Source organism: Scyliorhinus canicula, chromosome 15, assembly GCF_902713615.1.
Source record: "Scyliorhinus canicula chromosome 15, sScyCan1.1, whole genome shotgun sequence".
Taxonomy (NCBI): domain Eukaryota; kingdom Metazoa; phylum Chordata; class Chondrichthyes; order Carcharhiniformes; family Scyliorhinidae; genus Scyliorhinus; species Scyliorhinus canicula.
This window is the reverse complement of record NC_052160.1, coordinates 145,071,955-145,216,133: the sequence shown is the minus strand read 5'-3', so window position 1 is coordinate 145,216,133 and position 144,179 is coordinate 145,071,955. Positions and strand designations below refer to the sequence as shown.

At 47.1% G+C, this 144,179-nt stretch overlaps 1 protein-coding gene across 1 annotated transcript; it reads right to left on the bottom strand.

Moving 5' to 3' along the window:
* Positions 1-28,897: 28,897 nt before the first annotated feature.
* rassf5 (Ras association domain family member 5) lies at positions 28,898-102,606 on the bottom strand. Its single transcript, XM_038819490.1, has 5 exons — positions 102,015-102,606; positions 44,572-44,679; positions 41,587-41,884; positions 39,580-39,695; positions 28,898-29,859 (listed from the first exon to the last, which is right to left on the bottom strand). Exons 1-5 carry the CDS (start codon positions 102,114-102,116, stop codon positions 29,710-29,712), a joined length of 774 nt encoding a protein of 257 aa, XP_038675418.1. The 5' UTR covers positions 102,117-102,606; the 3' UTR covers positions 28,898-29,709.
* Positions 102,607-144,179: the final 41,573 nt, after the last annotated feature.

Here is a 144,179-nt window from a genome sequence, read left to right as displayed (position 1 = left end):
CCAAACTACCCCGCCCCCACACTACCTCGCCCCCAAACTACCCCGCCCCCACACTACCTCGCCCACAAACTACGCCGCCCCCAAACTACCTCGCCCCCAAACTACCCCGCCCCCACACTACCTCGCCCCCACACTACCTCGCCCCCAAACTACCCCGCCCCCACACTACCTCGCCCACAAACTACGCCGCCCCCAAACTACCTCGCCCCCAAACTACCCCGCCCCCAAACTACCCCGCCCCCACACTACCTCGCCCCCAAACTACCCCGCCCCCACACTACCTCGCCCACAAACTACGCCGCCCCCAAACTACCTCGCCCCCAAACTACCCCGCCCCACACTACCCGGCCCCCACATTACCTCAACCCCACACTACCCCGCCCCCACACTACCCCGCCCCCAAACTACCTCTCCCCCAAACTACCTCGCCCCCACACTACCTCACCCTCACATTACCTCGCCCCCACACTACCTCGCCCCCACACTACCCCGCCCCCACACTACCTCGCCCCCACACTACCTCGCCCCCACACTACCTCGCCCCCAAACTACCTCGCCCCCCAAACTACCCCGCCCCCACACTACCTCGCCCCCACACTACCCCGCCCCCAAACTACCTCGCCCCCACACTACCCCGCCCCCCCCACTACCCCGCCCCCCCCCCCCACTACCCCGCCCCCACACTACCCCTCCCCCAAACTACCTCGCCCCCACACTACCCCGCCCCCAAACTACCCCGCCCCCACACTACCCCACCCCCAAACTACCCCGCCCCCAAACTACCCCGCCCCCACACTACCCCGCCCCCAAACTACCCCGCCCCCAAACTACCCCGCCCCCACACTACCCCGCCCCCACACTACCCCGCCCCCACACTACCTCGCCCCCCAAACTACCTCGCCCCCACACTACCCCGCCCCCACACTACCCCGCCCCCAAACTACCCCGCCCCCAAACTACCTCGCCCCCAAACTACCTCGCCCCCACACTACCCCGCCCCCAAACTACCTCGCCCCCAAACTACCTCGCCCCCACACTACCCCGCCCCCCAAACTACCCGCCCCCACACTACCCCGCCCCCAAACTACCCCGCCCCCAAACTACCCCGCCCCCAAACTACCCCGCCCCCACACTACCCCGCCCCACACTACCTCGCCCCCAAACTACCCCGCCCCCACACTACCTCGCCCCCAAACTACCCCGCCCCCAAACTAACTCGCCCCCAAACTACCTTGCCCCCACACTACCCCGCCCCCAAACTACCTCGCCCCCAAACTACCTCGCCCCCAAACTACCCCGCCCCCACACTACCTCGCCCCCACACTACCTCGCCCCCACACTACCCCGCCCCCAAACTACCTCGCCCCCACACTACCTCGCCCTCAAACTACCTCGGCCCCACACTACCCCGCCCCCACACTACCCCGCCCCACACTACCCCGCCCCCAAACTACCTCGCCCCCACACTACCCCGCCCCCACACTACCTCGCCCCCGAACTACCTCGCCCCCACACTACCTCGCCCCCACACTACCCCGCCCCCACACTACCCCGCCCCCACACTACCTCGCCCCCGAACTACCTCGCCCCCACATTACCTCGCCCTCAAACTACCTTGCCCCCAAACTACCTCGCCCCCACACTACCTCTCCCCCACACTACCTCGCCCCCACACTACCTCGCCCCCACACTACCTCGCCCCCACACTACCTCGCCCTCACACTACCTCGCCCCCACACTACCTCGCCCTCACACTACCTCGCCCCCACACTACCTCGCTCTCACACTACCCCGCCCCAAACTACCTCGCCCCCAAACTACCTCGCCCCCACACTACCTCGCCCCCACACTACCTCGCCCCCACACTACCCCGCCCCCAAACTACCCCGCCCCCACACTACCTCGCCCCCACACTACCTCGCCCCCAAACTACCTCGCCCCCAAACTACCTCGCCCCCACACTACCTCTCCCCCACACTACCCCGCCCCCGCACTACCCCGCCCCCACACTACCCCGCCCCACACTACCCCGCCCTCACACTACCTCTCCCCCACACTACCTCGCCCTCAAACTACCCCGCCCCCACACTACCTCGCCCCCATACTACCTCGCCCCCACACTACCTCGCTCTCACACTACCTCGCCCCCCACACTACCTCGCCCCCAAACTACCTCGCCCCCAAACTACCTCGCCCCCACACTACCTCGCTCTCACACTACCCCGCCCCCAAACTACCTCGCCCCAAACTACCTCGCCCCCACACTACCCCGCCCCCACACTACCTCGCCCCCACACTACCTCGCCCCCACACTACCTCGCCCCCACACTACCTCGCCCCCACACTACCTCGCCCCCAAACTACCTCGCCCCCACACTACCTCGCCCCCACACTACCTCTCCCCCACACTACCCCGCCCCCGCACTACCCCGCCCCCACACTACCCCGCCCCCACACTACCCCGCCCCCACACTACCTCTCCCCCACACTACCTCGCCCTCAAACTACCCCGCCCCCACACTACCTCGCCCCCCACACTACCTCGCCCCCCACACTACCTCGCTCTCACACTACCTCGCCCCCCACACTACCTCGCCCTCAAACTACCTCGCCCCCACACTACCTCGCCCCCACACTACCTCGCCCCTACACTACACTGCACCAAAGAAATGCTCCAACATTTGATAAAAATCTGCTCCCAAAATATTCCTATTGTTTGGCCAGCGAGATTTTTTTTGCTCTTTTAGATTTCCAACGTGTTCCTTTTATTTATTTTTATTTTGGCTCAAGTTTCTTCCAAATATTGTCATTATATTCAAGTAAAGGTTTTGTGTTGCACCAAGGGATAATAAATTAAATTACTATTTTAGGGTAAATATTGCAAATTCACACATCCAATGTTAGCCTCACCGAACCGTAGCAACATCCCAAGAATTTGGGTGAAGGTCAGTGTGCACAGCAGGATTTCCAACACATACATTTTACCGATGAAAAATCCCAGAGGTCTGTACTTGAATTCTCAGTTTGTATTCCTGGCACGCCCGGCCCTGCCCCAGGAGACATTTGTACAATAAACGTTGGTTAGGCCACAGCTAGAGTATTGTGTGCAGTTCTGGAATCCACATTATAGGAGGGATGTGATAGCCACTGGAAAGGGAGCAGAGGAGATTTACCAGGATGTTGCCTGGGCCGGAGAGTTTGAGCTATGAAGAGGGATTGGATAGACTGGGATTGTTTTCCTTGGAGCAGAGGGGACTGAGGGGGGACATGATTGAGATGTATAAAATTATGAGGGGCATAGATAGAGTAGACAGGAAGCAACCTTTCCCCTTGGGGGAGGGAGTCAATGACTGGGTGGCGTAGATTTAGGTGAGGGGCGGGAGGGTTAGAGGGGATGTGAGGAAAAACCTTTTCCCCCAGAGGGTGGTGGGAGTCTGTAACTCGCTGCGTGAAAGGGGGGTGGAGGCAGAGACCCTCACAACATTTCAGAAGCATTTAGATATGCACTTGTGATCCCAGAGCAGACACGGCCATGGGCCAAGTGTTGGGAAATGGGATTAGAATGGTTAGGGGGTTGTTTTTGTCCGGCACAGAAGCAGTGGGCAGAAGGGCCTTTTCTGTACTGTTGACCTCTATGACTCTGACTCTAATACCTCACTAAGACAAGTTGCAATGCAATCCAGATATTTTAAACACTGTTCAGTTCCTCGAAACATTTCCTAGTCACACATTTTTTGGCAGATATTTGAACAGAAAAAATCATTGCAAGTTAAAGAAGATTAATATGAAATGTAATGGATAAAATCCCAGAGCAGAAAAAAATATTTCACCCTCTGTCTCATTCGAGCTGGGGTGCAATTTCCATTATAAATTGGCACTAATCCCAATGTCTCCATTTTAATTGGTAGTCTTTATTGTTTACTTGTCGAGACCAGATAAATACATCGATGGTAGCGTCTGTAAAATATGCGTGTAGGGTAAGCGCTACATCATAACAAAATACTAAATTTTCATCAGGTGCGATTTGGTTAACAAAAATCATACTCCAGCTTTTGACACAAACGCATTCGAGACAAATATGTTTTTTTTACCTCTGGGCTTTCCATCAAAAACTGTAACTGGTATACCAGTTGCAATGATGAATTTTCCTAACAGGAGCATAATAATAATGTTTATTGTCACAAGTAGGCTTCCATTAACACAGCAATGAAGTTACTGTGAAAAGCCCCTAGTCGCCACATTCCGGCACCTGTTCGGGTCACAGAGGGAGAATTCAGAATGTCCTATTCACCTAACAGCACGTCTTTCGGGACTTGTGGGAGGAAACCGGAGCACCCGGAGGAAACCCACGCAGACACGGGGAGAACGTGCAGACTCCGCACAGACAGTGACCCAAGCCGGGAATCGAACCTGGGACCCTGGAGCTGTGTAGGGACAGTGCTACAGTGCTGCTCCCAAAATTAAAAGAATAAATATGAGTCTCCCATGTTCCTTTGGTCAGATTTGTTTTAGTAGCTATTCTGGAGTCTGCCAACCATCTCCAACAGTAACTGTTTTGAACACTGTCTGCTCAGGTTAAACTTTCCTGAGGATGAAAGGTGAAATGCTTTGACAGTGGATTCTTTCACCTGAAGAGTCAACATCAGTGGGCAGCCGGTAGCACAGTGGTTAGCACTAAATGTATTTAAAAAAACTTATGCAAACTTAAAAAAATAATAATTTAACAAAAACTATTGTTTTTAATGTTCTGATGATTTTTCTTCAAGATTCCATAGAGCGCTGTCCTGAAGGTTAATCTTCCATTACTCCAGACTCCAGGCCAAATCTGGAAGGTTAGTAACCGTATCGGAGGCAAATAAATCCCGAAGCCCAATATGGTGTTGACGTGTCCACCCATTCCTGTGCAGGGATTTTACCCTGCGCCCACTCAACACTGCACCACCAGCAAGAGCTATGTTATAGGGCAGTAATCTTCTTGTAAGTAAACATGTTTACACTCATTCATTCCATAAATTGTGAGCAGACTCCATGGTACAGAATGATGAACAAGCTGGAAGCTGTAATTAGCGAGACAGACAGATGAATGTCTGCAAACATTGTTTGAAAACACAGGCTCACGATTGACAGGAGTTTGGAACTCTTTTGAAAAAGTTTAATGTTTAATGAATGATAAAATATTTATCATTCACACATGGACACAATAGAGCACTTACTGGGGAGTGCTCCTTAGGATATGCTGAGAAAATTATACATTCATAGTTTGTAAAATTAATTTGCGATGAAGAAATATCCCAAGAGGCTGGTAACCATCGATTACTGGATTATTTGTCTTGCTCCCGTTTGACCTGAGCATAAAAATCACAATACAAAAACCTACCAATACTGTCCCGAGTTTTTCTGTTGAGCTTCATTCGCAGATCATGAAATGACCGAATTTACAATTTTAATGCAAACTAATCTCACTGCAGCCATTTCGGCTCGGTAATTAATGTCATAAAGATCCAGTTAATTAGGTTATTTATGGTCCTGATATCACATTCAACCTTGGAGGACGAGAGAGGGGACAAGATATAGAACCTCACATCAGCAGGAGATGAATTGTTCTGAGACGTGTTTTGTACAAACGTCTTATCTGTTTCTGTGTCAGTCTGGCCATTCATTCAGCCTTACTATCAGCTGCAATCATTTTCAGCACTCAGATATGCAAATTAGAGATTTTACATGGGTTACAGTATATCAGTTAAACGTGCAGCATTGTCTTGCAGGAAAACAAGCACGTTACACCTATTTGGGGGGGGGGGGGGAGGATTTTACACAGAGCACCACAGGGTGCGGCACCTCAACAACTTACATCAATTGTCCAGGGAGTAGGTGGCACCTCGGGATCCTACCCAGTGCGGCCCTCACTGCTCCTCACTCATATCATTTAAGGTTATAGTACATACTGAACACTGCCCCAATACGCTGCCTGCCCCAATACGCTGCCTGCCCCAATACGCTGCCTGCCCCAATACGCTGTCTGCCCCAATACGCTGTCTGCCCCAATACGCTGTCTGCCCCAATACGCTGTCTGCCCCCCAATACGCTGTCTGCCCCAATACGCTGCCTGCCCCAATACGCTGTCTGCCCCAATACGCTGTCTGCCCCAATACGCTGTCTGCCCCAATACGGTCTGCCCCCCAATACGCTGCCTGCCCCAATACGCTGTCTGCCCCAATACGCTGTCTGCCCCAATACGCTGCCTGCCCCCCAATACGCTGTCTGCCCCAATACGCTGTCTGCCCCAATACGCTGCCTGCCCCAATACGGTCTGCCCCCCAATACGCTGTCTGCCCCAATACGCTGCCTGCCCCCAATACGCTGTCTGCCCCAATACGCTGCCTGCCCCCAATACGCTGTCTGCCCCAATACGCTGTCTGCCCCCAATACGCTGTCTGCCCCCCAATACGCTGTCTGCCCCAATATGCTGTCTGCCCCCCAATACGCTGTCTGCCCCCCAATACGCTGTCTGCCCCAATACGCTGTCTGCCCCAATACGCTGTCTGCCCCAATACGCTGTCTGCCCCAATACGCTGTCTGCCCCCCAATACGCTGTCTGCCCCAATACGCTGTCTGCCCCAATACGCTGTCTGCCCCCCCAATACGCTGTCTGCCCCAATACGCTGTCTGCCTCCCCATGACGCTGTCTGCCCCCAATACGCTGTCTGCCCCCCCATGATGCTGTCTGCCCCCCAATACGCTGTCTGCCCCCCAATACGCTGTCTGCCCCAATACGCTGTCTGCCCCCCCATGATGCTGTCTGCCCCAATACGCTGTCTGCCCCCCAATACGCTGTCTGCCCCCCAATACGCTGTCTGTCCCCAATACGCTGTCTGCCCCCCAATACGCTGTCTGCCCCAATACGCTGTCTGCCCCAATACGCTGTCTGCCCCCCAATACGCTGTCTGCCCCAATACGCTGTCTGCCCCAATACGCTGTCTGCCCCAATACGCTGTCTGCCCCAATACGCTGTCTGCCCCAATACGCTGTCTGCCCCCCAATACGCTGTCTGCCCCAATACGCTGTCTGCCCCAATACGCTGTCTGCCCCCCCAATACGCTGTCTGCCCCAATACGCTGTCTGCCTCCCCATGACGCTGTCTGCCCCCAATACGCTGTCTGCCCCCCCATGATGCTGTCTGCCCCCCAATACGCTGTCTGCCCCCCAATACGCTGTCTGCCCCAATACGCTGTCTGCCCCCCCATGATGCTGTCTGCCCCAATACGCTGTCTGCCCCCCAATACGCTGTCTGTCCCCAATACGCTGTCTGCCCCCCAATACGCTGTCTGCCCCAATACGCTGTCTGCCCCCAATACGCTGTCTGCCCCAATACACTGTCTGCCCCCCAATACGCTGTCTGCTCCAATACGCTGTCTGCCCCAATACGCTGTCTGCCCCCCCAATACGCTGTCTGCCCCAATACGCTGTCTGCCTCCCCATGACGCTGTCTGCCCCCAATACGCTGTCTGCCCCCCCATGATGCTGTCTGCCCCCCAATACGCTGTCTGCCCCCCAATACGCTGTCTGCCCCAATACGCTGTCTGCCCCCCCATGATGCTGTCTGCCCCAATACGCTGTCTGCCCCCCAATACGCTGTCTGTCCCCAATACGCTGTCTGCCCCCCAATACGCTGTCTGCTCCAATACGCTGTCTGCCCCCCAGTACACTGTCTGCCCCCAAATACGCTGTCTGCCCCAATACGTTGTCTGCCCCCCAATACGCTGTCTGCCCCCCAATACGCTGTCTGCCCCCCAATACGCTGTCTGCCCCCCAATACGCTGTCTGCCCCAATACACTGTCTGCCCCCCAATACGCTGTCTGCCCCCCAATACGTTGTCTGCCCCCCAATACGCTGTCTGCCCCAATACGCTGTCTGCCCCAATACGTTGTCTGCCCCCCATGATGCTGTCTGCCCCCCATGATGCTGTCTGCCCCCCAATACGCTGTCTGCCCCATCACGCTATCTGCCCCCCATGATGCTGTCTGCCCCCCAATACACTGTCTGCCCCCCAATACGCTATCTGCCCCCCCATGACGCTGTCTGCCCCCCATGATGCTGTCTGCCCCCCATGATGCTGTCTGCCCCCCCATGATGCTGTCTGCCCCCCCATGATGCTGTCTGCCCCCCCATGATGCTGTCTGCCCCCCCATGATGCTGTCTGCCCCCCATGATGCTGTCTGCCCCCCCATGATGCTGTCTGCCCCCCCATTATGCTGTCTACCCCCCCATGATGCTGTCTGCCCCCCATGATGCTGTCTGCCCCCCCCATGATGCTGTCTGCCCCCCATCACGCTGTCTGCCCCCCATGATGCTGTCTGCCCCCCCATGATGCTGTCTGCCCCCCCATGATGCTGTCTGCCCCCCCATGATGCTGCCTGCCCCTGGGGAGGTAATCTAGTCCGGGCACCATTGTTTGAAGTGTTGCTTTCCAATGGCAATTCCAGAAACCTCCCCATCCCCATGGTAACCAAGCTCTCTCATCACTTTGGTGGAGTCAGAGGAAATGGGTGAGGTAGTAAATGAATACTTTGCATCAGTAATAACCAAAGAGAAGGAATTGTTGGATGCCGAGTCTGGAGAAGGGTGTGTAGGTAGCTTGGGTCACACTGAGATTCAAAAAGACGAGGTGTTGGTTGTCTTGAAAAATATCAAGGTAGATAAGTCCCCATGGCCTGATGGGATCTACCCCAGAATACTGAAGAAAAAAGAAAATTACAGCAAAGGAACAGGCCCTTCGGCCCTCCGAGGAGGGAGGCAAGAGAGGTAATTGATGAGTCCTTGACAGAAATCATTGGATCCTCACTGTCTTCAGGTGATGTGCCGGAGGACTGGAGAATAGCCAATGTTGTTCTTTTGTTTAAGAAGGGTAGCAAGGATAATCCAGGGAACTACAGGCCGGTGAGCCTTACGTCAGTGGGAGGGAAATTACTGGAGACAATTCTTCGAGACAGGATCTACTCCCATTTGGAAGCAAATGGACTTATTAGCGAGAGGCAGCACAGTGTCTCAATAACTTGATAGAGTTTTGCGAAGAGGTCACAAAGATGATTGATGCAGGTAGGGCAGTGGATGTTGTCTATATGGATTTCAGTAAGGCCTTTGACAAGGTCTCTCATGGTAGACTGGTACAAAAGGTGAAGTCACACGGGATCAGGGGTGAGCTGGCAAGATGGATACAGAACTGGTTAGGTCATAGATGGCAGAGAGTAGCAATGGAAGGGTGCTTTTCTGATTGGAGGCTGTGGAGGAGATGTAGAAGGTAAGTTCTTTAACACAGAGGGTAGTGGGTGCTGTAGCCATCTGAGATGGCCACCTGCAAAGGACCATGGGAATTATGACCAACCCAGGACTCAGACAGATACAGAGCTTCTGTGTATTTGAAACGCAGGTAGCCAGACCTGATCGAAACCCCCGCTCGTTTGCATTCTAATGGCCCATTTCCCCAGAACAATAGGACTTCAAGAAACCAATACAGACACAGACTGATCGGCGCCACTCACTTTACTCAAGAGAAACAAGGTCAATGACCGCTAAGGACCTGCCCAGCCACCAAGGCACCTGCCCCTTTATTGGCAAAAATTGAAGGCAGTGATCGAAGCCTGTCGCATTATTGGGTCCAAGATTAAGGACCGCCCCAAAGAGCATGAATCCCGGAGGATGTGTTTCGCCTCCTTTGAATCCGGCCTGTGCCAGCCCAACTGCAGCATAACAACCAGACAGCCAAGTTCAAGACCAACGATCGCTACCTGACGGATGAGCCCAGCAGAGACGGAGCCACTTCTTCCACCCAGCCATGTAAGTTCAAGATAAAGGCCTTATCCATCTGCACAGAGCCGGTCGCCCTGAAGTTAAGTATAGGTTATTGTCGCTGATAGGTGTAGTTTAACTTGTAGTATATTGTGCTTGCATGTCAAAGTAACCCTTGTGTGTAAATAAACCATCTTTGAACTTGAACTGACTAACTGGTTGTGTGGTCATTTGATCGATATACGGGAAAGCCTTGTGGTTCAGTAAGAGAAATAGAACCACCCACAGTATTGGCGACGTTGTTGGGACATAACATCATATCATAAAAAGAGCCTCAGTATCATATTGGCGACTCTAAAGAGCAACATTGTTAGAGACTCTGGTGTGATAGTATTCCATTAAATTGCCAACAGTGCCTGGAACTCGCTGCCGGAGGAGGTGGTGGAAGCAGGGACGATAGTGACGTTTAAGGGGCATCTTGACAACTACGTGAATAAGTTGGGAATAGAGGGATACGGACCCAGGAAGTGCAGAAGGTTTTAGTTTAGGCGGGCAGCATGGTTGGCACAGGCTTGTTGGGCCGAAGGGCCTGTTCCTGTGCTGTACTTTTCTTTATTCTTTGTTTTCCTTCTGTTATTTCTGACTGTATTTTAAACTAGTTGGCGTCATACCCGGCACAAAGGAAGATGGCTGTGGTGGTTGGAGGTCAATCATCTCAGCCCCAGGACATCACTGCAGGAGTTTCTCAGGGTAGTGTCCTGGGCCCAGCCACCTTCAGCTGCTTCATCAATGACCTCCCGACCATCATAAGGTCAGAAGTGGGGATTGCTGTGTATTCATCTTGTTCCTGATGGGAACAAGGTCACTTTAAGAGTTTGACTAAGTGACGTACTGATGGCATCATCGGCAGTTTGGGCGGTCTAACAGTCAGTCTCCACAAGCAGCCTGTGTGAAAACACCTTCCCAATGAAGCTCGTTTATTTTGTACCTTCAATGTCTGCAAGCTTCACTTTTAAAATACCACAGAGAAAACTGCCGACGAGGTAGTTGGAATGCAACACCTGAACAGCTGCAGAGATCTGGTGGAGTAAAAATAAAATCATCGACCAACACTGCAGCCATCCAAAAAGGTTGAAGATGATTAAAACCTTTGCTGCATCAAAGCTGGCAACAGAGGGCTGCCGAATAATCGCAAAATCCATCGAGGAAACCGAATTAAACAGATTTCAGAATGAACGGTATAAAAAACCAAACTGCCACGTGTTCTGCTCAGAACATTCTGGAACATTGCTCAAGTGCTCCCTCTACTGTGAGCAGCAGGTAAAGTAAGAAATTAATTAAGAGCAGGAGAAGTGAACAGGATGGCTCAGAGTTACCCGTTTGAAAAAAGACATGAGGCGGTGCTAAACCTTTGTGGAACATTTGTACTTTCACAAGCCCTTCCCATAGTGATGTACCATCGATTGCACGCGAGGCGAGTGATTTACCAATGTCAGGCTTTAATTAACTAGAACACAGCCTGGCGATCGTCTACAGTGGAAAGGAACGATCGTCAGGCTTCTGAGCATTTATACCTCGTTGATAGAGGCGTGGTTAACTCAGCCTCTCGGCCAATCGGTCGAGAGGCACATGACCGACCAGGGCCAATGGTAAGCCGACGTTCTGGCCGAATGGCAGACGAGTATGCAGATCATATCATCACACATAGTACATTAGTGGGAGTTTTTGGCGACATGGGACGGAATGATGACAGCGTCGACTGGAGCTCATACACTGAAAGATTCAAAAACTTTGTCCAGGTGAACAAATTTTGGCCAACATGGTAATTCCAACTTGTCCGAGCACAAAGTGAGGAAACGTTCAACCCCCTGGGAAGTCTGGTGCAGCCAGAGAAACCAGGCTCGAAAACGTATGATGAGATTATGGAGATATTGCTGGGCCAGTGCTTATGGAAACTTTGCCATTGTTGAGAGGTTCAGGTTCCATCAATGTAACCACCAATTAAGTTTGAACATTAAAATTGGTAAGGTCTTGGCTGAAATCCAAACACCGACAGGAAATTTCCACCGATGTGCTAAAGCCAGACACACAGCACCAGACTGCTGGTCAAAGATGCAAAATACAGGAATTGTGGTAGAAAGGGAAACATTGAACGTGTGTATTAAGGAAATAAACAAGAATTATAAATAACAAGAACCAAATACATTAAGTGTAAAGCTGAATCGAGGGAAGGGTACCCACGAGATACAACAAGGGTGCCAAAGGGGAGCAGAGACACAGTCAGATGGCAAACTGACGTTGAACGGACAGGTGCAAAAAACCATTACTGGGTCACTCATTTACTACAGTAAGAAGTCTTACAACACCAGGTTAAAGTCCAACAGGTTTGTTTCAAACACCAGCTTTCGGAGCACTGCTCCTTCTTCAGGTGAGAGTTCCTTCACCTGAGGAAGGAGCTGTGCTCCGAAAGCTCGTGTTTGAAATAAACCTGTTGGACTTTAACTTGGTGTTGTAAGACTTCTTACTGTGCTCACCCCAGTCCAACGCCGGCATCTCCACATCATGACTCATTTACTAGACAGACACTGGGTGAAACTGGAGCTGGACACTGGAGCAGCCGTTTCATTGGTCCCAGGAACGGTTTACCAAGAGAAACTATGACATATCGCCGTAAAACCCTCAGAGATAATTCTCAAAATCAATACCAGAGAAGTCGTGCCGTTGAGGGGACGGATCGATGTAAATGTGCAGTTAAATGGACAGATCGCAGACTTGTCCCTGTCCATCGTTAAAGGTAATTATCCAGCCCTAATGGAGACAACCTGGCTGCTGAGTATCAAACTAAACTGGGCTGAGGTCAATCTCATGTCGGAGGCTGAAACAGGTCAAACAAAAGCCGAAAGGATCAGAAAGTAGGAGCAGCTGAAACAGCTCCAGAAGCAGCTGTGGTCATGGCCCGGGCTGCAGGCAGTGCTGGGACCAATATGGCAAAGGCTCAGCATTTCTGTAACAAATGTGGTCCTGGATCGAGAAACAAAGGGTGACGAACGTACAGAAGATGTTTTGACAAAAATGAAGGCCAAAAATATACTGATAAATTCAGCAAGGATGTCTGGAATGGATTTACAAGCTCCCTTTGTAAATACCGAAGCACAGAGGAAAAAGAAATTGAGGCACATCTCGAATCGCCCAACCATAAGTAAACTCTCAAGTTCATTGGCCAGAAGATTCAGTTTGGCAAATAGAACATAGAACAGTACAGCACAGAACAGGCCCTTCGGCCCTCAATGTTGTGCCGAGCACTGATCACCCTACTCAAACCCACGTATCCACCCTATACCCGTAACCCAACAACCTCCCCCCCTTAACCTTACTTTGCCTGGATTGAACTCCATCTACTGATGACATCATCAGCAGTTTGGTCATGCTAGCAGTCTAGTCTAGCAACCAGTGTGGCAACACCTTCCCAATAAAGCTCGTTTGTTCTGTACCTTTGTGGTCTGCAAACACCTCTTTTAAAATACCACAGGGATGTTCGGTAATGACTGCACAATGCTCAGCATCATTTGCGAATCCACAGATACTGAAGCAGTCCATGTTGAAATGCAGCGAGACCTGGACAATATCCAAGCTGCTGACAATTCCCAAGTAACATTTTTGCCGTATTAGTGCCAGGCATCGACCATCTCCAACATGAGAGGATGTAACCATCGCCCCTTGACATTCAATGGTATTACCATCATTGAAACTCCCAACATCCTGGGGGTGATTATTGACTAGAAACTGAATTGGACTAGCCATATGAAAATACTGTGGCGACAAAAATAGGCCAAAGGCTGGGAATCCTGCGGCAAGTTGAGTAGATTAGGATTCTTTTCGTTGGAAAGACGGAGGTTGAGGGGGGACCTGATTGAGGTCTACAAAATTATGAGAGGTATGGACGGTAGCATACCTCTCCGAGGGCAGAATGTAAGCACTGTGGATAGCACAATTGCTTCACAGCTCCAGGGTCCCAGGTTCGATTCTGCCTTGGGTCACTGTGTGTGGAGTCTGCACATCCTCCCCGTGTCTGCGTGGGTTTCCTCCGGATGCTCCGGTTTCCTCCCACAGTCCAAAGATGTGCAGGTTAGGTGGATTGGCCATGATAAATTGCCCTTAGCGTCCAAAATTGCCCTTAGTGTTGGGTGGGGTTACTGGGTTATGGGGATAGGGTGGAGGTGTTGACCTTGGGTAGGGTGCTCTTTCCAAGAGCCGGTGCAGACTCAATGGGCTGAATGGCCTCCTTCTGCACTGTAAATACTATGGACAGGGTGGATAGCAACAAGCTTTTTCCAAGAGTGGGAGTGTCAATTACAAGGGGTCATGATTTCAAGGTGAGAGGGGGAAAGTTTAAGGGAGATGTGCGTGGAAAGTTTTTTACGCAGAGACTGGTGGGTGCCTGGAACGCTTTGCCAGCGGAGGTGGTAGAGGCGGGCACGATAGCATCATTTAAGATGCATCTAGACAGATATATGAACGGGCGGGGAACAGAGGGAAGTAGATCCTTGGAAAATAGGCGACAGGTTTAGATAAAGGATCTGGATCGGTGCAGGCTGGGAGGGCCGAAGGTCCTGTTCCTGTGCTGTAATTTTCTTTGTTCTTTGTAAGTAACTCACCAACCGACTCTCCAACACCAGCCACCATCTTCAAGGCACACTTCAGGAGTTTGATGGAATACTCCCCACTTGCCTGGATGAGATCTAGGGGCTGGTTTAGCACAGGGCTAAATCGCTGGCATTTAAAGCAGACCAAGGCAGACCAGCAGCACAGTTTAATTCCCGTACCAGCCTCCCTGAACAGGCACCGGAATGTGGCGACTAGGGGCTTTTCACAGTAACTTAATTGAAGCTTACTTGTGACAATAAGCGATTTTCATTCATGAGCGCAGCTCCAACAACACTTGAGAAGCTCAACACCATCCAGGACAAAGCAGCCCGTTTGATTGCTCTCCCTTCCACAAACATTCAAACCCTCCACCACAGGGGAACAGTGACATCTACAAGATGCACTGCAGGAATTCACCAAGGTTCCTCACACAGCACCTACAACAATCTAGGACAAAGACAGCATATAGCTGGGAATCATCTGGAAGTTCACCTCCATATCACTCACCATCTGGACTTGGAAATATATCGCCATTCCTTCACGTCACTGGGTCAAAATCCTTGAATACCTTAAACAACCATCTGGGTGTACGTACTCCTCATGGATTGCAGCGGTTCAAGACAGCTCGCCACCACCTTCTCAAGGACAACTAGGGATGGGCAATAGATTCTGGTCTAGCCAGCAACACCCACATCCCGTAAATGAGTTTTTAAAAACTATGATTTAGTCAACAACTATTTCAGCAACATGCAACCACCAACATGGTAGGCGGCCAACAAGAAGGACCCTTGGTCTTGTGTTACTGACAGCAGATACACTCTGGGTGTTTCAGTGTCCTTGGTTATGATGGGAGGGGTGACTGGTTCCATACTTCATGGGTCAAGACTGTTCCTATATTTTGTTGCCTCGGTTATTCACTAATTAATTTCTGAAAGACTGATACAATTCCCAAAGACAGATGGTTTACAATGCCTTCTTTATCTGCTGGTTCTTTTTAATGGTTTTCTTATTTTACCTTTGTCCTATCCTTCTCTTGACCCACCCTTTCCCTTGCCTTATTTCTCATTCGGTTTCTAATTTGTTACCAAAATAAAAGCCAAGGGATTAAAAAGGCAGTGCAGAATGGATATGAATTTGGCTGAGGGATAGCAAGTAGAGGTTTGTTGTGAAGGATACAGTAAGGCTGCCTCAGGCTCAGCATTAGGGGCGCTGCTCTTTTTAATATGTGGTCGTTACTTGAACTTGGGTTTACCTGAACTTCGGTTTCCAGGGCACAATTTCAATGTTTGCAGATGAAATGAAACTCGGAAATGTAGCAAAGAGTAAGATGTCAGGAGGACAAAGAGAGGCTGATAAAATGGGCAACCCACGGCAGACAAAATTTCAAACTGAAATATAAAATGATACATTTTATTGGGAAGAATGAGGGCCATATAAACTAAGTTGTATAAAGCAGGGCAGACGCAGAGAGATCTGGGGGCATATGAACACAAATCTTTGAAAATGGCAGGTTAAGTTGAGAAAGATGTTCAAAAGCATATCAGGTCCTTGACTTTATTACTAGAGGAATAGTGTACAAAAGCCAGAAAGTCTTGCTAAACCTTAATAAAATACTGATTAGATCTCAATTGGAGTATTGTGTTCAATCCTGGGCATTACACTTTATTTATTGATGTGCTTTATTGTCACATGCACCCAGGTACAGTGAAAAGTAGTGTTCTGCGTGCAGTCCAGACAGATAGAACGTACAACAAATACACAATGTAAATACATAGACACAGTCATCGGGTGAAGCATACGGAGTGTAGTACTACTCAGTAGGCAAGATGTAGGCAGGACCCCGGGGGCCCGCTCGCGCCGCCGATCCCGCCGCCACCAGAGGTGGTTCAAACCTCGGCGGCGGGAGAGGCCACCCAGCGGCAGGACATCGGCCCATCGCCGGCCGGAGAATCGCCGCGGGTGCCTCGCCGATCGGCGGGACGTCACGCCGATCGGCGGGGCGTGATTCCCGCCCCTGCCAATTCCCGGGTGGAGGAGAATCTCTGCCACGGTGGGGGCGGGATTTTCGGCGGCCCCAGGCGATTTCGCCCCAGGTCAATCCATAAGAGGGTCATTCAGGAATCTGGTAACAGCGGGAAAGAAGATGTTTTTTATAATGTTTGCGCGTGTTCTCAGAGCTTTGTATCTCCTGCCCGATGAAAGAGGTTGGAATAGAGAATAACCCGGGTGGGAGGGGTCTTTGATTATGCTGTCCGCTTTCCCAAGGCAGCGTTTGTAAAAGTTGCTAAAAGTCAACGTGGACATGCCGAATTTCCTTTATTTCCTGAGGAAGTGTAGAAGCAGTTGTGCTTCCTTGGTCGTAGCATAGATGTGGGCGGACCAGGACAGACTGTTGGTGATGTGCACACCTAGGTATTTGAAGCTATTAACCATCTCCACTTCGGCGCCATTGATGCAGACAGGGGCGTGTATGACTCTTTGCTTCCTGAAATCAAGAACCGGGGGCGGGATTCTCCGATCCCTCGCCGGGTCGGAGAATCGCCGGGGCCGGCGTGAATCCCGCCCCCGCCGTGTCCCAAAGTCTCCAGCACCAGAGATTCTGCAGGGGCGGGAATCGGCCGTGCCTGTCGGCGCCCCCCCACCCCCCCACCCCCTCCCCCTCCCCCTCCCATTCTCCGGCCCGCAATGGGCCGAAGTCCCGGCTGTGGGAATCAAACCACCTACCTTACCGGCGGGATCAGGCGGCGCGGGCGGGCTCCGGCTGAGGGGGCGATCTGGCCCCGGGGGGTGCCCCCACGGTGGCCTGGCTCGCGATCGGGGCCCACCGATTGGCGGGCCGGCCTGTGCCGTGGGGGAACTCTTTTCCTTCCGCCTTCGCCATAGTCTTCACGATGGCGGAGGCGGAAGTGACCCCCTCCCCTGCGCATGTGCGGACGTCCGCCGGCCGGCGAAGTCCCTTCGGCCACGGCTAGCTTGGCGCCAAAAGCCGTTCCCGCCGGCCGGCAGGACGCCAACCACTCCGACGCGGGCTTAGCCCCTCAACGTTAGGGCTTGGACCCTAAAGGTGCGGAGACTTCCACAACTTTGGGGCGGCCCGACGCCAGAGTGGTTCACGCCACTCCATCCTGCTGGGACCCCCCGCCCTGCCGGGTAGGGGAGAATCCCGCCCCAGCTCTTTAGTTTTGCTGACATTGAGGAACATTGTTGTTGTTGTTACACACCACCAGGTTCTCTATCTTCATCCTGTACTCTCACTCATCTTTGTTTAACTACGGTTGTGTCATCAGCAAATTTGTAGATGGAGTTGGAGCCAAAGTTTTGCGACACAGACGTGTTATAGGGAGTATAGTAGGGGCCTAAATATGCAGCCTTTGCAGGGCCACAATATTGAGGACTGAGGAAGTGTTATTTATCCTTACTGACTGTGAGGAGGTGTTATTTATCCTTAATGACTGTGAGGAGTTTTTATTTATCCTTACTGATTGTGGTCTATGGGTCAGGAAGTCAAGGATCCAGATGTAGAAGGAGGAGCCAAGTTCTAGGTTTTGGAGTTTGGATATGATCCTGGCTGGGATTATGGTGTTAAAGGTGGAGCTGTAGTCAATGAATAGGAGTCTTATGCAGGAGTCCTTTTTGTTGTGATGCTCCAGGGATGAGTGTAGGGCCCAGGAGATGCCGTCTACTGTGGACGGTTGCAGAGGTATGCAAAATGCAGTGGATCAAGGCATTCTGGGAGTATGGAATTGATGCGTCTCATGACCAACTTCTCGAAGCACTTCATAATGATAGATGTCAGGGCCACCGAATGGTAATCTTGAGGCACATTGCCTGGTTCTTCTTTGGCGCTGGTATGACGGTAGTCTTTCTGAAACAGATGGGAACCTCGGAACGGAGCAGGGAGAGGTTGAAAATGTCCGTGAACAGACCCACCAGTTGATCCGCGCAGGATGGGAGTGCACGACCAGGGACTCTGTCAGGACCCATTGCTTTCTGAGGGTTTACTTTCAAGACGGCTGATCTGTCTTCGGAAATTATGAGTGTGTCCGAGGTTGCTGGGGCGGTTGACAACGGTTTGATATTTTCCTGTTTGAAGCGAGCACAGAATGTATTTAGTTCATTAGGGAGGGGTGCGCTGCTGCTGGAGATTCTACTCGGCTTTGCTTTGTAGCCTGGTATGTTGTCTAAGCCTTGACACAATCGACAATAGTTTGTGTTGTTAGTCTGTGGCTCTAGCTTAATCTCGTATTGTCTCTTGGCATCCCTGATGACTTTGCGAAGTTGTACCTGGATTTTTTGTATAGGTCAGGGTCACCTGTCTTGAACACCTCAGACCTGCCCTTCAGTACAGAGTGAATCTCCCAATAAACCATGGTTTCCAGTTGGGGAACGTACGTACTATCTTCTTTGGTACTCAATCTTCTACATACTTGCTGACAAAGTCTCTGACGGTGGTTGAACATAGAACAGTACAGCACAGAACAGGCCTTTCGGCCCTCAATGTTGTGCCGAGCAATGATCACCCCACTCAAACCCCACTTTTAGGACACTACGGGCAATTTAGCATGGCCAATCCACCTAACCCGCACATCTTTGGACTGTGGGAGGAAACCGGAGCACCCGGAGGAAACCCACGCACACAGGGGGAGGACGTGCAGACTCCACACAGACAGTGACCCAGCCGGGAATCGAACCTGGGACCCTGGAGCTGTGAAGCATTTATGCTAACCACCATGCTACCCTGCTGCCCATAGGGCCTGGTGACATAGGGCCGCTGAGTTCTTGAATATGGACCAATCCTGACTTCAAACAGTCACATAGCAACATTCGGACCAACACTGCATGACCTCTGTGACCAGATTCTCCCGCTTAAGTTTCTGCTCGTATGCCGGGAGGAGGAGCACCATGTTATGGTCCGAATTTCCGAAGTGCGGTCGGGGGATGGATCGATAGGCTCCCTTGATGTTTGTGTAGCAGTGGTCAAAAATGTTGCCGCCCCTGGTGGGACAGATGTGTTGGTGGAATTTTGGCAGTACACTCCTGAGGTTGGCCTGGTTGAACTCCCCGGCCACTTTAGGGAGGATGTCAAGGCCTTGAAGACAATGCAAAGGAGTTTTACGAGTACAGCACCAATGATTTGAATTTTGATGTTCCAACAACTTGGGGTAAAATGTAGCATAATGTGAATGGTGTAAAAGTTCAATTAACATTTGCTGCAAGGTTCACCATGGCAGACGGTGGCACAGTGGTTAGCACTGCTGTCTCAGTGCCAGGGACCTGGGTTTGGGCAACTGTGTGGAGTTGGCAGGTAAGGTGAACTGGCCATGATCAATGGGTGGGGTTACAGGGACAGGGCAGGGGAGTGGGCCAATGAATGCTCTTTCGTAGGGCCAGTGCACTCGATGGGCTGATTGGCCTCCTACTGCACTGTGGGGATTCTATGACAGCAATTTCTCAGCCTATTATATTTGTTCTGTTACTATATTCAAAATTTAAAGGCAAGATTTAGAGCATTAAAATTACATAATAATAGATACCTATTTGAAATAAATAACAAAGTGCTGGAAATGCTGAGCAGGTTTGGTAGCATCTGTGAAGACAGAAACAGGGATAAGGGCTGGGTTTTACCAACACATTGGAGACGGGTGGGGAGGTGTAAGGCGAGGTAAAATGTCAGTGGAAGGCACCAGGTGGGAAGCTCAAAGTCTTCCTGCCGTGTTAGGATATCTTCACAGGCAGAACAGTTGTAGATCAGCTGCCTGCCAACCGGAGGGTGGGTTCATTAACCAGGCTATTAACAACAGTTTTACCATGCCATGGTAGATAGATAGATAGATAGATCGATGCTTCATGACCGTGGTGGCAATGGCCATTCACGTGATTACAATACCACTGCGGAATAGCTCACCCCTCCAATCCACGATGTGCCTCGCCCCAGAACATTGAAAACGCAAAGGCACCTCAACATGGAGGTGCCCTCTTCTTCACCATGCGCCCTCGACAATGGCCATATCTTTTGATGGCACTGTCCAGGTTGCAGAGTTCCTGGTTGTCTACTTGGAGCAGAGACGCAGGCCACAGTCCTTAATTGGATGGCAGTTCAAGTGGCGGCCAATTAAGTGGTCACTGCTGGTTAAATCCTTTTGTTGTCCCACTGTGCGGATCAGCCCCCACATTTAGTCACGGCAGCGGGCTGGTAACATTTTCAGTCATTATCACTGCTCCTGGAACACAGCCAGGCCTTCTCAGCATTCCCAATGTTTACTTCGCATTTCCAGCACTCACCCGATTTCACAACATTTGATCCTCATTTAGAACATAAGAACTACGAGCAGGAGTAGGCCATCTGGCCCCTCGAGCCTGCTCCGCCATTCAATGAGATCATGGCTGATCTTTTGTGGACTCAGCTCCACTTTCCGGCCCGAACACCATAACCCTTAATCCCTTTATTCTTCAAAAAACTATCTATCTTTACCTTAAAAACATTTAATGAAGGAGCCTCAACTGCTTCACTGGGCAAGGAATTCCATAGATTCACAACCCTTTGGGTGAAGAAGTTCCTCCTAAACTCTGTCCTAAATCTACTTCCCCTTATTTTGAGGCTATGCCCCCTAGTTCTGCTTTCACTCGCCAGTGGAAACAACCTGCCCGCATCTATCCTATCTATTCCCTTCATAATTTTAAATGTTTCGATAAGATCTCCCCCTCATCCTTCTAAATTCCAACGAGTACAGTCCCAGTCTACTCAACCTCTCCTCGTAATCCAACCCCTTCAGCTCTGGGATTAACCTTGTGAATCTCCTTTGCACACCCTCCAGTGCCAGTACATCCTTTCTCAAGGAGACCAAAACTGAACACAATACTCCAGGTGTGGCCTCACTAACACCTTATGCAACATAGCCTCCCTAGTCTTAAACTCCATCCCTTTAGCAACGAAGAACAAAATTCCATTTGCCTTCTTAATCACCTGTTGCACTTGTAAACCAACTCTGTGACTTATGCACTAGCACACCCAGGTCTCTCTGCACAGCAGCATGCTTTAATATTTTATTGTTTAAATAATAATCCAGTTTGCTGTTATTCCTACCAAAATGGATAACCTCACATTTGTCAACATTGTATTCCATTTGCCAGACCCGAGCCCATTCACTTAACCTATCCAAATCCCTCTGCAGACTTCCAGTATCCTCTGCACTTTTTGCTTTACCACTCATCTTAGTGTCATCTGCAAACTTGGACACATTGCCCTTGGTCCCCAACTCCAAATCATCTATATAGATTGTGAACAATTGTGGGCCCAACACGGATCCCTGAGGGACACCACTAGCTACTGATCGCCAACCAGAGAAGCACACATTAATCCCCACTCTTTGCTTTCAATTAATTAACCAATCCTCTATCGATGCTACTACTTTACCCTTAATGCCATGCATCTTTATCTTATGCAGCAGCCTTTTGTGTGGCACCTTGTCAAAAGCTTTCTGGAAATCCAGATATACCACATCCATTGGCTCCCCGTTATCCACTGCACTCGTAATGTCCTCAAAAAATTCCACTAAATTAGTTAGGCACGACCTGCCCTTTATGAACCCATGCTGTGTCTGCCCAATGGGACAATTTCTATCCAGATGCCTCGCTATTTCTTCCTTGATGATAGATTCCAGCATCTTCCCTACTAGCGAAGTTAAGCTCACTGGCCTATAATTTCCTGCTCTCTGCCTACCTCCTTTTTTAAACAGTGATGTCACGTTTGCTAATTTCCAATCCACTGGCACCACCCCAGAGTCTAGTGAATTTTGGTAAATCATCACTAGTGCATCTGCAATTTCCCTAGCCATCTCTTTTAGCACTCTGGGATGCATTCCATTAGGGCCAGGAGACCTGTCTACCTTTAGCCCCATTAGCTTGCCCATCACTACCTCCTTAGTGATAACAATCCTCTCAAGGTCATCACCTGTCATAACCTAATTTCTATCAGTCACTGGCATGTTATTTGTGTCTTCCACTGTGAAGACCGACCCAAAAAACCTGTTCAGTTCCTCAGCCATTTCCTCATCTTCCATTATTAAAACTCCCTTCTCATCCTCTAAAGGACCAATATTTACCTTAGCCACTCTTTTTTGCTTTATATATTTGTAAAAACTTTTGCTGTTTTTATATTCTGAGCAAGTTTACTCTCATACTCTATCTTACTCTTCTTTATAAGAATCCAGGTCTTTTCCCAAATATAAACTTTGTGCTATTTCTCGAGTAGAGATGGCAATTTCTTAAGTCTTGAGATGACAACACTCAGCTACTACAAATTGGGATTAGCACCGAGAAACTGGGTGACTGATTTCTCCTCCATGTTTCCATGAGAAAGCAGTTTGCCTTCCATTGACACTTAACCTAGCACCTTAGCCTATCCCAATTTTTAAGGAAGCTAACTTCTTACATATTCACACAATTTGGGATCTTTCCTAATTTTCTCCACACATTATTCTCTGATGGTTTTACAGACACCAGCAGCTGTTTTTCTGAGTGGCCATTCTTAATGAGTGACCATAGATCAATACAGGCTAATTGGTTAGGGATGGCATTGAAACTGGACCTAATCCCATCGGCATCTATCATTTTCACTTTCCACCAGCATTATGTGCAATCAAGGAAAAGGAACTTGGATTTTTTTGTCCACTTCTAGCTTAACGCTGCTGGGATCAAATATAGCATTTTCATGTTGGCAGAGATCAAGTAGATCTCGACCGTTCGCGTATCTTATCATTGTGAGGTGTAAATCCCTAAACCAACGAAGTGACCTCTTCCACATAGGAAAATTCTGGCCGACTAAAATAAAAACACCTTTGTGTAAACAAACATAGATATTTTGTTAATTTTTTGGAGGATTTATTGAAAGAAAAAAAATCATGAAACACAATACTTGTAAAACCTTCCACTCTTTACAATTCTTCTTTACAATATATTTTGTAATGAAAAAATTGGGCCTGATTCCATACTCAACTATTAGCATTTCACTAATAACAATGTCTGCAAATGAACAGAATACGTAGCACTTTATTGATCATTGCCAATTCAATATTTATATTGCCGTTTAGTGCCAGCAGCATGCTCAGAGCTTTGTTCCAGGGAAGAACATGAAAGTAAATCCAGCGCCATTCACCTCTTGTATAAATCAAATGATTAATATAGAAACAAAGCATTGCATCCCTGGGCATTTGTGCTACTGGGGACAACTTTTTTTCTGGAGATTATGTTTAATGTAGAAAAAGATCTTGTTGGGTTTAGGTGATAGCTGATGGAAGCAAACTCATAGTCTGCATAATATAAATAGTAACAACAACAAAAAGTGATGCGTTCGCACAGACACGACATTCGAGTGCAACACACTTGTTCCAAGTGCAAATCTTCAGCAATGGAGACCAGATTCATTCACAGAAAAGAGAATTTACTTGTCAAGCACGAATATAGAATCAGGCCCAAACTTTTTAAAACAATACTGTTTTGGTTCACCTCATCACATACAAAAATATTTCAAAACAAATCTTGCTCAATGCCATTAGATAAATCAAATCCCAATTTGATTCAAAGGACAGGTTTTGTGCCAATTTAACATTTTATTCTTTATTAAACCAATACCATCCTGTGTTTTGGGTTAGGGAACCAAATTATGCAACAATTAGATTAGAATAAAGAAAATATGATTTTTTTATTAAACAGTTTCATCAGAGGGGTAATTATATTTGTTGCAAAACTCTTTTGGACAGGTCCCTTCATTCATATGATATATGATCAAGACCCCAGTAAAAATACATACTGAAATTTAAAAAAAAGGGATGTCAATTTCTCTCGGTAATTAAAGGTTTGCTAAAGAAATTTGGGGTTTATAAGGATCTTAAACTAGAATATCAGACACTTCTATTCATTGATAAACCAGATATTTAATCATCAATGATTCATACAGGATAGGTGCAATATTCTGCAGGATTATACAATGAGGGATTTGTTCTGTTTTTGGAAGGCAAGTTCATAAAATAAAATAAATTAAAAAGCACAATATACACATCTGTATTTCCTCTGCCACTCAAGGCTATTGGTTCGCTGCTGTCATTTTTAATATGCATTAACTGTACTAATGTGGAACTGTCAAATAAAGCAGATACTGCCTGCAGTTATATTTCACTAAAATACTGAACATCAATGTCCTTCTTCTTGAGGATCTACTGCAGAAGTATTCCAATGTCAGAATTACTGCCTGTTAAAGGACATTTGTCCTTTTCATAAGCATGCTGGTAAACTGACTCAGCATCTATGCCAGTAGTCCATTAATAACCTCTCGACAACATCTAATTATTCCTTGAACACTGATTCAGAAAGAGAGAACTTGAATTCATGTGCTCGCTTTACATCTTCAAGATAACGCAAAGCACTTTACATGTAATGAATTATTTTTGAAGTACAGTAACGATTGTTTTGGAAGCATTTGCGATAGCTATTCTGAAGCTGAGAGCTGCAAGGTAAATGACCAGTTATCTATTTTGGTGGTGTCGGTTCAGAGATAAACATTGGCCAGCATAGTGGGAACCTCCCTGCTTACCTTCAAATAGTGCCCTGGGATCTTTTGCATTCATCAGATGACCAAATTATTTTGGAACATTAGGTCATTAGCTTTCAACTATTGGCCTATAGAATGGATCTTCTTACTCCTTTTATACACAAGAAATTCACCTTTAGCGTGTGATGTCCCTTTGATAGCCTTCAAGACTAACCTATAGGAAACTATTAATACAGATCACTTAAAGGTTTGAACATTCTGGCCGACACTGGATTTGCGAAAGACTCAGCTAAATTTTGTCAAAACATTGAGTCCAGCAAATCTATTAAAAGACAGATTTTACAAAGAGGAAATAAATTAGGCATTTAAACTGCAAAGCTAGTCGTGGAAGGAACTGCACAGGAAGATGTGAAACAGAAATTTTCAGAAACCCCCACTTGCAATGTGAACCTGTCAAAAAGATGTTTTGGGTGGTTTCAGAAAGCACAATCTGAGTGGAAAATCTTGAATGAGATAGTATTCCATTTTGGTGGCCTACATAATAAAACCATCGTTGAAAGGCACCAGGTCAATTTACCCTTCCCAAATGATACGGGAATGTTTGAAAAAAGATTGGGAAGAAAAGTTTATGACCAGGATAATAATCTATTTTTCTAACTAAAAACAAACGTGGAACTTTCTTAAAATTGCGAACTCATTCAAAATTTGATGCAAGCTTCTGCACTTCCAAATGGAATAGAAATGACTGAGTTTCAGAACAGAGCTGCCTAAATATCCACCCTAAAGTGTTATATTTCCTGTCACGCCTTCAAAAACTGAAACACTGGGGATAACTTAAAGCAAACAAAGTGATGCAATAGTCTTTTACTAAATTGACTCAACAAACGAATTGGGGAATTCAGTTGGGCCTCAGCTTGTGCTTCAACGCAATGATTTGAATCATAGAATTTACAGTGCAGAAGGAGGCCATTCGGCCCATTGCACCGACTCTTGGAAAGAGCACCCTCCCCAAGCCCACACTTCCACCCTATCCCCGTAACCCCATCTAGCTTGAGGGCAATTTATCATGGCCAATCCACCTAACCTTCACATCTTTGGACAGTGGGAGGAAACTGGAGCACCCGGAAGAAACACACGCACACACGGGGAGAACGTGCAGACTCCGCATAGACAGTGACCCAAGCTGGGAATGGAACCTGGGACCCTGGTGCTGTGAAGCCATAGTGCTAACCACTATGCTACCTTGCTGCTGAAGTCAGCAGTCTTCATGGCACTATATCTGTCCCTGATCTTTCACTCTGTCAAAGTAATATGACTAAGGTAAACAAGAACTATTTTCTGCTCTGCTAATTGTTTATTTGGGGGATGAAATTCTTGGGTCGGATTGAAAGGTTGGTGATAGCATTTTGGCAGCTCACTTTACATTCCACCCATTTTCTGTTCACTCCAATAAAAAGTAAAAATCAGATGGATACAAAACGGGCCACTCTCACCAGTTTTGTGCTGCTACCCAAGGTGAATTATACATTAATGAAGTGTCACAATGCATAACACTGAAATAACTCAATTTTTAGCTAATTTTCATATCATACCATGCCAAGTAGTACACAAAGGAAAATACTTTAAGTCACTTGGGAGTGATGAAGTTTAGTAAGAAGCACCTAGGCAAAATATCCAAAGACGCTGGGCGGGATTCTCTGTTTTGCCGGTATTACGCCCACAGGTTTCCTGGCAGTGTTGGGTGGTCACAATGGGAAATCCCATTGACAGGCAGCGGATCGGAGAATCCTGCTGCTGGCGAGGGCATGTCGCCCAGGAAAACCCGGCTGGCGGATCGGAGAATCCTGCTGCTGGCGAGGGCACGCCGCCCAGGAAAACCTGGCTGGCGGATCGGAGAATCCTGCTGCTGGCGAGGGCACGCCGCCCAGGAAAACCCGGCTGGCGGATCGGAGAATCCTGCTGCTGGCGAGGGCACGCCGCCCAGGAAAACCTGGCTGGCGGATCGGAGAATCCTGCTGCTGGCGAGGGCATGTCGCCCAGGAAAACCCGGCTGGCGGATCGGAGAATCCTGCTGCTGGCGAGGGCATGTCGCCCAGGAAAACCCGGCTGGCGGATCGGAGAATCCTGCTGCTGGTGAGGGCACGCCGCCCAGGAAAACCCGGCTGGCGGATCGGAGAATCCTGCTGCTGGCGAGGGCACGCCGCCCAGGAAAACCCGGCTGGCGGATCGGAGAATCCTGCTGCTGGCGAGGGCACGCCGCCCAGGAAAACCCGGCTGGCGGATCGGAGAATCCTGCTGCCCAAGTTTCAATTTTTTTATTCTGCAGCCAGTCACGCATGCAGCAGATGTGAGGAACTAAATGTCATGGCTATTGTCTAACCTCATCGATGCATTCGGAATCAAGTTATCCAATTGTAACAATGAGACATTTATCAAACTCACTGAAAATTCTCAAATATAACATTCTTATCCTTGTGTTTAAATCTCATGGGTTTACCTTATTCTGTGCTACAAGGCTCCAGTGAAAAAAACACGCAGACCTCCTGCTCTTATGCATCTCCTCACCATTGGGGTTTTACCTTTTCACTATCCAGGCCACATGCACTGGAATTATCTCACTAAACCGTTCCGCCATTTCTTCTTAAAGTTAAGCTGTAGGTCAATCTTGCCCTTTTTGGCTCATTTTGCTTTTTCTTTCTGTTAAGTGCCCTGGGAAGTTTTTCTACGTTAAAGGCACAAATAAATGCAAATTGTTACTGTGAAGCAGCAAAACTCCCAGATTAGAATGATATACCTCCACTCTGCCTGCCCCACAAAGTGCTTCAGTCTACTTCACCTTTTGGTACAAAAATTGCATTTTCTACGCCGGTTATCCTTTTGGCTTTTGAGGCAGATTGCGGAATTAGTGCCACACCAATAGCAAATGCTTCAACTCACTTCACACAAAACCTGTGAAGATGGATGGGACTCACCCAAGGGTCTGGGCTGACTTCAAATCCACGATCTAAAACTGACAGATGATGGGCGGAATCTAATGGAGGCAAGACAAGATCTTTGCTGCCTCTGGAGAGCCACCGAGAACCCTCCAACACCTCCTTTAGGGGAGGCCCACCTGCATCTTGTTACATTCAGGGACAGGCCAGTGCTTTCCCTGGGATCAGCAAGGAACGTGGGGTTGAAGTCCAGTCCTCCAAGAGCAGCTGGCTAATTGGAGGCCAGAAGCTATTGCACAGCAGTGACAGTGGTGGCTGCTGCCAGTATGACACCAATCCAAGGCCTGGATTCCAGACCAGAGGTGACTGGCTGCAGGGGGGTAAAGAGATGGGTGGGTAGGCATGCAGGTCTCTCCCCCCACCCCCAAAGCTGGGTCCCCTGATTTGAACGAGGGACACTCACTGGGAGCCTGCAAGGAACTCTGTACGAGTTTACATGTTATGGTCCCTGCATGATAAGCATTTGCTATTGGGCTAATACAATGGTGGTGGGATGAGGCCCTTAAGTGGGAATTAATTGCCCACTTAACAACCTCTATTGGTGACGAGACAGGAAGCCTGTCTAGGGGCCGGTACACCATGGACTTGGGGTAGTGGTAGGATCCCCACCCACTAATATCCCATCTGTTTAAATGCCTCCCACCAAACTTGCCAAGATGGGAGGGCACAAGATTCCATTTGATGTGCTAACTCACTGCATTAGCAAGAACTAAGTTCTATTTAAACTAAAATGAACTGCAATCAAAGAGGAGATAGTACAAAATTAATGGTAGCGGAAGCAAAAGGCACACTATCCCATGAAGGATATCATCAGGGCACAAGAATAAAATATGCAAAGCCATTTCCCGACAATTAGACACAGGATAAATTATAGAACTTACTCAAAAAGGACATTTCCTACAGTTTATACATGTGAGCGTGTGGGTGTTTTTTGAATTTAAATATAAATGGTAAATAATGTAAATTTTCTTTCAATGTTCTTTTTAAAGAGATATCACATAGGTGCTTCATTTATATCGATCATCACTTCAGATAATTGTATTATACAGCTCTCTTTAAAACTACCCAATTCCGAAAACTGTACATGTTCTCAGGCAATTAATTACATGACAACATTCTATGCAATTGCATTCAACTCCCAGACATGCAACAGTTAGAGAATTTCTTTTGAAAAAAAGGACGACAAGAATGAAAGATTTGTCTTACATGCACAAAGCAACTACCTGCTTTTAATAGACATCTCCTGTAGCCCCAAACAGTGATTTGGTGCATTGCAGAACAGCCAGCACAACCCTTGGAGGATTGATTGCTCTCCGCAGCTTCTAAACTGCATGTTTGTTTCTCTGACACCTGCAGTTTCCATAAATTTGCTATGTCGAATATTAAGAAGCAAAAAAACATACCGAACCTAGAGGTTTTTAATTCACAGTTTAACTGACTAGACTTTTTTAAAAAATGATTTAGAAATTTGTTGTAATTATGATTTTGTCTTCAGTACTCAAAAGGGCTAATTTAAAATATTCTGAAAAGCAGCTCTTTCTGGTCAATCCAGAGTGGTAGCTTCATAGAGGCAGTAACATTTCTAAATCCTGGCGCCACCTCTGCACTTACAGTTTTAAAAGCAACATTTATTGTTGCCTTGTTGTTGCACTTGGCCCTGGAGATAATCCTGCCCACATATCCTGGGCAACATTTAAAGATAGTTTTATGCTTATTTTTTTGATTTGTCTGCAATCCAGTTATCCCGGTTTCCCAACTTCCTTCAGGGCCTGCTCCAGCCTTTGACGAAGTTTGATGTATTTCTGCTGCACCTGTTGGATCCGTTCCTTTTCCTCTTTCTCCAATATAATGAGGAAATTTTGCAGTTCTGGCACACTAAAAGCATCCCACTGTAGGAATGAAAAAAATCCTGGAAAGTTAGTATTTTTTTCTGATATATTTGAATACAAAATACATCCTGAACATTTAGAACTGAAAAAATGAAAATGTACATCATTTATTGTCATGAGTAGGCTTCAAATGAAGTTACTGTGAAAAGCCCCTAGTCGCCGCATTCCGGCACCTGTTCGGGGAGGCTGGTACAGGAATTGAACCGTGCTGCTGGCCTGCCTTGGTCTGCTTTCAAAGCCAGCGATTTAGCCCTGTGCCAAACCAATCCCCAATTTGAACTTGGGCAACAGTGCAAAAGAGGCTGTAGTGAATTTGCCACGAATGTTCCACCAAATTTCCTTTCTTGACATCAATGGCAAGTTGGCCATTGTGTTAATGGTTGGTTAATTTGCTAATGCCTATTTTACATCATCAAAGCTAAAATGACTTCCGCTGTCTCATAATGTAACTAGCATCCAGGGATCGATTCTGTGCAGATATTGGAGTTGTAGAAATGTTAGCAATAAAAACAACTGAAAATGAATTACTTTTTTTTTAAAGAAAGGAAATTTTGTCTATTTTTTCCTTTTCCTGCTGAAGGAACTAACTTTTCATGGGGTATGGTTGCCAAGGTACTGCCATCCATCTTGTACTCCACCCAGTTCTTTTATTGCCCAGATCGTGAGTGCCAACCACAACTCTGCTCATTCCTGTTTTCACGAGGAAGTTCAAATTCCTATTTTATATTATTTTTAGCATACTAGTTACTGCATCCATGTCAAACTTCTCATTCACTCTATTAATTAAATTGAATCTAGACTGGATTGTGAAAAAGTTGTACGCTACAAATAACATTTTTTGCTACCCCAATGTAAAAGAAAGTCATGAGATGCGGGTGCCGCTGACTCAGTCAGTATGCACTCATCCAGGAAAGTGGAGAGTATTCCATCACACTCCTGACTTGTGCCTTGTAGATGGTGGACAGACTTTGGGGAGTCAGACTGAAGCAGTTCACGTCCAAATGCAGCAAGACCATTACAATATCTATACCTGTACTGACTAGTGGCAAGTAACATTCGCGCCACACAAGTGCCAGGCAATGACCATCTCCAACCAGAGAGAATCTAACCATAAGCTTTTGACATTCAATGACATTACCCGAGCTGAACTGGACTAACAATATAAATACTGTGGCTACAAGAGCAGGTCAGAATCTAGGCATCCCGCCACGAGTAATTCACCTTCAGATTTCCCAAAGTCCGTCCACTTGCGTCTACCCAGCAGATAGGCTCATCTAACCTAGCTGAAATGGGGTAGGTTGGGCGGGGAAACACGCGCACACACACACACCCCCTATTGAAAGCCAGGTAATAGCTTTAACACCTGGACACAAAGGGAGAAACAGCTGAACTTGCTACGTTCAGGCAGAGAGGACGCAATCTACCTGAATGGGAACAAGCGGTGGGATTCTCCACGAACCGGCGGGGCGGGCCACTCCGGGGTCGGGCGGAATCCTTTGCACCTTCAGGGGCCTTGGCTGGGCCGCAGTGTTTGGCGCCACGCCAGCCGGTGTGGAAGGGCTTGGTGTCACGCCAACAGGCGCTGATGGGCCTCCGCCGGCCGGCGCATGCGCGGGAGCGTGTGCTGGAGTCATCCTGATCGCGGGCCAGGCTACCGTGGGGACCCCCCCCGGAGCCAACAAATCCCCCCACGTCCACCCCCCCTCCCACCACGGGGCCAAATCCCCCACGATCCCCCCGCGTTTCCCCCCCCCGGGGCCAAATCCCCCCATGTTCCCCCCCCCACCCCCCGAGGACTCTCCGTGGAGCCAGGTCCTGCCAGTAAGGACCGGTTATGATTGACGCTGGCGGGACCGGCCGAAAATGGGCGGCCACTCGGTCAATCGCGGGCCGGAGAATTGCGGGGTAGGGGGGGCCGCTGGCAACGGCCCCCGACCAGTGTGGCACGATTCTCGCCCCACCAAAACCCCGGAGCCGGAGAATTTGGCAGCCGGCGGGGCAGGATTCACGCCGACCCCCAGCGATTCTGCGAACGGCGGGGGGGGGGGGGGGGGGGGGGGGGGGGTCGTCGGTGAAACCCTCCCAAAGCCTCACAGCGGGTGCGAATAGCCGGGTGTTCCCCAGCACTCGGAGTGCCGCGAATCGCCACACTAGATTGCGCCCCTCTGCCTGAACGTAGCAAGTTCAGCTGTTTCTCCCTAGTGAGTTGGGGCTTTGGGGGCTCACATCAGAGGAGGGTGGGGGGGGGGGTCGAGAGATCGCAATCTCTCCCTGTACGAAGGAGTTCTGGTGAGCGGAGTTCCTCAGTTAGGAACGACCATTTGGATAGATCAGGGGCCTCAGCAGGAAACAGGTGGCCCACTGGCCAAAACTCCCCATTGCAGTGAGAGATCGGGTCACCATCTCTCAATTCCTCAACGCAACCCGTGAATCCTCCCCAAGTCCCAATTCATCCATCGGCGCAGGGCACTCCCGGGCTCAATCCCCATCACATAAAAAGTGGAACCTCTAGGGTGTCATTTTACCTATGCCGGGGATTGGGCCTTGTGGTGCTCTGCGCGTTTACGGTGGGGCCCCGAGGACCCTTTTATGGGTGAGTTGGGGCTTTGGGGGCTCACATCAGAGGAGGGGGGGGTCGAGAGATCGCAATCTCTCCCTGTACGAAGGAGTTCTGGTGAGTGGAGTTCCTCAGTTAGGAAACAGGGCCTAGTGCGGCCTCGCAGGGAGTTCCCCGCTGAGGCCCCAAATCAAACCAGAGTCCTGGTCGATAGTATGGTGTTTCTCAGCGCCACGAGCGGAAAACACCCGGCTAAATGAGCCATCCGGTTCTGTCCCAATTCAGTTAGATTGAGCCTCTTATCCTTTTCATAGGTCACTGGAAAATTCATCGCTCTAAAAATGGATTTGTCTATGAGGTCATAACACTTGTTGCTCTGTAAATAAAAGCAAAATCCTGCAGATACTGGAAATCTGAAATAAATACAAAAATGCTGGATAAACTCAGCAAGTCTGGCAGCATCGGGGGAGAGAAACAGAGTTAACATTGGGAATCTAAATGACCCTTCTACAGAACTGAAAAGTAGAAATGTACAGAATTATATAGAGAAAAAGGGATTGAAGGAGGTGGGACAGGGGTATGTTAGGGCAACAGACATATTGACAAATTTGTCATGGACAGAAGACAAAGGGGAGAATTCACGGTGCCATTAAGGGATGAAGACGTGTGGCAAAATTGAGATCGCAGAATGTGCTAATGGGAGCAACTGAGCAGCCAGGGACAGGTCGCCATGTGGGGGAGGAGTGGGTTGTGTTGGGGCAGGCCAGGGAGCTGAAAAACAACTAAATCTACAAAAGGGCTGTGAGTGTGTGTGTTTTGGGGGGGGGGGGGGGTGGAAAGAGAGCTTACTTCCTAAAATAGTTGGACTCAATGTTGACTATTGTGGTGATCCACCACTCTGTAATTGTGTGTGTGCCTGTATTAGGGGATGTACAGCAGTACCTGTATTACAAGTTTGTCGGTAGCCCATGCCGCCTAGCTCCGCCCACAGGGAGCAGTATAAATATATACGAGATCTCCGGAGCTGCAATTTTACCAGCTGCAGTCGAAGGATAAACATCTCACGGTAATAAAGCCTCTCTTGTACCGATTCGAGTCTTTAAGTGCAATTGATAGCTCATCAATTTATTACCGTGAGATTTTCCGCATCATGGACATCAGAATAAAACCCGATCGCTTGCAGCTGGATCCGCAATCGCCAAACGCCAGAACAGACTTTAATCACTGGCTGGCTTGCTTCGAGGCCTATATCACCTCAGCGGACCCTGCACCGTCTGAGGCTCAGAAAATTCAACTCCTCTTCTCAAGGTTGAGCTCCAGCATGCTCCCGCTGATACAGGACGCGCCGAACTACGCACGCGCCATGGAACTTCTCAAAGAAAATTACGTCCAGTTGACGAACACTCTGTTTGCGAGGCATGTACTCGCCACTCGCGTCCAACTGCCAGGTGAGTCGATTGAGGACTTCTGGCAGGCCCTTATCCCTCTAGTACAGGACTGCGAGTGCCAGGCCGTCATGGCCACAGAACATTCCAATCTCCTCATGCGGGATGCATTTGTGACGGGGATTGCATCGGACCCCATCCGGCAACGACTGCTGGAAAGGACCGCGCTCAATCGAGCAGCGACAAAGACTTAGCGCTCTCCATGACGGTCGCCTCCCGTAACGTGCAGTCCTACACTGCCTGCCGCGTGGCCCACCCACCCTACCCCTCGTGGACCCCGCAACCGACCCCCCCGACTGGGGCTGCTTCCACACAATATGCCTGCGATGCTCGCCACACTGCGCACTCTGGGGGTCCCCACTGTTACTTCTGCGGCCAACAGAAGCACCCCCGCCAGCGCTGCCGCCCCGTGCCGCAACTTGTAAATCCTGTGACAAGAAAGGCCACTTTGCAGTGGTGTGTCAGGTCCGCACAGTTGCCGTTATCGCGCCCGACCATTTGCCCCTTTCCTCAGCCGATTGCACAATGGGCGCCGCCGTCCTCTGCTCCCGGAGCCACGTGCGACCAGTGGGCACCGCCATCTTCTGACCCCAGGTCCACATGCGGCCCGTGGACGCCGCCATCTTGCCCCGCCCCCACAACATGCGCTCCATGGGCGCCGCCATCTTCTCCCCCACAGGTACTTCGGACATTTTGTCCTCCCCTCAGGACTGGAGCACGGGATCCGGGTCGCTGCCGCTCCTCGTCGGACTCCTCGGACGATCGCCCGCTACTCGCCTCCATGACGCTCGACCAATCCCGTCCTCACAACCTGGCTACCGCTTCAAATGACGGTGCTGGTCAACGGCCATGCGACCTACTGCCGACTTGACTCCGGGAGCACCGATAGCTTCATCTGTCCGGACACGATAAGGCGCTGCTCCCTTGCGGTCCATCCCGCCAACCAGCGATCTCTCTGGCCTCCGGATCCCACTCTGTCCCGATCCGGGGTTTGTCTGGTCAACCTCACCGTACAAGGCGTGAAATTCAGCCGTTTCCGCCAGTAAGTTCTCCCCAACCTCTGTGCGACACTTTTACTGGGCCTGGATTTCCAATGTAACCTCCAGAGCCTCATCCTCAAATTCGGCGGACCCCTACCTCCACTTACCGTTTGCGGCCTCACGACCCTCAAGGTTGACCCTCCCTCCCTCTTTGCCAATCTGACTGCAGATTGCAAGCCCGTCGCCACCAGGAACAGACGGTACAGCACCCAGGACAAGACCTTCATCAGGTCCAAAGTCCAGCGGCTGCTTCGGGAGGGTATTATCAAGGCCAGCAACAGCCCTTGGAGAGCCCAAGTGGTGGTACAGCCAGACCATCAATCGGTACACGCAGCTCGACGCGTACCCCCTCCCTCGCATATCTGATATGGTCAATCAGATTGCACAGTACCGGGTCTTCTCAACGATTGACCTGAAATCCGCCTACCCCGCCAGCTCCCCATCCATAAATCGGACCGTCCCTACACTGCCTTCGAGGCGGACGGTCGCCTCTATCAATTTCTTAGGGTTCCCTTCGGCGTCACTAACGGGGTCTCGGTATTTCAAAGAGAAATGGAGCGAATGGTTGACCGGTACGGACTGCGGGCCACGTTTCCGTACTTAGACAATGTCATCATCTGCGGCCACGACCAGCAGGACCATGACGCCAAATTTTTCCACACCGCATCTCTCCTCAACTTCACTTATAACAAGGAGAAGAGCGTATTCAGCACAGACCACTTAGCCATCCTCGGCTACGTAGTCCAAAATGGACTACTGGGGCCCGATCCCGACCACATGCGCCCCCTCATGGAGCTCCCCCTCCCCCACTGCCCCAAGGCTCTCAAACGATGCTTAGGGTTCTTTTCTTACTACGCCCAGTGGGACCCATAATACGCGGACAAGGCCCGCCCACTGATCCAGCCAACGCAATTTCCCCTCACGGCCGAGGCACAACAGGCCTTCACCCGTATTCGCTCAGACATAGCCAAGTCCGGGATGCATGCAATAGACGAGACACTGCCCTTCCAAGTAGAGAGCGACGCTTCAGATGTCGGCCTTGCCGCCACTCTAAACCAGGCAGGCAGACCCGTGGCATTCTTTTCCCGCACCCTCCATGCCTCCGAAATCTGACATTCCTCTGTTGAAAAGGAGGCCCAGGCTATCGCCGAGGCGGTGCGGCACTGGAGGCATTACCTGGCCGGCAGGAGTTTCACCCTCCTCACTGACCAACTGTCGGTAGCCTTCATGTTTAACAATACGCAGCGGGGCAAGATCAAAAACGATAAAATCTTGCGGGGAGAATCGAGCTCTCCACCTATAATTACGAAATCTTGTATCGCCCCGGCAAGCTCAACGAGCCCCCAGACGCCCTCTCCCAAGGTACATGTGCCAGTGCACAAGTGAACCAGTCTTTGCCATCCGGGGGTCACTCGGTTGTATCACCTAGTCAAAGCCCGCAATCTGCCCTACTCCGTCGAGGAAGTACAGACAGTCACCAGAGACTGCCAGGTCTGTGCGGAGTGCAAGCAGCACTTCTACCGGCCAGACCGCGCACGCCTGGTGAAAGCGTCCCGCCCCTTTGAACGCCTCAACGTGGATTTCAAAGGGCCCCTCCCCTCCACCGACCGCAACACCTATATCCTTAGTGTGGTCGATGAATTCTCTATGTTCCCCTTCGCCAACCCATGCCCGGATATGACGTCTGCCATCGTCATCAAGGCCCTCGATTCCATATTCGCTCTGTTCGGTTTCCCCGACTACATCCACAGTGACAGGGGATCCTCATTCATGAGCGATGAGCTGCGTCAGTTCCTCCTCAGCAGGGGTATTGCCTCCAGCAGGACGACCAGCTACATCCCCCGGGGAAACGGGCAGGTAGAGAGGGAGAACGGGACGGTATGGAGGGCCGTCCAGCTGGCCCTACGGTCCAGGAACCTCCCAGCCGCTCGCTGGCAGCAGGTCCTCCCGGATTCACTCCACTCCATTCGGTCACAGCTGTGCACCGCTACTAACAAAACACCCCATGAACGTGTTTTTACCTTCTCTAGGAAGTCTACATCCGGGGTGTCGCTCCCGCCTTGGCTCACAGCTCCAGGGCCGGTCCTACTGCGTAGGCATGTCAGACTCCACAAGGCGGACCCTCTGGTGGACAGGGTTCGCCTGCTTCATGCCAACCCTCAGTATGCAGCACGGTAGCATGGTGGTTAGCATAAATGCTTCACAGCTCCAGGGTCCCAGGTTCGATTCCCGGCTGGGTCACTGTCTGTGCGGAGTCTGCACGTCCTCCCCGTGTGTGCGTGGGTTTCCTCCGGGTGCTCCGGTTTCCTCCCACAGTCCAAAGATGTGCGGGTTAGGTGGATTGGCCATGCTAAATTGCCCGTAGTGTCCTAAAAAGTAAGGTTAAAGGGGAGGTTGTTGGGTTACGGGTATAGGGTGGATACGTGGGTTTGAGTGGGGTGATCATTGCTCGGCACAACATCGAGGGCCGAAGGGCCTGTTCTGTGCTGTACTGTTCTATGCTCTATGCTCTATGCCTACGTGGAGTTCCCCGACGGCCGCCAGGACACAGTCTCTCTCAGGGACCTGGCTCCCTCGGGTGCCGATCCCACTCCCACACACCTCCCCACCCACGCGCCACCCTCCCCTCCCCCGGCCTCACCCACACGCCACCCTCCCCTCCCCCGGCCCCACTCACACGCCGCCCTCCACTCCCCCGGCGCTCCCAGCATCAGCCCCAACAGGTCCATCCCTCGTTCCCCTGCCCACACTTGAGGACATGGAAGATTTCGGCATGCTCCCAGAGTCGTCCAGCCGCTGGCCAGCACCAACACCGCCAGCACTGATGCCGACGACGCCGACACCGCCTGTACAGACGTCGCCACCACTGCTGCATCGCGCTCGCAACGAACCGTCAGACCACCGGTCAGACTCAACCTCTGACGGGCACCGGGCTGCAAGATTGACACTTAATTTTTTTTCCCCTCCCCTCTGTAAATAATTCACGGATAATGTATATATAGTTCCACGTCACCCCCGCCGGACTCATTCTTAACAGGGGGTGAATGTGGTAATCCACCACTGTGTTTGTGTGTGTGCCTGTATTAGGGGATGTACAGCAGTACCTGTATTACAGGTTTGTCGGTAGCCCATGCCGGCTAGCTCCGCCCACAGGGAGCAGTATAAATATGTATGAGATCTCCTGGGCTGCCATTTTACCAGCTGCAGTCGAAGGATAAACATCTCACGGTAATAAAGCCTCTCTTGTACCGATTCGAGTCTTTAAGTGCAATTGATAGCTCATCAACTATCTTATTGGAAGATGTGGTGTTGTTCTTCCAGTTTGTGTTGGGCTACGCTGGAGCATTGCAGCAGGCCTGTGGGCATGAGTGCAAGAAGCTGAGTTGTGATAGATGGAGTGGTCCCTATAGAATTTTGACAGGAGTTAGGGGAAAATGTATTTAGTGGTGGCATAATGCTGGAGTTGGCAGAAACTGCAGAAGAGGATCCTTTGAATGTGGAGGATGATGGGGTAAAAAGAACACAAGAGGGTCCTGGTCACCGTTCAGGGGGGGGGGGGGGGTGTTGAAGGAGGGTTGGGAAATGGGTTAGACATGGTTAAGTGCCCTGTTAATCACAGTGGAGGGGAATCCTCCAGTTGAGAAAAAGGCAGACATGTCAGGAGCGCTGTTTTTGAAGGTGGCATCATTGGAACAGATCCGTTGGAGATGGAAAAATTGGGGAGAATGGGATGGAGTCCGTACAGGGAGTAGGGTGTGAGGAGCTGTTATCGAGGTTGGTATGGGAATTGGTCAGTCTATCATCAGAAATGGAGACAGAGAGGTTATGGAAGGGAAGTGTCAGAGATGGACCACGTGAAGTGTTGTGGGAGACAGCCTGACTAAGACTGGAGCAAGGAATGTTCCAGATACCCCACAAAAATATTTGCATAACTGCAGCCCACGTGGGTACCCCTAGTGAAACCTATTTATGTGCAGGAAGTTGCTCTGTATCGATTTACATCGGGGCTGGTTTAGCACACTGGGCTAAATAGCTGGCTTTGAAAGCACACCAAGGCAGGCCAGCAGCACGGTTCAATTCCTGAACCAGCCACCCCGAACAGGCGCCGGAATGTGGCGACTAGGGGCTGTTCACAGTAACTTCGTTTGAAGCCTATTTGTGACAATAAGCAATTTTCATTTTAGGGGCTGGTTTAGCTCACTGGGCTAAATAGCTGGCTTTTAAAGCAGACCAAGCAGCCCAGCAGCACTGTTTGATTCCCGTACTAGCCTCCCCGAACAGGCGCCGGAATGTGGCGACTGGGGGCTTTTCACAGTAACTTCATTGAAGCCTACTCGTGACAATAAGCGATTTTCATTTTCATTTGGGTATCTGAGTAAGAAGCAGTTGTTGGCAATGATCATGTGGCTTTTCCAGGTAAATACAGCTCTCTTTCAATCTGTAATTTCCAAGTTTGTTTTGCCAATATAATCTTGCATAGGATGCTTCTATGCATTCAGATTTCTTCTGAAGAAATATAGCTTGTAATGCTAGAAAGACAATCCACTAAATTGCTTTGCAGTCCAACAGTTTTTAATAACATGAAACAACAAATAGCGTCTGTGATGTTTAAATAAGAAACTATACAACACAACTGGTGCTTTTAGTTATGGCTGCAAACATATCAATTTTAACATACCTCAACCTCTCCAGTTTCATTCTCCTTCATTGCAAAATTTGAGACAGTTGTGTCTGGGCCAGCCAAAAGGCGGATTAAAAGAGGATGCTCGTTTTCTTTAAGTTTCTGCAGGTGCACTAACAAAGGAGAAAAAAAGGGGTATGTACTGATTATAATTATCAAGTCTTTTGTGTGACACCAAAATAACAGCTACAGAAATCAACATAATTACTAACCTTTGAGCACTTGCTGTCTGCTTATATAGCAGTCTCGAGTATAAAAGTAGAGAAGTATTGCTGCAACTGTACAAGGCATTGGTGAGACCGCACCTGAAGTACTATGTACAGTTTTGGTACCCTTATTTGAGGAGGGATGTAGTTGCATTAGAGGCAGTTCAGAGGAGGTTTAATAGATTGATTCCAGAGATCAAGGCTTTGCCTTATGACGAGAGTTTGAGCAGTTTAAGTCTACACTCTCTCGGGTTTAGAAGAATGAGAGATATACAAGATGGTAAAAGCTATTGACAAACCAAGACACAGAGTGGATGTTTCCTCTTGCAGGACAATCTAAAACAGTTTTAGAATAAGGGTTGCAAATTTAAAACAGAGATGAGAAGAAATGGGATTTACTGCCCCAGACTGAGGTGGACTTTGAGCAAATTTGAAAGATAGACAGGTTTTTAATTAGTAATGGGTTGAAGGGTTATGGAGAACGGGCAGGAAAGTGGAGTTGAGGCAGAGAGGAGATCAGCCATGATCATATTGAATGGCAGAGTGGGCTCAAGGGGCTGAATTGCCCACTCCTGCTCCTACTTCTATGTCTAAGGGTCAGATGTAATGACTGGAGGGGCCAAATAGCCTAATCCTGCTCCTAATTAGTCTGTTCAGATGTATAAAACATCAAGGTGTAGTGTGTCTATTTCGAGTGCAAGGTGGAAACCACACACAAATTGTATTGCTTAAGTTAGGCTACACTGGGGTTCACATTTCTGCTAAAATTAATTTGCATAATTACAAACACAAAATCTTTCAGAAATTACTGCAATCGAGCAGTGTAATAGTTTCTTTTTCCCATGAAAATGTAGTTCTTGATGTATTTAAGAGCGATAACCAAATCCAGTGTTATTAATACAACTGAAAAGAGTTTTACAAGCAAAAAGAAACATCTTTATTGACAGTGAACAGGCCTCCCTCCATCCACGAGTAACAAATCACAAATTCATAAGAAATAAGAGTAGGTCATTTAGCCACTGCCTTCCCCGCTATTCACCAAGATTATGGCTGATCACATTGTGGTTTCCATTTCCTGTCTGTTCCCCATAACCCTCAACTCCCTTGGTGATCACATCTGTCTAACTCCGCAGTAAATATATTCAATGACCCAGCCTCCATCACTCTCTGGAGAAGAGAATTTCAAAGGCTAACCACCCCAGGAGCAGAAATTCTCTAAAGCGCCGTCTTAAATGGGCGGCTGCTAATTCTGAAACTGTACCCCCTGGTTCTAGATTCGCCGGTGAGGGGAGAAATCCTCTCAGCACCTACCACATCCAGTCTTCCAGAATCTAGTGTTTCAATAAGATCCCTGCTCATTTCTCTAAACTTCAAGGAGATAGGTCCAACAGGCCTTTTCCTTGATGACAAGCCAACCCCTCCATCCCAGGAATTAACCTAGTGAATCTTTGCTGAACTGTTTCCAATACATGCATATCCCTCTCAAGTAAGGACACTACAATGTACACAGTACTCCAGCTGCAGACTCACGCCTGTACAGCAATAGCAAGACTTACCTTCTTGTTTATTCCATCCACCTTGTAATAAAGGCTAATATTTCATTTGCCTTCCTTATTAATTACTGTACCTGCAGGATAACCTTTTGTGATTTAAATCTGCTTTTAAAAATCATTTGTAAACACTATACCAAACCATTGAATTGTTTGATTTCTATTGGCTTTCGTAGAAGTAGTTCCTTAGTAAATATTTGTATTTTACATATTTAAAATTAGGAAAGCATAACAAATTTTTAGATTACCATCATTGCCTTTTTTTGTCTGATAAAAGAGAGCAAACTTTTGAGGATTATCGATCACCATGAACTTTTTTAGCAGGCCTGTGATCACTTCATTGACAGTGGTTACACTACTGATGTGAAGCTGTTTAATTGCATCCAGTGGGAGGTAAAATGATGTTCTTTTGTTGGTGATTTCTGCTGGATTCACTTCCTTCAACACATCGTAGATTGATTGTGGTCGGATGCCTGCTGGGACAGTGACAGGGCGCCGCAGTTTGAGATGAACTTTGATGAATCCAGTGTATGTGCCATCCGGATTCTGAAAAATAGCATTAAAAGAGCGTATGAAGTAAATGTTTCACGATGCTTACAAACTTAGTTGCTATGATGCCGTGTGAACTTTTGTTGGCAGTTTATTAAAATCTTTAAGATTAAAGTTAAAGATTCAGGGCATGATCGAACGGTCACACTGCGCCCGAAAAGCAGTGCACCACATTGCAATGTGGCCGATAGAAGCCAGGAGACCCCGCTCCCGGTATATACCCGGCTTGCAACGCCTCGTGAGATCGTGACAGATCTCACGAGACATTGCGATATGAATCCCGTCCGTTGTGCCCGGGACCACTTTTGGGCAAATTTGCATATTAGAGCAAGACAGCTACTCTCACTCTAATGTGCGGTTTTCCGAGGCACCTGAGGCACTGGGATTTATCCCCTTGGCCTCGGAGTCCTCAGGCAAGGGCCGTTTAGTACTGGTCTCCACAAATTGGGACTAGACGGAATGGCACTAGTGGGGGTCTGACAGGGGATTGGAAGCCCCCAGCTGCATGCCCTTTGAGTGGGGTGGTACAGCATTCATAGGTAAAATCACAATATTTTTAGATTTTGTGGTTAATGCTGATCATGGGCGGGATTTACTGATCACCCCAAAGCGTGGTTTTTCACAGGGGAGACGACGCGCCAGTGGGATCTACTGGTCCCACAGTTGTCAATGGAAAGGTTAAACCAGTCAATCACATATGGCATAAAATACAAAAAAAGTGTATACAATGGGAATTAATTTATTGAACATATCTCGCTCCAATTGCCGCAGGATCCTAAAAACACAAATGTCCGACATCAATAGGAGCTGGAATGATCTACTCTGAAATCTACATTTTAGCAGATGGCATAAAAAGGACTCCTACACTGTCAACACAATATTAGAATATTCGGTGTGTTAGCCAAAATATTAAGGGTCATAAAAATGCTACATTCTTAAAAATCAAGTGCTGCAAGCAATAAAAAACATTTCAAAATGTAACTGTGGAACTCTTTTGAGGTTAGATGTCTTCAGCTCCTTTACAGTTGTGAAGGGAGTTTAATTTATAATGCAGTTTTGTATAGTGCAGCAAAAGCAAGATGTAGGCTTAGAACAATGACTAAGGAGAAATTGTTCTTTCTGTGGGCTATATAAATTGTGCTGCAAGTTAGTACTGTTTGCAACTTATTCTGATGTGGCCATCTCAATGGAAGCAGCTAATTTTTATTTGCTGTATATTAGCAAAATAATACTTATTATGCTGCGCAGATACAAAATAGAAGTAGAAATGAGAAACAATGTGGTATATTGGAGGATTAACATATTGTATCACACAGTGGTGAGATGTAATTCATTGTTACATAAATGCAAAATAAAAGACTAAAGCACAGCAACATACACCAGTGTGGCTAAACTTTCCACAGATAGTAGGGTGGACTTCATTTTGCAATAATTATCACTACAACTTATCTGGTTTACTAATGCCCTTTCGGGAAGAAATGTGCCTAATCGGACCTATATGAGACTCTAGATCCACAACACTGTGGTTGACTGTTGTTGTACCAAAGACTCCAGAAGGTGGTCAAGGATACCTTCTCGAGGACAATTAGAGATGGGCAACGAATGCTGGCCTTCTCAGCAATGTCGGTATCTCATGGACGAATACAAAAAGGGGACCAGTTGGTATGTATGATTTAATCCTGTTGTAGTTACATCGACTCAATAACACAGATTTACCAGATTGAAAGGCAGTTCAAAGTCATGTTGTTCAATAGATAGCATAGTGGTCAATTGATATTGAGGTATGTAATAGTTGCTGCTTTGTCCTAGCTGTCAGTGCTGCATTATTGTTATATTGACTCGCCTTAAGTGAGCATCACTCTGGGAAAAACAGATGAATTAGGATTGCAATTTTGCTTCATATCAGATTTTCATGGGAAATTAAAGAGTGAGGTTTGAAAGACATGGGGTGGGATTCTCCGTTACCCGACACCGAAATCGGGAACGATGATCGGGCGGAGAATGGCTCTACGCCAAATTCAGGGCAGGCGCCAGTTTGACGCTTTGTCACTATGCTCCGCCCCTCCAAATCCACATCATCGGGCCGTGTGCAATCGCAACCTCGCTGGAATGTCCTTAGCCAGCCCACCAGTGATGCTCCGCCTCCGATAGGCCAAGTTTCCGACAGCACGAGCCATATGTGATCTCAGCAGTTGGAGCGGCTGCGGAGAGAAAGAGTGTGAACAGTGTCCAAGGCTGCCAACTCAGCCGGGATCTGTGCCGCTGGCCAAGGGGCCTCTTCCAGGGCTGGGGGGGGGGGAAACACCAGAGTGTGGGGCTGTGGGGTCAGGGTGGACGGATACGTGGTCCAGCATGGCCAGTGCCATCTTGTCTGGCGAGATCGGTGCGTGTGTGTGTGTGTGTGGGGTACATGCAGCTGCAGCTCGCCAACCTGCACATGAGCAACACAGGACCCGGGGACTCGCCAACCGTTTTACGCATGTTCTGCGGATGTTTCACATGGCGCTGGTGCTAGCCCCTCACTGGTAGCAGAATCGGTGAGGGTTTTGTGCTGATTTCCCCGGCGTAAAACTCCATGGACCCTTGGTTGGTGTCGGCACAGCCTCAGGGACGGAGAATCCAGCCCATAATATAAAAGGATTATTTTAACTTTCTGTAATATTTCATGTCAATAATATCCTTACCAAACGCATCCCCAAGCAGTTTTTAGCCTTTCCATTGTATTCTTCAATTTTTCGTTTAATCTCTTTTTCTGTGAGAACCTTGGGTTTTTCTTCTTTTGGTGCCACATTCTAAAAGAAAACCATAATTAGAAAGGACTTTCTATTTCCCTAAATTATCAAGATGCATAATACTCACTGAAACCCTAAAGAAAATAGCAGAAAATTTAAAATGACTTAAAAGTACAAATTTAAAATCCATGTTTGTGCCAACATTAGTGCAGAGTTTACACTTACTCGAGTCAAATTCATCCTAATATTGTCATATGACAATTAAAACAAAGTGAAGTTACAATTCCTTCCACGTCCAATGCCACAGCAATGTTAAAGCTGCTCTGTACGGCACCTTTGGATCAATCCAGAAGCATAAGACTTATTTTGGAATACACTGAATATTCTCACATTTAACTGACTTTGAATTTGCCACAATTTTAGCAACAACAGAACCTATTTAAGAGTAGAACTTGGGTTCATCATCAGAAAAGTTGTGCATATGTACAAAACGTAAAACTGCATATGTTGGTCTTCCTGATTATCTTCATATAAGATTTTTTTTTAAACCAAGTTATATTTTTTGGTTGCAGTCTCCAGTGGTTCATTGAATGAGCAGCACATGTCAATTTCTAGACCAGAGCTCTTAAGAAGCAGTTATGATCCAATTTCTTCAAACAATGGTTTACAGAATAGAATCACAGAACTTACAGTGGAGAAGGAGGCCATTCGGCCCATCGAGTCATCACTGGACCTTGGAAAGAGTACCCTACTTAAGCACACACCTCCACCCTGACAAGGGCAGCACAGTGGTTAGCACAGTTGCTTTACACCTCCCGGGTCCCAGCTTCAACTTCCGGCTTGGGTCACTGCCTGTGAGGAGTCTGCATGTTCTCCCAGTGTCTGCATGGGTTTCCTCCAGGTGCTCCGGTTTCCTCCCACAGTCCAAAGATTGCAGGTTAGGTGGATTGGCTATGCTAAATTGCCCTTAGTGTCCAAAAAGGTCTTTGGACTGTGGGAGGAAGCCGGAGCACTCGGAGGAAACCCACGCAGTCACGGGTAGAACATGCAGACTCCGCTCAGACAATGTTGGTCTTCAAGGCCAAAAAATTTGGTTCATTGTGCTCCCCCCACTTTGTTCTATGTTTATGGGTGCCATTTCAGGCTTACAGTCACACCTATACCATGTGCACACAGTTTTGCTGTGGGCCATGATGGATACAGTTTTGGAGAGGACACAGGAAGTATGCAAATTGTGAGAGTCAGTATGCAACATGTAATTGTGGTGCCTTTTTGACCTGAAATGGTCCAGTTAATGCCCTCTTAACCTCACACAGCTGAGCATGCATTTGACAGCAAGATTGACTTCCCAACATACTTAAGGAATTATTAGTTTGGTTGCTATTGATTTCTACTGGCTGCTGCAGAGGTACAAATGTTAAAGGAAGTGGTCAGTAATACGATTTCAAGTTGAAGTCTACTAGGAATGGTGTGGCATGCTGTAATAGCCTTAGTTCTGGCTTCACAGATACAGGTAGGACATTTAGGACTGAGATGAGAAATTCTTCACTGTGAGGGTGGTGAATTTGTGGAATTCTCTATCACAGAAGTTTGTGGAGGATAAGTTACTGAATATATTTAAGAAGGAAATAGATTTCTAGCCATTAAAGGCATCAAGAGAGTGGGATTATGGCATTTAAGGTTCAGCCACTATCATATTAAATGGTGGAGCAGGAATGGCCAGCTCCTGCTCCCACTTCCTATGGTTCTAGGTTTCCAAGGTTCTGTTCAGTGAGGACGACAAGCTTCTCAAAGAGGGAAATTGGGGGTGGGACTTGGTTGTAGACAATAGCTGCATATCTGCCCAGGGTCATCACAGAGCAAATTAGATGCCTCCACTTCAGCAAGGAAGGCTCACCGAAATCTGCTGCCTCTTACAGTCACTCTCTTGACCAAGGTGTCCAGTGTAATGTCAAAACATCTTGCAGTCCATTGGCTCACTTTCTTCCACAATCAGTTCCAGCACCAACAGCAATGCACCTCCCTTTAAATTGTTGCATCTTTCTCAGTTTTGTGCCTCCTGCTCAGGCATGTAGCTACCCAACAACGTGGTTAGTGCTGGCTGCACGCAGTAATCATTTAAACGAGCAGGCAGCACAAAGTTTGTGTGTGTGGGTTAATCAGGTATCACAATCCTCATTCCAGTTTTATCCAATTTTGCAGCCTCAATTAAAAGATATATATATTTCCAATTGCGGGGTAATTTAGCGTGGCTAATCCACCTACCCTGCCCGTCTTTGGGTTGTGGGGGTGAGACCCCCGCAGACACGGAGAGAATGTGCAAACTCCATACGGACAGTGACCTGGGGTTGTGGTAGAACCCGGGACCTCGGCACCGTGCGGCAGCAGTGCTAGACTTTGCGTCAACGTGCCGCCCTTTGCTGCCTCAATTTAACCTACCTGTTAACCAGCATCTTTCAAATGCCGACTAGTCTGTGTGCATTTCCAGTGCTTTCTGCTTCTATCTTGGATTACAGTATTTGCATTTTCCTTTTGCCAATTTCTCTCCTGTGTTGACTTCTTCTGAAGCACAGAGCACCAAACACACTCCCTTAACTCATTCTTCATATGAGTGAAGTCTCAGTGAGCACCGAGACTATTTAATCATAGTGACATTGCGGCAGCCCTCAATCCTGTCCTCACTCAATGGCCATACAACTGCAGAAGAGGGAACTGGAACCCTTAGCTGACTTTCTCATCCCTTTTTTAAGCATTGCTAATGTTACGTTGGGGGAGTTGAGCTAACCCACCACAGATCAAACACTGAGCCTGGAGAAAGCAGAAAATTCTTGAAAAACTCAAGCAAGTCTGTGGAGAGAGAAACAGAATAAATGTTTGAGCCTGTATGTCTGTGTCAGAAACTGTTGAGGTTTTTCAGCATTTGCTGTTTTATTTCAGATTGCCAACATCCACAGTATTGTGCTTTTACCAAAGCTGGAAGGTTCTGGCCAATATAACTCAGCTATTTGCAGCTACTATATGCAGCCAATATAACTCAGCTGTAATGCTGCTTTTACTAACTCTTTTTTTTTAAAATAATTTTATTCGAATTTTTTACAGAACATATAAAAATATAACAAGTATAGCAAAAAGCAGTAATATGCAACTAACAGCCCCATAACACCCACAATTCCCCCCATACCATAACATCACATGTATCACACTCCCCCCCCCACCCCCCCCCCCCCCCCCCCCAACCAAGAGAACTTAACCATAAATTAAAATTAGATAAATCAAATTTAAATAAAATAAGCCAACATAATCAACGTTCCCCCCCCCCACCCCCCCGGGTTGCTGCTGCTACTGTCCCAGTACCCTATCGTTGAGCCAGAAAGTCGAGGAAAGGTTGCCACCGTTTAAAGAACCCTTGCACCGATCCTCTCAGGGCGAATTTAACCTTCTCAAGCTTAATGAAGCCCGCCATGTCATTGATCCAGGTCTCCACGCTTGGGGGCCTCGCGTCCTTCCACTGTAGCAAAATCCTTCACCGGGCTACTAGGGATGCAAAGGCCAGCACACCGGCCTCTTTCGCCTCCTGCACTCCCGGCTCTACCCCAACCCCAAAGATCACGAGTCCCCATCCTGGCTTGACCCTGGACCCCACCACCCTTGACACCGTCCTCGCCACCCCCTTCCAGAACTCCTCCAATGCCGGGCATGCCCAGAACATATGGGCATGGTTCGCTGGACTCCCCGAGCACCTGGCACACCTATCTTCACCCCCAAAGAACCTACTCATCCTCGTCCCAGTCATGTGGGCCCTATGCAGCACATTGAATTGGATGAGGCTAAGCCGCGCACACGAGGAGGAAGAATTTACCCTCTCCAGGGCATCAGCCCATGTCCCGTCTTCGATCTGTTCCCCCAGTTCCCCCTCCCACTTCGTTTTCAGCTCCTCTACTGACGCCTCTTCCACCTCCTGCATAAGCTTGTAGATATCGGATATCTTCCCCTCCCCGACCCAGACCCCCCGAGAGCACCCTGTCACTCACCCCCTTCGCGGGGAGCGCAGGGAATCCCTCCACCTGCCGTCTAGCAAATGCCTTTACCTGCAGATATCTAAACATGTTTCCCGGCGGGAACCCAAATTTCTCCTCCAACTCCCCCAGGCTCGCAAACCTTCCGTAGATAAACAGGTCCTTCAGCTGTCTAATGCCCGCTCTATACCATCCCCGAAATCCTCCATCCATGTTCCCCGGGACGAACCTATGGTTCCCCCTTAACGGGGCCTCCATCGAGCCCCCCACTTCTCCCCTATGTCGCCTCCACTGCCCCCAAATCTTGAGGGTAGCCGCCACCACCGGACTCGTGGTATACCTCGTGGGAGGGAGTGGCCACGGCGCCGTTACCAGGGCCCCCAGGCTTGTATCCCCACAGGACGCTCTCTCCATCCGTTTCCATGCTGCCCCCTCCCCCTCTATCACCCACTTACGCACCATCGACACGTTGGCCGCCCAGTAGTACCCCGAGAGGTTGGGCAACGCCAGCCCCCCCCCATCCCTACTCCGCTCCAAGAAGACCCTCTTCACCCTCGGGGTGCCATGCGCCCAAACAAATCCCATGATGCTGCTGGTCACCCTTTTAAAAAAGGCCCTAGGAATAAAGATGGGCAAGCACTGGAAGAGGAACAAGAACCTCGGGAGAACCGTCATTTTGACGGATTGCACTCTGCCCGTCAGCGATAGCGGCACCATGTCCCACCTTTTAAATTCCTCCTCCATCTGTTCCATTAGTCTGGTGAAGTTAAGCTTATGAAGAGCCCCCCAACTCCTGGCCACCTGCACCCCCTGCTTTTACTAACTCATCTGTCCAATTCTTGTTTTTATCCCTGGCAATTATAATGGATCACTTGCCCAATCTGCAGAGGTTTGGATCACTGCTCACTAGATAATACTTCTGCACATTTTTGCAATGACAAACCTAATAGGGAATAGTTTTCATCAATAATGCAAGATTTTAAGATTAGGTAATTACACACTGAATCAATCTCCCCATGATTCGGAGGGATTCTTGATTAGATTAGTAATTAAACTATTCTATGTTGGATTTTTCTCTGTTGCTGCTGAAATGAGTAAATGGTTCTGGCGCTCCTGCCCGCCAGCCTGTAATTACGGCAGAGAATTCCTCTGCTTAATTGCAAGTATTATTGCTTACCCACACAAATATCTTCAAAAATATGACTGACATATTTTCTTGCTGTAAATATTAAAAAGCACAAAACATTTTATTCAGATAATTTAATTTTACCTCACGCTAATCAATAAAATTGATGTTTTCACTTATGATATGCCACAGATGGTGACAATGTAATTTGGATTCAGCAAGACAGTGTCTGAAAATATGCCTAATAAATAATTCAAAGCAGAATGACACTGCTGGATTTGGTAAATTTGTACAGACACAAGATGAAGATCTAATTTTTAAATTTTGATTGTGTCAATAGACAAAAATCTCACTTAAATAACTGAGCAAACTGGCCCAATTCCAATCATTTGTATTTAAATTGAATCTGCTGTATTATTTCTTTGAGACAGGAAGAACAGTTACACAAGCTACCTCCTTGTGTAAACCAGGGGCTGGTTTAGCTCACAAGGCTAAATCGCTGGCTTATAAAGCAGGCCAGCAGCACGGTTCGATTCCCGTACCAGCCTCCCTGGACAGGCGCCGGAATGTGGCGACTAGGGGCTTTTCACAGTAACTTCATTGAAGCCTACTCGTGACAATAAGCGATTTTCATTTCATTTTTTTCATTCCTTTAAATTTCAAACCATTCTCGGCATTTGTCTGTCAATCACCATCAACTAGTACCAGGCAGACCATCCGGCATCATCCTCGGCACTGGAAATGCCAACGGCAAACCTAGCCCCGATGACCCAGCCAAGTCCTCTTTGTTAATATCTGGGGGCTTGTGCCAAAATTGGGATAGCTGTCTCAAAGACTTATTATGCAACCGCCTGCAGGTCATATTCACACAATCGGACATTAGAGATAACGTCCCAGACGCCAGTATCACTATTCCTGGGTATGCCCTGTCCCACCAACAGGACAGACCCAGCAGAGGTGGCGGCACAGTGGTATACAGTCCAGAGGGAGATGCCCTGGGAGTCCTCAACATCAACTCGAGATCCAATGAAGTCTCATGGCTTCAGGTCAAACATGAGCAAGGAAACCTCCTGTTGATAACTACGTTATCAGTACTCCTCCACGTTGAACACCACGGAGGTGCACAGAATGTACTCTGGGTAGGGGACTTCAATGTTCATTACTAAGAGTGGCTTGGTAATATTACTGCTGACCGGGCCCTAAAGGACATACTGCTAGACTGCGACAGCTGGAGAGGGAACCAACTAGAGGGAAAAACATACGCGACCTATCCTCACCAACCTGCCTGCCGCAGACGCATCGGTCCATGACAACATCGGTAGGAGCGACCACTGCACAATTCCTGTGGAGATGAAGGCCCATTTTCACATTGAGGGTACCCTCCATTGTGCTGTGTGGCACTACCGTTGTGCGAAGAGGGATAGATTCAGAATAGATTGAGCAACTCAAGACTGGGCATCCATGAGGCAGTGTGGGCCATCAGCAGCAGAATTGTAATCAGCCACAATCTGAAACCTCATGGTCCGGCATATCCCCCACTCTTCAATCCTGGTTTAATGAAGAATGCAGGAGGGCATGCCAGGAGCAGCACCAGGTATACCGCAAAATGAGGTGGCAACCTGGTGAAGCTACAACACAGGACTACTTGCATTCAACATAGGCAGTAAGCTTATGACAGACCTAAAATATCCCAGACCCAACAGATGAGATCAATGCTCTGCAGTCCTGCCCCATCCAGTTGTGAATGGTGGTGGACATGGACAATTAAACAATTCACTGGAGGAAACAGCTCCACAAATATCCCCATCCTCAATCATGAAGGAGCCCAAGACAAAGCTGATACATTCGCAAAAATCTTCAGCCAGAAGTGCCAAGTGGATGTTCCATCTCGGCCTCTTCTAGAGGTTCCCAGCATCACAGATGCCAGACTTCAGCTAATTCAATTCACTCCACGTGATATCAAGAAATGGCTGAAGGCACTGGATACTGCAAAGGCTATGGGCCCTGAAAATAATACTGAAGACATGCTCCAGAAGTTGTGCCCCTAGCCAAGTTGTTCCAGTACAGCTACAACACTGGAATCTACCCGGCAAAGAGGAAAATTGCCCAGGTATGTCCTGTACACAAAGAACAGGACAAATCCAACCCAGCCAATTACCACCTCATCAGTAAAGTGATGAAAGGAGTCACCAACAGTGCTATCAAGCGGCACGTTCTTAGCCATATCCTGCTCACTGACACTTAGTTTGGGTTCTGCCAGGATCATTCAGTTCTGATATCATTACAGCCTTGGTTCAAACATGGACAAAAGAGCTGAACTGCAGAGGCGAGAGGAGAGTGACTGCCCTTGATATCAAGGCAGCATTTCACCAGATATCATATCATCGCATCCAAATAGTTTTTAAGTTTTAGAAAATGTAATCTGGACCAGGTTTGCACCATCACTTTGTAACTGCATACCAAAATATTAACTGTAGCATCCTACGTTGACAAATTCAGATATTTTTAAATGGTTGCGTAATCAAGGAGCTCATTGGCATTCACTATCTCAGCTCACTTGTAATGAGTAACCATCTGGGAAAGAAGAGCCCAAGTTGCTGAGACACCCAAGAAACCACATTGTTCATAGTTACCATCATCACATAAGCTGGAGAAAATATTTGGAGATTCAAAAAAAATATATATTAAGCAGGATGATTTATGCTAACAAATCTTCATCTTGCAACCTTAACTTGAAAAGCATACAATACAAATTTGTTTTTCACGAATGACATAGCTAAAAAAAAAAGTTGAGTCCATTCTGGGTGGAATTGGCGGGGCTGTTCCTGGTGCTTGTAGTGTAGGGAATGACCCCGCCACCTAACAGCACAGTTTTCTTTAGTGCCCAAGCAGGGAACACCCCCAGAGGTTGCACTCAGCATCATTTCCTGCACTGAAGATCTCTGTCCTGGGATATCATTTCTCACAAATGCGAGCTTCCCAATACGAGCTGCAGCTGAGGACTGTGTAGGTGTATTGCGCTGTAGCTGGCCTGCAATGACTGAGTCTGTTGGGTGCACTTTCAGTATGGTGCCAAGTCATTGGACAGACCCCAAGAATTAACGGCAGGGCAGGTCTTTGCAATGAGCTGGAAACTGGAAGATCACAGGTATTCACCTGCCTTGCTGTCTCTGGGAAATTCCACACAATGGGCGGAATTCTCCGCAACGCCCGACGCCGTCGTGAAACCCGGAGTGTTTCACAGCGGCGTCGGAGGCCGCTCTTCACCCCCTATTCTCCCCCCCCCGGGGGGTTGGAAGGGCATGCCGTAAATCTCGGCGTGCCGAGAATGACACGGCCGGCGACGCCTAATGATGTCAGCCGCGCATGCGCTGTTTCAGTCTTCCCCTTAGCTGCCCCGCAAGACGTGGCGGCTTGATCTTGCGGAGTGGCAGAGGGGAAAGAGTGCGTCCCTTGGAGACGCCGGCCCGACGATCGGTGGGCACCGATCGCGGGCCAGTCCCCTCCCGAGCACGGCCGTGGTATTCACTCCCCTCTCCGCCCGCCCCCCCCCCCCCCCACAAGCCACAAACAAACCTTTGGCGCCATGTTCACGCCGGCAGTGACCAGGTGTGGTTGCCGCCGGCGTCAACAGGTCGGGAACGGCAGGCCGCTCGGCCCATTTGGGCCGGAGAATCGCTAAACGCGACACGCCATTTTGGGGAGTGTGGGAGAATCGCGGGGGTGGGGGGCAGAGCAGCACAGTTGCATTGTGGATAGCACAATTGCTTCACAGCTCCAGGGTCCCAGGTTCAATTCCGGCTTGGGTCACTGTCTGTGCGGAGTCTGCACATCCTCCCCGTGTCTGCGTGAGTTTCCTCCGGGTGCTCCGGTTTCCTCCCACAGTCCAAAGATGTGCAGGTTAGGTGGATTGGCCATGATAAACTGCACTTAGTGTCCAAAATTGCCCTTAGTGTGGGGTGGGGTTACTGGGTTATGGGGGGGGTGGAGGTGTTGACCTCGGGTAGGGTGCTCTTTCCAAGAGCCGGTGCAGACTCGATGGGCCGAATGGCCTCCTTCTGCACTGTAAATTCTATTAATCCAAGAGCGGCCCTCCCGCGATTCTCCCATCCGGTCTGGGCAGCGGAGAATCGCGCCCAATATGTCTGGGAAGTTACTTCCCAGATGCAAATTCAGCTTCGGGTCACTGTCTGTGTGGAGTTTGCACTTTCTTCCTGTGTCTGCGTGGGTTTCCGGTGCTCCGGTTTCCTCCCACAGTCCAAAGACGTGCAGGTTAGATGGATTGGCCATGATAAAGCATCCTTTAATGTCCAAAAGATTAGGTAGGGTTACTGGGTTGCGGGGATAGGGTGGGGTGTGGGCCAAGATAGGGTGCTCTTTCAGGAGGGTCCGTGCAGACTGGATGGGTTGAATGGCCTCCTTCTGCACTGCAGCGATTCTATGGGCGTGATTCTCCGAAACGGAGAGAAAAGGCCTGGGCACCGATCGCGGGCCAGACATCTGATGAGCACGCCCGTGGTGCTCGATCCTCTCTCCGCCCCCCACAGGCCCCACACTTAGTTGTCGCGCGATGTTCACGCCGGCAGCGACCAGGTGTGGTTGCCGCCGGCGTGCACTGGTCGGGGTCGTTAGGCCGCTTGGTCCATCCGGGCCGGGGAATCACCGGTCGCCGGGAAAAACGGCGAGCGGCGATTCTGCGACACGCCATTTTGTGGGTGGTGGGAGAATCACGGGGGGTGCCAGGGCAGCGTGGCGTGATTTGACCGGCCCTCCCGCGATTCTCTCCCCCGTCGTGGGGAGCGGAGAATCGCGGCCTATGACTTCAATGGAAGAGATTTAAAAGACAATGGGCAGGATTCTCCGTCCTGCCGCACCCGTGTTCTGGTGAAGCGCGCCCCTGCCGGCAGCAGGATCCTCAGTCCTGGCAGCCGGTCAATGGGTTTCCCATTGTGGGCACCCCCACGTCATAGAGAAATCCACGAGTGTGAGTGCGCTGCCGGCGAAGCGGACGTCCTGCCCAGTGGCTACCAGACCTGCAGCCCCATGAACATGGGATATCAAATAAAGTCTTTCAGTTGGTTATATCAGAGCTGGAACGTTGAGGAGATATACATCATTGTGCATCAATCACATCACTTCAACCCATCATGTGGACTCTGCTAATTACAAGGGAGCCAAACCTCAGAGCGAGAGATCACACCCAGATAAAGGCAAGAACTAGCCTCAAAAAAGATGCATCTCAGATGTGAAAATTAGGCTAATTGGTTCTACCTGCAGGATTATATTTCTTCTCTACAGGAGCTCAGCCACAATTTTGTCATAAGGCCAGAATCTTCCAAACTCCATTTTTCTTCAAAGAACGGTGAGAATCTTTCAGGCTTACAATGCGGTTCACCCTCAATCCTAAAGGACTGGTTAAAAACATAAGTGACTTGTTTATTTTTATTTTGTTGGCAATTGAAGTGCATGTTACATCTTTAGGAATCATCTTTTGAAGTGTGCGTGTGTGAAAGAGAGAGAGGAATGAGAGCATTACATTTGCACTTTGCGTGTTGCAAAAATAAATGTTTATCCTTTCTTTCGATTTAAACACATGAAAACCGGTCTGTTCTTCAACATCGCGGCACTCAAAAGCGTTAAATCACTCAAAGAAAATTCCAACTGCTGTCAGCTGGGAGTAAGGCAAAGGAGGAATATTATCCCATCACCCCTATCAGATGGTAGAGACCAAGGGTATTCATCAGAAATTCCACAGCATTCAGCTCATTTTGCAAATTCTCTGATTTGAAGCAGGCAATGCCAGTCAAATACAAGACCCAAATAACATCTAAAATTAGGCAGTCAAGTGACAGGTAACATACACAGTACACAAGTGCTTAAACACAAGAAAGCTGCTACCTATCCTTGTCTTTCACTATCATCACCAAGTCTTGTGGTTAACAATAACCAGAGGTTAAATGGGGCCAGCCACATCAACTTGGTGGGTACAAAAGCAGGCCATAAACAGTTTACTCTGAGGGATGATTTACCAAGATCGAAAGCCTCTTCAGGATCTACAAGGCTCTTGTCAGGAGTGAGATGGAATATTTACCACTCACCTAGATAAGAGCAGCAATAATTGCACTCAAGATACTCATCATCATTACTATTGGAACAAGGACCATAATCATTCTTAGAGCAATTAAGGGATGTGCCATAAATGTGTTTGCCAAAATTCCAAAAATATTAAAAACAGTAGTCTTCAATTGTGTTTTACATTATTCAGGTTTTTTGCCTCCACTATTCCGCCAGGAAGATTATTCTTCACATTGATAAAAAGCGTAGCCTACTTGAGAGTACCCGTGCAACATATTTATGCTTGGTGGTGACAGCTGGCCTGTTGAGAAAGACATTGATTTTGCTTTACTTTTTTTTTTAAATTTAGAGTACCCAATTCATTTTCTCCAATTAAGGGGCAATTTAGCTTCTCCAATCCACCTACCCTGCACATCTTTGGGTTGTGGGGGTGAAACCCACGCACACACGGGGAGAATGTGCAAACTCCACACTGACAGTGACCCAGAGCCGGGATCGAACCTGGGACTTCGGCGCCGTGAGGCAGCAGTGCTACTCACTGCGCCACCGTGCTGCCGTTTTTGCTTTACTAAGCTGTACACATGGTGTTCCACTGAAACATTATCTATCCCTCGAACACCATCATCAGCATTCTTAATCATTTATCTCAACATTGTTTTAGGAACTTACTGTGTTCAAATTGATCGCTACATTTGTCTGTTTAACAGTGACTTAAAATTCATTGGTCGTGAAGTGTCTTCAGATGTCTAGAACATGTGCAAGATGCAGTATAATTTCAAGTGTGTTCTTAGTGACATGGCTAGAATGTTCATATGACCCAAGCAGAGCTTCAATATCTTTGGTTATGTTTCACTTGTAAATGTTTCGCATCTTATTCCAGTGGAGTTCCAGGGGCTAGAATTACTGAACAAAGACAGTTGTTAACTCGCCCAAAGACAGACTTTCAATCAGCTGTTGAGATTAATGATAGATGCAAGGACGGGCAACATCACACTGACCATATGCTTAAGAGCCATGCTGGCATGGTTAGAACACTTCTTGTTTTGGACCAATATATCTATCATGTACAGTATTTAAAAAGAAACAAGAGTAGAAATTGCTTGTGCTCCCCACTGAAGGCGTTTTCACTGATTCGGGGCTGTTTAGCACAGGGCTAAATCGCTGGCTTTGAAAGCAGACCAAGCAGGCCAGCAGCACGGTTCGATTCCCGTACCAGCCTCCCCGAACAGGCGCCGGAATGTGGCGACTAGGGGCTTTTTCAAAGAAAACGTTATGTCATTCCGAGGACATTTCAATAAAGATCAAAGACCAGGACAAACAATTATTTGGTCAAAGATTTGCTGGAAAAATATGCACTGTTGCACAAAATTTATCGGCATCAAAAATATTTCCATGTATTTATTTTCTTTTGGAAATAAAGTCAATTGAACTTGGAATGATAGGCATGTTGTTGAAACAATTACATCTTGCAAATCTAACTGTTAAAAGTGTCCTCCCAACCTACACAGAAGATAGCCAGAGACTACTCATCACAGGGACTGGAATATTGTGGCAGTTTACTAAATGATACACATCTGAACTGGAAGGTCCAAGGAAAAATTCAAATTTCAACTTTTCTAGAGATTTGCTGAGTCCTTTAATGAAGCTGGTTTTAGGTGAGGATTCAAAAATCACCCGATAACCTACTTCCCAATTCAGGGCCTCAGCAGGGAACTCCCTGCCAAGGCCACATTTAGTCCCGTTTCCTGCATTGAGGGGCTCCGCTCGCCGTAACTCCCCAGTGCAGGAAAAGATGGCGTTCCGATCTCTCGACCCGACGCGACCCCGAATCCCCCCAAACTCACCCATAAGGAGGGCCTTGGGGGTGGGGTGGGGTGCGGGGCACACCCACCTAACACGCGCAGGGCACCCCCCAGGCTCGATCCCCACCGCAAGACAAATGCCAGCTTGGCAGGGCGCTAGGCTGGCAATGCCATGGTGCCCAGACTGCATGTAGCAGCCTATAATTCAAAAAGCAGATCCCAGAACGATTTGGCTGGCGGCCAATGAACTGGTTTGAATTTCTTACCGATAGCTCGTGGTGATTGATTCTGATTTCTCTGGGATTTCTCTTTCCCCAGTAATACTGGATTGTTTCGCTTTCAGTTCAGAAGCTGGAAGAAGCACCTCTGAAGTTTTGTTCTCCAAGATCTGATGAATTCTCTCTAAAAAGTCCTATTCCCCGAGAACTAAATGAATGTTGCCGCCAGAAGACCATACCAACTGTACACATGGCTTTGATCAATCAGCGTGCTGGCAGGACAGCCAACTGCAAACAATTTATCAAAAGCAAGGACTCGTTATATTTTTACCTTAATCCATATTATTTTTACCCCTTTCCACCCCTCTGTGTTTGTTTGCCTTGTGTGTGTATGGGTAGAGGGTGGAATGGTTAAAGGGGGGGGGGGTAGTAGGTCTAGCTCACCGTTATTCCATTGTAATTACTGCATATTTCATCTTTATTTCTGCTATAAATAAACAGTATTTGTGTTCCAACTTACAAACCTGGTGACTGTAACTTATTGGACAACCAAGGGCCAAAGTTTGGGAATTTTATACATATATTGGTTAATTCGCTTGTGTTAGGACTCTGGGACCAGTGGGGCTAGAATCAACCGTGCATCAGCCCAGGGTGTCATAACAGGTCCCATTTAAATGGGGCAAAAACTGGATTTCCTCCTGCACACCAGTTTTGAGAGTCCTGCTTAGAGGAGTCTGGAACATTCTAAAAGGCAAGTGCAAGTATTTTCACACCTTCAAATTTCACTGTTAGGGAATGTAATGTGGATGTATTTTTAATGCAGTGATTCACTGGAGGGATCTGCCTTTTGAAATGTTGGTTGACCCTTGAATGATCAGTCTGAGTATTTGTTCACATACATTAAAGGACCATAATGCAGTGAAAAATGTTATAAAATGTCCTGCCAACATGTGTTCTCATCTTTTCTTTTGTGTTTTGAATGGCTTAGGCAGATATATGAAAATAAAACTGGTTTTGCCACCTGTTCCCTTACTTCCCAGTGATCAATTCTGGAGGTGAGTTTCAAGTGTTACTATGTTTCAGTATAGAAGGCGTCCATTCATCTGAAAATAAATAAGAGTTTCAAAAAGTTGTAATAACAGATTGGTCCCTTTCATTTGGGTTTTGGTTTGTTGACACCTAATAAGTATAACAAGGTTTGTTTCACAATTCAGAATGCATTTTTCCTCAATATGATATGGAGACATTTATCAACTTCCCATCCCCCCATCTCCAATGGATTGGAAGATATTTTCCATTAATATTGCATGGAATCAGGGGAATATACATTGTACATACAGGAGGAGTGGCAATGGAAGATACATGGTAGGTATAGAGGTAGCATGTGAAATCGGAGTGGGCATGCAAGATACATGAGAGTAGAGAGGGTGTAGGGGGGCTGGGATGCTGTGTTGGAGAATTAAGGCTTCTAATGACCCCGACTCAACACTCTGGGATGTCCCTCTCCCCAGTAAGGCTGACTTGCAAGCTGCAAAAGTGTTCAAGCTGTGTCCCCCCCCCCCCCCCCCCCCCCCCCCCCCAACTCCCCGGAGTCCAGACGACTGGCCCCGGAAGTGCATACAGCAGCTTAACTATTTCCTTGAAGTACGTGAATCAGTGCGTGCCTTATCAACTTAAACACATCCCACAAATCTTTATTAAACTGCAATATTGCTTGACTCGACTTTCATAACAAAATATGTAAACCTGAACAGAGCCAGAAATAAATTCCTATGAAACCTTAAATTATATTGAAAATTTCAAAAAGCAGTGTTTGTTTAGTGAGTTAACTATTCCGTTCCATACCCTATTGTCATGTGAGAGTGCCTTTAAGAATTGGATGTTTAAGAAATGTACTGTTAAAGAAATGAAGCTGATCATATTACTGAAGTGATGTCACGGGGGGGGGGGGGGGGGCAGCTGAGCTCACTTCTGCTTTTTGGGAGTTTTAGTTTGAAGAAAGTTTGGGTGTGGCTGGGAGCTGCATTGCTGGTGATCTCTGCCATGAAGGACTATCTCTTAATCCTTTGGTGAAATCGAAATTGTAAAAATGTCTCAGTAGTGAATATAAATCTAATGTGCTTCTGTTTGAAGGATTTGTTAAGTCTTTTGGATGTGTAAAGGAACAGTTTGCAGGATTGGGTAATGTTGTATTATTTTTCGGGGTTATCTTTGAAGTAAGGGGTGTTAAGAGATCCAATGTTTATTTAAAAGGTTAATGAGTTCATGGAATAAACATTGTTTTGTTTTAAAAACCACGTGTCCATAATTGTAATACTATACCTGGGGAACAAGCCAATTGCTTCAAAAGCAACAATCCATTAAAGGTGGGGGTTGGTTGAACTCCATGATACATTTTGGAGTTCTGAAAACACCTCTCCCATAACACTATGCAGAGCTTTCCATACGAAATACACGGACAGCTGCTGCCTGCACTGTCAGCTGTTAGCAGTATTACAACAAACAAGCCTGAACTAGCCTCTGAAATTAATAAAATTAATAGCATACCAGCAATTGCACTGAACCAAATACTTTCACTAGATTACTGCCCAAAATCTACTATGAGTGCGATTCTCTGGAAGATTTATAACTGTGGCAGTGAGCATGAATGGCCGCGAGCTTCACACCACTCAGCCCGGATCAGCAACGCTATTCAACGTTAACTGGTCCACTTAACAAGGCCTCATGGGCTTCATGCTGCAAATGAAGGCTCGCCAACTGATGCTGGGACTGTCCTCGCCAGCTCCCCCCCACTAACAAGGTCGAGCAGCACTTGCACAGCACAACGAACCCCACTCAGCTTGCAGCCAACCAGCCCCAAAGTTTGGAGAGGCGGACCTAAAGAGGCTCCTAATGCGGTCGAGGCCAGAACTGATGTCCTGTTTCCCTGGGGGGTTCTGGAGGGTGAGCCACAGGGCAGCAAGTGCTGCCTGGGCAAAGCGGCAGTGGCTGTAATCTCAGGCAGCATGACCAGGAAGATTGGCTTCCAGTACCACAAGAAGGTCAGCAACCAACACCGGGCAACACAGGTGAGTTGACAGCCCCCACCCCTTCGGAACCTTCCCACTCCCCCAAAGTGACCAGCGACCGTCCCCAACCCTCCGTCTGCTCCTCCCCAACCCACCTTTAACTCCACCCCACCTCCCCACACCACTGTAAACCATGTGTCTGGCTAATGATGCCCTTGCTATGTCTCCGCAAGAGAAGCTCTCCCACAATCGCCGGGAGAGCGGTCAGACGGGTGGAGGAGTGCCGGACATAAGAATCTTCATGACCTTTGAGAAACAGGCCATGGAGGTGACAGAGGACAGAGCGGTCACCCATGTGGAGGCTGGTGGAGGCCGCAGAGGTGAGGAAAAACCGGGCCCCACCCAGAGGACCTGGCACACGAGTTATTGCCTTACATACTGAACCATCCCACCCACTGGCCATGTGTTCATTCACCCACAGGTCCTCCAGCCAATCCGGGGTGGCCCCCTCCCCTGCCCCCCATGAGACCACCTCAGAGGAGAGCTCCGAGGTTGCCACAGTCGATCTGTCACACAGCTGTCACCCCCACCCTCCCCCAGCGTAGATACACGCACCACGTGGTGTACACGTGGGAAACGTGAGTGAACAGGCTTCTGGGGCACAATCTGGAGAGCACCACACTGCTGCTGATGTACATCAGGAGGAGGCAGGAACCCCCGGGCGAGACAGCAGTCAGAGGGCTGCTGGATCCCAGGACCCAGCTGGGTCCCAGTTAGATGCTGAGCCTCTGGAACAGGTTTACCCGGAGCTTATGGAGGCATTAGGAAGCGGCCGCGACATTCATAGGGAGATGTCAGTTACACTCCAGCAGATTCATAGCTGATTGGAGAAGTGCCAGAGACTACTGGCACAGGAGATGTCGCTGGCAATGTGTGGCACTGAAGACAAAACTGCAAGGGTGGCACACAACGTCGGCAACCGAGTGAAGGTGTCCGAGGTGTAGGACCTTGATGAGGTGCTGCGGGACATGTTCCGCTCTCAGATGGGAATGGCCGAGGTGTAGGACCTTGATGAGGTGCTGCGGGACATGTTCCGCTCTCAGATGGGAACGGCCGAGGCACTGCGGAGCTTGTCCTAGTCGCAGGTGGGCATTGCCGATTCACTGCAGAGCAGGGCCCAATCACTGAGGAACATCGCCAAGGGCGCCAACACCATGGTGCAGACAACGGGGAGCTACCAGAGCCAGATATCACAGGTTCAAGCCCCGGTTGCCCCTCCAACCCGAGGGGAGACCCATGGTCCTATGGACACCGACCAGGAGGAGAGGGCGTTGGGTGGCAATCTGGACCCATCCAATGGACTGACGACGGTGGCCACCAGCTCGCCCGAGTTCCACCCCTCTGATGAGACCACGGCTCAGCCAGCAGACCCGACAGGTGGCACGGCTGTGCATTTGCTGCCGACAAATGCATCAGCGCCTTCCGGTCCCAGAGGACGCCCACCAGGGGTATCGAAGGCCACGGGACAAGGTAAGCAGCTGGCTGCCTCTACTTCTGATGTGCATCCTGGGGACAAACCTAGACGTAGCGGTAGAGTAAGGAAGGCAAAGCACATCGAGGATCATTGAGGGCACTGGGTGGGGTGGGGGGGGGGGGGGGGGGGGGTCAGGAGTGGAGTGTGTGTTGGGAAGAGGGAGGGAGGGTGGGGCTGCACCATCAGATTAGTGCAGCGCTGGTGTACATTTGGATGTGGAACATTAAAATACCCTCAACACAACCAGTATGACGCCGCTGGTTCTTTGTTCCGCCATTCTGGCCGCCCACCAATCCCATCCTCCCAGACATGGCTGCGCTGCGCGCCCCCGCCCCCCACGCGGACACACCTGCACTGCACCCCCCCCCCCCCCCCCCCGACACGCCTTGCCCACGCACAACCGGCCGCGGACATGTGCTCGGGGCTGGGATTCATCCCTTGGGTGTTCAGAGGTTGGCTGCTGCGTGTGTGGTGCTGCCTCCTGCAGTGTTCAAGCACAGTGTCCAGGATGCTGAGCAATGAGTCCACATGCTACAATGCCAGCGCACCCACGGGAATCCACTTGGGATGTGTGACTTGCTAACTTAACCTCGATTGCCAATTCCCTCTTAACAATAACCTTCATCCCCATGGCCAGAGGCCTCTGCAGTCAGTGGGAGCTGTGGGGCAGACAGGCATGGGCTAGGTTGCCCCTGGTACAGGAGCACATGGTCCAGGGTTGGCATGGCGGACTCATGGACGCAAGCCACCCCTGTCCCCCCTCCCCACCCCTCCCTGAGCACATGCGAGCGAAGGTAGCTGCGCACTGTGGCTCCTCACAGCAGCCCATTCGCCATGTTCACGTTTTTCAAAATGAGTATTAATTAGCAGCAGCGTGACCACTTGCCGGGGAAGCCAATGAATGACAGGAGGCTGTTGTATATGGGGTGGCTCATGTTAATTATATGGAAATAGACCGCAGCACGGTGGCGCAGTGGTTAGCACTGCTGCCTCATGGTGCCGAGGACCCAGGTTCGATCCTGGCTCTGGGTCACTGTCCGTGTGGAGTTTGCACATTCTCCCCGTGTCTGCGTGGGTTTCACCGCCACAACCCAAAGATGTGCAAGGTAGGTAGGTGGATTGGGCACGCTAAATTGCCCCTTAAATTGGAAAATAATGAATTGGGTACTCTAAATTTATTTTTAAAAATCTATGGAAATAGGGCTCAGGTTGTGATAATTGGTTTCTCAGCACATTACGGTTGGATCCCGATTTCGCCGACAGGAGCGGGCCTGTTGCATCGTAAATGGTTTGGCGCCCGGCGCGCCTCTCCCATTATTCACTGGGTTCATTTTGCTCGAGTGAGAGTGCAATGTGGCCAGTGAATCACACCCTAAGATTTAATTATTTAATACGTAATACACTCTAGCCTATTAGATAAGAAGATGCACTATGGAAATTACCTCTAAAAACTGGATCATATGACAATCATTTTACAAGCAAAGACCTTTTCAGGGCGAAGCCTTAATCCTGAATTTTAATTCAGAGTGAATTAATTGGTTGGAAAGTTCCCATGACTCAGCACGAGGGCGGAGAGATTTCAGACCTCATTTCATCTTCCTGCTGAAGCTGGTGGCAAACCGTATCTGATTGCTATGTGAAAATTGGTGGCAAGAGATGGCTGCTGCTGGAGACCTGACGGAATAGTAATTGGTTAGGAGTGACGTCCAGTGGGAACTGTAGTCAAGGAAACTTGGTGCAGGGGAGGCCCATAGATTCCTTGCGGAGTTTTAAGGAACACTCCGGTGCATAGGAAACTATACAAATTAACAGCAAACATTCCAGGGCTGCTTCCAGCTCTATTCCTGGTTCTTTGGAGCTTCCAGCAATGTGTGAACTTTCATGATTTGGAGATAAAAATGTCTTGGGGTCAAAACTGTACTACAACTTTTATATATTGATAACCAAGGTGGGTGCATTTCCAGAACCAAAACCTAAACAGTTAAACTGAATGTAGTGCAGGAGTGTTTTGTGAACCAGCAGGAAGTGCATGACTGCCATTTTAACAACCCAAACCATTCTCATCCTCCAGCAGGTGGGGTTAAAATTGGGTCTAGTTTCTATACAGTATACAGCAGATGCTGTAATTCGATCTCAAGAATCTGCTGACATATCTACATTTCTGAAATTGCTTTTCTTAGGTTTAGGACATCCCTTGAGCTTCCCAAATTAAATTATAGCTTTTACAGTAGCAACAGTATTTCTTTCATAATCAGCCATTAAAATTTATTGTTGAACATTTTGGGGCCGTCACCAGAAGTTTCAGAATATTCAAAATTTAGGGTTTAAACTGTCTTGGGCAGTAACATAAAACAGGTACATCTAGATGGAAAAGAAAATAATGGACTGAAAAATAGGGAATCAGCAGTCAACAACCCATGTTGTGTGACTCTCCAAGATGATTGCCACTGTTTAGTTTCCAAAACATCTCAGAAATTATCACAAAGGTTAAATGCAGAATCTCATTGCTGATTAATTTCATCTGGTATTTTTATTTAATAGCTAGCTATTCCATTTTTTTAAAATAACAGAATAAGTTTATCATTCACAAGTTCTTAGTTTATGGTAAAAACCTGTACGTCATTTTTGGACACAACTTGCCCTTTCTTCTACCATTCTGTTGTAATATCTGTGAATATAACTGGAGTATAGAAACTAGCTAAGGTGATCTGCTCATATGCTCCTGCTATTGCCACTGTAAAACTGGTTTGCAGAGTTAGGAATTTTTCTTTCAAGCCTCCCTCCCTTTTGAGGTACATGCATTTTTTTTTCCTGTGCCTCCCCTTGTATTCCAGACAAAACCTGGAAATCACGTAGGCAAAAATTTATATACTGTTGCAGTCTATAGGAGGGTAAATGTATTACATTTTTGTTTATCCTGCTAGTTCCACTTTATCTTAATTATGATTCAATGTCAGGTTTTTGATAGTAAAAGCACTTCCTGGAGTTCAATGGTTACAGATAGAATTATTTAGAAGCAACATTCCCTAAAATTTCACATGAATTTTGAATTGCTAAATGTGACTCAGGTTCAAATCCCACCATGTCAGATGGTAGAAATTGAATCAATAAATCTCTGGAATTAAAACCATTGTCGATCTGTTATGGGCCACGGTTTAGAGAACCCCAAAGTGTATATTGGAGTTCACGACCCACAATTTTTAATAGATTGTGGTATGGGGAGCACACGGCCCACTCTACATGTGTGGTACAGCAGAAATGGAAAAGTATTTTTTGAAGCAAAACAATGTTTATTTTATGAACTCAAGTTAAAAAACATACAGTGAACATCTTAGCAACCATCAATTCAAATACAACCCCCAAAGAATGCAACACTAAGTAATCCTTAATAACTTCCCAAACAACATCCAGAAGACAAAAGAAACACCTTTTAACAGAAGCACATCAAATTTACATTCACTACTGAGAACATTTTCTAATTCGGAATTCACCAAGCGATCAAGAGATAGTCTTTTCATGGCAGAGAGATCAACAGTACACCTGCTCTGTCTGTCTTCAGCTCTCACACTGAAAACGAAACTAAAACACACCCTGCAGCAAACAGCTTAAAACTAAAAGTAAAAAGCTGACAGACAGCCCAGCTCCACCCACACTCTGACATCACTCATAAACCCCATTTCTTAAAGGTACTCTCACATGAAAAATCCCTACAGAAAACCCAGCTGCTTCGCTAATGTACTTTAGGGAAGGAAATCTACAGTCCTCACTTTGTCTGGCCTACATATGACTTCAGATCCACAGCAATGTAGTTGACCCTTAAATGTCCTCTAAAATGGCCCAGCAAACCACTCAGTATCAAACTGCTACAAAGATAATTGACATCGTCTTAGGCACTGGAAACACCAACGGCAAATCCAGCCCTGTCGACCCTGCAAAGTGCCCCTTATTGCATCTGGGGGCTTGTTTCACAGACTAGTCAAGCAATAGCCTGACATAGTCATCCTCACAGAATCATACTTTACAGATAACATCCCAGACACCACTATCACCAAACAGGGGTGTGTCACGTCCCACCGGCCGGACAGACCCAGCAGAGGTGGCGGCACAGTAGTATACAGTCAGGACAAAGTTGCCCTGGGAGTCCTGAACTTCGACTCTGGGCCCCATGAAGTCTCATGGCTTCAGGTCAAACATGGGCAAGGAAACCTCCTGCTGATTACCATGTACCGTCCATAGTCAGCTTGTGAATCAGTACTCCTCCTGGCGAAATGCCTCTGCACTCCCTCCAGTGCAATCGCATCCTTCCTATAATGTGGAAACCAGAATTGCACACAGTACTCCAGCTGTTGCCTCACCAAAGTTCTATACAACTCCAACATGACCTTCCTGCTTTTGTAATCTATGCCTTGTTTGATAATAGCAAGTGTCCCAAATGCCTTTTTCACCATCCTATTAATCTGCTCTGCTGCCTTCAGAGATCTATGGACAAACATGCCAAGGTTCCTTTGTTCCTCAGAACTTCCCAGTGTCAGGCCATTGATTGAATATTTCCCCGTCACATTACTCCTTCCAAAGTATAACACCTCACACTTTTCAGGGTTCAATTCCATTAGCCTCTTTTCTGCCATTTGACCATCCCGTCTATATCTTCCTGTAACCCAAGACACTCAACCTCACTATTAACCACCCGCCCAATCTTTGTGTCATCCGCAAACTTACTGATCCTACCCCCCACATAGTCATCTGTGTCGTTTATACAAAAGACAAACAATAGGGGACCCAGCACAGATCCCTGTGGTACGCCACTGGCTTCCAGTCACTAAAGCAACCGTCTGTCTTCACCCTCTGTCTCCTACAGCGAAGCCAGCTTTTAATCCACCTTGCACACGTCTTTGCTCCTCTGGCTTGGTGGTAATGGTAGAGCAGGGGATAAGCTGGGCTATGAATTTATAGACTCATGTAGCCGAGTACAATTCTGCTGCTGCTGATGGCCCACAGTGCCTCATGGATGCCCAGTCTGGAGTTGCTTCATCTGTTCTCAATCAATTCCATTTAGCACGGTGGTAGTGCCACACAACACAATGGAAGGTAACCTCAACGTAAAGACGGGACTTAGTCTCTGCAATGACTGTGCTGTGGTCACTCCCACCGATACTGTCATGGACAGATGCATCTGCGGCAGGTAGGATGGCGAGACGAGGTCTAGTATGTTTTTCCCTCTTGTTGGTTTCCTATCACAGACCTAGTTCATCTGTGTCTCCTTTCGGAATCGTCCAGCTTGTCCAGTAGTAATGCTACCGAGCCACTCTTGCTGACATTGAAGACCCCCTACCCAGAGTACTTTCTGTGCCTTTGCCACCCTCCGTGCTTCCTCCAAGTACTGTTCAACCACTTACAGTAGACAGTATGCTCAGATTGGGTCCGCCAGGGTCACTCAGCTCCTGACCTCATTACAGCCTTGGTTCAAACATGGACAAAAGAGTTGAACTCCATGGATGAGGTGAGAATGACTGCCCTTGACATCAAGGCAGCATTTGATCAAATATGGCATCAAAAAACCCTCGCAAACTGGAATCAATGGGAATCAGGGGAGAACTCACCACCGGTTGGAGTCATAGCTAGCACAAAGAAAGATGATTATGGTTGTTAGAGGGCAGCATCTCAGTCCTGAGACATCACTGGAAGCGTAACAGCATCCAGGACAAAGCAATTTCCTTGATTGGCACTCCTTCCATAAACCTTCATTCCACCCACCACCGACGCACATTAGCAGCCATGTCGCCCATCTACAGATGTACACCATCTAGAAGGACAAGAGCAGCAGATACCCGGGGACACCATCATCTGGAAGTTCCCCTCCAATTCACTCACCAGCCTGAGTTGGAAATACATCACTGTTCCTTCACTGTCTTTGGGTCAAAATCCTGGAACTCTCTCCCTAACTGCACTGAGTGTACCTACACCTCAGACTAATGGTTCAAGGCGGCAGCTCATCATCACCTTCGAGGGCAATTAGGGATGAGCAGCAAACGCTGGCCTGCCAGTGCAGCCAACATCCCGTAAAAATGAATTTCAAAATGAATATTCTCCTCTGATATACTGCATTTGACATCACATAATTTAAAGCTGTATCAAATTAGATTTCATCCTTTTCTAAAGTTCAAAGAAAAATTGATTGTGTCAATTAAATCAGGCATCAAGTGAGACAACATGATGCCAAAATGTGGCGTGCCTGGAATTTGGTAAACATGCAGCAGTAGTTTTTCACTGATTGGCAACAGTTGTTCAGATCAAATAACATGCTTCATGTCTACTTCTGTTCATTTGAACAGAGGCATGGGCAATTGTGTTCAGATCCACCGCATAAATTCGGACCAAAACAAACCAATTTTGGAAAGTTGTATCCTCCTCTGCCATACCCACTGAATTTTTAAAAATATTGTATTATGGAGCTGGTAGCAGTCACCTCTTATAGGGGTGCGCCGATCAGTCACCTCTTATCAGTTTCTTATAGGGGCTGGTTTAGCACAGGGCTGAATCGCTTGCAGACCAAGGCAGTCCAGCAGCACGGTTCAATTCCCGTACCAGCCTCCCCGAACAGGCACCGGAATGTGACGACTAGGGGCTTTTCACAGTAACTTCATTTGAAGCCTACTTGCGACAATAAGTGATTTTCATTTCATTTCTTAATAGCCTTAGTTGGTACTGAAGCCAGCCTAATCTTGGTGTCTATCTGAAAAGTGCCTTCCCCTCCCATCACTTACAGCAGTGTTCTTCAAACTTTTTTTCCAGAGACCCATTTTTACCAAACCGGCTGACCTGCGTGATCCACGCCGGCTGACCTGCGCAACCCATGCAGGCCAACCTGTGCGACCCTCCATTTTCTCTTACCTTGTTTGCTGCTGACAAAAATGGAGGAAATGGTTATGGGTACGTTTGGCCCTCATACATGCTCCTCCAATGGGACCTGTTGGATGAAGGTGAAGCCTTCTGGTGTTGGAAATTATGGAGTCTCCATCTGTCCAAAGTTCTGAATATTTTTCCTGTAAAATTTTATCAAATAAACCCTCCCCGAACTTGTAAAAAAAGATAAAAAATAAAATGAATAAAATAAATGAAAAAAAATGAATAAACCCCCCCCCGAACTTGTAAAAAAAAAATTAAATGAATAAAATAAATGAAAATAAAAATTAAGTGAATAAAATAAATGAATAAAAACCACTACAGAATCTGTAAAACAAAAAGCTGCAACAGTTTTTAAAAAATAGCGGCCGCACTGCGCATGCGTGTCCGATGCGCATGTGCGCCGATCATCGTGCGAGCATGCGCAATGTGACCGAATGTTTTTTTAACATGTTCGCGGAATGCACATGCGCGCCGATCAGCATGCGCAATGCGCCCGATTTTTTTTTTTTTTACATGTTCGTGGTCGCTTGCAGCCGGCGTTATGAAAAGCTGGCTGCTGCGCGGGGATTTGCGCCATTGACAATGGCTCCGCAACCCTCCCGACATCCACCCGCGACCCACCCGCGGGTCGCGCCCCCGACTTTGAAGTACACTGACTTACAGGACAGGTGATCTGCCTCTGGTGTACAAAAGATATCTGCAACCTGCCAATAAATAGCGGTTAGTAAACACATGGATGTCAACTATTTTATTCAATTGCAAACGAAATGTGGTATGGTGGGTCACCTAAAGTTTCCTTTAAACATTTGCCATCCCATGTCATAAAAGATTTTGTTAAATGATGGTTGAATCAAAGTAGAGTGGTCTTTTGGAGGATCGGTGCAGACTCAATGAGCCGAATGGCTTTCTTCTGCAGTGTAGGGATTCTATGATTTCGTGACACAAATGACGAGCATTTTGGAAGCCCAGGGTGTTTCGACATTTAAAAATCCACGTAGACCTGGCCCCTCCCTCCCCATGTCACTCGGAATAATTCCTATCCCAGTCCAACGGCTATACCTGCTGCAAGTCATAGCAATTGCATTTGGCTGCATCATGTGGGTGTGAATTGTTGTGGGGTGTTGGTTACAACTCAGTAGGTTTGATGAAACAGGTTAACTGCAAGTCTTTATTAACTACTAGAACTATTTACAAATATCTAGAAAGGAGTTGGAGTTCAGAGTGGTCTCCTTGCTGAGGTTTGCACATGGTTCTGTCCAATGAAACAATGGTGAAGGCCATATGCTGTTATATCATTGTGTGGGTGCTACTATACCTAATCCCACATTAACCCCAATGCATCAGACTCTTGTACTACAGGAATTATAACATTATTAATCAAAAATTCTTGCCTATAATATTCAGTTGGATTTGATCACTTTGGGTTACAGCAAGGACAGTAGCGAGATGCTGGGAGCAGCACAGGGGGAAGAGCACTGGGGAAAGGTGATGCCATTAGCAGGGAGACTTCCAACAGGAGGAAGGGAAGGACAATACCAGCAGGAACTGAAGCAAAACTGTAGCAGAATGACCACATGAACTCAGAGCTAGGAATGACAATCAAAAAGATGTGGTGGAGAAGATGCTGGCATGAAGGATTGAATGTGTTCTTCCATCGACTGCGGAGGGTCAAATAGGGGACAGCACAGCCACAAAAACTAATTCAGGATTGCAACTGGTGTTTGTTTCTGTGAACTGCATGAGGTTCTAGGGGAGTATAAAGTGCCTATGTTAACTTAACATGGCAGGGTTGCTAGGTCTCTTGTGTACAGAAGGAGAATAGGCAGAGATTGTGGGCTGGATTGTAACGGACTCAAAACTCTGATTTGCAGAGTTAGAATTGAACCCCGTGTCTTAAGTGTGTTAGTGGTTGAAGTGGAAGAGTGACTCTGAAAGTAACTTTTAGGTAGGTCTGGTTGGTCTTCTGAAAATCCAAAGACCACTTGATATTCTTAATTTTCTTATATTTATTTATGAAATCTAAAACTATTTAAAATTAACATTCAGAATTACCAGCAATCCTGATGAGAATGATCTTTGTGTTTGAATATTTTTTTTGCTATTCCGTAAATATTGTCAAGAAAAAATAATCAACCACCAAATGATATAGCGTGGTTTTTGATAAATAAATTTACATTCACTTGTAAATTTTTATTTTAAAAAAAAGTCAGTAATACTTTTCATTGTAGATACCAACATATATGAGAAAAGTTTTTTTGAAGGCTAGCAAGAGGTTTAATGGTGGAAAGCCAAACGGAGTTGCGGTGTGATAAGTATAAAAACAAACGATGTGTCCAGAAGAGGTGTGAATGGCAAGATCTCGAAGAGCTGCTGCCTAAAGCAACCTTTTGTCATTTAATCTGGCTGCCCTACTACCCATCACAGATCTTCCCTTTGCCACTTCTTCATATCCTACCGCCTTCCACTTCCATCTCTAACCTTTCCTCTTCATCACAGCTATGATGAAGATTCCAAGATCTGAAACACGAGCTATTTCTCTTTCCACAGGCTCTGCCAGACCTACTGAGTATTTCCAACATTTCCTGTTTTTATTTCATATTTCCAGGACTCCTTATTTTGCTTTTGCATATCAAAATATTTGCATATGCAGCTGAGGTGCAGAAACGTAAGGGGCTGTGGACAAAAATGTGGCCGGCAGAATTAGGCTAGATAATTCCTTTTAGGCCTGAACGGACATGATGGGCCAAAGAGCTCCCAGAGTGCTGTAAATCTTTCAATGTCTCATATCCAATCAGGCACACGTGCTCCTGGGCTGGGTAGATTTGTTATAAAAACATTCTAGTAGGTTGATTTTAATTTTGAGGGCAATAAAGATAATAAAAAATTGAGATGCTTGTTTTCAATGACTTGACACAGAAAGAGGCAACTATTTAGCAATGGATTGCAATGGAGCAGTATAAGACAACCAAAATACAGATATTAACTGTGAAATACAAGCTTTGTACAAGGTTGCTGCCACTGTCAAAACTAAGATACGCTAATTCACAATATACATTTGTACTATAATTTACAGACTACAATCTCATCCTGCAGATTAGACAACAGCTATAACCTGGCTAAATTTTAGTTTTCTGGACTGCAATGTCCTCTGAATCAGACTTTATCACCTCATTCAAAGCATTCACTATTCTCTAAATTTCTGGCCCTCACAAAACATCTAGGCCAGAAAGGGTTCTTATCAATAACTGCTCAGATTTGTTATTTGTTGTTATGGTTTAATCTCCTTGCATTGTACATAAGAACATAAGAATTAGGAGCAGGAGTAGGCCATCTGGCCCCTCGAGCCTGCTCCGTCATTCAATGAGATCATGGCTGATCTTTTGTGGACTCAGCTCCACTTTCCGCCCTGAATACCATAACCCTTAATCCCTTTATTCTTCAAAAAACTATCTATCTTTATCTTAAAAACATTGAATGAAGGAGCCTCAACTGCTTCACTGGGCAAGGAATTCCATAGATTCACAACCCTTTGGGTGAAGCAGTTCCTCCTAAACTCAATCCTAAATCTACTTCCCCTTATTTTGAGGCTATGCCCCCTAGTTCTGCTTTCACCCGCCAGTGGAAACAACCTGCCCGCATCTATCCTATCTATTCCCTTCATAATTTTATATGTTTCTACAAGATCCCCCCTCATCCTTCTAAATTCCAACGAGTACAGTCCCAGTCTACTCAACCTCTCCTTATAATCCAACACCTTCAGCTCTGGGATTAACCTCGTGAATCTCCTCTGCACACCCTCCAGCGCCAGTACGTCCTTTCTCAAGTAAGGAGACCAAAACTGAACACAATACTCCAGGTGTGGTCTCACTAACACCTTATACAATTGCAGCATAACCTCCCTAGTCTTAAACTCCATCCCTCTAGCAATGAAGAACAAAATTCCATTTGCCTTCTTAATCACCTGTTGCACCTGTAAACCAACTTTTTGTGACTCATGCACTAGCACACCCAGGTCTCTCTGCACAGCAGCATGTTTCAATATTTTGCCATTTAAATAATAATCCCTTTTGCTGTTATTCCTATCAAAATGGATAACCTCACATTTGTCAACATGGTATTCCATCTGCCAGACCCTGGCCCATTCACTTAACCTATCCAAATCCCTCTGCAGACTTCCGTTATCCTCTGCACTTTTTGCTTTACCACTCATCTTAGTGTCGTCAGCAAACTTGGACACATTGCCCTTGGTCCCCAACTCCAAATCATCTATGTAAATTGTGAACAATTGTGGGCCCAACACGGATCCCTGAGGGACACCACTAGCTTCTGATTGCCAACCAGAGAAACACCCATTAATCCCCACTCTTTGCTTTCTATTAATTAACCAATCCTCTATCCATGCTACTACTTTACCCTTAATGCCATGCATTTTTATCTTATGAAGCAACCTTTTGTGTGGCACCTTGTCAAAGGCTTTCTGGAAATCCAGAAATACCACATCCATTGGCTCCCCGTTATCTACTGCACTGGTAATGTCCTCAAATAATTCCACTAAATTAGTTAGGCACGACCTGCCCTTTATGAACCCATGCTGCGTCTGCCCAATGGGACAACTTCCATCCAGATGCCTCGCTATTTCTTCCTTGATGATAGATTCAGCATCTTCCCCACTACCAAAGTTAAGCTCACTGTCCTATAATTACCCGCTCTCTGCCTATCTCCTTTTTTTAAAAACAGTGGTGTCACGTTTGCTAATTTCCAATCTGCCGGGATCACCCCAGAGTCTAGTGAATTTTGGTAAATTATCACTAGTGCATTTGCAATTTCCCTAGCCATCTCTTTTAGCACTCTGGGATGCATTCCATCAGGGCCAGGAGACTTGTCTACCTTTAGCCCCATTAGCTTGCCCATCACTACTTCCTTAGGTGATAACCATCATCTCAAGGTCCTCGCCTGTCATAGCCTCATTTCTATCAGTCACTAATTTGTAGATTTTAGTGTTAATAATCGGAGCACCTGACTGATACATCAGGCTTTCAAAGACCATGGGCTGGATTCTCTGATTCTGGGGCTATGTCCCCACGCCGGCGTGGGAACGGTGGTGTTTTATGCCAGAACAAATAGCATAAAGCAGCTACCGATTCCCCATTTTGCGTGGCTGCGGATGCGCACGGCAGCAGCCGGACTGTGCTACATGGCAGAGGCTGCTTGCAGACCTAGCCTGCGAAATAGTGCACCCCCTTTGGCCAGCTCGTGCGCCCCGGACCACCCCTCCACAGTGCCCCCCAGCCCCGAATAAAGTCCCACCTTGCCCGCGGATGGGCCCTCCCCAGACTGTGGAGGTGCTGGACTGCGTCCGCAGCCACCACGCCGAGTTCCCAACGGATGAGACCATGCGCTACTGACACCATTGGGAACTCGGCCGGTCGGTGGTGCAGCTTTGGGGGGCGGGCCTCAGGCAATGACTTGAGGCCGTCGATACGTGGCTGAGTCTGTCGCTTTGGAGGGTGGAGCATCGCGAAAGCGCCGCCGCCCCCGATTTGACCGGGAACTGTGATTCCCCGGCCGATCACTGAATGGGATTTGGGCGACCGGAGAATCCAGCCCCACATTGTTATTCTTTAATGTGGCAATATAAACAGCCACAGCCCTGGCAATTCAAATGCAGGCTGAAAAATGGTTGAATGCTTAAATTTAGTCATGATTTTGAAAACATCGTGTTGAGTAAATCAAGAATGCAAATGAAGCTGATAATTTAAAGTTAGCTCAGTAATACCAATGGTTCACTATTTTTGACAATGTTATTATACTCACTGATCATCCGAATTGCAAACTTTGGAGTGGCTCTGTACATACACAATACATGTGGAATCATAACTGGAACTTTACGCTGCATTATGACTTGAGAGTTTCACTGATCTCGCAATTAAATCAAATTTAACTCCTGCAGTCAGGCTTTTAAAAATCCTGGTTTGAAAGGCAGCTTTTTGGAGGCAGTGGTGAAATTAAAGTATCGTAAAAGTTGGGTTAATGGACGTTTGTTTCTATGAAGAAGGTTCCCTGAGGAGTAGATAATTAGAGACATTGGGTGTGATTTAATGGGAAATGTTCCAAGGGCATAATTCTCCAGTCTTGTTGCGCTCCCACTTGAGCAAAACGAGGCCAATGAATAGTGGGAGAGTCAAAAAGAACCGAGGCAGATGGCAAAAGGTTTGTGATGCAACTGGCCCGCTCCCATAGGCGAAATCAGGATTCCACCACAGAGTGAAGCCAATTATCACCACTTAGCCCTCTTTCCAGACAATTAATGGGAGCCACCTCGTATCCAATGGGCTCCTGTGATACAGCGGCCTCACAGCAGCAGGGTTCCAGGTTCGATTCCCGGCCTGGGTCACTGTCTGTGCAGAGTCTGCACATCCTCCCCGTGTCTGCGTGGGTTTCCTCCAGGTGCTCAGGTTTCCTCCCACAAGTCCCGAAAGACGTGCTGTTGGGTGAATTGGACATTCTGAATTCTCCCTCCGTATACCCAAACAAGGGCCAGAGTGTGGCGACTAGGGGATTTTCACAGTAACTTAATTGCAGTGTTAATGTAAGCCTATTTGTGACACCAATAAAGATTATTATTACCAAGGTAAGCTTTCAGGACAGCATGGTGGATGGAATTACAAATGAGAAATCTAGAAGTGTGGGCTTTCTGAACTTCCCATTTTTAAACTTCTGAACACAGGTTTTGATATTTTTCCTCCAGGGTGCCTGCCAGTCAAGTGGCATAGCAGGATGGTGAAAATGGAATGAGTTGTAGTCTGTTGTGTGGGGTAATATAGTTGTCAGGGTGGAGGGGAGACAGTATGGATGAGATAGTGGTGGTGGTGGTAGTTGGTCAGTTTACAAGCGTACGTGTAAGGCGGGAGGAAACACTTGCTCATCCTGGCCACAAGCTTTACTGTAAATCCAGTCCCTGTCACTTCAACTGAAGTAGCAGAAGAGCCCAGGGAGCTACACGAGTACATAAAACCCACATGCAAAACAGAAAAGTGGCAACCAAACAAATCTAAAAATGGAGCTGTCTTTTTATGCTGTGAACCGGATTCAGTTTTGTGCAACTAGAAACACTCCCAAGTCAGATGTGATGATCAGCACAATTCTTTGCTCCATCAGTTTTAAATTCCTATTTCCCTACTAGCTATGTGTGTGTGCTTTCGAAAGCATGCTGCCACTTTAATGTCCAGTCCTAGATAGTTTTATGCAGTCATCATCCCAGTTAAAACTAGCACACCTACAACTTAAAGAGGTATTTCAACCTCAATCTTACCTGAAATTTAACTGAATGCTTCAATCCACTGTAGGCATATAAAAAGCAACGAGCAAGTTCTAAGGCCAGATATCCATATTTTACCATTGTCTTGAAGCATGCATTTAATTTGAATACAGCTCAATGTGATAATGGTCTAACAATATATAATGTGCTAAATGCAAATGATACACGTAAATGCACATTTAAAATATTTACATTTTTCAGTCTGACCTGGAAAAATTTAGCATTAATTCTCAAGTATAAATCATGCAATCTGATCTGCTGCAAAGTCACTTCATATTTTTTTTTCTTGTGGCCGAATCTCAGAAAACGGAAATTAGTGGGTATTCTTCCTCTTTCCATTCTTTTCAAAAGCATAGAAAATGGTATACAAATAACACTTTTTATAATTTAGGGTGCCTTTTAAATGATTGATGAGATTAATAACATGCTAAGGAGAGAACAAGGCAACCATGGGAGACAAGGGAAGTCAAGGACAGCATAAAAAGAGAGGAAAAAGCATACAAGGTATTGAGGATCAGTGGGAAACCAGAGGACTGGGAAGCCTTTAAAAGCGAGCAGAGGACAACTGAAAAAGAAATAAGGGGGAGAAGATGAAATATGTGTAAGTTTGCTCGTAATATAAAAAGATTGCAAGAGTTTTTTTCGATATATAAAAGGTAAGAGAGAGGCAAGCATGGGCGCTGGACCACTGGAAAATGAGGCTGGACAAGTAGCAATGGGGAACAAAGGAATGGCAGAGGAACTGAATAGGTACTTTTGCATCAATCTTCACAATGGAAGGCCCCAATGGCATATCACAACTTCAAGAGAGTCAGGGGGCAGAGGTGTAATGGCCATCACGAAGGAGAAGGTGTTGAAAGTCTGAAAATGGATAATTGACCCAGACTGGATGAACTGCACCCCAGGTTCTGAAGGAGATAGCTGAGGAGGATGTGGGCAGCATTGGTGATGATCTTTCAGGAATCACTGGAGGCAGAGAGGGTCCCAGAGGACAGGAAAGTGGCTAATGTAAATCTCCTGCAAGAAGGGAGGGAGGCAGAAGATGGAAAATTATAGGCCAGTTAGCCTGATTTAGGTTGTTGGTAAGATTTTAAGAGTATTATTAAGTATGAGATTGCGGAGTTCTTGGAAGTGCATGGTAAAACAGGACTGAGTCAGCATGGATTTGTCAAGGGGAGGTCATGTCTGACAAATCTGTTTGAATTATTTGCGGGAACGAGGAAGGTAGATAAAGGAGAACAAGTGGACGTGATCTATTTTGAATTCCAGAAAGCCGCCCAGGAGGCTGCTAAATAAGGTAAGAGCCCATGGTGATAGGGGCAAGGTACTGACATGGATAGAGGATTGGCTGACTGGCAGAAGGCAGAGAGTGGGGATAAAGGGGTCTTTTTCAGGATGGCAGCCAGTTACTAGTAGCGTTCCGCAGAGATGGGGGCTACCATTCCTTATGGTGGGGACCCACTTTAGATATCTGGGGGTGCAGGTGGCACGGGATTGGGGGAGGCACCGTAAGTGTAATATTAGTAGTTTGGTGGGGAGGGTGAATGCGGATCTGGCAAGGTGGGATGGTCTTCCTCTGTCGCTGTCAGATCGGGTACATGCAATTAAAATGAATGTGTTGCCAAAATTTTGTTTATTTTTCAGTGCCTGCCGATCTACCTGCCAAAAGCATTTTATAAGGAAGTTGAAAAGATGATTACTTCTTTTGTATGAGCCAGGGGGGGGGTTAGGAAGGTGCTGTTGCAGAGAGGACAGCAGTCCGGGGGGGTTGGGTCTCCCGAAGCTACTTTATTACTACTGGGCAGCAAATGCGGAGAAGGTGAGGGGCTGGGTTAGAGGGGGGGGGGGGGAACACCTAGTGGGTTTGAATGGAGGAGAGTCTGTGCAGGGGGTCGGGGCTGAGCACGTTGGCAACAACGCTGCTCCTGATGGCCCCAGGAAAATATTCGGGAAGTCCGGTAGTAGTAGTGACATTGAAAACCTGGAGGCAGTTGCGCCAACACTTTAGGTTGGGGGCGGGGTCAAGGGAAATGCCAATTCGAGGGAATCATAGATTTGAGCCAGGGAACATAGAACATAGAACGATACAGCGGAGTACAGGCCCTTCAGCCCACGATGTTGCACCGACATGGGAAGTCAAAAACTAAAGGCCATCTAACCTACACTATGCCATTATCATCCATATGCTTATCCAATAAGCTTTTAAATGCCCTCAATGTTGGCGAGTTCACTACTGTTGCAGGTAGGGCATTCCACGGCCTCACCACTCTTTGCGTAAAAAACCTACCTCTGACCTATATCTATTACCCCTCAATTTAAAGCTATGTCCCCTCTTGCTAGCCACCTCCATCTGCGAGAGAAGGCTCTCACTGTCCACCCTATCTAACCCTCTGATAATTTTGTATGCCTCTATTAAGTCACCTCTTAACCTTCTCTCTAAAGAAAACAACCTCAGGTCCATCAGCCTTTCCTCATAAGATTTTCCCTCCATACCAGGCAACATCCTGGTAAATCTCCTCTGCACCCGTTCCAAAGCTTCCACGTCCTTCCTATAATGAGGTGACCAGAACTGTACGCAATACTCCAAATGCGGCCGTACCAGAGTTTTGTACAGCTGCAACATGACCTCATGGCTCCGGAACTCAATCCCTCTACTAAAGGCCAACACACCATAGGCCTTCTTCACAACCCTATCAACCTGGGTGGCAACTTTCAGGGATCTATGTACATGGACACCGAGATCCCTCTGCTCATCCACACTGCCAAGAATTTTACCATTAGCCAAATATTCCGCATTCCTGTTAGTCTTTCCAAAGTGAATCACCTCACACTTCTCTACATTAAACTCCATTTGCCACCTCTCAGCCCAGCTCTGCAGCTTATCTATGTCCCTCTGTAACCTGCAACATCCTTCCACACTGTGGGATGGGTGTTCAGAGATGGGAGGAGAAGGGAGTTAGGGCACTAAAGGATTTTTTTGGAGGGCCGGTGGTGGGACAGGGGGAGATGTTTAGGTATATGCAGGTCCGAGATTTCACTAGGAAGGAGATACGGAGCTTTCCGGTGGCACCGGCCCCCAAACTGTTGGAGGAGATGCTGTCGACAGGGGGAAATGGAGAAGGGAGTGGTGCTGTCAATGTATGGAGAAGAGAAGGCAGTGCAGGAGAGGATTAAGACAAAGTGGGAGGAAGAGTTGTGGGAGGGCATAGAGGAGGGGTTGTGGTGTGAGTGCTCCGAATGGTGAATGCTTCAACTTCATGCGCGAGGTTAGGGCTGATACAACTGAAGGTGGTGTATAGAGCGCACCTCACAAAGACGAGGATGAGCAGATTCTTTGTGGGGGTAGAGGATGTTTGTGAACGTTGTGCGGGAGGCCACGCAAACCACACTCATATGTTTTGGACCTGTCCGAAACTGCGGGGGGGGGGGGGGGGGGTATTGGAGGGATGTCTTCTGGGTAACCTTGAAGGTGGTGCATATGAAACTTGAACCGGGTCCCCTGGAAGCCATATTCAGGGTATCGGATCGGCCAGGATGGAAGAGGGTGCGGAAGCAGAAGTCTTAGCCTTCGCCTCGTTGATTGGCCGAGGGGGAGTCCTGTTGGGGTGGAGGTCAGCTTCTCCACCCTGTGCCCTGGCGTAGCGGGAGAATCTGCTGGAGTTCTTAACACTCATGAAATTTGAGTTGAGGGGAAGGGTGGAAGGGTTGTACAGTTCATGAGCTTTGTTTATTATTCACTTTTCTAGAATTGGATGGCATCGAACATTAGAGGCGGAGTGGAGGGGTTTGGACTGTGTCTGTTGTTGGTGACTATGTATGGGGTGATGGTGGATTCCTGATTCTTTTTCTTTGATGTTTGTATTTAAAATGTTGAGGGTTGTTTGAGGGTTGGTGGGAGGATGGGATTGTTGGCCTGGGGATCGTCATTGTATCATTACCACTGATTGTTTGTTGGTAGGTGTAAGTTTGGATGAAAATGTGAAAAGAATAGAAGTTCTTTTTTAAAATGAAGGAAAATGCAATGTTAGCATTTATGTTGAGAGGGCTAGAATAGTGTACTGTTGAAGCTGTACAGGGCTCTGGTCAGACCCCATTTGGAATATAGTGAGCAGTTCTGAGCTCCGTATCAAAGAAAGCATGAGCTGGCCTTGTAGAGGGTCCAGAGGAAGTTCACAAGAATGATTTCTGGAATGAAGGACTTGTCATATGAGGAGCGATTGACGATTCTGGGCCTGTACTTGATGGAGTTTAGAAGGATGAAGGGGGATCTTCAAGAAACTTACAAAATACTGAGAGACCTGGATAGAGTGGACACGGAGAGGATGTTTACACTAATAGGAGAAACTAGAATCAGAGAGTGCAGCGTCAGACTAAAGGGATGATCCTTTAAAACAGAGAGGAGGAGGAATTTCTGTAGCCAGAGGGTGGTGAATCTGTGGAACTGTTTGCCGCAGAAGGCTGTGGAGGCCAAATCACTGAGTGTCTTTAAGGCAGAGATAGATAGATTCTTAATTAATAAGGGAATCAGGGGTGCTGAGGAGAAGGCAGGAGAATGGGGATGTGAAACATATTAGCCATGATTGAATGACAGAGCTGATGCGATGGGCCAAATGGCCTAATTCTGCTCCGAAGGGCATAATCCAATGGCCACGCTGGAAAGGCGTCGCCACAACGGGGCTGATAAAAGCCAGGAGACCCCGGTCCCGGAATCTACCGGGCTCGCAACGCCTTGCAAGACATTGCAATGTAAATCCCGTCCATTGTGGGCGGCATCACATTTTGGCCAATTTGCATCTTCGATCAAGATGTGCACTCGGATGTGCAGCTTCCCGAGATACCTGAGGCATGGGATTCATCCACTTTGTCGCAGAGACCTCGAGCAAGTGCATTTCAGCATAGGTAGACAGCACTTGTGGGGGTCTCTCAGGGGATCGGAGGCCCCAAGTTACAGGGCCTTTGGGCAGGGTGATGCCCTGGTACTGCTGGTGGCATCTTAGCGGTGCCACCTGGGTGTCAGCCTGTGGGTGTCAGCCTGGAACTGCCAGCTGGCATGGGTCTGCCAAGCTGGCATTTTATGCATGCATGCATGCAATCGAGCCTGGGGTGTCCTGCCTGGGTGTTGGGCAGGGGTGCACTGCCTGGGGGGTGCGGGGGGTCAATTTCGGGAACTTTGAGATCAGGACACCATTTAGAAATGGTGTCCCGACCTCTCGCTATACTGGGGCGTACTGGCGAGCGCAACTCCCCACTGTACAAAACGGGGCAATGTGCGCCCTTGGCCGCGCATTCCCCATTCGGGCCCCTGATTTAACGCGAGTCGCATTGTATAGCCACGTGTTTCTCGGCACTGCAAGTGCCTGGAAACACTCGGCTAAACGCACTCGCTATGGGACTTGTGTTCCCTTTTGGGAGACTCGTGCCCTATGTCTTATGGTATTAAAGCACAGAAAAGGCTTACATCAGAAATAAAAGTAGCTTCCAGAAGCTGTCCACTCCACGGCTGCCAACCATTTTAATTATAGTATTGATAGAATCTGAAATTAAATCTATAAATACTCTAAAAAGAAATCTTAAACACAGTTAAGCAGGTAGCACAGTTGTATTGTCACTGAGCTAATAATTCAGAGACCTGGGTTAGAATCCCACCAAGGCAGATGGTGAAATTTGAATATGTAATCAAAAGTCTAATGATGACCATTAAATGATTGGTGTAAAAACCCAACTGGTTCACTACTGTTCTTTCGGGAAGGAAATTTGCTGGTCGACATATGACTCCAGACCCACCAGCAATGTGGTTGACTCTGCCCTCTGAAATTGCGTGACAAGCTCAAGGGATGAGCATTAAATGCTGGATAAAAATAGTGTTCAGTATCTTGTCGATACATTGGTGAAACAAATGCATAGTACTGCAGATGCCAGAACTTGAAATTAAAACACAAAGTCACGGAAGTACAGGCAGTGTCTAGTTAGAATTCATAAGATATATTTGTGTTCTTATATAACTCCAACTCAGTCCGATTGTGCTCCATATCCTATCCTACATGTTCAAAATCATGCTCACCCATAATACATATTGCCTCCCAGTCCCACAATGCTTTAAATTTAAAATACTTATATTGGTATTCAAATCTCTCAATGGCCTTGTCACATTATCGTTTTTGCTCTGTATAATGCCCTGTATAGTGGGATATTTATATATATTAAAAAAGGGACTTGTTGAATCCACAAAATCTAGTTGATTGATTTAAATTCTCAGCAATAAAATGTTTTATAAAATAGGAATGAATTTAGTACAATATCGTTGCTGCTGTATGAAATCTTCTCACATGTCTAGATACAATCAATGCAATGCAGTCCTCATGGCAACTGGAAAATTTTATGTTGGGAATTTTCTTTTAATTGTTTCACCAAACTTCAGCATGGTTTTGTGAAGGGTAGGTCATGCCTCACAAACCTTATCGAGTTCTTTGAGAAGGTGACTGAACAGGTAGACGAGGGTAGAGCAGTTGATGTGGTGTATATGGATTTCAGTAAAGCGTTTGATAAGGTTCCCCACGGTCGGCTATTGCAGAAAATACGGAGGCTGGGGATTGAGGGTGATTTAGAGATGTGGATCAGAAATTGGCTAGTTGAAAGAAGACAGAGAGTGGTAGTTGATGGGAAATGTTCAGAATGGAGTGCAGTTACGAGTGGCGTACCACAAGGATCTGTTCTGGGGCCGTTGCCGTTTGTCATTTTTATAAATGACCTAGAGGAGGGCGCAGAAGGATGGGTGAGTAAATTTGCAGACGACACTAAAGTCGGTGGAGTTGTAGACAGTGCGGAAGGATGTTGCAGGTTACAGAGGGACATAGATAAGCTGCAGAGCTGGGCTGAGAGGTGGCAAATGGAGTTTAATGTGGAGAAGTGTGAGGTGATTCACTTTGGAAAGAATAACAGGAATGCGGAATATTTGGCTAATGGTAAAATTCTTGGTAGTGTGGATGAGCAGAGGGATCTCGGTGTCCATGTACATAGATCCCTGAAAGTTGCCACCCAGGTTGATAGGGTTGTGAAGAAGGCCTATGGTGTGTTGGCCTTTATTGGTAGAGGGATTGAGTTCCGGAGCCATGAGGTCATGTTGCAGTTGTACAAAACTCTAGTACGGCCGCATTTGGAGTATTGCGTACAGTTCTGGTCGCCTCATTATAGGAAGGACGTGGAAGCTTTGGAACGGGTGCAGAGGAGATTTACCAGGATGTTGCCTGGTATGGAGGGAAAATCTTATGAGGAAAGGCTGATGGACTTGAGGTTGTTTTCGTTAGAGAGAAGAAGGTTAAGAGGTGACTTAATAGAGGCATACAAAATGATCAGAGGGTTAGATAGGGTGGACAGCGAGAGCCTTCTCCCGCGGATGGAGGTGGCTAGCACGAGGGGACATAGCCTTAAATTGAGGGGTAATAGATATAGGACAGAGGTCAGAGGTGGGTTTTTTACGCAAAGAGTGGTGAGGCCGTGGAATGCCCTACCTGCAACAGTAGTGAACTCGCCAACATTGAGGGCATTTAAAAATTTATTGGACAAGCATATGGATGATAAGGGCATAGTGTAGGTTAGATGGCCTTTAGTTTTTTTTTTCCATGTCGGTGCAACATCGAGGGCCGAAGGGCCTGTACTGCGCTGTATCGTTCTATGTTCTATGTTCACAATAAACTGCAGTAAGCTTGATACAGTACTGCAGTTATATTCTAAGTAACATGTAGCTGAAGTAGTCGCTTCTAGGAGTCCGATTCGGACACTGCCTAAAGTTATACAGTATTGTAACTTTTACAGCTATGCAAAGATGGTGGTATAATTGCATCTGAAAAATTATTGCCTGACTGGCAGTGAATTATGTTACTTTTGTGAACTTAAATTGAATAATTAATAGGCAGATGGTTATGAACAACACAGATGAGTGGGATTAATTGAGTAGTATTTTCAAAGAGCAAGCACCGTATGATAAGCCAAATTCTCTCCTTCAGTGTTTGTTGTCAGACTCTGATCCTAATGTCTGCAATAACACACCACAAAATGTCGCAAAAACGGTTTAAAGAGGAAGTAAATTAACAAAGATGTACTGTGGAAGTGTTGGCCATACTCATTTCAGTCATTTCCTATTCACTATGAGTTGACAAAATGAAAGGAGAAACCTACACAATATTACAAAAACATTTATAAAAGAGAAGTTCTTCTCCTCCATTTTGATCTTAACATTTCTTCTCTGAAAGATTGTTTTAAAGATTAAAAGGATATCAAAATAACTTAGTGCACAGTACTGCTGTTGATGGAGAAACTACATATAGCACAGATATTTTTGGAAACTACAGGGTTGTAGCCAGCAACTGTTCTCCAAATTTATAAGGCTCTCAAATTCCACGGAACAGCTATCTCAAGTTCAGTCTCTGAAATCTCATTGAAACAGAGAACACATCTATAAATATTTCTAAATTAAGCTTGGTTTGTATTCTCTGAGTTTTGAAGACAAAGAAGTGATCTCATTTGAGATGTTTCAAATAATCAATAGATTTGATAAACTAGATACAGATAAGGGGTTTCCTCTAGTGAGAGACTCCAGAACAAATGGGAATCTTAAAATTAGAGCTAGCCTCTTCACCCAGAGTACTGAGAATGTGGAACTCACTACCACAAGGGATGGCTAAGCAAATAGCATTGATGCATATAGGGTAAAACTAGACAGAGGGAATAGATGGTTATAATTGTAAATTTAGAGGAGAAAAGATGGAATGACGCTCAAAGGGAGCAGAAACACTAGCATGGATCTGGAGGCCTGTTTATGATGTATATCTGTGTAATACAATGCAAATTGTGCTCTGTAGCAAAGAAATACTGAATTGTCAAAATGAATAATATCACAATCCGCTCCAAAAGTGACTCAATATATAGCACCTCCTTGTATTTCATTTTACTGACTTTTTAAAAACTTGATCTGTGTTAACCTTTTCCAGTGTACAGGTTAAGCTTTTCCATGTTGTACAGGTAAATAGAAAAACATGGGACAGAAAGTTTCTGCTGGAAACTTCCATTCATGTAGAAATGTAGTAATGGCAGCACTGTAGCACGGTGGTTAGCACTGTTGCTTCACAGCGCCAGGGTTGGGTCACTGTCCACATGTTCTCCCACTGTCTGCGTGGGTTTCCTCCGGGTGCTCCGGTTTCCTCCCACAAGTCCCGAAAGACATACTGTTAGGTGAATTGGACATTCTGAATTCTCCCTAATTACCCGAACAGGCGCTGGAATGTGGCGACTAGGGGATTTTCACAGTAACTTCATTGCAGTGTTAATGTAAGCCTGCTTGTGACAATAAAGATCATCAAATAAAAAGTCGAGCTGCGAAACCTTTTCAAATTCTTTTTCATATTTTTTCAATAGCAATTAGGGATGAACAATAAATGTTGTTAACAGCAGCCAGCGCTGCTCACATCTCATCAACAGATTAAAAAATATATTCTATTGGCTTGTGTGTAGGATCTATTTTGGGGGAAATACAACGGGCGTGCTAATGATTATTTTTTGTAAGTGTGTGATGCATGTGTATATCAATACAGTAACTAACTTAACCCCAATATTGGATTGCTGATGTAAGCACTTGGACAAGACGATAGCACAATAAGTAGTAGTACACGATTACAACAGATTCCCATTCTCCAGGTAAAAGGGAAAAATGTAATCTATTAACTAAACAAAATGGTATAGCATGGCACTGTCCAATAACATACTAGGTTCCAGCCTCAATTTTCCTGGAGATCCAACTTTGTTCTCAGGCGGTCAATTTTCCGGTCTCCGAGTGCACCCGGAGATCTACCTTTATTTCCCGGGATGTCCACCTTCTTTCTTCAATAATGGGGCAGTAATGTTGGGTGCCTTTTCAACATGGCATCCAGACACAATGCGTGCGATCCAATGGCCACGCTGCGCCTGAAAAGCAGCCCTCGGTGGTGCAGTGTGGCAGACAGAAGCACGGAGACCTCGCTCCCGGGATCTATCCAGCTCGCAACGCCTCACGAGATTTGACGTGATCTCACAAGACAGCTAGTCTCACTTTAATGTGCAGATTCCGGAGGTAAATGAGGCGTTGGAATCAACCCCTTAGCTTCGGAGACCTTGGACGAGCATCGTTCACTACAGGTCTCAACAAACAGGGACCAGATGGAACGGTACTCATGGGGGTCTCCCAGGGGATCGGAGACACCCAGGTGCATGCCCTTTGGGCAGGGTTGTACCCTTGCACTGCCCAGGTGGCATCTCCAGCTGGTGGGCACTGCCAGGGTACCAGGTTGGTGGTGCCAAGCTGGCATTTCTGAGCTGGTATTCGGGCAGAGGCTGCCCTGCATGGGTGTTGGGGGTCCTCCCATAGTGCGTCGGCCGCACATTCCCTGCGGAGGTCCCCTATTTAACGCAGGGGGCATTGTGAAGCCATGTGTTTCTCGGTGCTGGGAAACACACTGCTAAGCGCACTCACTATGGGTCTTTGTTCCCATTTAGTTGAATTGTGCCCTCTGTCCACATCATCCAGGCATGTCCCGCCACAGCACAGAGTATAGCATGAAACACCCAGGTGCATAATTCATAGGCTGGGTTGTGTTTTCCTGCTGGCTGCCGCAGTGGATAACACTCCAACTTCCGAAGCCCGCCATGGCACTTAAGTCTCAAATTGGGAGAATTCCAACCACAGTTTTACGCAATGGGCTCTTGTCCACTGAAAACTAAACGGAGGATCGGATCATAAAAGCAAATTTTGACAGAGTCATCCAGACTCGAAACATTAGTTCCTTTCTCTCTCCACAGATGCTGTCTGACCTTTTGGGATTGTCCAGTATTTTCTGTTCTTGTTTGAGATGGGATAAAATATCCTATCAACAGAGGAAATGTTCATCCTAAGTGAACCAAGTACCATGAAGTGAAAGGTTAGTATGTTATCCAACCCATTGTGTACCATAGTTCCATTTAAACCTCTGTAAAATTGAAATTCCTGTTGCGGAATCATGTGCGAAGTGTAACATTCTTTGGGCATATTCCAAGTTGTAGCTATACATGTGAAGAAATTCCATTCCCCTCCAATTAACTTTTCTTCCATTTTGCTTTCTGATGATTTAAGTATAATTTCAGACTATATCAGGACAAGACAGATTAGGACTCATAATATGTGGGAATGTTCAGAATTCAGTAAGCAATAAAATGGGAAATTATTGAAATGGAAGCTTTAATGACGATTCACAAACCCCAACTCTGCATCAGTTTGTACATCATCCTGCATAAATTAGACAATATTGCACTTTGCATAAAATAATCCCATAGAAATAAAAATAAAGATTATTTGAAATACTTAAATCATTCAATGGTCTGCAAACAATGGATGTTAGCATTTTATGAAATTATCAGACATAGAACATAGAACGATACAGCGCAGTACAGGCCCTTCGGCCCTCGATGTTGCACCGACATGGAAAAAATCTAAAGGCCATCTAACCTACACTATGCCCTTATCATCCATATGCTTATCCAATAAATTTTTAAATGCCCTCAATGTTGGCGTGTTCACTACTGTTGCAGGTAGGGCATTCCACGGCCTCACCACTCTTTGCGTAAAAAAACCACCTCTGACCTCTGTCCTATATCTATTACCCCTCAATTTAAGGCTATGTCCCCTCGTGCTAGCCACCTCCATCCGCGGGAGAAGGCTCTCGCTGTCCACCCTATCTAACCCTCTGATCATTTTGTATGCCTCTATTAAGTCACCTCTTAACCTTCTTCTCTCTAACGAAAACAACCTCAAGTCCATCAGCCTTTCCTCATAAGATTTTCCCTCCATACCAGGCAACATCCTGGTAAATCTCCTCTGCACCCGTTCCAAAGCTTCCACGTCCTTCCTATAATGAGGCGACCAGAACTGTACGCAATACTCCAAATGCGGCCGTACTAGAGTTTTGTACAACTGCAACATGACCTCATGGCTCCGGAACTCAATCCCTCTACCAATAAAGGCCAACACACCATAGGCCTTCTTCACAACCCTATCAACCTGGGTGGCAACTTTCAGGGATCTATGTACATGGACACCGAGATCCCTCTGCTCATCCACACTACCAAGAATTTTACCATTAGCCAAATATTCCGCATTTCTGTTATTCTTTCCAAAGTGAATCACCTCACACTTCTCCACATTAAACTCCATTTGCCACCTCTCAGCCCAGCTCTGCAGCTTATCTATGTCCCTCTGTAACCTGCAACATCCTTCCGCACTGTCTACAACTCCACCGACTTTAGTGTCGTCTGCAAATTTACTCACCCATCCTTCTGCGCCCTCCTCTAGGTCATTTATAAAAATGACAAACAGCAACGGCCCCAGAACAGATCCTTGTGGTACGCCACTCGTAACTGAACTCCATTCCGAACATTTCCCATCAACTACCACTCTCTGTCTTCTTTCAACTAGCCAATTTCTGATCCACATCTCTAAATCACCCTCAATCCCCAGCCTCTGTATTTTCTGCAATAGACGACCGTGGGGAACCTTATCAAACGCTTTACTGAAATCCATATACACCACATCAACTGCTCTACCCTCGTCTACCTGTTCAGTCACCTTCTCAAAGAACTCGATAAGGTTTGTGAGGCATGACCTACCCTTCACTAAACCATGCTGACTGTCCCTAATCATATTATTCCTATCTAGATGATTATAAATCGTATCTTTTATAATTCTCTCCAAGACTTTACCCACCACAGACGTTAGGCTCACCGGCCTATAGTTACCGGGGTTATCTCTACTCCCCTTCTTGAACAAAGGGACCACATTTGCTATCCTCCAGTCCTTTGGCACTATTCCTGTAGCCAATGATGACCTAAAAATCAAAGCCAAAGGCTCAGCAATCTCTTCCCTGGCTTCCCAGAGAATCCTAGGATAAATCCCATCCGGCCCCGGGGACTTATCTATTTTCACCTTGTCCAGAATTGCCAACACTTCTTCCCTACGCACCTCAATGCCATCTATTCTAATAGCCTGGGTCTCAGCATTCTCCTCCAAAATATTATCTTTTTCCTGAGTGAATACTGACGAAAAGTATTCATTTAGTATCTCGCTTATCTCCTCAGCCTCCACACACAACTTCCCACCACTGTCCTTGACTGGCCCTACTCTTACCCTAGTCATTCTTTTATTCCTGACATACCTATAGAAAGCTTTTGGGTTTTCCTTGATCCTACCTGCCAAAGACTTCTCATGTCCCCTCCTTGCTCGTCTCAGCTCTCTCTTTAGATCCTTCCTCGCTTCCTTGTAAATATCAAGCGCCCCAACTGAAACTTCACGCCTCATCTTCACATAGGCCTCCTCCTTCCTCTTAACAAGAGATTCCACTTCTTTGGTAAACCACGGTTCCCTCGCTCGACCCCTTCCTCCCTGCCTGACTGGTACGTACTTATCAAGAACATGCAATAGCTGTTCCTTGAACAAGCTCCACATATCCAGTGTGCCCAACCCTTGCAGCCTACTTCTCCAACCAACACATCCTAAGTCATGTCTAATGGCATCATAATTGCCCTTCCCCCAGCTATAACTCTTGCCCTGCGGGGTATACTTATCCCTTTCCATCACTAATGTAAAGGTCACCGAATTGTGGTCACTGTTTCCAAAGTGCTCACCTACCTCCAGATCTAACACCTGGCCTGGTTCATTACCCAAAACCAAATCCAATGTGGCCTCGCCTCTTGTTGGCCTGTCAACATATTGTGTCAGGAAACCCTCCTGTACACATTGTACAAAGAATGACCCATCTAATGTACTCGAACTATATATTTTCCAGTCAATATTTGGAAAGTTAAAGTCTCCCATAACAACTACCCTGTTACTTTCGCTCTTTTCCAGAATCATCTTCGCCATCCTTTCCTCTACATCCCTAGAACTATTAGGTGGCCTATAGAAAACTCCCAACAGGGTGACCTCTCCTTTCCTGTTTCTAACCTCAGCCCATACTACCTCAGAAGAAGAGTCCCCATCTAGCATCCTTTCCGCCACCGTAATACTGTCCTTGACTAGCAGCGCCACACCTCCCCCTCTTTTGCCCCCTTCTCTGAGCTTACTAAAACACCTAAACCCCGGAACCTGCAACAACCATTCCTGTCCCTGCTCTATCCATGTCTCTGAAATGGCCACAACATCGAAGTCCCAGGTACCAACCCATGCTGCCAGTTCCCCTACCTTATTTCGTATACTCCTGGCATTGAAGTAGACACACTTCAAACCACCTACCTGAACACTGGCACCCTCCTGCGAAGTCAAATCTGCGCTCCTGACCTCTATACTCTCAATCTCCCGTACCCCAAAACTACAATCCAGGTTCCCATGCCCCTGCTGAATTAGTTCAAACCCCCCCAAAGAGCACTAACAAATCTCCCCCCCAGGATATTGGTGCCCCTCAGGCTGAAAGTACTTCTAATCGGATTAGAAATAAATAGCGGCGTTTTTTGCTCCAAAGATATTGCAACCTGTTAAAATTAACATTCTTTAAAAACAGTGAGACAGACAAAAAGGTTACATTTATCACAAAAAGGTGATGGTCAGTAGAAATCAGGGAGATTAGATACCACTAAAAACATTAAACCACACTATTTTTGTCAAACAGCTAAAATAGGAGGCTTGAAACAAACTAACTTCCTGTCCTACATTGCAGTAAAATTGTTGTTTCAATAACTGTTATACGAGCTTCAGTCATTGAATGGGTTGTTGTGGTGCCGCATATCAACTAGCACCAATATATGATTGAAATTATTTGGACACTAGGAATATTCGCCCGAGATAATACAACCACAAGTATCATGTTAAACATCTTTAGATAATTAAATACATAACTTACATCTCAATGCAAAATTACATATATAGTCTACCACATGAACTAATGGATCAAGCACCCAATATTTTGCACCTTGCATTTGCAAAGTGAAAATAATCTTACTTCAAGCTCAAAACTATTCTGTGCTCTTATCAAAATTGAACTGATGTGCTTCAAAGATCAAGTCCTAAAGTTTAATTTGATTTTACGCCAGCGTGTTTGGTATGAACTATCCTCTCTGCAGTGTTCACTATATTTCCTCAGATTAAAAATTAATTTTGTGACACTTGTAATTGAGATATTTACTTTGGTTATTTTAAACACTAACTCATGTATGATTTGCAGAAGGTAGTAGGTGTATTCCCCAACTGGAACCATGGTTTAACTAGGAGATCCATTCCCTACTGAAGTCCATGTCTTGAGGCGTTACGACAGGTGTCCCTGACCTATAAAATAAATCTTGGTACGGCCTCCGCAAAGCCATCAGGGGCGTCAAGAGACAATACTAGGCTAAGCTAGTCACCGACGAACAATAAGGGTTCCTATGTCAGACTCCGATTCACTGACTACAGCTCCCCCTTCAACACCATAATCCCATTCAAGCTCATATCAAAGCTACAAAACCTAGGACATGGCTCCTCCCTCTGCAACTGGATCCTTGACTTCCTGACCCACAGACCACAATCATAAGGATAAACAACGACACCTCCACGATAGTCCTCAATACCAGGGACCCGCAAGGCTGTGCACTTAGCCCCCTACTATACTCCTTATACACACATGACTGTGGCAAAATTCAGCTCTAACTCATCTACAAGTTTGCTGATGACACGACCATAGTGGGTCAGATCTAAACACCGATCAGTCAGAGTACAGGAGTGAGATAGAGAACCTAGTGGAGTGTGTAACGGCAACAATCTCTTCCTCAATGTCAGCAAAACTAAGGAGCTGGTCATGGACTTCAAGAGGCGAAGTATCGTACACAACCCTGTCAGCAACAATATAGTGCCGAGGAGGAGATAGTTGACAGCTTCAAATTCCTAGGTGTGCACATCATCAACAATCTGTCCTGGCTCACCTATGCATTTACATTGTGTATTTATCGTATGTTTTTCATGTATGGAACGATCTGCCTGGACTGTACACAGAACAATACTTTTCACTGTACCTCAGTACAAGTGACAATAAATCCAAATGTTACAGTGGACAATGAGACCAGTTTATTTAATTTTTTTTAACAATGTAAGATGTATAGTATGTCACTAACAAATTTAAGATTAATGATAGCCAATCGTGCAGTGCAGCCTGCATTATTGTTTACAAAATTTTGAAAAGAGGACAACACCAAGCTGAAATTAAATAAATGTAGCAATAAAGCCATCAAATAACCTCTGTAGGCATTAATTATTGCTGACAAATGTATACAAACTTGAATTATTACTTCAGTGATTGAAGAGCAGCTTTATTATGGACTGTAATAAATATGCATTCACAATTTTTATAAGCAAAGGCATTAATATTCTATCCTCATTAACTTTGTGAAAACATATTAACAATTCTATTATAATTTTTAACCATGCATTTTCTCATCTTTCAAAATGTCAATTTTAATTTTAACTACAATTTTCAAACAGATCATAGACTTTGTATTTTGCACTTGCATCCTTTTCCTGGATGATGAATATTTTGCAGCGTAAAAGAGAATTCCACAAGCAATAAAAATGTTAATTATCCTTGCCCATCTTTCCGTTACTAAATGAATCCACGTCACTTGACCTTTATGGCTGCTGTTCTTTTTGCATTAAAAAGAAGACATTAAAATGTTCTACCTTTCAAAGAACATTTGGAATGTAGAAATGGAAAAGTGCGATGATACAACTGAATACTGTGGCAATGCTGAATGTGTGCCTCACATCACCAAATAATCTAAGTTATAAAACTCAAAACACCAACCCCTCTTAAATTAATTCTGTTTTTGACAGTCGAATATGTTCACCTTCAGCATTATTTGCAAGAAAAATGTGTTTCATTTGGCTCAATCACCAAACAAGACCTGTACAAAGATAAGGAGCAGGATTTTCCACTCTCCGCTGCCAAGATTGGGAATACCGATCAGGCAGAGAATCCCGCTTCGGCCCAAAAAGGGATCAGCGTTGGGCGGCAGACTGGTCCCCAGTCTGTGGTCCCGCCCTGCCAGCCAGACTGAGATTCCCATCCCAACAGGAACATGCAACAGCTGATTTACATTCATTTGAATAAGGTTAATGGGCTGGAAGCTGGAGTGGCCACTCCGCCCGATAAGCACCAGCCCTCCCAGCCGGGAGTCACGCTGGCGTGATTTGGTGCAAGTATTTGCAAACAGGGTTCTGGTGCCATGGTCTTTGAGGGTGATCAAGGAGGTAGGTTGCTTTTTCATTGACATTGGGCTTACTGGGGGGGTGGTGTGGGCTGCATGCCTGGAGCTCTGGGACTAGTGGGGACCGAGTTGGTGGCAAGGGTGTGGACTCGGAGTGTCCCCCTTGGGATGGGGGTGCAGTGGCTGAACGTCCTATTGCTGCTGTAAAAGGCGAGCAGCTCATCCATGAGGTGTTACTTACAGACTCCTGACTACTGCCAGTGTCCTTGAAATACTCAAAGGTTTCCTGATCATGTAGAGATCCATGTACCCCACCAATCTGAAAACCTTCATATATCAGCAGTATAATCAGGGGGTTGAGTGTGACCATGCTCAATTGCCGGACCACCAGCTTTAGGCAGTACTTTGATGTACAGCTTCACAACATAGGTTGCAGGGGATTACAGAGCTAACCCCACACACAGGGCACATGCACCGGTGGCTGCTGGAACCCTCCCTGGCACACAACCCCTCTCAGTCTCACAAATGGGGCTGTTACTTATCAGCCAACCCACTCCCAAGGATCAGGCGATTTCTCAAGGCCCTGCAGGTCAAACCCGCCCCATTGGATCCCGGACCTACCGAGGAAACCCAAGCAGCTCCATGTTACAACCTCTGTGTTAATCACGGGTGCCACATCACAGTCCAGCCAAGCGCCCAGCAAAGGTACATCCCTCAAGGGCCCCCATCTATAGCACGTGCCCGGATACCAATCTCTCAGCACAGAGCTTGTGTCTGCAAAGTATGAATGTCTCCACCACACAAGCAACTACCACAGTTGTGGCGGGAGGGCAGAATGCTCACACAATGAGGACATCCACAGTAGATCCCACTGGCAGAACCAGGACAGCGGCCACAGAGCCCATCGCTAACACCTGTTGGGGCAGCCAGCATACCCCATTTGGCAGGGAAAGCTGGTGAGGATAGAGGCTTCCCACATAGAGGCTGCAGTGTCAAGTACATGATCTGGAAGGGGCTGGGCGGGATTAGTGAGCAGTTAAACGCAGGGTGACCATGTCATTTGGGGGGTTTGGATGGTTAAGAGAAACATTACCTTGCTGAGAGTCTCAGTTTCTTCTCCCTCCACCCTCCCAGAAATGGAATTTGGAATTCAGCCCACCATGTTGGCTAGCTACCTGGCTGCTGCTGCCGTAATGCCTGCAAGACAGGAGCTTACCCCACAACAGCAGGGGCCAGGTGAGGCTCAAGTGCTGTTCGAACACCAGGCCGAGGAGGAGGTATGAAGGCGGCGCCATATCAGTCCATGTTTATATCGTCGGCACGCATCCTTTGAGTGGCGTCTGGCCGGATCAAGTGTTCTGTCGTCGACTCACCAAGGAGACCATGCGCCACCTGTGCCAGATAGTATTGGACCTGGCACCACAATGGCTTGGAGAAGGACATCAAGTTGACAGCTGCCCTCAACCTCTAAGCCTCTGGCTCGTCCCAGGGCTCACGCTAAGTCACATGCGAGATTTTGCAAATGTTCGTTTACAGATGCATCATGATGTCATGGATACCCTGTGTACCCAGACAGCTATCAACATCCACTTTAACCAGGATCAGACCTACAGTGCAGACGGAGACCATTCGACCCATCAAGTCTGCACCGACTCTTCGAAAATCATCCCTACCTAGGCCCAAACCCCCACCCTATTCTTGCAACCCCAACCTAAGAGGCAACTTAGCATGGCCAATCCAACTCACCTGCACTCTTCTTGGACTCGGAGGGGAAAATGGAGCACCTGGAGGAAATCCACGCAGACACGGGAGGATCGTGCAGTTCATGTGCGATCATCAGCGGCCTGTCTACGTACGATACCTAGGCAACATGCACAACACACATCCTGGCACACTCTGTTCCCGGCATATTTGAGGCGCTCCCTTGGGTGACGGGTTTCACTAGTGGTTGACAAGGCATAACCACGGAGGTCATGGCTGATGATGGCTGTGCGGAGGCCCCAGACTGAGGCGAAGAGGTGTTACAACAAGAGCAACCAGAAGTGTCACCGAGCGGTGCATCCGGCTCCTAAAGGTGCACTTGCGCTGCCTGGACTACTCTGGTGGGGCTCTCAAATATACCTCCCAGAGGGTCGTGGCCTGCAGCGCCCTGCATACATCACGCAGCAGCGGGGTGGCATGCTGGAAGAGGCGGGAGATCGGCAGGCCTCATCAGACGAGGACATTGTCCAGGATAAGCCAGGTGAGGAACCGGAGCTGGCTAGACAGGCTGCGGAACGAGTCCTCCAGGGCTGCTGAACCAGGGAGAACTTGATCAGCTCCCAATTTCCCGACTAGGAGGCCAAAAGACTGGCAGCCCAATTGCCCTCCTCCCAGTTTGTCCTCAGTCCGTTCTATCCCATTGCCCCCCCCCCCCCCCCCAACTTGCCCATACCCAGTCCCATAACACTACTACCCCTTGGAGGGTCATGTCAGCATCACAGCACGTTGTTGGGCCTGGGTTGGCAGTATCAGCAGGTCTTGTCTGCGAGATGGACAATGATGACAACTCGCTGTGAAATGAGCTCTGCTGCTCCCCATTGTGTGGCAAAGTTAGACTCTGTCTTTCAGATAAAATACCACTGTCTGCCCAGATGATCCTCGTTGTATGCTAGGAACTCCTTCTCATGGGCTACATTATTTTGGGGAGGGATGGGGCGAGATAGCTTTGGGCTCAAAGTGACTCTTCCCCCCTCCCCCACCCCCAATCCCATCCCCACCCCCCACCATCACAGGCCAAGACCCAGCCCAACCTCCCCATCCATGGAACAGCAGTGAGTGACAGATTGGACTGTTGATTGAAAGCATTTAAGTGGTGCGTTTAAGTGTTGTCTAACTTTCTGATTTTCCGTGGGTCTCTCAGTCCTCCTAGGTGTTCCGTCACATTACACATCAGGGGCGGAATTTTCCAACCCCCTGCAGGATCGGAGAATCGCCCGGCGCCGGCGTCAATCCCGCCCCCGCCATAGCCGGAATTCTCCGCCACCCGGGAATCAGCGGGGGCGGGAATCGCGCCACGCCAGTCGGCTGGCCCCCCGCGGCGATTCTCCCACGAATGGCCCGAAGTCCCGCCGCTGTCAGGCCTCTCTCGCCGACGTGGTTTAAACCACCTCTGGTGCCGGCAGGAGCAGGCGGAGAAAGCGGGCCCCGGGGGGGCGCAGGGCGATCTGACCCCGAGGGGTGCCTGGCCCGCGATCGGGTGCCCACCGATCAGCGGGCGGGCCTGTGCCGTGGGGGAACTCTTTTTCTTCCGCCGCGGCGGCCTCCACCATGGCGGAGGCGGAAGAGATCCCCCTCCACCGCGCATGCGCCGGGGTGACGTCAGCAGCCGCTGACGCGCCGGGGTGACGTCAGCAGCCGCTGACGCGCCGGGGTGACGTCAGCAGCCGCAGACGCACCGGCGCATGCACGGACTCACGCCGACAGGCGAAGGCCTTTCGGCCAGCTGTGGCGCCAGTCGGTGGGGCGCCAAAGGCCGTTCACGTCGGTTGGCGGGGCGCCAACCACTCCGGCGCGGGCCTAGCCCCTAAAGGTGTGGAGAATTCCGCACCTTTGGGGAGGCCCGACGCCGGAGTGGTTCTCGCCACTCCGGTACGCCGGGACCCCCCCCGCCCCGCCGGGTGGGGGAGAATCCCGGCCCAGGATTGGAAGTAAATTAGGACGGTCTACTGCATGGCTCGCCTTCTGCCCTGTGATGCCATTGGTGGCCTTCCTCTGGGCAGCTTGGGTCTGGTTGGGCCCAGCCAATTTGTGGGTGTCACAGATGGTGACATGCCACCCTGTTCTGTGTGCTGCCCATCAGATGCGTCAGTGTCAGGTGGGGAGAGATTCAAAAGGGCTCCAATGTTACAGTGCCTTCCCTGCGGGAGGCCTCGGAATGGTGCACATTCCTTTCTCCTTCCTATGAGTGTCGCTGGCACCTGGGCTACTCCATGGGACGGAGGGGCAGCTGGAGTGAGCTCAATAGGCCTCAACGTCATCTGGCACTGCCAATCCTGGAGACCCACCCTCGTTGAACCATTGTGTCGAGGCCCTCAACCAAGGTGCTCTGCGGCTGGGACATGTCCCTCAGCGAGTGAGTCCATCATTACCTCAGTCATATCCTTCGGTGACTGGTTAAGGTCACTCAGCACCCGACCAATGCTGGCTCTGGAGTGCCGCAGTAAATGTCCATCTACATCTGGCACATGTCCGCCTGTGGCTGGCCCCTCCAGTCCTGCACCACAGACAACACAGTGTGACCAAAATCTTGGTCATCCTGACACATGACTCTGACTTCCTGCCCCAGACCCTCCACCATAGATGCCACCCTTTTAGTTTGGCCTGGGTGCCATGCATTGTCGGCACCAACGCCCGCGCATAGACTCTTCCCGCTGTACTTGCAGACACTGGAACTTTGCTGACACCCCTCCTGTAAATTCTGGCTCTGAACCTGAATGGCCACCAATGATGGGGTAATCTATTCCAGAGGTATGACATCTGTCTTGGCGCAGCTGTCCCAGGGATCGTGTGGCCCTCCAACCGGTTGCTCCCTCAAAGGTCCCTGCTATGAGGGGGGAGGGACTGTAACCCCAGGCGGCCTGGCCTCATCTGATGGAGTTCCTGAAAGACGAAGGACATGGGGGTCAGATTTTGGGAGGGACAGGGCTGTGGGAGATGAAAGACTCACTTGAGATAGGGCATCTGGATGAAGTTGCATTGGTCTTCACTTCTTTGACAGGTTTCTAGATGATGGCATATGTGGGCAAGGCTCCTGGCCAAGGAGGGCCAGGACATGTGTCAGGGGTTCCTGGAGGGTGGGTTCTGAGGGACATGCTGGTAGCTGGAATGTTACTGGCAAAAGGGTTTGGGGGCAAATATCAGAGGTTAAGGACGCGAGCGATGCCAAGGTCACAGGTAGTCACATCCGAACTGCTCAAAGGAAGCCGTTCATCTTCTTCCTGCATTGCATGCTGGCTCTCTTGGTAAGGCTTCCAGCGCTCACTGCATCTACCACCTCATCCCAGGCTTGATTCATCACAGCTGGCTGGTGTCTCAGCCCCACCCTGGGAACAGGGTGTCCCGCCTCATCTGAACAGCATCCAACATCTTGCCCACACCAAGGAAGTGTGCTGCAGGTCTTTCAGCAGCCATTTTCTTCACTTAAAAGCTGCTCCAGCTCTTCAGGGATTCACAACCCCAGGGTATCACATGCCTTGGGAAAGAGGACTCCAGCAGGATGCCTGTGGGCAGTGTGCTGGTCCATTTCTATGGATGGAATTGTGCCTCCCTGGTGCTCCTAGTGGCTGCGCGACAATATTTCTATTTTCCTGTGGCAGGGGCACTTAGTCTCTGAAAAAGAGAATCCTGCCCAAGATCTTGTATTTTATTATTGGTCCATGGCTATTGTATATTGAAGAGACATGGTCATTTGCGTAAGGCCAGCTCCATTCTTAAAGCTTCTATTCAAGAAGGAAATCTTCAAACAAAAACAAAATGTCTATTTTCACAAACATGCTGCACACTATAAAGAAGAGTGTGGTCAGAGTTTTCAGGCAAGCTCAGTTCCTGCAAAGAACAGTCAAAATACCTCAAATTTAGCATGGTGCATTTACTGTTTGAACCATACCTGCTTAAACATTAAAAAAAAAGCAATTTTCTTATTGTGAAACCTTTTGCTTAGGTGACTCACTTCAGTCACCTCTTATGAATAAACCTGGGAAAGTGTCGGCCAATATACCTCAATACAGCAAGCCTATTGACATGACATAACTTGTACTATTTAACTTGATGAACAAATTTTTGATCCAGTAATGATAGAATAACTTTTTGGTCTGACTTTCAGGGATGAATTTTAAAATAATTTCTGAATCTGAATTGCACGTGTAACTGATCATTTTGATGGCCTCTTTTAGGCATGAGGTATAACAGGATGTTGTGACAAGCATTGCCTGAACCCCAATTATAACGTCAATATCATAAAAATCAATATCACAAATCTAAAAGCCACTTCTATGTCCATTTTCCAAACAAAGCATCAGAACCAGCTGAATTTCAAAGTAGGAAGAACAGTCAAAATCTAAATCCGAAAACAATCCAAATGCTCATCCCAATCCTCAGTTCCCATTCTTTGGGCAGATAATGTACATCCACCTTGGGACTCAATAAATGTAATCTGCTACTGAGAGAGCACATTGGTTCACAGACTACAATGAGGGCGACTTTAAGGAGCAGCAATAAAAAATAACGTGAAAACATATCCACTAAAGATGAGAATAATGAACTTTCCAAATATGTAGCAATTTTTGAATCATATTTTACAGAGATTGTTTACATGAATAACAGTTGAAATTATGAGCTATGTGTGTCCTTGGAGTTGAAATATCATTTATTTTGCAAAGCTACATGTTTATTTTTTTAAAAAGCTCTTATACTTGAAAGTCTCAAACATTCCTTTCTTGCCTCGACTTTTTGGTATCTCTCTGGATATTCACGCGGATTAATGACCAGTCACAATGGCCAGTTTCTTGACACAAAAAAAATGTTGTTAAAATACATTAAGGTGCAGTAGGAAGCATCAGCTGCTGCTGCGATATTGGTGGGGGGAAATCACAAAGCAAAGCAGAACAAAAATCAGACTTTTCAACAGACAGAAAAATTATATGTTACACATAAAGGCAAGTGTTTTTCTCGATGTTAACAGTAGAACCTGTTTCAGTACGAGATCAAAGTTTACATCAAACTAGGCACAGGGGGCTGCAACCTATAATGTGCTGCTAATCTTCACATTATTACTGTGTAATCTCTTATTAACCAGTGGTGGTCCCATTTGCTACTTTTATGTAAAAGGTATATAATAAATTTACTTTGTTGAAGGAAGGACTATGGAAAATTAAAGTAGTATCATTCAGTCGTAGGCAATTTCCTTGAGTTTTAACACCTTCTTGTGGGTTTTGAAGAAAGTCTAACTTTAAAATGGCCACATGAACATTTTCAAAAAGCTAATACACTGCATGTAACATTTTCCTGAAATTTTGCATTGCTTCTTTAAAAAATGGTAAAATTAGATATGACAGCCAATATTGAAACTCATTTACTCCCAAATGTGCAAGTGTCCTGCTAAAAGCCAAATAATTCATATGAAAAAAAAATACATGTTTGGTGTGCAAGTGTGGGAGGCAGTCAAAGCAATCAGTACTTAATCAAATTGCTACGCCTTCAAATAATTTCTGTAAATTTTAATTATTAATGAAACTCAATCTTTTAAAATAGAAAATCAACCCATGGCTCAGATGGTAGCACTCTTGCAGCAGTCAGAAGGTTGTAGGCTCAGGTCCCGCTCGAGAGACAGGGGTACAAAAGTCTAGGCTGACACTCCAGTGCAGTGTAGAGGCCATATTGCAGATGCCAACATACGGTTAAGACATGAAAAAGACTTTGGTCTGCTTTTTCAGGTGGACAGAAAAACTCCTCTGTTCTTCAAAATAATGCAAAAGGATTTATCCTCTGATTTTGTGGTCAATATTTTAATCACATTAGTCATTATCGCACTGCTATTTGAGAGTTTGCTTGGTGCAAATTGGGTGCCACGTTTCCCAAATTACAAGTCACTACACTTCAAAAAGTATTTCATTGTCTTTAAAAGCATGTGGGACATCCCAAGTAGTTAAAAGCCACAAAATAAATGCAAGTTTTAAAAAAAATAACAGCAAACTAAAAGCAAACTATTTCGAAACTTCTTCAGATAACATTCAATTCTATGTTAAATTAATTACTATCTATTCTTGCTATTAGAAATGTAATTATAATCTTTTTTATTAAAATACAATAAATGATCAAGAGGCTATATGGAGTAGAGTTTTACATTATAGATAGGCTGACTTGTCCTACAAATGAAGACAGCACCCATTTGAAAATGTGGCATTTCCACTGTGTAATTTTGTGACATACTAGTGAAGCAGCCCAATGTTTGGTGTCCTTTCTGTAAGCAGTTACTGCCAAGCAGTTGACTCAACTTTCTTTCAATATTAGCAATTTACCAAATAGTTTAATTGCCTCATAACATTTTTTCAGTTCTAACAACCAAATAATGGACTTCTCACTGACTTCAGTTAATACAGCACTTAATTTTATTGATCATCAAAACTTTACCTTTTCTAAAAGCTTGTTCTGAGGTTTCCTGAAGAATGAAGTCTTAGCAGTAAAGAAACAGTCTTCTAAGTCTTCATCTAGGCTGCAATATCCACTGCTCATACTGATATTCCACGTCACCAAAGGACTTAATTTGGTGGTCAAAAATCATTAGAATATCCGAGAGGAATTAGTGCACTATTTAACAAACCCGAAAGTTTAGAACACAGGGCCACTGTACTGTGATTTCCCAATGCCGACAGGAGTTGCCTTGCATAAGGCAGGAAAAGGGCATCATACAACACATACACGCAGAGTCTTCACTAGTCCTGGATTAGCAGAAGTTGTTTGCTTTTACTTCAGTTGTTGTTAATATTTAACAACTTAATCCTCTATGCTTTTACGTCTTCACTTCTGTCACCAAACGACTGTATTTACACATGGGCTGTGTATCTACCTTTCACTGCCATATAGAAAGTCACTTCTGGCAACCAGTTTAACACTGTGTCGTTGGCAGCCGAGCTGTGGAGCTGTTGACTGCTGTTCTGCACACCATCTGTGGCTAATCAGCTATCTGCATGCATACATGAGCAAAGTGAGGTCAGCTCCTTCCTGCCTTCTACTTCTATGCATTTCAACAAAGCAAAGCCACTTCCTGCTCAAGATTTAAAATACTAAGTTTACACATAGATGTTGATTTATTACAGCCATCTTAAGTGACCTGAAATTCTCAGAATGCATATGACATTGCATTTGTAAGCAGCCATCACATTTTTAAAGAATACAGGCAGTATTTAAATACTCATTTTCTGTTACAATTCTATTCCAGATTAAACTATCAGCAATATTTCATGAATCAAGTATATACTTATAATTCGCAAGTTATAACCCATTAATAATCCAACATTGATATGTAATGATTGTCATATAATTGCAATAAGTTTGTATAACTGCAAAACCTTTTAATGGACAGGCTCATCTGGTGAAAGGTGAAATGCAAAATTTTGAAACATGATGCAATAATGTATATTACATCATTGACTGAGATACTTGGCACACAAAAAAAAGTATAAATATAAATTGTATCTGTTACTATGTTAATATAGCCTGCAGAGTAGCATTTGATACATAATAAAATTATACCAGGGAATTCTCTTTCCAAAAACTCTATAATGTAATAGTCATTTCAGAACCAAAGACATTTTCCTGTTAAAGTAAAAAAATATGAAAACAAAAAAAACCTCAAAAAGGGGCTATTTCTGGGGTTGCTGAAAATGTTTTTGTTGGCAAATCCTGTTATAGACAATCCATTTTAAATAGTTTCAATCTCTATAAAGTAATAGTGAATTCAATGGCAAACATATATATATATATATATATATAATTATATCTGGAAACAATTTATTTTGGTGAATATTACAGATTTTAACAAAAGCAATTGTTGGGAAATGTAGCATTGACTTGGAATTCTGGCTAGGATTCAGAAATTCTTATATCGGTTTGGTTAAAATGATTTAGCTTTAAACGTTCCAATTACTTGATCAGAAATATTCACAAATTAGGTATTCATTTTAATGGAACTAATTAGACTGCATCAAAAACAAAAACTTCTGAGAAAAGTTTTTCAACTTGAAGCAAAAAGTCTTTTTTCTCCACAGGTGCTGCCTGACCTGATGAATATTTCAAGAATTTTCTCTAATTCCTTGATAATACTGTATCGCTATTGAGGAATTGGCTGCACATTTGTTTTTTTTAAAAATTATCATGGGTGCAATCTTCATCCTGTGTTAAATTATCAGAATTCAGTTGTCATTAGTATTAACGCTTCATTTTCAAGTCACAGCCTTGGGTTAATGAGAAAGCAAGAATTCACCAGTGTTATTCCACTTTCCACTTCCATATTTCCCAGCTGGAAAATGGGGAAGGATAGGATCAAGTGCATTTGTGACATCATTCAGTCTGATGTCCCACACTGTCGACACAAACATGATTTAATTGCTACTTGGGTAAAGTTCCAAAGACATCTGGTGAATATTGAACTGTATCCCTGTATGGGGTCAACAGTCTCAGTAAAGGAGGAAAAAATTGCTAAAAAGCTTTTATTTTTTTTTTCACTGGATGTGGACGTCATTGGTTAGACTAGCATTTATTGCCCACCCTGAATTACCCTCGAGTGGTGGTGAGCTACATTCTTGATCCCCTGCAGTCCATGTTGTGTAGAGTGCGAGTTCCAGGATTTTGATCCAGCAAGTCAAGGAACGATGATGTAGTTTCAAGTCAGGACGGTGTGTGCCATGGAGGGAACTTGCAGGTGGTGGTGTTCCCATGCATCTGCATTTGGGTCCTTATGGTGATAGCAGTCTTGGTTTTGGAAGGTGCTGTCAAACAGTCATTGTGAGTGGGAATAAAAGCATCATTTATGGTGACATTATGAGCCCTCACTTATGGCAATGTGTTGAATATATTCGGCGCGTGCATTTAAAAAAAATTAATTTAGAGTGCCCAATTCATTTTTTCCAATTAAGGGACAATTTAGCGTGTCCAATCCACCTACCCTGCACATCTCTGGGTTGTGGGGGTGAAACCCACGCAGACACGGGGAGATTGTGCAAACTCCACACGGACAGTGACCCAGGGCTGAGATCGAACCTAGGACCTCGGCGCCGTGAGGCAGCAATGCTTTTTTAAAAAAATTTGTTTTTATTCAAAATTTTACAAACCACTACAGAAAGGAAAACAAAAAACATAATAATAATAATAATAATAATAATAATAATAATAAAGAAAAGCGAATTAACAACTTAACAAAGCAAGGTGGGGTATCTGCCCTTTACAAGTAAAATCTATCTACCACCCATTCCGCCCCCCAAACCCATTTTCGATTCATGGATATATTCGCTGCCCAGTAATAGCTACTAAAATAGCTATAAAGAATAGTAAGATAGAGTATGAGAGTAAACTTACTCAGAATAGAAAAAGACAGTAAAAGTTTTTACAAATATATCAAACAAAAAAGAGTGGCTAAGGTAAATATTGGTCCTTTAGAGGATGAGAAGGGAGTTTTAATAATGGAAGATGAGGAAATGGCTGAGGAACTGAACAGGTTTTTTGGGTCGGTCTTCACAGTGGAAGACACAAATAACATGCCAGCGACTGATAGAAATGAGGCTATGGCAGGTGAGGACCTTGAGAGGATTGTTATCACTAAGGAGGTAGTGATGGGCAAGCTAATGGGGCTAAAGGTGGACAAGACTTCTGGCCCTGATGGAATGCATCACAGAGGGCTAAAAGAGATGGCTAGGGAAATTGCAGATGCACTAATGATGATTTACCAAAATTCAGTAGGCTCTGGGGTGGTCCTGGTGGATTGGAAATGAGCAAACGTGACACCACTGTTTAAAAAAGGAGGTAGGCAGAGAGCAGGAAATTATAGGTCAGTGAGCTTAACTTCGGTAGTAGGGAAGATGCTGGAATCTATCATCAAGGAAGAAATAGCGAGGCATCTGGATAGAAATTGTCCCATTGGGCAGACACAGCATGGGTTCATAAAGGGCAGGTCGTGCCTAACTAATTTAGTGGAATTTTTTGAGGACATTACCAGTGCAGTAGATAACGGGGAGCCAATGGATGTAGTATATCTGGATTACCAGAAAGTCTTTGACAAGGTGCCAAACAAAAGGTTGCTGCATAAGATAAAGATGCATGGCATTAAGGGTAAAGTAGTAGCATGGATAGAGGATTGGTTAATTAATAGAAAGCAAAGAGTGGGGATTAATGGGTGTTTCTCTGGTTGGCAATCAGTAGCTAGTGGTGTCCCTCAGGGATCCGTGTTGGGGCCACAATTGTTCACAATTTACATAGATGATTTGGAGTTGGGGACCAAGGGCAATGTGTCCAAGTTTGCAGATGACACTAAGATGAGTGGTAAAGCGAAAAGTGCAGAGGATACTCGAAGTCTGCAGAGGGATTTGGATAGGTTAAGTGAATGGGCTAGGGTCTGGCAGATGGAATACAATGTTGACAAATGTGAGGTTATCCATCTTGGTAGGAATAACAGCAAACGGGATTATTATTTAAACGATAAAATATTAAAGCATGCCGCTGTGCAGAGAGACCTGGGTGTGCTAGTGCATGAGTCACAGAAAGCTGGTTTACAGGTGCAACAGGTGATTAAGGCGGCAAATGGAATTTTGTCCTTCATTGCTAGAGGGATGGAGTTTAAGACTAGGGAGGTTATGTTGCAATTGTATACGGTGTTAGTGAGGCAACACCTGGAGTAGTGTGTTCAGTTTTGGTCTCCTTACTTAAGAAAGGACGTACTGGCACTGGAGGGTGTGCAGAGGAGATTCACTAGGTTAATCCCAGAGCTGAAGGTGTTGGATTATGAGGAGAGGTTGAGTAGACTGGGACTGTACTCGTTGGAATTTAGAAGGATGAGGGGGGGGGATCTTATAGAAACATTTAAAATTATGAAGGGAATAGATAGGATAGATGCGGGCAGGTTGTTTCCACTGGCGGGTGAAAGCAGAACTAGGGGGCACAGCCTCAAAATAAGGGGAAGTAGATTTAGGACTGAGTTTAGGAGGAACTTCTTCACCCAAAGGGTTGTGAATCTATGGAATTCCTTGCCCAGTGAAGCAGTTGAGGCTCCTACATTAAATGTTTTTAAGGTAAAGATAGATAGTTTTTTGAAGAATAAAGGGATCAAGGGTTATGGTGTTCGGGCCGGAAAGTGGAGCTGAGTCCCCAAAAGATCAGCCATGATCTCATTGAATGGCGGAGCAGGCTCGAGGGGCCAGATGGCCTACTCCTGCTCCTAGTTCTTATGTTCTTTTGTGCAGAGCCTCGTGCGCCTCCACTCTAATCGCCAGGCCCAAAATCTCATCCTCGTTATCAGAGGCCTTCTGCTGCACCTCCTTGGTCGCCGTCCCTTGCATCTTCTGGGTCTCCACCAACCTTTCAATAGAAGCCTTCATGGGGCCAACATCTCTGCCTTTAACTCGCCGAAGCGGCTTCTGAGAAACTCCTGCTGCTCCCGTGACCACTGGGCCCACGCTGCCTGATCCTCGCCGGCCGCCATCTTGTTTCTTCGCGCCCGTTCTCCTTTCTTCTCCAAAGCCGCTTTTTTCTCCTGGTCCACTCTATACAGAGCTTGGGGACCCTCACTGTTTCTTTCCCACATCAGGAATCGTCGTCCAAGTGCCACTGGAGCTCCGTAAAAGGGCCCAAAAGTCCGTTATCGGCAGGAGCTGCCGACCGTGCGACCTACCTAGGCGTAGACGCAACCGGAATTAGTCATGAGGCAGCAATGCTAACCACTGCGCCACCATGCTGCCCCATTTGGCGGATGAGTAAGTAATACAATAGGCTTAATTTTGTTTTCAGTGACTAGCAAACAAACATCACGAGCCAATCATTAAACTCAAGCTTCCCGTAAACTTAGTGGGTTATTTTGCACTGGAACGTTTTGTAATTATAGAGCCAAAATGATGTGGTGCCCTCTACAGGGGATCTGGGAGCTGTGTGAACAAGCCAAGTAACTGTGTTTATCTTCTTAACCAGATTGAAAAACTGTTTAATGAGTCTAAACCGGGAAGTATCAGTTGGAATACTTGATTCAATGTTAAATCAGGTACAGAAAACAAAGTAAAGAGAAAAGGGGAAGTGTGGTGGAAATGAGAAAGTGCATTCAGAAGTGTATTAGGAAAAGAAAGGTAGTTTTAATGGAAATATATTTGTATTTGTAAACATTAGAAATAAGGTACAGTTTTAAGTGGGTTTAATTTAATGTTTCTGTGCCTCGAAGTTTAAAACCTATAGTTAGATTCATGTTGGACAAAGATGTTTGTATATGTGGGGTTGCTTTCAATTCGAACTGGGATTCTATTGTGCTTAGAAAGGGCTACGAAAATGATGGTGCTTCCGAGGTTCTTGTTCCTCTTTCAGTGCCTGCCCATCTTCATCCCCAGGGCTTTCTTTAGGAGAGTGACTAGCAGTATCTTGAGCTTTGTGTGGCACATGGGACTCCGAGAGTGAAGAGAGTTTTCCTGGAGCGAGGGAGGGATAAAGGCGGGCTGGCACTGCCCAACCTTTTGGGGTACTATTGGGCGGCCAATGTGTCAATGGTGCGTAAATGGGTGATGGAGGGGGGAGGGGCGGCGTGGAAAAGAATGGAGATGGCGTCATGTAGAGGTATGAGCCTGGGTGCCATGGTAACGGCGCCGTTGTCGCTCTCCCCTAAGAGGTATACCACGAGCCCGGTGGTGGCGGCGACCCTAAGAATCTGGAGACAGTGGAGACGGCATAGGGGGGAAACAGGGGGCTCGATGGAGGCTCCATTGAGTGGCAATCATCGATTCATCCCGGGGAACAAGGATGGGGGATTTAGGGGGTGGCAAAGGGTGGGCATCAGTAAATTGAGGGACCTGTTTATTGGTGGGAGGTTTGCGGGCCTGGGGGAACTGGAAGATAAATTTGGGCTCCACCAAGGGAGCATGTTCAGATACTTGCAGGTAAAGGCGTTTACTAGGTGACAGGTAGAGGGATTCCCTTTGCTGCCCTCGCGGGGGACGATGGACAGAGTGCTTTCGGGGGTGTGGGTCGGAGAGGGGAAGGTGTCTGACATCTATAAGGTAATGCAGGAGGTGGAGGAGTCGTCAGTGGAGGAGCTGAAGGCTAAATGGGAGGGGGAACTTGGGGAGCAGATAGAGGACTGGACTTGGGCGGATGCCTTGGAGAGAGTCAACTCTTCCTCTTCATGTGCGAGGCTTAGTCTCATCCAATTTAAGGTGCTGCACCGGGCCCACATGTCCGGGACTAGGATGAGTAGGTTCTTTGGGGGTGAGGGCAGGTGCACCAGATGTTCGGGGAGTCCAGCGAATCATGCCCATATGTTCTGGGCATGCCCAGCACTGGAAGAATTCTGGAAGGGGGTGGCGGGGACGGTGTAGAGGGTGGTTGGATCCAGGGTCAAACCAGGGTGGGGACTCGCAATTTTCGGAGTTGCGGTGGAGCCGGGAGTGCAGGAGGCCGGTGTCCTGGCCTTTGCGTCCCTAGTAGCCCGGCGGAGGATCTTGCTGCAGTGGAAGGATGCGAGGCCCCCAAGTGTGGAGACTTGGATCAGTGACATGGCGGGATTTATAAAATTGGAAAGGGTCAAATTTGCCCTGAGAGGATCAGTACAAGGGTTCTATAAACGGTGGCAGCCTTTTCTGGACTTCCTGGCTCAAAGATATGGGATTGGGGGGGGGGGGGGGGGGGCAATCCTTATTATGGTTTCTATTTTTTTGTTCCCGCTACGGTTATGTAACTTAACATTGTGTTAATTTAAGTTGTTGTTAATACGTTGAGTTGTTCATTGAGGGGCGAAGGTTCATGATTGCTGTCATTATTGTTATTGTTGGTATTTTAGTATGGTTTGATGTTGTATAAATTCAAAATTTTTCAATAAAAATTATTTAAAAAAAAAAGAAAGGGCTACGGAGTGAAGAGTAAATAAATCAGCAGTGGTTGTTTAGCAACTGCGGCCTTGTAAGGTAGAGAAGCTTTTAAATTTTAGTTTAGCTACTTTGAGAGCAGTTGGAGATAGGTAGTGATAAAGAAGGCAGCTCTTACAACTTTGTAGAAGCTGTTGGTTTTAGGAGGCTAAAAAGGGAACTTCTCTCAGCCTTGTTAGAAGAAAAGCCAGACTTTGGAATAACGGTTTATAAAACATATTCCAGAAACCTAAAGTCCAGCTAGTTAGGAAAATTAGGAAAATTAAGAGAAGTTTGCAAGATGCTTGTAGTTAACAGATGAGGACACTAGGAATCAGAACTGATTACTGTTCAGTAAAGTCAAACAAGTTGAAAAGACATTCGATCATGGTCTTTCAGACGGCCAGCGTAGACTTGATGCTGGCCTCTTTCTGCACTGTGGTGATTCTATGATTCTGAGAGGCCTGAAAGATATCTGCAGTAGTGCTAAGATTTGTGAGAAATTATTCAGTTTCAACTTGGGAGGCATTATTTGAAATCATTGTTGAAATTGGTGGCTCGACGCCGGAGTTAAAGGAAACGTGAAGGGAGAGGTGTAAAACGTGAAAGTGAAACCCTGATAGAAACAGCAGAAGAAAACATAATTCAAAAGATGATTTGAAATTGTGACTTTTCAAAGTCGAATTTGAAATTATTTGTGCGGAAACCGGAGTTCAGTGTGACAAGGTGCCTCACAGTGCAAGAATCATCTGGCAGGGAGGGTGGGAGGAGACTTTGAGGAGAAATCCACAGACATTCAGGTGGGTTCAGGGAGGAGTGTATCTTGCCACAGTATTTGTTGTGCTTAAAAGGGACTTTTGCGTTAATGAGCCCATTTTAGCAAAGATGTACTTTGTAATCCATGTTAATGTGGAACCTGGGTTGAAATTGCTATGGAAAGCGGGATGTCAGAGTTTGTGTAAAAGCAGTTAAGGCGCAAGAAATCTGAGAGGGATTGGTGTAAAATCCTGGACTAAATTCACCGTTAAAAGTAGAGTGAAAGCTTTGTTTGAAACTGTCATTTGGAAAACCTGGTCTGGATTTTGGAACAACCAAGCAAAGCCTAATTATGAGACAAGATGTTAAAGCGTGTTCTTGGGAGTGGAGTTTGGAAACTCTTATGTGATGATTATCTGGTGGGGATTCGGAGAAGAAATCGAGAGACACTAAGTTGGGTTCAGAGTGGAAAATGTATTTGCGCAGTCACCTTGTGTGCTTAGTAGGGACTTTGTGTTAATGAAAGCATTATAGCTGAAGATGTACTTTGTAATCCATGTTAATGCTAAAACCTGTGTGTGCTTCTTAAAATGGGGAGGGGTGGTAAAAGGCATATTGTATCATAATCCAATTTTTCACGTTGAGTAAATGTTTTCTTCCTTGTTGTTCAAACTAATTAGCGGTCATGTAACTCTGTCCCTCCACATTTTATTTAAAAAAAATAGAAGTTAGTATTTTGATCGGGGCTTCTATTCTGGGATCTTCCCGTTCACTTACAGCACCAACTGGGATTGTAACAAAAGTCTTGCAGGATTTCAAAACGTGAAGGGCTATTAATTGATGCTGATAAGTAATAATTTGTTGAGATAAGAAACGTGGAAAGCAAGTTACTGGATACATCACAGCTAAATATAATTCCTGTCCAAAATAAATAGGGATATTCAGACCAAATCACTGCTGTCCTGGCTGAATTCAGCTTACTCACCTCTCAGATTTATACCCTGTCTCACCAAGAACGAGAGCAGCAGGTGCTTGGGAACACCAGCACTAAGTTCACCTTTGGATCATACACCATCCTAACTTGGAAATATATCTCTGTTCCTTCAGTGTTTCTGGGTAAAAAGTCCCAAACATGGAAATACCCATGCAAACTGCAGTGGTTCAAGAGGGCAGCTCACCTCTCAGCAATAAATGCTGGCCTTGCCAGTGGAGGTCCACATTTTGAGAGTAAATAAAAAAATCTTTTAAAAAAAAAACAGATCGGGTGAAGAGCTTCCTGTTCTGGATTTTCCTTTGTTTTGAGACCAGAGTCAATGAAATTATATTATTAAAACGTGCAGTAAAAAAAATAGAAACAAGTTTTGAAGAGCCAAAGGATTACAAATCCAAGTGCCATGCAGGCAGACAGTGGGACCTGATTGGGGTGGGGTTTCAGTGGCAGCCACCAACTAAGAGGTCGCTACTGGGACCACAGGCCAATTAAGGGCATCAATGCCCTTCAGAGCTGCCGGTCCACAGGGGGCTGGTAGCTTTGTAACAATAGAGGTGGTTGCTGTTGAGGTTGCAGGAGGACGAAGAGGGCGCATCATGTTGCGACATCCTCAAAGAGTAGGTAGGACTAATAAGTGCCAGGAACAGGCAAGCAGCCGCAGCAAATAAAAGGTGAACCCTTCAGCAGCAGCTTGCCCCAGCATGGTCCAATGGAAGCTCAGCAATAGCAGAGCCACTGTGGTAGCCATGGCTGCCCCAACATGGTCCAAACGTAGCTATAATGAACCCACTGGGAAGATATTTTGATCTACCATCAACCTTCCTACATGACGGGGACCTGTCCCATTCACACAAAATGCCAGCAATTGAGTAATATGGTCACTAATTAAACTTTTAATTGAAGTTTGATTATTTCCCTCCAATGTTAACAATCTCTGAAACAAGCTAATTGGATATGCAAGGGCTCCAGCTCCCCTCTCCCAACACCTCCCTTTAAAAACGTCAGCACATCAAGGTGACATGCCACCCGACTGCGCTATTTTCAGAGCACAGCTACGCCCAAACTCACCCCCACAGACAATTGTAAATCCTGTCCTTAATACATATAAATGAGGGCAGCACGGTGGCCTAGTGGTTAGCACAACCGCCTCACGGTGCTGAGGTCCCAGGTTCGATCCCGGCTCTGGGTCACTGTCCGTGTGGAGTTTGCATATTCTCCCCGTGTCTGCGTGGGTTTCGCCCCCACAACCCAAAAATATGCAGAGTAGGTGGATTAGCCACGCTAAATTGCCCCTTAATAGAAAAAATAATTGGGTAATCTAAATTTAAAAAAAAATACATATAAATGAAGGACTCAACATGTATTTCAAGCCCCATGTGCAACACTGTAACCTAATATGTGTCCTGATCAGTAATATTTAAACTCATTGCTACTCGCCATCACAAAAAGTACAGTCTATGGGGAGAAAACATACCCGAATGTGAAGACAGTGTGTCCTTGCAGGCTGCACAGATTTGGGACGTATTCAGGGTACAAACTGAACTTGGGAAAAGTGAGTATTTGGTGGTCTCTCCTCAGGGAGTGGGGGGCCTGCTATTCCACAATGGCGGAGTCTCATTTTAGGTATTCAGGAGTGCAAGTGGCCAGGGCTTCGGAAGTTTAACTTCGCTAGTTTGGTGGGGAGGGTGAAGGCTGATTTGCTGAGGTGGACCAATCTCTCTCTGTCGTTGGCAGGATGGGTGCAGGCGGTTAAGCTGAATGTTTTGCTGCAATTCATGTTTATGTTTCAATGTCTGCTGTCTTTTTGCCCAAGGCATTTTTCAGGAGTGTAGACAAGTTGTTTGTTTGGGCGAGGAAGGTGGCCAGGATTAAGAGGGTGATACTGCAGGGGGGTGGGGAATGCCTCCCAGATTTGTAGTAATATTATTGGCCAACAAATGCAGAAAAGGTGCAGGCAGCAGCGGGGCGGGGCGGGGGGGGGGGGGGGGGGGGGGGGGGGGGGGAGGGGGGGGGAGGAGGAGGAGGAGGAAGAGTATTCGGCCACGTTAAGGATTTGGAGACAGTTTAGACCAGGCATTGTCAAACTTGGGGGCGTGACCCGCGGATGGTTTTATTTGATAACATTTTACAAGAAAAAAAAAAGCAGAACTTTGGACAGATGGAGACTCCATACTTTCCGACACTGGAAGGCTTCAGCTTCATCCAACAGGTTCCATTCGAGGAGCGTGTACGAGGGCCAAAGGAACACAAAACCATTTCCGCCATTTTTGTCAGCAGCAAACAAGGTAAGAGAAAATGGTGGGTCGTGCAGGTCAGCCGGTGTGGGGGGCGAAGGTCGGCCGGGTTGGGTCCCGAAGGTTGGCCGGTTGGTAAAAATGGGTCCCCGGAAAAAAAGTTTGAAGAACACTGGTTTAGACAGCAATTTAGGCCGGGGGCTCGGGGGAATGAGAGATTTCGGGGATGGGAAGAGAGGGGGATTAAGGAAATTAAGGATCTGATCCTGGGAGGGTGATTTGCGAGGTTGGAGGAGTTGGGCGAGAGGTTTGGGCTGGCGTGAGATGAAAGTTTCAGGTATGTGCAGGCACGAGACTTTGCAAGGAAGGTCTTTCCGACCTTCCCGATCGCACCTGCTTCCTCGCTGCTGGAGGCGGTGATGTCAGTGGGGGGATTGGAAGGGGGGATCGTCTCGACGATTTACGGTAGGATTTTGGAAGAGAACAGGGTGTCCTGGGGCGGGCGGGGGTTAAAGGCAAAGCGCGAGGAAGAGCTGGGGGTTGTGATGGAGGAGAATCTGTGGTGGTGATCATGGCTGTTGGATCGTGCCCAAAGTTTCAAAATAATAAAAACGCGAAGTAAATTGGGAAACAACCATTCCATGGACTTTACATTATGACGGACAATGGTGTAAAAAAAAGACAAGGAGGAATCTGCCAAAAACTACAGTTATTTTCCTTATGAAGTCTCAAAAAGACTAACTTGGGAGAGGAAGTGGATTTGCATTTTTTTTTTACTTTTGCAATTGCATTACTCTTTCCAGCATGCCAAATTCTGCACTTACACGTTCCCCTCAGAGTCACCTGGCAACTGCTTCTTTTGCCCGGCTTCTTCAGCTGGCAGGTTCAAAAGGTCCTACACAATATTTAAATACCTGCCCATCACTCTCTCCAACCCATTTGTCTTCACCAGACTGTGCAGGATATCAGCAACCAAGAGGAAAAAGGCACCTCAAGAAGTCTGTTCCTTAATTCAACCGCAATCCCTCTGAAACCAGGCCCCACTTGGACCTCTACACACCGCATCTAGAGTCTTCACCTCACACTATTCTGGTCGAACTTTGGATCTTAGTGCAATAGCTTAGTGTATGATTCCCACAGCACAATGCTGTCCAGGCAGACCCGGATGTGTGGCGCCAGGGGGAAAGGGACTCCTGTCCTCTGCAACCCCAGGCGCAGTACTGCTCCGACTCAAGTGGCACAGGAGGGTCCATGAATCCAGCAGACACAGTGCTGCGCATGAAGATGAAGGGCAGGAACCAGTCTGCCCTGGCAGAGTGGTAAACAGTACATCAGGAGCACTGCAGCACTATGGCAGAAAGCTTGCTGCACTGACCTCGAAGTCTCTTGCGAACCGAGAACCACGTTGTGCACGCCACCCTCATTGATTGGGTTTTCGATGGATTTGATTTCACGCTGGCGTGACTGAAGATTGGAAGGCTTGACAGGGTGCTGGCAGGCAGCTGGTTTAATGAGCATTCAGAAAATGCAAATACATGCAAAATGTTATTCACACCAACAAGCATTGGGAAGACCAGCTGCAATGGGAGAATTGCAACGTGACTTTACGTCAGGGGGTTTCAGACTTTTCGCTCCTACCCACCATCAAACCCACTGTGGGCAGAATGGGAGAATTCCACCCTGTATATTCACACGAATTATTCCACTTTTACAGAGATAGCCCAGAGTTTAAATGTCTAGTTTAATACTTAAAATGTTTCTCATTTATCAAGATTATTTTCATTCACGAGCAAAACAAGGCACAAATAAGATTGGGTTGCCTCCGGATAAAGGTTTTTGCCCACTTCCTGTTCTGCAGTTTGTTGAAATTCTCGTTCAGCTGCATTTTATAGAACAATTTACAACAGACAGACAATTTGAGGAGTAATTAATCTCTGTTGCCTTTTCATTGGGAGGGCAACAGATTTATAGCTACCTTAAAAAAGTGTGGATGGGGAGTAAAGAGAAAGGAAAAATAGGAAGCTGCATAAATTATCTAAAAATGAAAAAGAACAGATCTAATTTTAGCACAAGTCAGTCAGTGAGCCCCAGTTAACTGTTCCTGTAATTTGTATTCCTATTGTACAAAACTCACTTCGTTCAGCTTAATGTTTTAAAATTTACAAATCATTACATCAGTTGCCGGACTGGAAAAGTACAACCAGGAACACAACAGACTTGAAATGAAGCTCGAGCGCAAATATTTAGGGCGGTATTCTCCGCTCCCGATAAAAATCGGGATGGCCGTCGTGAAATCGGCCGAGGTTAACGACGGCCTCGGGGCCCACTCCCCGCACCTAATTCACCCCCACCCGGGGGGCTAGGAGCGGGCCTCCGTCTTTCGCGACCTCGTCGCGCCGGAAATGACATGCAAAACGGCGCATTTGTGAGGTCATCCGCTCATGCGCGGGTTGCCGGTTCCAACCCGTGCATGCGCGGATGACTTCATCGCGCAGACGGCGCGAACTGCGCATGCTCGGTGGCCGCCTTTCTCCTCAGCCGCCCGGCAAGACGTGCGGCTTGATCTTGCCGGGCGGCGGAGGGGAAAGAGTGCGTCTGTTTTGGACGCTGGCCCGATGATCGGTGGGCACCGATCGTGGGCCTGTCCCCTCCCGAGCACAGTTGTGGTGCTCCCGTGCCAATCGGGCCTCTAGATGCCCCAAACGGGCATCAGGCGCCCGTTTCATGAATGCAGTGACCAGGTGTGGTTGCTGCCGTGGTGAAACAGGCGTGAAGGGCCGGCCGCTCGGCCCATCGGGCTCGGAGAATCGCCGTTCGTCGTGAAAAACGGGAAGCAGCGATTTTTCTGAGCCGGGTGGGGGGGGGGGGGGTGGGGGGGGGGGAAGAATTACTGGGGGCGCCAGGGGGGCATAAAAAATGTCACGAGGCCCTCCTGTGATTCTCCCACGCCGCGTGGGGAGCGGAGAATTCCGCCCTTAGTCTTACAAAGCCATTTGCTGTTTAACTCGCTAGAATCAGGGGAGGCAGTGGCCTGGGGTATTGTCCCCGGATTAGTAATCCAGAGGCTCAGGGTAATGCTCTGGGGTCCCGGGTTCAAATCCCACCACTGCAGATGGTGAAATTTGAATTCAATAAAAAAATCTAGAATTAAAAAGTCTAATAAAGACAAAGAAACCATTGTCAATTGTTGTAAACGCCCATCTGATTCTCTAATGTCCTTCAGGGAAGGAAATCTGCCATCCTACATGTGAGTCCAGACCCACACAGCAATGTGTTTGACTCTAAACGTTAATCTGAAATGGCCAAGCAAGCCACTCAGTTCCAGGGCAGTTAGGGATGGACAAAAAGGCTGGCCCAGCCGATGATGCCCCCACCCCAAGAACAAATAAAACAAACATTTTTAAATTGCTACATTTATGCTACTATTATTTTTCTGAAGGACAGCTTTGATTTAGTTAACATTTGAGGGTCATCTAACCGAATGATCGGCTTCATTTCAATTAAACACATTACTGGAAAATATACTGTTAGATCTGCTTAACCAAGTAAAACCACATGCTTTTGGAATGCATTTCTGCTGGTACTGTGCAGCACATTAAGTCCACTCTGGCTAAGTCCCTCCTCTGGCGAAGCTGTGTTATTGCAATAGTTCATACGTAGGACATCAACATGGTGAAAAAGATTTCAGACATGTATGCAATATCTTTCGAGGAGCACAATAATAATAATCTTTATTGTCACAAGTTGGCTTACATTAACTGTAATGAAGTTACTGTGAAAAGTCCCTTGTCACCACATTCCGGCGCCTGTTCGGGTACACAGAGGGAGAATTAAGAATGTCCAAATTAACTAACAGCACGTCTTTCGGGACTTGTGGGAGGAAACTGGAGCACCTGGAGGAAACCCACGCAGACACGGGGAGAACGTACAGACTCCGAATAGACTGGTACAAAAGGTGAAGTCACATGGGATCAGAGGAGAGCTAACAAGTTGGATACAGAACTGGTTTGGGCACAGAAGACAGAGGGTAGCAGTAGAAGGGTGCTTTTCGGAATGGAAGGCAATGATGAGCGGCCTTCCACAGGGATCAGTTTTGGGGCCTTTGTTGTTCGTGGTGTATATAAATGATTTGGAAGAAAATCTAGCTGGTCTGATTAGTAAGTTTGCAGACGACACAAAAATTGGTGGAGTTACAGATAGTGAAGAGGATTGTCAGAGGATACAGCAGGATATAAACTGGTTGGAGTCTTGGGCGGAGAAATGGCAGATGGAGTTTAATCCTGAGTTTAATCTGGACAAGCGTGAGGTAATGCACTTTGGAAGGTCCAATGTATGTAGGAATTACAAATAAATGGTAGAACTCTTGCCAGTACTGACAGGCAGAGAAATCTGGGCGTGCATGTCCACCGATCACTGAACGTGGCAACGCCTGTGGATAAGGTGGTCAAGAAGGCATACGGCATGCTGGCCTTCATCGGTCAGGGCATTGAACGTAAAAATTGGCAAGTCATGTTGCAGCTGTACAGGACCTTAGTTAGGCCTCATTTGAAATATTGTGTATAATTCTGGTCACCACACTACTAGAAGGATGTGGATGCTTGAGAAGGTACAGAAGTGATTTACTAGGATGTTGCCTGGTCTGAAGGGCATTAGCTATGAGAAGAGGTTAGATAAACTCTTGTCTGTTCTCAGGAGGTTGAGGTGTGATCTGGTTGAGGTCTACAAGATTATGAGTGGCATGGACAGAATGGATAGTCAGATGCTCTTTCCTAGTGTAGGAGAGTCAAGTACTAGGAGACATAGGTTCAAATTGTGCAGGGAAAAGTTTAGAACTTATGTGCGAGGCAAATTACAATAGCAGCATTTAAGGGGCATCTGGACGAATATATGAATAGAATGGGAATGGAAGGATGTAGACTCTCAAGTGCATACAGTTTTAGTTTAGGCAGGTACTATGGTTGGCACAGGCTTGAAGGGCTGAAGGGCCTGTCTCTGTGTTGTACTGTTCTTTGTACAGTCATGTAAAATAAACCCAGCATTAAAGCCATGAATGATAGATCATCGGTTGCTAAACATTAATTGTGCCTAACAAATGGCCCCACGTGCAAACAAGGTGAAGACGTTTTTTAAAAAACATCAAATATTGCAGATGCTGGAAATCGGAAATAAAAATGTTACCAGTGTCACCATTGTTCTGATGATGCGCCCTCCCACATAGGCACTTCTGACCGTCTTCCTTTTTCCTCAGCTGAAGATCCCTCCCAGTGATCGACAGGGCACTCAAAATGTATCCGACCCTTTCCTGCACTTCTATCCTCAGCACTACCCCTCCCTCCCAGAAACACGTTAAGGTTCCCCTTGTCCTCATTTCCCACTCCACCAGTCTCAGTGTTCAAAGGACCACCTCTGCCATTCCCACCAACTCCAGCATAATGCCACCACCAAAAACATCTTCCCTCCCCTGTCCTCATTCAGACAGGACCACTCATTCCATAACACCCTGCCCACTCTCTATCACTCCCAACACCTCACCCCCTTGCCTCGCAATCACAGAAGGAGCAATACTGCACCTTTATCTCCTCACCATTAAAGGTCCCATAAACTCCTTCTGGGTGAAGTGAACAATTTACTTGTACTTGTTTTGATTTAGTCTATTGTATTCACTGCTCACAATGTGGTCTCCTCTACACTGGGGACACCAAACACACAATGGATGACTGCTTTGTGGAACACTTTCGCTCAGTCCGCAAGCACGACCCTGACCGTCCAATTGCTTGCCATTTCAATTCATCATATTTCTCTCATGCTCACATTTCTGTCCTCGGTCTGCTGTTAAGTTCCAGTGAAGCCCAAAACAAGCTGGACAAACAGCATGTCATCTTCTGATTAGGAACTTTACAGCCTTCTACTGAGTTCAACAACTTCAGACCATGAACTCGGTCTTTGAAGCCTGAGAATTTCCTGGAGTGTCACTTTTTTCTTGGAGTAAGTAATCACCCAATCGAGAAAAGGACAAATATATTGGAATCTTGTTTGTGATATCATGTCAAAGAGAAAACTTACTGGTCCCAAAACCAAAGAAAACTGAACACAGTGCAATTAATTCTTCTTCTTCAAAGAATCCGCTACACCATAAACACAGGTGCCACGGCATGAACACTCTGGTTAGTAACATTAAAAATATCAGAAAAAAATCACATTAGGTGAGATTTTCCCTGAGCACTGGGTCACCTTCCACAGGAGGGAAAAATAGTAGGAGAATCAAGCAATCCACCTGATTTCACTTATACGCGGCAGTGACATCAATTTGAAACTATAAGATGAACAAATCATCTCATTAGACTGATCTTGAAAATCACAGAATGAAATAATAACATGCTTGAAGCAGAAATTGGGAAACACACACACACACACAATTATTACTTACAGCAGCCTCACTCACCACATACATATTGTGCCATACACACACACACATATACATATTTATAGACACACACACAAAAATAACTATTTATATATTATATATAAATAAAGCATATGATTGGGTGATAGTGTTTATCACCCAAAGGTTAATGGACGTGCTGTTAAAATGTGACACTCATTATTATAGATGTGAGATATATAGAGAGCCCATATTGGAACCATCGAGCTAATAACAATAATAATCGCTTATTGTCACAAGTAGGCTTTAATGAAGTTAGGTAAGAAGTCTTACAACACCAGGTTAAAGTCCAACAGGTTTGTTTCAAACACGAGCTTTCGGAGCACGGCTCCTTCTTCAGGTATTCACCTGAAGAAGGAGCCGTGCTCCGAAAGCTCGTGTTTGAAACAAACCTGTTGGACTTTAACCTGGTGTTGTAAGACTTCTTACTGTGCTCACCCCAGTCCAACGCCGGCATCTCCACATTAATGAAGTTACTGTGAAAAGCCCCTAGTCGCCACATTCTGGCGCTGTTCGTGAAGGCCGGTAAGGGAATTGAACCCTGCTGGCATTGTTCTGCATTACAAGCCAGCTGTTTAGCCCACTGTGAATGAACAATCAGATAGGTTGCAAGTGGAAAGGGAAGTATAACAAGGCTATGAACTGCTACCAAAATTATTCAATCTCTACACAGAACAAATATGTAGAGAATTAGATGTGCTTTCAGGGGTAAAACTTGGAGGCAAGAATAGAAATATCTGGTATTTTGATGACACCGTGCTACTTGTAGAATAAGCCCTACAAGATCATAGATTAAGTGAAATATAGAAGTTTAGAATGCAGATTAGGACAAAAACTATGGTCGTCAGAAGGAATACATTTGAAGAAACTACGGCGATGGTGTCACGCAGGAAGATGTAGACTAATTTGTCTATTCAGGACAAATGTTAACAGATGATGGTAGATACAATGCCAAAGTCAGAAGGAGGATAGATATAGCCAGACGTAATTTTGTGAAGGTGAAGGGCGTGTTTAACAGCAGAAAACTGGAGGTCGTAACAAGGATGCTACATTCCACCCACTTTCCTGCCTGCCTCAGAAACGTGGACATTATATAAATAAAGACTGTTTGAAACAAACCTGTTGGATTTTAACCTGGTGTTGTAAGACTTCTTACTGTGCTCACCCCAGTCCAACACCGGCATCTCCACATCATTGCAAAAGAACATTCATCACTGCAGAGGAGTTCCTTTTGGAAGCAAAATTACTGAATAAAAGTCACTGATCTGTTGACAACCAGCAAGTGACTCATGAGGAAATTCCTGATTCAAAACAGTAACTGCAATGGCACAGGAAATAAATAAAAATACTTATTCTCATTATTCTGAGAAATTTTAAATATTAAGAATCACTACCTCACTTCCAGGCTGGATCACTGTGTTTTCAGGGCAGATTTTCTCTTCTGAAAATTGCTCCCCTTGCTGACAGTCAAGTTTGATGAAATTCTTGCACACTTGATGAGTAGTGTAATTGCAATCTGTATAGGTAAAAAGAATAAATTAAAAATCAAAATCATATAGAATTCTGCTCAACTGCAGGTTTATGCACAATCTAAGACAACAGCAAGAAGTAAAGCAAAATGGGTTAATAAAATATTACTTTGCAATTGCTAAGGAACATTGCTAGGCAAGAAGGTCACGGTCCATCTAAATTTACCCTCTCCTTCATACGAGGCTGTGTCCTGTGGTTCTATTCTTTTGAACAAGATGAAATAGTTCTATTCTTTTGGACAAGATATGTTAAGTGGCAAGCACGTAATTATTTTACAGGGCGGTATGCACCCATCTGGGACTAGGTTCCGTGGCAAGGGAGGGGACATGGAATATATTGTGCTGCGAAGGTCAGTGTGATCCCTGCCACATCATCCTGCTCAGACCTCATTAATTGTGTACCTGGCGGTTTTGTGCCACATTCCATGGCTGATCAGGCATGATGGCGCAAGTCCCACCATCATAACCGGGTGCCATATTGAAAAAGCACCCAATATCACCCACCTTTGAAGAAAAATCGACCTCCTGAAAAAGAAGATAATTCTTCAGGAACACTCAGAGGCTGGAAGATAGACCCTCCTCCTCATGACAAGATATCTGGACGATCCACCTACAGATACTCTCCCCACCCACTGCTGTGGTCTTCCAGGTTCCAGGGGTTTTTTTTTTAAATAAATGTTTTTTATTGAGTTTTCATATTTTATATCCAACAAATTACAAATTATTAGAGAGAAAAAAAAAGAAGAAAAATAAACGCAAAAATTAACATGTATATTTACAGGTAAGCATCTTCATAATAACAACTGTGGCCACCCCCTTTAGCCGGCATACATATTTTACATTCCCCAATATGGCCGAGGCACATGTTTATAGGCATTTATTTACAGTTTGGTTTTGGGCCTTAGCTAGCCATCAAACCCCCATAACGAACCCGTAGCCCCCCCCCCCCCCCCCCCACCTTCCCCCGATTCCCGTCCATTTTCCCCTGATTCTTAGCCACCCGGCTATTCTTTCTCTTGTGCGTTGGCCACAAACAGGTCCCGGAACAATTGCATGAATGGCTCCCACGTTCTGTGGAAGCCGTCGTCCGACCCTCGGATGGCAAATTTGATTTTCTCCATTTAGAGAGATTCCGAGAGGTCGGACAGCCAGTCTGCAGCTCTGGGTGGTGCTGCTGACCGCCAGCCAAACAGGATTCTACGGCGGGCGATCAGGGAGGCAAAGGCAAGGGCATCCGCCCTCCTCCCCAGGAATAGATCTGGCTGGTCTGAAACCCCGAAGACCGCCACTATCGGGCATGGCTCCAACCTCACCCACACCACTTTGGACATAGCCTCGAAGAAGGCTGTCCAGTACTCCACAAGTCTGGGGCAAGACCAGAACATGTGGGCGTGGTTGGCCGGGCCTCTTTGGCACCGTTCACATCTGTCCTCCACCTCCGGGAAGAACCTACTCATACGGTTTCTTGTTAAGTGGGCTCTATGTACCACTTTTAGTTGCGTCAGGCTGAGCCTTGCGCACGTGGAGGTGGAGCTGACCCTATGCAGTGCATCGCTCCAGAGTCCCCACCCTATCTCCATCCCCAGGTCGTCCTCCCATTTCATTCTTGTTGCGTCCAGTACGGTGTCGTCCCTTTCTACCAGTCGGTCATACATGTCACTACAGTTCCCTTTCTCTAGGATACTTGCGTCCAGTAGGTCTTCCAGTAGTGTCTGTCGTGGCGGTTGTGGGTACGTCCTTGTCTCCTTTCGTAGGAAGTTTTTGAGCTGCAGGTACCGTAGCTCGTTCCCCCCAGCTAGCCGAAATTTCTCTGCCAGTTCATCCAGTGTTGCGATCCTGTCGTCCGTGTATAGGTCCCTGACTGTCAGTGTCCCTCCGTCCTGCCTCCACCTTTTGAAGGTGGCGTCAGTCAGTGCTGGTGTGAACCTATGGTTGTTGCAGATGGGACCCTTGTCCGACATTTTGGTCAGGCCAAATTGCTGCCGCAGTTGGTTCCAGGATTGGAGGGTGGCTGTCACCACTGGGCTGCTGGAGTGTTTTTTGGGTGGGGATGGGAGTGCTGCCGTGGTGAGGGCCCGGAGGGAGGTCCCCATGCAGGAGGCCTCCTCCGCACGCACCCACTCGGCTTCTGGCTCCTGGATACATCCCCTTACTCGCTCGGCTGTTGCCGCCCATTGGTAGTTGTAGATTCGGGAGGGCTAGCCCCCCCCCTGGATTTTGTTTTTTGTAGGACCTTCTTTGGGATCCTAGCATTTTTACCCCCCCCCCCATACGAACGCCATGATAAGTTTGTCCAGCACTTTGAAAAAGGCCTTGGGGATGTAGATCGGAATGGATCTAAACAGGAAGAGGAACCTGGGCAGTGCGTTCATTTTGATCGTCTGGGCTCTCCCCACGAGGGAGAGTGGGAGTGTGATCTATCTTTGCAGGTCCTTTTTTACTTCCTCCGTCAGGCTGGTGAGGTTCCATTTGTGGATTCCTTTCCAGTCATGGGATAATTGGATCCCCAGGTAGCGGAATTTGTGTCAGGCTTGTTTGAACGGCAGCCCCTTTAGTGCTGCCCGCCCCCCCACCCCCCTTGCAGGTGTACTGGGAAGATCTCGCTTTTGCTCATGTTGAGTTTGTAGCCCGAGAAGGCTCCAAACTCTTTCAGGAGCGCGATGATTCCGTCCATGCTGCTTTGTGGGTCCGAGACGTAGAGGAGCAGATCATCTGCTTAGAGTGAGACTCTGTGCTCTCTGCCTCCCCTTCGGATCCCCCTCCAGCTTTTTGCTGCTCGGAGCACGATTGCTAGCGGTTTGATTGCTAGTGCGAACAGCAGCGGGGACAGTGGGCATCTTTGTCTGGTGCCCCTGTGCAGCTGGAAGTATTGGGAGTTGGTATTGTTGGTCCGTACACTCGCCATGGGGCGTTGTATAGGAGCTTTACCCAAGCGGTGAACCCTGTTCCAAGCCCGAACCGCTCCAGTACCTCTATGAGGTATTTCCATTCGACTCTGTCGAAGGCCTTTTCTGCGTCCAGGGAGACGATCACCTCGTGTTCTCTCCCCGGAGGGGGTCATTATCACGTTCAGCAGGCGCCTGATGTTCGAGGTAAGCTGTCTACCTTTGACGAAGTCCGTCTGATCCTCTGTGACCACCTCAGGTACACAGTCTTCTAGCCTTTTGGCTAGGATTTTGGCCAGTATTTTGGCGTCTGCGTTCAGCAGAGATATGGGTCTGTATGACCCACATTCCGTTGGGTCTTTGTCTTTCCAGGTTCCAGGATTGCTGGTGGCCTCCATCCCGAACTCCAGAGGCAGCCCCAGGCATTGTTCAGGTGCATTCAGTCTTCCTACTCCACATTGTTCCAATCGTGTTTCGGATCAGCCAGCTTACCCACTACTGGTGGCAGGCAGTTTCACGCTGCCCTCGAGCAGGTTTCCTAATCTGGCGGGCACCAGAAGATCCCGAAGGAAATTCACACCAGTATGAAAACATTTTTTGGATTCTCACCAAATTTTCCACCCACCCCACCCACCATTGAACCTGCCAGCAGGGCCATGGGGGAATACTATCCATATTGTCGGAGTTCAGCTGTTGGGCAGAAACTTGGGTAATATGACTAGCAGCTAATACAGGGGTGGGCAAACTACGGCCCGCGGGCCACATGCGGCCCGCCAAAGGTCTTTATGCGGCCCACCAAGTCATTAAAAGAAAAAAAAAGAAAAAAAAATTTTTTTTTAATTTTTAATTATTTTTTTAAGGTTAATGGGGGGGGCTGTTGGGTTACTTACTGGTATAGGGTGGATACGTTGACTTGAGTAAGGTGATCATTGCTCGGCACAACGCCGAGGGCCGAAGGGCCTGTTCTGTGCTGTACTGTTCTGTGTTCTATATGAGGCGCCCAGAATCATAACCGGATGAAGTAATTATTTTACTTAATATACTATGCGGCCCTTTAAAATTGTGAATTTCTGAATGTGGCCCTTGCACGGAAAAGTTTGCCCACCCCTGAGCTAATAGATTCGATGATACACATGAACACAAGAATTAGGAGCAGAACTAGGCCATTTGACCCCTTGGCCTGCTCTGCCATTCAATAAGATCATGGCTGATTAGACTGTGGCCTCAAATCTATTTTCCTGCATGCCTCCCATAAACCTCGACTCCCTTGCCTATCAAAAAACACCAGCATTGAACATTATTCAATGACCCAATTTCCACTGCCCTCAAGAAAAGACAATGCCACAGACCAAGATCCTCAGAAATCAAATATCTTCTCATCTCAGCCTTAAATGAGAAAGCCCTAATTTTCAAACTGTGTACCCTGGCTCAAGACTCCCCACAAGAGGAGACATCCTCTCAGAATTTACACTGTTAAGTCCCCTCAGGATCTTTTAGATGTTTCAATAAGATCACCTCTCATTCTTCTCAACTCCAATGGATATAGACTCAGCCCACTCAACCGTTCCTCATCAAATAACCCTTTCAGCCCAGTGAACCTTGCCTGAACTACTTCCAATCTGAAGTGTTACACCACCCTGGTCAAATGCACGGTCAATCCTGGCCCCACTCATACCAGAGTAACAACACAAGTGAATTAACCAATCATTTTTATAAAAATCCCCAAAGTCTTTGGCCCTTAGCTATCCAATAATTGCATTCACCAGGTTTGCAAGTTGAAACATTATTAATGTTTATTTATAACAAGAATAATGATAAAATATGCAGTAAACACAACTGGATAATGGCAAGCTAATCTACTACAATCCCGTTTAACTGTCCCACCCTTCCACACACACAAGACAGACAAACACGGGGAGGGGGGTGAAAATAGTGAGGATGAAGGTTAAAAGATAAGATGCTTCCAATGCTTTGTCTTCAACACACTTTCCTCAAAGCACGCTGGTTGATCAAAGCCTTGGGTTCACAGCTGGTAATGGTCCTCTTTGCAAAGTCATTCATTCAGGGTCCCAACAGGTTGGGAAATTTAGTACTCACTGGCAGCAGTTTTCTGGAAAGTCACTTTAATTCTTATCAAACTGGGTATTTAGCTCGAGGTTCATATTCAGACCTATTTTGTTCTGAAGACATTTTATTTCACATCAAACCTGGCTTCCAGCTTGTGGTATGGCTTCAGGTCTCTGCAGCCTCCAGAAAACAGCACCCCAACTTGCTGGAGAGAGAGAGTCAGCCGTCACAGTGACCTTCTGAGAATTTAGCTGGATCTTTTGCGAGAGAATAACTTAGAACCCTTCATCCAAGCTGCAGAACAAAAAGTGAAACCAAACTGGAACCTCAAGACTTTGAAAACATTCCAGTGATCAGATCCAATCACTACCTATCACCAGACAGAGCACAGCCCTTGGCCACCAGCCAAATCAACAGAGTCTTACACAGAATTTACAATGCAGAAGGAGGCCATTCAGCCCATCGAGTCTGCTCCAGTCCTTGCAAAGAGCACCCTACTTAAGCCTACACCTCCACCCTATCCCTGTAACCTAGTAAACCACACCTAACCATTTTGGACATTAAGGGTAATTTAGAACAGCCAATCCACCTAACTTGCACATCTTTGGACTGTGGGAGGAAACCGGAGCACCCGGGAGGAAACCCATGCACACACGGGGAGAACGTGCAGACTCCGCACAGACAGTGACCCGCCGGGAATTGATCCTGCGATCCTGGCACTGTGAAGCAACAGTGCTAACCACTGTGCTACCGTGCTGCCCCACTGAAGTTAGCCAGTTGAAAACAGCGCAGCCTTCTGGATCCTTCCATCTGAATTGAAGGCACAGGCTGCCTTAACGACACATGTCCACAAGTCTTCCATGGATCAAAAATACAATGGCAAAATAAAAGGGGAAATAAGGGAATAAACAGGAAGGACCCTTACACAAGTCAGAGACCATAGTGTACACAGTACTCCAGATGCTGTCTCAGGGCAGTACAGTGGTTAGCACTGGTGCCTCACAACTCCAAGATCCTGGATTGAATTCCGGCCTCGAGGTGACTGTGTGGAATTTGCACTTTCTCCCCATGTCTGCGTGGTTTCATCCCACAGTCCAAAGATGTGCGTGTTACATGGATTGGCCATGCTAAATTGCCCTTAGTGTTCAAAAGATTAGGTGGAGTTACTGGGAAAGGGTGGAGGTGTAGGGTGCGGTTTCCAAGGACCAGTGCACTCAAGCCTCGATCTGCACTGTAAATTCTATGATTCTACGGTCCTCCAGCTGTAACAACACTTTTATGCTATTCTCCCTGCAATAAGTACCTGCATATAAATTTTTGGGGTTCATGTACCAGGACAACTAGATCCCTCTGTACCACAGAGTACTGCAGTCTCTGTATTCATTCAAATAGCGTGCTGCTTTTCTACTCTTCCTAACTCAGTGAATACATCCAGAGTTTCCACATTATACTCCATCCACCAAATTTTTGCCCATTCACTTAACCTATCTAAAATCCTTATGGGTTTAACTTTAGGAAAAAGTCAAAACAGAAAACGGAACAGAGCACAACTAATTATTCTTCTGCAAAGTCTGATAAGAACTGGAGAGTTACGGACATGTGAGGAATTTTATTTTTGCAAGGAATCAATTACTTCAGGAGTGGAAAAGGGCAGTGAGGGAGGCAAATACAATTAAATAAGTGCAAGAATAAACAAGATTCTCTTTGTGTTTCTCCTATCCTGCCATCTACCCCTTCCTCAATTTAACCGCAGCATCAAATGTGTTCCTCAAATAAAAAGGGAAAATCCAGGCCATGGCTTGTCAACCATGTTTTTCCATAACCTACCCACTAGAGGGTGCAGCAGAGTGACTAAAGTATTGCTGAAAGAATTCCATCAAAATCATTTTTTCTTCAGATGAGGAAAGCAGACTTGCCTCTTGCATGGGAAGGTTAGCAAATTGGAATTTGAGCCCTTTAACATTCCCCATTTAGTTTTGTATTACAGGGCAACATGGGTCTATTAACATTCAATGGGAATAGTAATATTTACAGGTTGCCCTTTATTATATTAATGGCTTTAAAAAAATACTCTAGGATCTATTAAGTAGCATTTAAATCAAGGAAATAGATCAGTGCAGTATGTTAAAAATGCTTAGATACTATGGTCTAATGTGATGTCTACGTATGCAAACAAATGCCACCATTCTCTAAATATATTTTGAAACGCGGCAATAATTCTTTACTCTCCACTTCTTCCACTGTGGTTATTTGATCCTCAAATATCACTGTGCCTGGATATGCAGATATCAAAGTCATAGGAACTCCTTTCATATAATTCCTAAAGTGCAGAAGGAGGCATTCGACCCATCAAGTCTGCACCAACCCTCTGAAAGAGCCCACTACCCAGGCCCACTCACCCACCCTATCCCCGTAATCCCATAACCTCACCTAACTTGTGCATCTTTGGACTGATGTGGAGATGCCGGTGTTGGACTGGGGTGAGCATAATAAGAAGTCTTACAACACCAGGTTAAAGTCCAACATGTTTGTTTCAAACACTAGCTTTCGGAGCACTGCTCCTTTCCTCAGGTGAATCTTTGGGCTGTGGGAGAAAACCGGAGCGCCCAGAGGAAACTCATGCAGACACGGGGAGAAAGTGCAAACTCCGGACAGTGACCCGAGGCCAGAATCAAATCCAGGTCTTTGGCGCTGTGAGACAGCAGTGCTAAACACAGTGCCACTATACTGCCACATTTACTTAAAAACACACTTTCTCTTTTTAAAGGATGACCCTTTCTCTGAAGCTCCCCAATACCAATGCAACATGAGGGGAATTAGCATTTAAAAAAAATGTATTTACCAAAATTTTGCTTAAAAACTCTACTTTGGGAAAAGAGAGAATGTATTTTGGCAATTTTAATATCCTAAAGATTTGACAAGCACTTTACAGTTAACTAATTTCTTGTTTCCATCTCAGCACTAATAATAATAATAGCTTATCGTCACAAGTAGGTTTCAACAAAGTTACTGTGAAAAGCCCCTAGTCGCCACATTCTGGCACCTGCTCGGGGAGACAAGTACAGGAATTGAACCCACGCTGCTGGTCTTGTTCTGCATTACAAGCCAGTTGTCTTAGCCCACTGTGCTAAACCAGCCCCTGGTTATTGTGCAAACAAACAGGATTTAAAAGCAGGAAGAAGATATTTACAAAGAATTTCCAGTTGTAATATGTAAACTGGTAAATAAATTAACTGCTAGTCTCCCACTAGATTTTTATTTTCACACGGCAGAATCTCAAATCAATTTTTAATACAAACAAAAGTCAATCATTGTCTGGAATCCTCATATCAGGATTTAAAAGCCCAATTTGAGATTGGTAGGGGTGGTGGGGAGGGAAAGATGTGGGCAGTGTGTGGGGGAGTGGGAGACATTTATAATAAATCTAGATATATTCCCTTCCTCTTTCTTCCCGGACTGTTGATAAAGGCTTAATTTTCTCAGAAATTCAAAATGTAGATCACTTCAATTTAGGAACACATCCAACTCTGTCAGATGAAAAACCAAACTTTAAATACAATGGAAGCAGCTGCTACACTTCATGAAAATATTTAATTAAATTATATTTTCATGAACTGAAATCAGTTCAATTTGGGCCTTCCGCTTTGATGTTGCTGCAACTTCACCCAGTTCAAAGTGAAGATATTTATTCTTCAGATACACCATTTTATTAAAGAGTCAACTGGTCAGAGTGCTAAAGCTCATAAACCACATCAAACTTTTGTTTGTGGGTTTGAGATGTTAGCAATATTACCAAATGTATTCAAATAGCACCCTCAGTTCTGTAAGTGGGCAGAGAAATTTCTTTTGCTTACTAACTGATGACCTAGTAAGGAGTTTTTTTTGGATGTGAAATCATGTGACATTTGGGGTTACCCTTAGTTAAATTTAACTGCAGTTAGTGGGCACAGCTACAATTCACAAACCATCTCAGGGTCTCAAAATATAAATTAATTTTTGATTTAAAATCCTCTCCTCTAAATGGGAAATATGTAGAAATGTCTCTTGAATGTTATTTTTAGTGATGAGTAGAGGGAAAGTTGGTCAATTAGAATTTTATTTGTAAATAAAAGGGCAATTCTCCTCTCGGAGTTAGTTATTTATGGCACAAAATTAAGCCATTCAGCCCATCAAGTCGATGTTAGCTCCCCACAGAGTAATCCAGTCAGTCACTTATGACCATAAGAATTATGAACATGAGTAGAGGTTCGGCCCCTCAAGCCTGCTCCGCCAGTCAATAGGATCATAGCTGATTTGACATTCCTCACCTCCACTTTCCTGCCCTTTCCCCATAACCCTTAATTCTCTCACTGATCAAAACTCTGAGCTGGATTCTCTGAACCCCGATATCGAAATCGCGTTCGGCAAGGGGGACAGAGAATCCCCCATGACGGCAAACTCGGGGGCGGTGCTGCTTTTGCGATGCTCCGCCCCCATAGGGGGTGCTCTAGGAGTACACCACATGTTGTATCCACGGCCTCAGGATATTGCCCAAGGCCCGCCCCGCGATGCTCCGCCCCCATTGTCCAAGGCCCGCCCCGCGATGCTCTGCCCCCATTGCCCAAGGCCCGCCCCGCGATGCTCCGCCCCCATTGCCCAAGGCCCGCCCCGCGATGCTCCGCCCCCATTGTCCAAGGCCCGCCCCACGATGCTCCGCCCCCATTGCCCAAGGCCCGCCCCACGATGCTCCACCCCCTTTGCCCAAGGCACGCCCCACGATGATCCGTCCCCATTGCCCAAGGCCCGCCCCGCGATGATCCGTCCCCATTGCCCAAGGCCCGCCCCGCGATGCTCCGTCCCCATTGTCCAAGGCCCACCCCACGATGCTCCGCCCCCATTGCCCAAGGCCCGCCCCGCGATGCTCCGCCCCCATTGTCCAAGGCCCGCCCCGCGATGATCCGTCCCCATTGCCCAAGGCCCGCCCCGCGATGCTCCGCCCCCATTGTCCAAGGCCCGCCCCGCGATGATCCGCCCCCATTGTCCAAGGCCCGCCCCGCGATGATCCGTCCCCATTGCCCAAGGCCCGCCCCGCGATGCTCCGCCCCCAAGGCCCGCCCCGCGATGATCCGTCCCCATTGTCCAAGGCCCGCACCGCGATGCTCCGCCCCCATTGTCCAAGGCCCGCCCCGCAATGCTCCGCCCCCATTGCCCAAGGCCCGCCCCGCGATGCTCCGCCCCCATTGCCCAAGGCCCGCCCCGCAATGCTCCGCCCCCATTGTCCAAGGCACGCCCCGCGATGCTCCGCCCCCATTGCCCAAGGCCCGCCCCGCGATGCTCCGCCCCCATTGTCCAAGGCCCGCCCCGCGATGCTCCGCCCCCATTGCCCAAGGCCCGCCCCGCGATGATCCATCCCCATTGCCCAAGGCACGCCCCGCGATGCTCCGCCCCCATTGGCCAAGGCCCGCCCCGCGATGATCCGCCCCCATTGCCCAAGGCCCGCCCCACGATGATCCGTCCCCATTGCCCAAGGCCCGCCCTGCGATGATCCGCCCCCATTGCCCAAGGCCCGCCCCGCGATGATCCGTCCCCATTGCCCAAGGCCCGCCCCGCGATGATCCGTCCCCATTGCCCAAGGCCCGCCCCACGATGATCCGCCCCCATTGCCCAAGGCCCGCCCTGCGATGATCCGCCCCCATTGCCCAAGGCCCGCCCCGCGATGATCCGTCCCCATTGCCCAAGGCCCGCCCCGCGATGATCCGTCCCCATTGCCCAAGGCCCGCCCCGCGATGCTCCGTCCCCGACCAGCCGAGTTCCCGACTGCGTGGGACTTTCATGGTCTCACACATCGTGAACTTAGCGTGTTGGCTGCGGACTCAATCCAGCACTGCCACAATCTGGGGAGGGCCGATCCACGGGCGGGGGTGGGGGGGGGGGGCTACTATTTTTGCAGTCTGGGTCCGCGGGGTGAGTCCGCCATGTTGCACGGTGCGGCCGCTGCAGGCCGTTGCCATGCGCATGCGTGACCACGGACCCGGAAATGCTCCAGGCTGTATTGGCAGCTAGAGCAGAGGGTTCTACGCTACCTCTCTGCTAGTTCCACCTGGAGCAGGGAATCGGTGGTCGTTTTGCGCAAGTTTTACTGGCGGAAACACCACTGTTTTCTCACCAGCGAGGGTTCAGAGTCTCCCAAACGGAGAATCCAGCCCTCAATCTCAGATTTAAATATACACAAGGACTCTGCCCCCAGTTCTCTGCGGCAAGCAGTTCCAAAGACTTACAACCTTCAGAAATGTCTCCGCGTCTCAGTCTGAATTGGTCACCCATTTATTCGGAGGATATGCCCTCTGGTCCTATTCTCTCCCATGAGGGGCAACAACTTTTCAGCAGTTACCCTGTCAAGCCCCTCACGTTTTATTGAGATCACCTCTCATTCTTCTAAATGCCAATGAATAGAGACCCAACTCATTTAACCTTTGCACACAAGTCAATCCCTCCAAAGCAGGGATCATTCTCGTGAGCCTTCTCTGAACAGCCTCCATTTAAATACTAGTCGGAATTCTCCACTTTGTGACGCCAGAAACGCGAATTGTGATCGGGCGGAGAAACACAGTTAATCCAAAAATTGCGGTTTGCACCCGGCGCGATTCCAACACCATGCTACGGGGTCCCTCGCTGGCAGCGTTATTGATATTTTGCGCCCTGCGTCAGTGGACCCCTGCAAAACCGTTATTTACATGGATTTCGATATCATTAGCGGCTTGAACACATAGAAACATGGAAAATATAGAGGCAGGAGAAGGCCACTTGGTCCTTCGACCCTGCTCTGCCATTTGTTAGGATCATGGCTGATCAGCAAGTTCAATACCCTGATCCTGCCTTCCCACCATATCCCTTCTTCACTTTAGCCCCAAGAGCTATATCTAATTCCTTCTTGAATTTACACAACGGTTTGGCCTCAACTACTTTCTGTGGTAGCGAATTCCACAGATTCATCACTCTCTGGGTGAAGAAAGTTCTCCTCGACTCAGTCTTAAAAGGTTTACTCCAGATCTTCAAACTAAGACCCCTAGTTCTGGGCTCCCCCACCATAGGGAACATTCTTTCTGAATCTACCCTGTCTAAAGTTTCTATGAGATCTCCTCTCACTCTTCTAAACTCCAATGAATATAATCCTAATTGTTTAGTCTCTCCTCATACAAGTGTTTCGCCATCCCAGGAATTAGCCTGGTAAACCTTCGCTGCACTCCCTCCATAGCAAGAACATCCTTCCTCAGATAAGGACACCAAAACTGCACACAGCACTCCAGGTGTGGCCCCACCAAAGCCCTATACAATTGTAGTAAAACATCTCTATTCTGATACTCAAATCCTCTCGCTATGAAAGCCAACATGCCATTTGCTTTCTTTACTGCCTGCTGTACCTGGGGGCGCCGGGGCGGGGGGCGCGCCGGAGCCGGGGCGGGGGGCGCGCCGGAGCCGGGGCGGGGGGCGCGCCGGAGCCGGGGCGGGGGGCGCGCCGGAGCCGGGGGCGCGCCGGAGCCGGGGCGGGGGGCGCGCCGGAGCCGGGGCGGGGGGCGCGCCGGAGCCGGGGCGGGGGGCGCGCCGGAGCCGGGGCGGGGGGCGCGCCGGAGCCGGGGCGGGGGGCGCGCCGGAGCCGGGGCGGGGGGGCGCGCCGGAGCCGGGGCGGGGGGCGCGCCGGAGCCGGGGCGGGGGGGCGCGCCGGAGCCGGGGCGGGGGGGCGCGCCGGAGCCGGGGCGGGGGGGCGCGCCGGAGCCGGGGCGGGGGGGCGCGCCGGAGCCGGGGCGGGGGGGCGCGCCGGAGCCGGGGCGGGGGGGCGCGCCGGAGCCGGGGCGGGGGGGCGCGCCGGAGCCGGGGCGGGGGGCGCGCCGGAGCCGGGGCGGGGGGCGCGTCAGAGCCAGGGCGGGGGCGCCAGAGCCAGGGCACGGGGTGCAGACACCTCAATATTGCTGCCAGCGGGGGACTGGAGTGTTGGAACGGGATCAGCACTCTGGCAATGCTGGATTGTTCTCCACATTGGGAACTCCCACTACCGGTGGCAGAGAATCCAGCCCCCGATCTCAGAAAAACATTTCTGCTGCATATAGCATCTTTGTACAGGTTTGGTGTTGGTATTGTGCCCCTGGTGTGTGTGCCATGGTATGCACAAGGGTTATTCAACGGGTTTATTGCACAAGCTTTGTATTGGAAATAAATGATCATTTAAAGTTTAGAACAGTGTGGGAGACTCTCGTCTGCCTGACATTTATATTATAGTTGATGTCTGACACCTGACAAACTGAAAAGTGTTAAATATATTGTCATTCATGACTATAGTACATCTCAAAGTTCTTTACAGCAATGAAGCACTGCTGAAGAATAGTCACTGGGAAATATTACAGCCAATTTGTGCATAGCAGAACAAAGAAAATGACAGCACAGGAACAGGCCCTTCAGCCTCCAAGCCTGCACCAACCATGCTGCTCATCTGAACTAAAATCCCCTACCCTTCCGGAATGTGATAATGACCAGATAATCTTTTATTGTTAACTGAGGAATAAACATTGGTGTGTACCCAGCAAGCCTCTCTGGCCACCCTCAGGCTCCAGCAGTATCATCACCGAGATGGGTGTGGTCAAGCTCAATCAATAACCCACCACATGTTGGCACTCAGTGCTCTTCTTAAGAGGTGCAGCCCCACAGCAGAGGAAGCAGGGGATTAGCAGAGTTCACCCCAATGGGCATATACACGGCTACTGTTGCCTTTAGGAGCCTCCCTGGCACACAGCCCCTCTCAGAGTAGAAACCTCACTAATGACACTATCAGCGAGCCCACCGTTCAGGATCACAAGATGTCTCCGAGCGCAGCCGGTCCATCACGCCCATGTTCCCATCCATCCTTCTCCTGGCCAGGAAACCGGACTATCTCCCGGTCACAATTTGTGTATCACACCAAAGCTCCACATAACACTGCAGCTATGACCCAGCAAATGCACACTTTCCTCGCTTATCACCCATCTATAGGACCTGCCCGCACACAGGCCTTATGGAGGCAATCGGCAGCACACATTGACCATCAGTTACCATCCTGCTGGTGGGGTAACACACGGCCCACCCAGTGAGGAGACCCACAGCAAACCCCACTGGGGGAAACAGGACAGGGGCCACAGAGCCTATCGTCGACACAGATTGTGGCAGCCATCGGTACCCCTGTGACAGGGACAGGTGGTGAGGATAGAGGCTCCCCCCATCACAGGTCAGATGCCTACTCACTAATGGGGACAGGGGTGCATTTCGGACAACAGCATATCGAACGGGCCGAGTGAGGGGTTAAGATATGTAGAGGGTGGTGCAGTAGTATAACTCTGGGTGGCCATGTAACCTGGTAGTTTTGGATGGTCGAGGGAATCTACATCTTGCTAATATTTTCCTGTCTCTGCCCCCCTGCAGAGACATGGATTTCGGTGCACAGCCAGTTATGCTTGCTATCTACTTGGTCGCTGCTGACCTTGCTGATGTATGGAGGCTAGAGTACTAGGGCCAGCCCGAGGAGCGCCCTGCACAAGAGGAAACTGCTCCGAAGAACAGGAGCCAGCCAGTGGGGTCCAAATGCCGGCTGTTCAACAGGCCGAGGAGATGTGAAGGAGGACATGTGTATACCGTTGGTGCCTGTCCTCAGAGGAGCTGCCGAACCGCCTGTGCCAACGCCGAATCCAGCTCACTAGGGAGACCGTGCCACCTGTCCCAGATGGTGGTGCACTAGGCAGGCAAGGCAGATCCACGGGGGTATGGAGGAGGACACTTGCCCCCGGTGGCCATCAAGATTATGGTGGCTCTGAACTTATGCCTGTGGCTCATTCCAATATCCACATACAGGGGCAACCAGATTGTCACAGATGCCCCATGCCCGGGCATCAGATTACATCATCTTCAAACTGGACCAAGCCCACCAGGATGCCCGGCCTAAGGAGGCCATTCATCTTCTTACAACATTGCATGCCAGTCCATCCGGTAATATGATGTTAGCAGCACTGACTGCCTCTGCCGGCCCAAGCACTGTAAGAAGTCCAGGTTAAAGTCCAACAGGTTTGTTTGAAATCACTAACTTTCTGAGTGCAGCCCCTTCATGATGACCTAGTGGTGTAAGGCTTCTTACTGTGCCCATCCAGGTCCAACGCCAGCACCTCTGCATCATGGACTCCAGGCATTGTTCAGGAGGGCAGGCTTGAGTCTCTCCCCCATCCTGGGAAGAGGGTGGCCCTCCTCTCTTCAATGGCTTCGAGCAGTTGGACCTTTTCAGACTCTCAAAATAGAAGCCTGGTCTTCAGTGAGCCATTTTCTTGGCTGGAATGAGTGTGGTGAACAGAGCGCTTTTAAGCAGCTCCAGCTTGTCAGTCTCTTTAACGTGAATTCTGGCCCTAGCGAATACAATGCCAGTGGGGCTGGGAATTGTTTGCAATTCATGTGGGCAGAGTGCTGGCCCATTCACACCTTCTGAATTTTGTTCAAGCAGCACCCCCAACAGGAACGCGAATTGCCCCCGATTTAGTTCAGGTGCTGAGTGCCAAACGGACAATCCAGTCCCTGATGTTATCAATAACCATGTGTATATGCAGAGTCTGACAAGCTGTTGAAAATCGATAGATACAAAAGTGAAACTAAACAAAGAATCTGTGCCAAACAAACAGCTCCACTTCAAGAAATTACTTACAGAGCTCCTCTGGCATATCCCAGGCAGGAAACATACCTGCACTGGTATAAATGGGAAATTTCACTAAAACCCCCAACTCTTCGCAAGTTCTTAGTTTCCTGATGGCAGAAGAACCAAAGTGGACTTTCCCTTTATAACTAAGATGACTGGAATGTTGTGGTGCATTCAGTCTTTGAGCAGAAATGCATTTATTTCCATGTTAATTTTGTTTTTAAATTGTTTCTTTTTTTTTTAAAGTGCCGCCTATCTGAAAAGTTCAAAGAAAACACATTGGGCTGGATTCCCAGTAGCATGATGCCGAAATCGTGATCAGCGATCGGGCGGAGAATGAATTCGGCGCTGGAATCAGGGCTGGCTTGATACCAGTCCGTATGCTTCGCCCCCTCCAAACCATCGTCATCGTGACACGGGCAGTTTCTACGCCATTGGCGTGTCATCGGCCGGCCCATCTATGATGCCCGCCCCCGATGGGCCGAATTTCCAACAGTGTGGGCCACGTGTGGTCCCAGCGGTTGGGAACCCGGCGTGCCAGCTGCGGACAGTGTCCAGCACCGCTATACTCGTCCGGGATCCGTGCCGCTGGTCGTGGGGGATGGGCTTCTGCTAGGGCTGGGGGGGGGGGGGGGGGTGGCCAGGGGGAAGGTTGTGGGGTCACGGTTGACGGATTAGGGTTCGAGCATGGCGGGACTATGTTTTACAGTGTGAGCGGTGCAGATCGTCAGCCAGAGGCATGCGTGGCCTGGGATCCGGCCATTCTCGGGGAGTTTCACGCGGCACCAGTGCTAGCCCCTCACCAGTACCGGAATTTGAGAGGGAGTGCAGGCTGATTTTCCTGTCGTGAACCTCTCGAGGATTCTACATTTGCGGCGGCACTTAGCCTCCGAAACGGAGAATCCAGTCCATTATATTTTCAAGTTAACACCTGGTCCAGTATCCTCAAACAACCCCCTTCCAGTCAAATAGTGCAAAGCCAAATGCTAATATTTTGGTTCTCATTGAAAGGTTGACTTTCGAATACAGCTTCATTCCAACAGCTAAATTTCCATACAATCCCTACAGTGCAGAGAGAGGTCATTAAGCCTATCAGGTCTGCACCAACCCTTTGAAAGGGCACCCTACCTAGGCCCATTCCCCACCCTTTCCTGCAGGTCTTTGAACGCAAAGGGCTATTTTTTATCATGGCCAATCCACCTAACCTGCATATCTTTGGACTCTGGAAGGAAACAGAAGCACTGGGAGGAAATCCACACAGGCACCGGGAGGAACCTGCAAACTCCACACAGACAGACAGTCACCCAAGGCGGAATTGAACCCGGGTCTCTGGTGCTGTGAGGCAGCAGTGCTAACCACTGTGCCGCCGTGCTGGGTTTGATTGGCAACTGCAAAAACAAAAGAGAAGCCTAGCAATAAACAGGATAACCAATAATCAAGCATTCTTCTTCAAAACTGCTGACACTTAAAACAAACTGCGAAAGTGAATGCAGGACATGCTTAAAATGGAAATAAACAAACAATTTAGATAGGTGCATAGAACAGGAGCAGGCCATCTAAACACATCAGCCACATAATCTGTGGCCGAAATCCAAACGCCTGTCCTTGTCCAATGTCCCTTAGTACCTGTGGTTAATTAAAATCCATCAATCCCAATAGCAATTGATCCAGCATTAATTGACATTTTCAAAAGGAGTTCCACAACTAACCCAGATGTATTTCCAAACTTTGCTCCCGATAGCTCTAATGACCATCAGTCCCTGTAGTCCTGGACTCTACATCCAGATGCTTTTCCCTATTCTGCTTAATATCTTGAAAGCTTTGACCAAATCTTGCATTTCCCTTCTAAATTCAGGGAACTACAACTCCAGCTTGTTTAATCTTTTCACATTGTGTAACCTTTAGAGTCCAACAATGTACATAGTGTCGCTAACATAGAAAAACATTCCAAAGAACTCGAGGAAAGAAAATTAGACGCTCTGAAAAAGAAGGAGACATTAGAAGTAGTGACCACCAGTCAAATAGGTCGCTTTGAAGAGACAAGGCGAGATCCTAGGATCACGTGCTCTGCAGCAGCAATGGCTGCCACAGAGCTCCGACTGAATTTTAACAAGTTCAAGACCCCTTTAAATCTTTGCTTGTCTAAAAATGGTGAGCATGGCCTAAATGCCCAGTTCTCGACGCCTAATTCTGGCCGCAGAAAACTTATTGCAAAGGAAACTTTGGGGGAAAAAAGTGAAGATTGAAAACTCTGGACCCACCCTCCCATGTCTTTTCCCATCCTCCCATCCTTAATTCCTCATTCCCACAGCGCCACACCACCCCCACCCCACACGCCCACTAAGGCGGTTTCAAAGACTCAAATTGGAGTACCACTGGGAAAAGGTTTGTGATACAGAGAAATGGAGAGGCAGTTTGATTTAATGATGGACACCCAATGCAGATGGCCTGGTGAAGAGAGGAGAGGATATACAAGAGGCCAGAGTGACAGGAATGGCAAGATCAGAAGGAGAAGGTTTTAATGCTGGTGTTGTTTCAGAAATTTTAATTAAAACTACAAAATTATTTTATCGAAATAATAGAGAACGTTCATTTTACACACACGGTAACTGGATGCCAAAATAGATCAATTCAGGTGCAGGTGATGGCAATTGAACAACAGAGTTTTGAATAGAGTGAAGTTGTTGTTTGTTGGAAATAAGAAGCCTGGTCAGGAGAATATTGTAATAACTAAAGGTGAAAAACGCAGGAATGAAGACAGATGATATTATGCAAGTGGAAAGCAAAGCCAGCCAGCCGAGGTCCAATTGAGCTGGAGACAGTGACTAGGAAGGAGCAGGGAGCTGTGGCAAGGATATGAAGTCTGTGAGGAGAACAGAAGACAATTGTTTAGCTGGAGGAAATTGCAGCTAATTCAATACTGGATATATGACAGAGGAATGAAGAGCATTAAAGGAGGAAAGAAGGGGTAATAGATTATAGCTACACCTTGCACGTTTGCCATACATTATGGTGGCATAGTGGATGTCGCTGGACTTGTAATCAGAGACTGAAGGTAATGGGCGGTATTCTCCACCCCACCCCCCAAACGCCGGGTGGGAGAATTCGCGGAGGCGCCATGCCCCCTCCCCCCCCCCCCCCCCCCGAAAACAGCACCGCGAGAATCGTGCCGGGCTGCTCGGAGAATCGCCGCAAATTGTGAGCAGCGATTCTCCAGCTCGGATAGGCCGAGCGGCCGGCGAAAAAAATGACGTCCCGCCAACGCCGTCCACACAAGATTCATAAAAGAATAACAACAAAAGCAAAATATTCTGGACATTGGAAATAAAAACCAAAAAAATGCTGGAAAATACTCAGCAACTCAGGCAGTATCTATGGAGAGAGAAACAAATTTAGCATTTCAGGTCAATAACTAGGACAATGGGCCAAATAGCCACCTTCTGTGCAGCAAGAATCCATGATTCGCTCTGGGCCACAATCCAATATATAATCATTTAGTTTTTCAATTTATGCCTGAGGTTTAGCTTTTAGGATATAAATGTTGCATATTTTTCAAATCAATTTCATAGTTTCAACATTCTCATTATATAAAATAACTAATGAAGAAGACATAAACAAAGAACAAAGAAAATTACAGCCCAGGAATAGGCCCTTCGGCCCTCCATCCTGCACTGACCATGCTGCCCATCTGAACTAAAATCCCCTACCCTTCCGGGACCATATCCTTCTATTCCCATCCTATTCATGTCTTTGTCAAGACACCCCTTAAACATCACTATCATATTTATATTTTTATATATATATATATATATATATATATATTTAGAAAGGTGAAATACTAAAGGCTGTAAAGCAACAGTGCTAACCACAGGTCGGCACGGCAGCAGTGGTTAGCACAGTTGCTTCGCAGCTCCAGGGTCCCAGGTTAGATTCCCTCTGTGCGGAGTCTGCACATTCTCCCCATGTCTGCATGGGTTTCCTCCGGGTGCTCCGGTTTCCTCCCACAGTCTAAAGATGTGCAGGTTAGGTGGACTGGTCATGCTAAATTGCCCTTAGTGTCCAAAAACGTTGGGTGGGGTTGGCGGATTTCGGGGATGGGGTGGAGGTGTGGGCTTGAGTGGGGTGCTCTTTCCAAACACCGGTGCAGACTCAATGGGCCGAATGGCCTCCTTCTGCACTGTAAATTCTATGCTACCGTGCTGCCCCAGACGTATGTGATGTGTCTACTCAGTGTCAGCACATGAATGTTTCATTAACTATTTCTAACTACTTCCAAAGTCTGATTCCTTATTCTTCCTGGCAGTCAGCCTGACATTTTTTTTCCATTATTTTAACTTGTTGTCATGCTTAATCCAAATAAGAGATATTTTATCCATTTTATTTTTGCAAAGGTGGTTAAGGAAGGTGGATGAGGAGCACATACCAACTTGCCAGTTAAAAATCAGAGCAGTAAGTTTTAAACAACTGTTAATGTCAAAAATAGAGATTTGTATTTCAGTTGTACTGTCTCCTGCAGCATAAATCCAAGTGCCAAGTTTTAAAATCTTTTGTCTACAATGTGTGATTGATTACAGAGTGCTGTGCAAATAATTTTATAGAAGTTCATGGATTAAAATTAACTCCAAATTCAACTGAATGACACCAAGAGTAATGACATTCATTCAAACACAAAGTCAGTTGATCTCTCCCATCAGCATCTGTGTTCCCCATTTCCCAGAGAGATGAGCTATACTTCTAACAATTATTAACTGCACTTCACCTTAAAAAGTACTCAAGATATTCTATTCAGCTATTTTGTGATGGAAATCCAACAGGAATTTTCAGGAAACAGTAAATCCTATGAACATTTAAGGTCAAATAGGCCAGAAATTGAGAAATGTCGAAGAGATTGTTATGATTTATTCAGTTATAGAACGAAAATATATTTTGATATTCAAGTATAGGATTTTACTCATTGAATTCCCCCTTCATTAAGTGTCCTTGAGTGGTATTTACTGACAGTCTGCTGCCTACTATATGGGCTACAGTTCAATTTTCAATGCTTCACTGCTTCACTGATTCTATTAAACCTCTACCTTTCCTGCAGAGATAAATCCAGAGAGAGCTGTTGCAGAATTTTAGTTAGCCTCCTCACTTGTAACATTTGCCAGCAACTATTTTAATAGCTCAGCAACTTATTCCTATTGAAGGTCAAGAATATTTTCTTAAAACCTTTAACCAAACGGGCCCTGTCGGAGTCCCTGGGCGAACACTCAAGAGCCTGCACCAACCAGCTGGCGAGTATATTCGCAGATATCTTCAAAACCTCACTTCTCCGCTCCGAGGTCCCTACCTACTTCAAGAAGACCACCATAATACCAGAACCAAAGAAGAACAAGGTAGCCTGCCTCAACAACTATGGACCGATGGCCCAGACATCTGTTATCATGAAATGCTCGAGAGGCTAGTCATGAGACGGATCAACGCCAACCTCCCTGACGGTCTCAATCGTTGCAGTTCGTCTACTGCGGCAACCAAACCACAGCAGATGCCGTCTCTGGTCCTACAATCAGCTCTTGAACATCTCGACGACAAGGACACCTCCGTCAGACTGCTGTTCATAGACTACAGCTCCGCCTTCAACACCATTATCCCAACAAGACTAATAACCAAACTCTGCAATCTTGGACTTGACCCCTCCCTGTGCAGCTGGATCTCTACTTCCTCACCAACAGACCACAATCTGTCAGGATAGATAGCAACACCTTCTCCACAATAGTCCTCAACATCGGGGCCCCGCAAGGATGTGTGCTCACTGTACTCCCGATACACACACACACACGACTGTGTGGCGAGATTCAACTCCAATTCAATTTCTAAGTTTGCAGATGTTACGACTGTGGTGGGCCGTATCTCAAACAACGACAGAAGGGAGATAGATCACTTGGTATCATGGTACCCGAAAACAATTTCTCTCCAAATGCTGGAAAGATCAAGGAATTGATCATCGACTTCAGGAAGCATAGCACGATGTAAACACACCCCCCTCCCCCCGGTAGCTTTATGTTCCTGGGCGCCACCATCACCAACAGTTCGTCCTGGTCCACCTTGATGCAACAGTAAAGAAAGCCCAACGACGTCTCTACTTCCTACGGAAGCTAAAGAAATTCAGTATGTCTGCATCGACTCTCACAAACGTCTACAGATGTGCCATAGAGAGCATCCTATCCAGCTGCATCACAGCTTGGTATGGCAACTGCTCAGTCCAACATCGCAAGAAACTGCAGAGTGTGGTGAACTCAGCCCAACGCATCACACAAGTTTGCCATTCTCCCATTGATTCTGCATACACCTCGCATTGCCTCAGAAAAGGCAGACAGCATTGTCAGAGACCCCTCACACCCAATAAAAGCAAATTACTGCGGATGCTGGAATCTGAAACGAAAGGGAAAATGCTGGAAAATCTCAGCAAGTCTGGCAGCATCTGTAGGGAGAGAAAAGAGCTCTTTGTCATCAGACTCGAAATATTAGCTCTTTTCTCTCCCCACAGATGCTGCCAGACTTGCTGAGATTTTCCAGCATTTTCCCTTTCCCCTCACACCCAGGCATTGCCTTCTTCCAGACCCTTCCATCAGGCAGAAGGTACAGAAGTCTGAAGACCCGCGCATCCAGACATAGCAACAGCTTTTCCCCCACAGTTACTAGACTCCTCAACGACTCCCCCTTGGACGGATCTATTCCCTGTAAGAACACTATTCACGACGCCCTATGCTGCTCCTATTTGGCCTTGTTCCGCACTGTAACCAATCACTATTTGTTGATGCACCACTGCCAATGTACTCTGTCAATTATTCTTTTCTCTACTATGTACGTACTGTATACGCTCTCTTCGCCGCAGAAAAATACTTTTCACAGTACTTCGGTACATGTGACAATAAATATCAATCAATCAATATGATCAAGAAAATAATGGATGTACTTTGACATGATAAACGACAAAATGATAAATGCATTCACGTCAAAGACTGAAAGACATTTGTGATTCTTGAAGCATCATGTTAGACGTATATTGGCCTGGATTTGTAATAATGATAGCAAGTCATCAGCATTCACCATTATTCCACTAAGAGTGGCAGCAGCCTTGTGCACA

Excerpts from the sequence above, each read along its gene's own strand:
- rassf5 (XM_038819490.1), bottom strand. The coding sequence starts at position 102,116 with ATGAGCAGTGGATATTGCAGCCTAGATGAAGACTTAGAAGACTGTTTC. Across the intron at positions 44,680-102,014 it reads AGAACAAGCTTTTAGAAAAG|AATGTGGCACCAAAAGAAGA; the intron begins GTAAAGTTTTGA and ends GTTTTCTTTTAG. Across the intron at positions 39,696-41,586 it reads GACAAAAAAAGGCAATGATG|TGCACCTGCAGAAACTTAAA; the intron begins GTAATCTAAAAA and ends CTCCTTTGTTAG.